A 119,223-nucleotide genomic window follows, 5' to 3' on the forward strand; every position below is an offset into this window, starting at 1 on the left:
GTGTCTCTCATGGCCACATCCCAATACTGTCCAACAGTTTCCTCCCTCGTGCTATGGCCTTGAATTTTTATCTTTTGGCTACTGAGAGCGAACTTCCTGGAGGGTGTCATGAGTCTGGTCAGTGCTGCTAAAAGTTGCATCCCTTGTTGCCATGGCAGCAGGGCAGGGCCGTCACTCAGAAGAAGGTTTGGTGGCCAGGGTCAAACGCCAGTGACCTTCTCTTGATGCCACACAGGAAGTGCGTTCGCTCAGTGAGTCCAAACAAAAGCACCCGACCAACCCATGAGATTCTGCTTTCTGTGTCTGTGCTGATGCTTGTTGTCGACATATATTTGGAAAAACGGGGGATATAAGAGTCTAGATATTTTTGGAGTAGAGAAGCGATGTGTGTATCAGATTATTGTCACTTTGTCATGCTCTCTGAAAATTGCTTGGATTATTATTTTTTTTTCGAAGAATTATTATAACATCCCTCTGATTTAATGTTCCATTCAAAGAATATTTATAAATTTTAAGTCCTTTGTGAAAATTGTGTCTGGGTTTTTATTTAAACATTTAAACATGAAACGTCAACTTGTTCCAACATTATTTCAAGTATTTTTAAAGGTCACCTATTTCTCATTGAAGGACGATGACCAACAGGTGAAATATTTCTTTCCAGTGGATCTAACTTCAGTGATTGTATCAACTATCTTTCTATATTATATAACATTATACTGGATTAAAACTGTTCTCCTTTCATGTGTTCAATAGGAAATCAGTGAGATTCCTTAACCAACCAGCTGTTATTTAGTACAATACCCACAGGAGGTCAGTAGTGAGATGAAATACAGGGGTCAGGGTCAGACCCTCTGTGACCTCTGTATCCAGGTATTAACCAGGACCTATACACTGGCTTGTTATCTGTTAATGTTGAACAGTGTGCAAATTTAATCTCTCTCCTGTCTTACTCCCATGATTCCCACTCTCTTATCCTCCGTCAGCAGAGTCTTTATCTGTCTCTGGGCTTTGTCCCTTGTTCAGGCCTGAAGCAACTCATGCACACACACACACACACACACACACAAATCAAAAGTATCAAACAACTGAGTTCAAATACTTGTAATTGAGTTCCTATACTTTGCTCATGTGTAAAATCTATATAAGTCTGCACATTGAGAGAACACCTGATTCACACTAGCAGAAGTATTTTGTACTTCTTTTGAAACTAGTAACATAATAATCATGATGGTTGTTCCTCGTAAAATATCTGTTCATTGTTAATGTTCTAGAATGTAGAATACTAAAATGTATTGTAATAGCCTGTTAATATGGGAGAATCAACAGTACATGTACATAGATACATATTAAGTGACTGTTTATCTTTCTCTTTGTTTTCTTGCATTTATTTACATACATTTGCACTAAATAGTTCCACCTTAGCATTTACCAAACTGCAAACAGGAAGTGTGAGGAGAAGACAAACGAAAATCGAGGGGAAAAAACCCTGAGAATGAGAGGAACAGGAAGTTTACACACAGCATGTGTGATCACGGTTACCATTTTTTATTTGAAGATTTTTATGAAACACCAGGAAAAGTAATGTAGTGAAAAGTAAATTACATTTTTTTGACACTGTAGGAAACAGGAGGCTCTGATGGATCAGCAAAGAGGAGCATCTGCTGGAGAAAGAATCAGAGCAGCGAATGCAAAATAGACAGAAAGCCAGCTTACACCAGGGGAGACCCAACACAATCACCTAACTGGCTTTTCATCTGCTCCTGTTGTCTTTCTCTGTCGGTCTAATTACCACGTCCGGCTTATTGTCCTCCTGATGACTGTAATTAATCAAGTTGTGCTCCCTAATCTCTGAATCTCATCATCCTTACAGTGCACCAGGGCTGGACACGCCGGATGGTAGCCTGATGTAAGCTCTTCTGGGGGGTGTAATTGTGTGCTCGGCTGCAACTTTGTGTGCAACAGCAAATTGCACGGTCCCACCCTGCTGTGTGTGTTTTTTTCAGGAGTGAGTGTTTTCTCAGCACACAGGTCAGTATTTGTTACTCGCTGCTCTCCTCCTCGAAGCAGTAGCTGCTTGTTTGCAGACAGCGGTTATGTAACTTATCTTTCAGGAAGTTATTTTAAGGTCTTTAATGTGAAAGTCTTTTCCCTGTCCGAGGCCTCCCTGACCCCTGTCTACACACTCTACAAATACAGATGGATTATCAAACAGGAGTACAAGGAGCAGGGGCCACAGAGAACCACGAGGACCACAGCTTCTGGATAACGTGAATGTTGATTTTTCATGTGTGAATGTCAAAGAGTTCAATAACAACACAGTGATGCAAAAAAAAGCAGTAAGATAAACAAAAAGACTGAAAGGACACGAAATGACCACAGAGAGAATTCCTGAGATCACATCAGGCACAAATTGATGATAAACAGTTTCACAAGTGATACAGAGAAAAAAAAAAATCACCCCCTAAGAAAAAATAAATGTCCACAAGACTCACAAAATGACCACAAACTCAAACATGAGACTCTGAACTACCAAGAAGAAGCACAACATGGCCCCGAAGAGAGAAAACATTTCTACAAAAAGACAAAAACTGACCAAAAGAGGCAATAAATCATCACAATGTTACAAAACAGGACACAAAACTACAAACAAGAGACAAAACTACAACAGATGATCTTATTGTTTGCAGTTGATTGTGTCTCTTTCAGGCTCGGGGGGTCATGTAGTGGAGGGATGGGGGGCCTTTAACCTGTCTGATCCCAGGGGCCCATTTTCTCATTATCCATCCATGTGCACATGACACACACACAATACAGCACAGATCTCTTAGTCTTGTCCGCCCCTGAGCTTCAGATGGCTTACAGGTCCTTAATCTGTCCTCTGAGTGACATCACCCTCTCCCTGCACAGCGGGGGAGAGAGAGGGAGGGAGGGAAAAGGAGAGGTGGAATCCACCGGTGGTTTAGGGAAGGTGAATTATCTCAGCAGTGAAGCGTACAAGACTTAGCAGGAGCCGGGAGGATCACTCACTTACTCAGGCAGACAGACAGAGTGTGTCAGGGGCCATGGCGGCGGGCACGGTGGCGGAGGGGGACGCACTCATGGAGGAGCTGGTGGACCAGGGCCTGGGGATGGAGGAGACGGTGCACGGCCTGCTGAGGAGGCCCTCGCTGAAGGAGAGCTACCACAGCGACTCACTGCTGGCGCCAGACACCGACTTCATGACAGGTACAAAGCCAAGGGAGATACAGATCACCCAGATTCTACAAACACCATTTTTTTAATCATTATTTTTAAATCTCATCTTAAAAGCTTTCTCTTTTTGGAATATTTGATTTGCATTTATTTAATTGTTATTTGTTTTATTTTTTGCTTTATCTCTTATTTTTTTCACCTTTCCCTGTTGGCACAAAACAATTACAGTTTATTATTGCTGTAGTTATGATGATGATTATTATTGACATTTATTTAGCAGATTTTTTAAACTATATAATATATAACCATATACATTTGTAAGATTTCTGTGAGATGCTCAAACCATTGACAAGTTACACCTAAAAATTTTAATTTTCCAAAAACCTGATACTATTAAAAATCTGTATATTGTATACTATACAAAAGTGCTCTATATGAATGTATAACCATTTGTGGTTTGTACACGTTTTGAACAGATTCATTCATGTTGAAAAAAAACTCATCGAATCTAAGTTATTTTGTCACTGGCAGCTCAACACACAGAGCTGTTCAGATGTATTCAGAAACAGTTGTATCAGATGAAATCAACACTTATAGTGACATACAAATGAAAATAAATGAGTTTTATAGTGACAAAACTCAAATGCCACACAAAGTTTTGCCATTTTGGAGATTACATCTCTTCCAAAACCTGTTTGGCTTTCCTCTGCTTCGCTTTGTTAAAATTAAATTCAGCCCAGATTAAGTTGAGATGTGCAATGGATTACTAAAGGTTTTAGGTTACAACAATTTCACAAGGGATCTAAATAAAAACCAGACATGAAATCTTTAATTTATGATGCATTTCATCTTCGTTTACTCTGACCTTGCAACACATATACTTATGTGTTCACCTCTTCAAAAATCGAACAAGCTTTATGTTTATGTAGATTCCAAGACTTTTCATATAAAGCCTGTAGTTGCAGAGATTTACTGTATTGCTTTTGGGCAGATTTTAAGGGGTTGATGTGAATGAGTTAAAAATAAATGAATCATAACTCTGAGACCACAATTTCATGATAGGTGAGTCTTAGAGGACTACATATAATACTAACACAGACCATGTGACTCTCACAGCAGGAAAAACCTCAGACTGGCAATTTGTTGTACAAATTCAGCTTTAATTGAGATCACGGAAGTCACAACCTCACGAAATGCATTGGGTGTAAATCCATCTGTCTTCACAGGCATCTTAAATTAAGCAGCAGTCCTGCATACCTGTGTGATGCATCACACGCTGAGCAGTCAGTGTGTGGGTGTTGTGGAATGTGCCTCGGCCGAGGAGATTTTAGGGTGGAAATGCCCCCCCGTCCCCCGGGGATATTAGTATCGGTGGACTAATAAGTGAAGGATTGCTCGTGCACACGTGGCCCGTGTGTGTCAGTGTGCAGAGTTGTGCTGATGTGAGCAGACAGATGCTGCGTCTTCATTCAAGAAACACCATCTGTGAGCAGAGATTAAAACACTCCACTGCTTCTCTGTGATGTATTTTCATGTATAACGGGCATATGATATTTTCGAGGCTGTTGCTGCGGCCCTGACTCTCGTGCACGTGTGTGAATGTGAGTGTGTGAGTCACAGGCACAGAAATAGACTCAATGCATGTGTCTGTGTTCACATTTGTATGAAAGGTGTCCAGGGAGCCAGCCTTCCCTTTGTGTATTATGAGTTAGTGCAGTGATTGAGCTTTGGGCTGCTAATTCCCTTTTACAGCAGCGGGATTATGTGCTATTCTAATCCCAATCCCATATGGGGTGTGTGGAGGTGGCACGAGGATGATGTCACGGCCAGGACTAGAGGAGACACAGAAAAACACAGGCCTACACGATCACAACTCTCCACGAGAGACGGATTACAGCTGCATGCTCCGACGATTAGAGCCACAGTCCACAGCAGATCATCGCTGCCTGTCAGGATGAAATACTCATATCTCGACAGATTTACAGCGGGAACAGAGGGAGGGAGGAAAAATCAATTTAAACACCAGAGAACAAACATCTCACAGCATGTTTTGAGACTTAATAAGATATTTTATGTCTATCTATCTTAGATACCTTCCATTTATCCGTCATTTATCCATTACACAACCATTAATTTCAACCACACTGTTTATGAAGATGGACGACATGACGGCTCCCCAAAAGTGAAGCCAAAGCATATCCATCGCCTCCTGGTGGCTGGCTGCAGTATAGGTCATAAAGGTCCGCCTCCTCCATGTTAGCAGATGGGACCTAGACTAAATAAAAAAGTTAAAGAACACGTCAAATAAAGAGCCGATGATTTCTATTGTTTGGGGTAGTTCTTATCACACAGCTGAGACTGAAGAGCGATTGATCAAGTGTGTATGTCAACGGGACGTCGATACTTTGTTTGACAATGAACAAGATGACAGCGTTCATATCCGGGATATTTTGACATGTGACAGTGGGAGGCCTCGTCCATCTTTATATACAGTTTTTTATATCAACCGTATTCATCACTTTCATTTGACAGGGTGTTTATTGAGGAAGATATTTTGGTTATTTATTTATTATTTTAAGCTAATTACTTAAGCCATTTATTATTACTTGGTAGCTAATCACTTTAACTTTATCTTAGCTCTTTTGGCCATTCATCCTTACATGATTAACTATACTTATGTTAATCAATTACTTTTGTATCCATCTGTTTTTACCATTAATCCTTTACTTCAATCTAAAATGTTATTATTAATTAGAGCTAATTATTTCAACTATTTATCTTACCTATTTATGTACTTTACTTTCGTACATTTATTTTAACCATTAGTCTTAACCATCCTACCATTTGTGCAGTACACTTGAAGATGCCCCTATAGTAAAGGAAAAGTCACACAAATTATTTTTAAAAACCACACAATTAAAAACGACGCATCTGATCCCTTACATAATTAACTTTAGCTAAAAAACACAGGGAAATAACCCCTGCACTTTTTCTTCTGCCTCTGCCTCATCTTCACTGTCACTGGGACAGACCCGCGTTGTCACCTCTGTGTCTCTGTGCGAACAAGATGTTTACAGCGTCACGTCACAAGAACAGGCCACATCATAGGTTTATCACTGTTTCCTCTCTGTGTCTCACTCTGACATGGGATTTATGTGTGGGGGCGGGGTCACAGAGGCTCAGTCTGAGGGATTATCATCATAGTCTGCACACACACAGAAGTACACACCAACACACGTGCACAGACAATTTAGGCTGAATTGAACGACTGCTGAGTTTTTAAGCATTATCGGCCCCACCCCCACCTTTATGCAAGGCACACACCCTGAGCAAAAGAGCTTTAAGCCCTGTCATACACATCACTGCGTCCAGAGTGTATGAGGCCACCACAGAGGAGATGTGAGAGGATCAAATCATCAGTCACATCATCTCCTGCAGTAGATGACTTGGATGCTGTAAACAGAGGCGGGTGAAAGACCAGAAAGGCAGATCTCTTTGTGTGTGTGTGACATAAGCGGAGCAAAGGAGATGAGATCTTAGTGGACACTGACCAGTGGATCAAAATCTGATGGAGGGAGAGCCGGCCTATCTGAGCGGGGCCAGAGGAGGAAAGAGAATGTGCTCACGAGAGGAAAGGAAGAGGAGGAAGATATCTGGGCCGGTGGCAGCAGTGGTGGAAGGCCTGGCCGGCCAGAGGAGACACCCTGACCCCTCACCGACTCCCAGTGTCTCCCATGGTATCCATCTCTGAACTATTGTTACTGTCGCTGGTGATGATTGTTGCATCTGAAAAGAGAAACTTGTGTTCCTGAGTGTTTTGCATGTGTGCCTTTGTTTACATGCTGCTGTGTGATGACACTGTGGATGATCTGCTGTGTCCAGCTGTGCCGTGACCTCATTAACATGATTTCTGCTAGATGAACTGAAGAAGCTAAAGAGCTTATTCCTTTCTCTGATTATTCATTTTCATATTTTGTTCACACAAGAGTGTTTATGGTTCGGTAACATTTCACCCAGCAGATAATTCCTCAAGCTGAACCGATATTTGGCTTAGATGAAGAGTAACTTTCTTATGTTCTATTTTATTCCTTTACGAGATTACAGATTTTTAAAGAGCGAAAGACAGCGAAACAGTTTCCAAGCTCAAGATTTTCTCTCACCAAACCATGGTGTGGTTTCACTATGAGTCACTTGCATATTCATTTCTTTCTTGGCAACTTTCCCTTCCGGTGTGTGTGTGTGTGTGTGTGTGTGTGTGTGTGTGTGTGTCTGTGTAACTGCAGCATCAGTTGGTTAACAGGGTCTTTCCGACTGTTGCTCTGCTTTGTTTTGTGAGCGCTCTTTGTTTTGCTCAGTAAAATCTGTTCATTGAAATATAGTGAGAGATGATTTGGATGCAGGTAATGGATGAGTCACCCTCTTTAACCCTGTTATGTAATATCATTGAAAAGCTTTGTCCTGGTTCAAACATGTCACGCAACCCCACTATTCATCTATCCATCTATCCATCCATCCATCCATCCATCCATCCATCCATCTATCCATCTATCCATCTGTCTATCCATCAATCTATCCATCTATCCATCTATCCATCCATCTATCCATCCATCTATCCATCTATCTATCTATCCATCCATCCATCCATCCATCCCAAATTACCTACCTACCCTCCTTCCTTCCTTCCTTGCTTCCTTCCCATACCTTCCTTCCTACCTATCTATAACATCTGCACATGCTGTTGTCTCTTCTTCCTCCAGATGACCGCAGCTCAGCAGCCAGTGGTCTGGATGTGGCTGACCGACTGACCTACCTGGAGCAGAGGATGCAGATGCAGGAAGATGAGATCCAGTTGTTGAAGATGGCTCTGGCTGATGTCCTCAAGAGGCTCAACATCTCTGAGGAGCACCAGGCCGCTGCTGCCGCCGCCACTGCTGGCCGGAGGGTGCCAGGTGGAAAAGGTGAGCCAAAATTTTTTATTTTGTTGACCTGTTCTGTATATTGGATATCATAGATGTTTTTAATGGGTTGTTGATGTTGTTGTTGTTGTTTTCATCAGCTTTCATCAGAGTTAGTTAAACCAGTGACGCTTATTGTTTTGTAAGTGCATCTACCTGAATGAGAGCAATGTCACTCAGCGTTATTGAATAATCACATATACTGTAGCTGCCCCCAACAGACATGATGTACTTACTGTGCACATATACACATGCTTCACATGTGTGTGTAGAAACATGTGTATAGAAACATGTGTATACCATCCAATTCCAATTATTGCAATTTCCAAAATAGGATAATTTCTGCAGTCGAACAACAGAGCAGTCACAACAATCAATTCTATTATTACAACCTCAAACACTCAAATATTAAGAATAACAATAATAATAATACAAGTGTGTGTGTGTGTGTGTGTGTGTGTGTGTGTGTGTGTGTGTGTGTGTGTGTGTGTGTGTGTGTTCGTTCCCCCACAGCCAGGCCAGTCTCTCTGGCTCTGCCCTCCAGGCCCCCCATGGTCTCCACGAGTTCTGCCTTCCTGAAGAAGAGCTCCACGCTGCCCTCCAGCTCCACAGCCAGGAACTACAGCCCCACACCACCTCGCAGGTAAACATCACTGCACTGTGGTCAAACAGGAGGCTGTGATAAGACCTAATGAGACGGTCTCCTATCTACACAGAAGTTAATGTCATATTTAGTTTGTTTTTTATGTAGATCTAGTTTTTAATTACTACTCCTGAGAGAAATCTGTTAAAATATACGTTATCTTTATCAGGATTTGCACAGTAAAGCAAAAATGTTACAATTTGTGATTGATTTCATGATGGAATAATCATCCCAATGGCATTCATCTCATCTCCGACACACACACAACAATGAGGCAGCTTCTGCCTTCTCTCTTAATGTAAATGAAGCGGCTCACGCTTCAGCTTCTCCAGCTTCACCCTCATCACCTCATCCAGGATTGATTTTCAATAATTATTCCAACACTTGCCTTTGTTTCAAAGCAATAAAGCAGCAAACCATTTATGGCACCTCTCTTCCTCTCAATTACCTTTGGAATGATACCACCATTACATCGCATTAGCCAGAGAGTGTGATGGGTTCTCTCTGTGGAACCTGAACGTGCCGCTGCTGCTGTGATATCTGGGGGACGCTGATATGATTGCACAGAGAGAGTTAAATCTCCATCCACTTAAGAATGTCCATCCAGTGTGAGGAGGAGGTGAGAAGTGTCGTCATTACTGCTAATGACGACTGACTGACTCTGATTCTCTCCATTTCTTTCTCTCTATACATAGAGACAATATATATATATACTATATATATATATGAACAGAGCCATGATCTTACAGTTCTTGTTCCTTTCCTTCCAGTGGTGTGAAGAGCCCACCAGGGAGTGTGAAGGACAGCCCATGTAAGACTACCAAATCACGGCCCACGTCTGCAGCTTCCTCATGTAAAAAAGAAGGGTGAGGAGCTCTTCTCGCATTTTATACAAACTTAAATGTCCAGTGAAAGGAAAACTGCCTGTTATCTTCTTTGTATAAGCTGACTGCTGTTTCAGGATACAGTCTCACTATCTTATAATCCTTCATTTTCTCTTCCTGATGTCTCCATATTCACTTCTTGCAAGCAATCAATGTACATACACTTTCTATTGATTTTGGGGCAGCTCAGTTATTCCTGACTGATCAAGTTCCAATCAGATATCTCAAATAAATCATGTCTATTTCCAATCCGAAGATCCTCCTGTGTGTGAAAGTATCTCAGACCACTGATTAATTCTTCAGACCTCTTATAGTTGTTTTGTTTGTGTGTAGAAATTCTGCAAAGTCAAAAAGCCCTAAGACTTTAAATGAAGCACCTAAAATGCCTTGTCAATAGTCCAGCGGATACTTCCTCATCATTGTGACATCACAATGCATAATGCACACCTACCTGCTAGTCTGCCACGCCCCTTAACAAAGCCAGTTCCTACACACACAGAAAGTGGTTGACCAATCACAACAGTGTGGGGCCAGCTGGCCAATCAGAGCAGACTGGGCTTTAACGGGAGGAGGCACGTAATAACTCAAGTTAAAATATGAACCTGAATGTCTTCCTTAACTGTTTGAACTGATGCTTTCATGCTGAGCCTTGTTCCAATATGACACACTCTCTTTCAGACACTCAGTATTTCTCTTTCTTTCTCATTATAGCAGCAGCAAGTCTAAGGAGGCTGCAGTAAGTGCAGGTAAGAGAGACTGTGTCTGGTTCTCTGCAGTTGGTTCTTTTTTTATATTCCCTCCTGTAACTGGAAGCATTCAGCCCCATAACAGGAATGTGAAACAGCTGCTGATCAAGCCTCTATAGAAGAGCAGAGTTGAGGCTGAAGAACAAAAGAAGTCTGAAATGACAGTGGAAGTATTTGCTGCATGTAAACTAATCTAATCTTTCTATCGTTCTGGTGCAGGAACAAGACGTGTGACACACTGCAAAGGTAGACTTCGCCCCTGACAATACAGGAAATCATCTATAACATCATGTAAAATTGAGAACATTGTTTTTGAGTTGTTATTTTATTCTCGTCCCTCATTTTTGTCACATCTCACCATGACTTGTGTGTCCTCCCTCTTCCCTGCACCCTTATTTTTGTGTCTTTTGTTGTGTTTCTATCTGCCCTCAAACCTCCCCTCCTCTCCGGTCTCTTCACTCACCACCTCCTCACCTCATTTCACCACTTGACTTAGTGACTATGCAGATCTATCTGAGCCCCCAAGCAAGAAAGACTGGATCTTCTGAGACCACCAAGTCGGCGCCCGTGGTGCCTGCCGGCAGCGGGCCCTCGGTGGTGCCTGGCAACCCCCAGATGAGGGGAGGCAGCAAGACGGAGAAGAGGAGGTCGACCCCGTCCTTGACCCTGAACCTGCAGAAGACTACGACCAGCCAGAGCACGCACCAGGACACGTCCAGCTACAAGAGCCCCCTCAAGTCACCCAGCCAGTACTTTCAGATTTGTTACTGAGGAGAGAGGATAGAGATAGAATTAGTCCAACTTTGTCATGAAGTTTCCCCATAATCATTCTGAACAGAAACTGCAAGTAAAGACTTCATTACAATGTTGGAAAAACTAAACAAAATTCAAACTGGTAATAATAACAATTGGAGATCTACAGTACAGCATCAACACATTCACATTAACAAGTCAAATTAGTTAAATGAGTCACTACAGGGTTTTATGGCATTAATATATATCTGAATATTCATTTTTTCATGATAGTGTGAAAGTACCACTGTTTAGTTTCTGTTTCCCACATGTTAGCTCCTGCATCTTGTTTCAGTGTTTCTGTGTTCAAGTCTTCACTTTGTCTGACTGTACGGATGTGTCTTTGTGTGTAGTCCTCTTTCAGCACTGACTGTGTGATGTGAGAGGGAAACTGTGTGTGTGTGTGTGTGTGTGTGTGTGTGTGTGTGTGTGTGTGTGTGTGTGTGTGTGTGTGTGTGTGTGTGTGTGTGTGTGTGTGTGTCTCCCTGCCTGTTTGCTGTGATGTTTACAGTTTTGTAGTCGATGTCAAATCTTACCTTCACTTAAAAGGCTCCTAGTTTAGGAAAAAACAATAAACAACCATGTTCTGATCACAAGTGTGGCGACTTTACTTAATGTTGTCTGCTGCTGTGTGTGTGTCTGTGTGTGTGTGTGTGTGTGTGTGTGTGTACAGTATCTGAAGGGTTGGCAGTGTAAGTTGACAGAAGCTGGTACCCTACCCCTTGACCCCTCACCCTGACCTGAATGGCAGGAAAAGTTCCAGAAAATGTCTGAGGCAACTGACTCGGACATGTGCGTTGTCATACACAGCCCCTCCGGTAAATCTCAGGAAACTGTTCGACCTTAAGTGACAATGTCTGAAGCAGTTTTCATGAAAAGTCCTGGCAGAGCTACGTCCAATCAGCCCGTCTCTGACGATGGGAACAGTCTTTTACAAAGGGACTGCAGGGCACACAGCGACAATGAGCACTTTGATGAACAGGAAACTGCTGAAAGTCATGTCATGTGCCACGACCTTTTCATTTGGATAAATAGTCAAATAAAGACATGGCAAATAGTCGAGCTGCGAGCCACACATTTTCCACTGCCTCTGAGAGTCCCACGAACACAAGATGATCTTTAGAGGAGCTGAATACAGCTCAGGTCAACAACTGACTATATTTCTAAAGGTGCAATAAAAATTGCTCTGGCGTCTTGTGGTTACTCTTCTCTTTATTCACATTATTGCTGCGGGTCCTGGTGATGTTCCAGGGATAAACTCTGCCTCACAGTGGGTGACAAGCCTCTAATTCTGACCATTTATAATCAGTTGAGCCGTATTTGGAGATAAAACAGTCATATCTATCACTGTGACCTTTCAGAAACATTTGTGAGTTGTAATAAAGTGAGTCAACTCAATGTGTGCCCACCCTTAGCGCCCTCCTGTGGAGATTAAAGCCACCCACACACACTGGGATACAGTAACAATAAAAGGTAACACCATGTGGTTATTAACAGAGGCTCCAGATTCAACTGAGTAAAATAAAAGTTCTCTTAAAACAAGGGCTGAACTTTTTAGGATCACCAACCCAGTGTGTGGCCTCAAATATTTTCCTTACTCACCACATCAACCACAGCAGAAATTCTTGTGCTCGTTGGAAACTAGGAGGACCTCTGCTGGTGAGAAGGAACAACTGCTAAAAGTTTGCTTGAAGTATACCTAAGCTTGTGTTTGTAGTTAAGACGTAGAATAACAACTGCATTCACAGTTCAGATATAGTTTAAAACCTGAATTTATAGTTAAGAACCACAAATTCAAATACATATCATTTTTCTTGTACCACCTTTAGTTGCAGGTACAAGAGAAAAAATTCCACTTTCATGACAGATGTGGATTTAACTGTCTGAATCCCAGTGTGATACAATCCAGTACAAACAGTATTTATCTGCTTGCAAATATTGAGGAACAACCAGGATTACCCTGAATGAATGGAAGTTGACAGAATGGAGAGGCATCACTAAAAAAAGAGAATATGATATAAAAACTGGTGTCAAAACGAGGGAAAATCAATTTTAGTTGGATTTTATTTGTAAAGCATCAAATCACAATATATACCTCAAAGCACTTTACATAGTAAGGTAATAAAAAATACTGAGAACCTAAATGATTTATGTACAATACATACTGAGCAAGTTCTGTATGGAGATTTACAAAGATAATTAGATGGTAAAAATTATTTGATCTCCTCATGAACAGTTTATCATCTAGATTTGTGGACAATCCTACCTTTAACATTTTTAAAATGTCCAGCCAAATATATTGTAGATAAATAGTAATGCATTCATGTAACGTCTTCTTAGGAACACATTTTTAAAACTAAGGACAATTGCTATTTATCTGACCTTTGACCCTACAGTCCATTTGCAGGAAATTCTATCACAATGTAAAAACCATTATATCACATGCTTTAAAACATTGATGGGACATACAGTTAAGAAATGAATCTGTAAGTGTATCATTTTAAACACTCAACACTAATATAGAGAAAACCACAGAGTGACTTGAAGACCTGAGGAAGTAAATCCATGGATTTGTTTGCCAGGAGGAGAGAGAGCAGAGTTACTCCACGTGAAGAAACAGCAGCTGGCTGACGCACACACACACAGATGTTAAAGCTGGTCGGGCCAGGCTGTCGACAGGTGTGTGCCACATACATTCTGTCATTTTATATCAGGCTGTTATTCTGTCCTACAGAGTGTAGTTATGTTGAATGGGCTCAGCCATCAGTCTCATTCATCATTCAGAGAGTTATGGAGAGAGATAGAAATCACAGAAGTGATGACAAAGAAGGAGATAGAATGGGTTTTGTATAAAGTGTATTTGTGTTGTAGAGAGGTTATAGAAACATAACACGAACCATAGATTGTATATAAAGTTGGACTATGCGTTTCCATTCCATCTAGAAGTGAAGCTAAAACTTCTGTCACACGACAGAGATCTTTTGGCTTCATTCTTTGGGAGCCGTCTTCTATCCATCTTTATACACAGTCTACAGTTTAAATGGCTGGTTGCAAATGCTAAGTGTAAGGTTAATGGTGGAAAGAGTTAACTTGAGTCCTTGTGGAGGGTCCATGTCTTATCCACGAACATTGATTTATGACCCACAATGCAACCAGGGGGTGATCAAGTCACTTTGGCTTCACCTTTGGGAACAGTCATTTCGTCCACATTTACACAGTCTAGAGCTGTGTCTCAATTCAGGATCTGCATCCTTCAGAGACTGGATTTGAAGACAGGTTAAATCACAGTGGCAAAACTAGATCTCATTTTGAAAAGCTTCTTCAAACGCAGCTGACAAATGTGTGCTTTCATCCCTGAGAAAGGAAGGCTCCAGTGGGTTTATCCTTCTGTCTAAACCTATCCCAGGATTCATTGCACTTCAGTGACACAGAAGTAATGGCACCGGCAAGCTACGAGATGTCCAATGCTTAAGTATCACGCTTCAACTCAACTAAACAGCTAACAATACACAAGTTAAAAAACCAAGAGGCATTGAAACTTTCTCGTTGTGTCCAACTTCAGCCCTGTTGCTAGGCAACAGTAATGAGGGTGGGGTGATGAGCTGGTAACACCAATCACATAGGCCAGACCATCTCATTTTGGTTCAGCCTTTGAAGACTGACACCAAGACCACTTCCTTCCTGGGCTGTGTAGACCACATGCTCCACACACACATACACACACACTAACTAAATGACTAACCCTATAAAACCAAATCTTAACCCTCAAACAGCCCATTGAGAAAGTGAGGACCGGTCAATATGTCCTCAGTAGGGCCTATTCTTAAAATGGTGCTCACAAACATATAAGTACACACACACACACACGCTCTCTCTCTCTCTCTCTCTCTCTCTCTCTCTCTTAAACAGTATTTGGTAAAGTATTCCAGTGAATACCTGCCTGCTCGGTTGCTGTATCACCACCGGGGGCGCAATCGTGCAGCAAAACCAGCACATGAATATTTCAGCCTCTCTCTCTCTCTCTCTCTCTCTCTCTCTCTCTCTCTCTCTCTCTCTCTCTCTCTCTCTCTCTCTCCATCCAGCCTCCCAGCGGTTGGAGTGAGGAAAAAGATGGCACCTCACATTGAGACGCTGCCACCACACTCACCGCCCGGCTCCTCGTCCCTCGGACAGCGGCGTGCAGCTCTCTGAAATGGCCTGAACCAGCAGCCTCCTCCTGACGCAGCCCGGAGAAAACAACTCCTTTATTAACAACACAGACCTGAACACTGTGGCCATCCGTGCAGCCTTGTTTCCTCCACACCCTGTCGCCTTGTTTCCACCCTCAACATCTGCGCGGCCAGGCTCCGCTCGTTTTTATTTTTACTGCACGACTGCAGCTGCAACATCTGGATCATTTCTTTCTGTTTTAAAACAGCTGGAGCTGGAGTGAAGGGCACAGCACTGAGCGGAGAGACTACCCGTCTCGTCCACACGGACAGCAGGGGAAGATGAGGTAAGCAAGCACAAGCATGCGTTATTTGCTCTCCGGCTGCAGCGAAGAAAAGGCGCAGAGATTGCACTGCCTTGATTGCACTGCACATTATTGTAAGGGGACATTAGAGGAGCTGAGATAAACCAAAAGCTTCAGAACACACTGTTCGTTTTGCTGGCGCAGCTTCGCTCAGAGGCCTGTTGATGTGATGTGATGTGGCAGCGCAGCACAAAAGCTGAGTGACACGAACACGCGCGGCTCGGGTCACCTGTTGGGAGACACACACAGCTTCAATAGATCTGTATGAGGAGCGTACATGTGCGCAGACAGCGAGCGAGCATCCTCCCTCCAGCTCACATCCCTGACTCCAGCTCCGTGCTGTGTCACGTGGAGGTTTGTCAGCAGAGAAAAGGGGGGGGGGGGGGGGGGGGTTGTCATGGAAACCAGACTACGCTCGTCCTAATTGATGGATTCGCGTTGTGATACTTAATTGCGACACAGATCTGGTGCTTTGATTCAAAGGAATCGCACGTGGATGTTATTTTCAACACACCTCTGTCTGAGCGCGCACACCCCGAGAAGCTGAAAACCCCGCACGCGCACGCTCGCACACACCTTCCCAGCTGTGGGCCAATCAGCTGAGAGTATTCGTCACAGCTTCCAGACGCCAACGTCTCAGTGGGGGTGTAAGGAGCCTATCAGCTGAGGCGTTACTGGCAGGGCCCACAGGCCTGCAACCAATCAGAGGCGAGCCTGCTGCTGCACAGCGTGGGTGGGGCACAGGCTTTTTGGCACAGGCTCACCACGAACAGGAGGAAGCCTGGACTCAGTCTAATTACTGCTGGCACTGAAATCAGTGTGTGTGTGTGTGTGTGTGTGTGTGTGTGTGTGTGTGTGTGTGTGTGTGTGTGTGTGTGTGTGTGTGTGTGTGTGTGTGTGTGTGTGTGTGCCCCAAGGTCAGAGTGGGATTTTGCCCAAAGGTCAGTGGTGGTCTTATCAGTCAACACCTTCCACCACATTCAGTCTCTATTTCTCTCTGTGTTGTTTCCGTCGCCTCTGACTCTCAGCCTTTTTTATACTAATGGTACCAAACACACTCTGAAATGAGCTGATGTGCCCTTGAGCAAGGCCTCATCAGTCCACACTAACCTTTTGCAAACAAAGATCTATTATCATTATTTTTATTGTCTACCTGCTGATGTAACTATTTTAATAAGGTAGATTTTTTGTTCTATTCTGTTTCTTCTCTTCTCTATAACATTTGTATTCTCATATGTCTGCCCTAATGTTGTGAGATCTTCAAACTACTCTAAATGTTTTACTAGTAGCTGCCTCCAAATCTTAACCTGTAAACCTGTTTTAAAGGTGCTATATAAATAAAGTTTTAACTGTTATTGTCCAGCTGTGAACAGCTCCTCGATTTCTTCTATGAATGGCATTGCTCTTCCGATTTGACACCCCCTTGAAAAGGAGTTGATACATCTCATGGGGTTTATCCTTTGACAATACATTTCTATTATTGCTGCACAGTACAAAATACCAACAGAGTATACACAACAACATTTTTAGTTGCCCAATGTAAACTGCTTTTTTACGAGTACACTTTATTCTGTAACATGGCCAAAATAACACTCAGTGTGAGTGTACGTATAGTTCAGCTTCATTCCTGCATTATTTAAGGAACTAAACCATTTAAACCATCTTCAACATACTGAAACACCAAGATGTTCAACTGTGGAGAGTCTGTGTTTTTATCTAAAGTACCTTTACAAACGGTCTGCTGCTAGGTTTCCTCTGCCAGTCGCTGAAACACATTTTAATTTATGATGAGCAGTTCTGTGCTTTACGGAGGTGCTCTGTAGGTGGCAACATAGACTGTGACTCAGCCCACAGCATCCACCACCTCATAGTTTGTCACAGCTCAGCTGGAGGCAACTGAGTGTGTGTGTTTGTCAGTGTGTGGTCTTGTCTGTATCTGCGTCGCTCTCGATGTTTGGGGAATTTAAAATGTGCAGAACTGATCGAGTAAACTGGTTCTGTTGGTTGTGTGTGGCGGTGTCCAGCAGCTGGTTGTGTGTATGTGTGTGTAGCCACCAGTCTCCTGCAGTGGGACGCGACCTGATGTCATGTGCTGTGATCTAATGAGTATTGACCTCAGTGCTGTGAGCTTCTGTCCAAGCATACATTATTCAAGGTCACATACACTGACTGCAGTGTCAAGACAAGGAAACTGAGTTGTTACCTCCACCAAAGGAGGCTGCTGTTGTTTGTTTGTTTTATTTTAGCTTGAAACATTACCACGAAAATTAGTGTACGAATGGGTAAATTTGACCACAGCGCTCTTCTCCGGTATTTGGCGGCAGTTGATGTTGACTTTATCGCCACCCCCTGGCCTGTATGTAGTCATTTGTGTCTCATCTGGACAGAGCTATTTTGTAAAACGTAGGTCATGTGGACAGAGATTAAAAATGTATATCACATTCATATTTACACATTTAGTAATAAATGTTACACTTCTGTAAATTAATTTAGTTGTTTTGCACTCAGTTGAACTCTCTTTGGATTTACACAATAGTCTTCTGTTGTTTAAACTGATCTAATCCTTCTCTTTTTTCAGTCCCAGGGAGTCAATAGCAGTCTGTTGTATCTGTTTTCCATTTGTCAAGATTACTTTTATCTGTGTGAATAACCTCCAGCTGTGAGGAGGTGGAAGGTGATGTCAGTCTGAGGGGGAAAATCCTGAAACGATGAAGCCACAGTTAGTGACTCTTGTCTGGGATTTATGTTGACGGACTGATCCCCCGACTTGATGGAGCCTGTCTGTGATTACTCCTCTGGAGGCTGAACATGTTATCTTCCCAGCTTCCATCTCCTCCAGCTCTCTCTCTCTGTCTCCCACTAATTGATTGCTAGGCTGTTAAACTCCTGGTCTGACACGATGGCTGCACTCGTTTGCTGCTTTTTGTGCATGATACAGTCGACTCTCAACTTCTCTGAATGTTTTGAGCAATACAAGCAAATTGAAGACTACAAACTTTGCTTTGAGAAACTGTGAACTCTGCTAACACCCTCTCACAATGTTTGAGAAAGTGAAAATGGGTTCTGTCTTGGCCCATAACCCACCCTTCCACCAAGCTTTAAGAAATCGGTCCAGTGCTTTTTTGAATATTCGAGACAAACAGCAATAAAAACATAACCTCCTCTGCAAAAGTAATCAGAAAAGAAAAGAAAGCTCATTTATTGTGAATGAAAACAGCCCCACTGCTTTGACTGAATCGACTGTAATTCAGCTTTACTCGCCACAAACAATTTTCTCTTTGCAGGCCCATCTGGAGTTAAACAACTATTTTCAGTAAATTTCTTTTTTGTTGCAGCACTTTGTCTTTCTCAATAATCCTTTTTTTAAAGGGCTCATTTTATTTTACCACTGATACTTTCTGTTATACTTATACTATTAATAATATCATTGCTCATTCATCATTGCTGCAAATTACTGCAATAAACACTCCTGTGAAGTTTTTTTTTTAGGTGAGGTGACTTTAGATATTTATATCTTTGTTGGTTTGCTTGTGACTGACGAACTCTTTTCGTGGAGTCCGACCACAGGATTGATGTGTGGTCCCGCCTGCAGCCCGAGCCTTGCCTATGGTGGCCTCCCACCAACGCCACCTCCTCCATTTGCGTGGACTGGAGTGTTTCATTATGCTGTGAAAGTGTGGTGCTGCCTCCATCGATCCCACATCATCACTGTGGCCTGATGGGTATTGACAGGAGCAGTTGGTGGTATATGTGTGACCCATATTAAAAGCAGCATTAATTGTAACTGTGCGCTGTCATGATTCAGGACAAGGGTGAACCCATAGAGGGGAAGTCACTTTAACCCTCTATGCTCATTTGTACCAACATGAAGTTGCATGAATGCACTGTAGATGTGTTTAAGAGGTTGCTGGTGTGAGAGGGCAATGTGCATTTACATAATACACTGTAAACCAATAGTGAGTGCATCTGGTGCCTGACCTACATTAAATCATGTAAATGTGATGGTCAATGTCTGCTGTAACAGTGAGGTTGGATTTCTGTCTCAGTGTATTGTTCTCAGTGCACAGCTGTGTGCTTTGTACTTTTACAGGTGCACGCTCTCAATTAATCCCTCCTCATCACGTTTCAACCTCACAGTCAAGATATTTTCATGCTCCAGACATGGAAATTCTGATTCATTTATGAACCACAGAAATTAGTCACTCGACTTTATAATCACTGCACAGCTTCTTTTTTTAAATGTTTACAGTCCATCATCAGTTTTCAATGTTACAAGGCTTCCAACCCATTACAGCACCATCTGGTAAATAGTTAAAGCTGCTATAATAAATATTTTTGAATGGCGGTGTATGTGAAAGAGGTCCTCAGACCCCTCTCAGAACTACAGAGTGATTTAGCAAATATTTTAATGACTGTGTTTTGGTATAACGGCCTGCAACTTTACTTTACCAGCTGCCATTAGTGTTGTTCCCGAAGATAGAAATACAGCTGCTGGCACGGACAAAACTTTTGACAAACCCACCAGACACTACCTGTAGCATCTAAAGAGCCAGATATTACAGAGGTGGTGGAAACCAAAACAGATTAAAGGGGAATGAAAAGGTCGCTCTGTGAGTGTTTGCTAACAACTTTGTATTCTAGCAACTTCACACTAAATAGAGTCAGTGCCTAATAAAGGTTTGAATGTATCAGTTTGAAATGTGGCTTGTGTTATTTGTAAACAAGCCAACGTGGCAAATATTGACTAATACTGCATTAATCATTGGTCGTGCTTTAAAATGCATAAAAGTGGATTAGATTATAGATGGTGAGATCATTTTGATGGCTGAGATGGTCTACAAGCACAAACACCCTGTCCACACTTATGCAGTGTCTGTACTGTGATTGTGCCTCTCATCCACATACACGGTTTAAATTACTAAAACAGAGATTCTTACAAAAACCAGGTTACTTTGTGAACTTTTGTACTTAATGTCCACTGTTGCTTTTTGAAATGCGCCAGAAACAACAACAACAATGTCAGATATATCCCTGTTTCTCCACGTTTGGTTAGCACTGCTAGGTTTGCAGCTAAATTTAACATCATTACACCACATTATCAGCATTCAAAGGTGTGAAGTGGTCAGTTAAACGTTTAGACAACAATGATTGAAAAACGTCCAATTTTTTCATCCTGTTGCAAAAAATTACTCGTATTTACCACTGATTATATATTAGTATATGCTAAATATGTACTACCATATAGTAGCTACCTTGAGAAAGAAACATAATGTCACCTGGATTAAGGTTTTATGTAAGTAATGACAAATGTTTTTATATCCACTTTTGTGCAGAACAACAACTAAGCACTTTAAGGACTGGATATAATCCAGAAGCCAGACTTCGGATTTTGTAGTACATAAACACAAGGTTGAGTCTTTCTACTAAAAGCCGCATAGAGCTGTGATGTTTTATTGCCTGCCATCAATTCCACATTCATGTTGCAAGCAAGAGTTAAATCGTAAACCACGTTTCATGAGCGAGATTTTGTTAATGGGGCAGAAACAAGAATGCACAGACATCTGTGATAGTAAACAGTGAAAGTTCAGCGGTGGCAGCTTTAGTTCCTCTGCCTGCTCAGGGAAAATTGATGGCCCTCCAGTGACTTGTGCATATTTGTATGATGCAGAGGCTGTAGCTTACACACTGTGTGAGTCATAACAACCACGTTTGTCATAATGCAGAGCGACGTACATAACACAAAATGGAGAAGGATGCTGCACACGATGATACATGCAGAGTCAGGTGTGAGGTCACATGTCTCATCTCTGTTGTGAATCTGTGTAATAACACAGTGCATTCTGGGTGACAACAGTGTGGGCTGTGAGTCATAATTATGCACAATGAGGCCTCAGGAGGCCGAGTGATGGGTGTGTGTGTGTGTGTGTGTGTGTGTGTCTGTGTGTGTTTAAGAGAGAGAGGTGAGCAAATCTTTGTGAATGAGAGGGAAATCACTCCCTCTTCGTTTTCAGTCTCCCTTCCCCCTCTCTATTTCTCCTGCCTGCTCTCATTGGTGTGCTGTGTAATTAAAGTGAATGGGTGAGTCAGACTGTGTGTGTGTGTGCATACTTCATGTGTGTTTGTGCATTTGTTTGCAGCTGAAATTCAACCCTCAGGCCTCAGAGGAGGAGTGAGTGTGAGTTAACTGAGAGGACAGGAAGCATCAGAGGTCTTTAAACTCCTCTCTGTCACACCTCTCACACTCGTTTAATCCCCTTTTCTTTCTTTCTCTCCTCCCTCACTTGACCCCTTATAGCGTGACTGCGTACAGGTGGATTGTGAGTGTTTGGGGGATGAAGGGAGTGAGGAGTCAGATTGGATTATACGGAACAGCATGTGACCGGATAGCTAGGAAAACATACAGTGTAATCTCAATGTATTTGGACAGTGACACATTTTTTTGTTGTTGTTTTGGCTCCAAACTGGAGGCCTTGGATTAGACATGAAACATTTACAACCAGGTCAAAGTGCCAGGCCTCAGCTTTAATTTACAGAGTGAGGAATCATAGCTGAGCCAAGACAGTTGTGCAAACTGAAGCAGAGCTGAGTCCTAAGATGTAAAGGGTCTGATGTTTCAAATAATGAGGTGAGAGCACAGATTTTTGCAGACACCTGCCAAGTGGACAGAAACTCCTGTTATCAGAATGGAGGTAGAAACACTCTTATTGGGTAGTTTAAAAATTATTTTACAATTAAGTGAATATAAACTTGGTTACAGTCAAAACTGTCTAAAGCAAAGGCCCAACTGTCTCCTTATGAAACCTTATTTAAATTTACGAGATCCTGATTTTTTATTTGGACCTGCACACGCACTCATAGATATCAGTCCCATAAATATGCCTGATGTGCGTTACATTTTGTGTAACCTTGCTGACAAAACAACCAACAAACAATTGGACAGAGGTGACAATACTTTTTGCATCTTCCTTGAATGTCCTTTTGTTCATTCTGTCTTAGATGCTGCATCATCAGTGAGGTCAAACCTGAGCTGTTGGTTTGGTCTTTGCTTCACTGTCTCATACTCAGAGCAGTACACTGCTACAAAATAAAAGTTTGTTTACACTGCATGCACTTATTAAAAGTGACAGCCCAGCCGCTCTCAGCACAGTCCACTGCCACCTGAAGGAGCGGGAACTCAAGCTCACTCTTAGCATCACAGCCTGTAGCTACATGTGTGCACATGTTTTCTGAATCCGGTGCCACTCCTCCCTACACTGTTCTCTCTATCCATCAGCTCAAGTCAGTACTTTGGCTTCCAGCAGATTCACTGATAGAATAATTACATTAATAGAATCAAGAAAATATAAACTTTGCCCTAGGAACCATTCTCATCCCAACACTCACAAGTCTTGCACACACACACACACACACGCACACACACACACACACACACACACACACACACACACACACACACACACACACACACACACACACACACACACACACAGAGCAGCAGCTATTCTAAATAATGAAATAAATTACTGGACGTCATCAGGAACACGAACACCTGGACCTGTCCTGCTGTGATTGGTGGAAATGTGCGCTGTGTAAAAGCTGTAGTTAGTGTGAACAGAGGTGTGAGTCTCTGAGGATTATAAATACATGCTGCTGCTGCTGAGGTCTAACCTGCCGCACACACAGGAAGTACTGGGGGATGGGTGCACTGTCCGTGAAAGTGGAGGCTGTAATGTCCTCTCTCCCTTCCTGTTTCTCTATCCATCTTTTTCCCCTCCTCTGCTTCCCTCCCCCCACGTTCTTGCCCTCCGCCGGACTCTCTCCCGCTGTCTCTCCATCCAGCTTATCTCCATCCCACTCAGGCATTTAACTCCCTCTACCTGTCTGTCTGTCCCTCCATCTGTCTGCTCTATCCTCTTCTGCTGACTCCCTTCCATCATCCGTTTGTTGTAAAACGGTTCTCACTCTCTCTCTCCCTCCATCTGTGACCCCTGATCTGTCAGTCTGCTGCTTTTTTTTTTCCTCTTCTTGTTTTCTGTTCCTCCTCTGCTCAGATGGAGAATCTCACACTGTCTATTGTGACGACTAGAATATGACTCTGTCTTTTGAGGGAGAGGGACGAATGACTTGAAGAGGATTTAGTGTTCGGCTCGCAGTCTTTCGCTGCCTTTTCAAGTGGAGAAGAGGTACAATATAGTTTGCTGCTTTGGTGAGTGCCCTCAGTCAGTGAGGAGTGTCAGAGAAAGTGGGTGTCCATGGCGTGCCTAACTGGGAAAGAGTTTCATATATTGATTTTACAATCCTGTGAACAATCTCTGTGGATGCACTCCGGCCTCTGTAAATAGTTCATGTGGCTCATAAATTCAGCAAACATCCCACAATATAATCACTTGTGGCAAAAGCTTTACACCTTAACAGGAGATTATGTCGTCAGTTTGCTTTTGTGAGTGATTATTCAGATAATAAGACAAAACGAGACCAGTGCTGGTGGAGGAAAATACTCTTTTGAACACACTTACATTTCCCATTGATTTTAGATTCCTGAAAAGATTGGTTTGCACCAGAAATTGATTACATCACACCAAAGTTTAAGTAAGTTTTGTGTTTGTATTAAGAACATAAAAATGTGGGTGTGAAATGAGTGAGATGCAAAATGGCCTAGAATGGCTTGAACAGACAGATTTTTGTCCCAGTCTCTGAAATGTGTTGGGTGCCATCATTGCAGATGGCATGTCTGTAGTGTTCCATAGAAGATGACTAATTTCGTCCTATATCCCATCCATAATGTTACAGTGACCCAGACTGAAGAAACTAAACATCTTTAGTTTTTATCACAACTGAAGGCTTCCACAGTTTCTTGTTTAGAACAGGAAGGTGAGGCGGGGGGGTATTCAGCTGCTACATGCAACTTCACCACTAGGTGTCACTTAATCTTGCACACTGAACCTTTAACATGTCTCTTACAATCCTCTGAATTTGTTTTAGCAACTCTCTAAATCTGTGCAGGAATTTTTGCGGAGCTTTAACGACGCCTCATTCCTTTGAGAAACGTTGCATGATGCAACTTCGTGCAAGCAGACATTTGCAACCTGAGGTAGATGAGTTTTTCCACGGTCTGACAGATCTGTGAACTAATATCACACAGATGAACAAGGATGGAATTTTATTGGCGCGAACATTTCTGGCCAAACACCTGCACCGGAAGGCGAGTAACCTGCACAGAATCGCTGTCAAAGTGCTGCGTCCACTGTCGTCAACGCTGATTTCAGAGCAAACCGTGTCATCCAACGCTTCTGCAGCTGTAGTCCAATCAATCAAATTGCCTGCTGGCGAAAACACAGCAGGGCAGATGTGGGTGATGTGAGCGGGGCGAGCTGTACTAGAAAGAGACCACTGGTGGGATATATTCCTGGTGTGTCAGAGGATGTACAGTAAATATGGGAAGGATTTATTGGTTACTGGCAAGCCAAGAAGATTAGTGTTTGGGCCACACACCACTTATATCACATATAATCTACACACATCTGGATATAGACGGATGTAGCAAGAGAATATTACTGACCCACATTGCAAAGATTTTATTGAATTCAATTTCACAGCTTATGCACATGAAAATTCATTCTCATATGACTGTGTGTGTGGTTTACATTCATTGTTCACAGTCAATCCAGCCACATGTTACTGAGTTCCAACAGAAGGATGTTTTGCCGTTTCTCTCTCCACCTGTGTCCCTTTCTGTTAATTAACATCCAGTAAACTGTCTCATCAGTTTGTGTGTGTGTGTGTGTGTGTGTGTGTGTGTGTGTGTGTGTGTGTGTGTGTGTGTGTGTGTGTGTGTGTGTGTGTGTGTTATATCCCGAGCTCCACCCAAGCCTAGCATGCCACCTCAGATCATAAGCGAGAAAAGACGGGAGCCATCAGATGAATTAAAATCGGTTGCTCCTCCTCCTCCTCGCCTCTCTTCCCTCTCGCCATGTGGGCTTACGCATTCTCGCCTCAGCCAATCCCGCCACCCGGAGAGGGGAGGAGAATAGGGAGAGGAGGAGGAGGACGGCGAAGAGAGAGGGGGAGAGATGGAGGAGGAGGGAGGAGGGGCAGGACCAGCAGCCTCCGGGGCTGGCGGCCCATCGTTCTTGTCACAGCTGGGAGGGGAGAATGGGAGGAGGAGGAGGGGATGGAGAGGGAGGAGGTAATCCAATGAGACACAGAGAGGAGAGGCAGTGTGAGGGCAACGCCTCACAGCACCGGGAATCTCTCTCTATCTCCATCTCTCTCTCTCTAGTTCCCCCCCTTCCTCTGTCTCTGAAGCGTAAAAAACCAAAGGACTCTCATCTCCCATTCACTCTCCTCTGTATGTGGCTGCTGAGGGGCTACTCTCACATTTTTTAAACCTCTCTTTTTCCCTCACAGTTCATATTCCTCCTCCATTTTCAGTTAATTTTGCTTCTCCACCATCTAAAGGATGAATTGGTGACTGAAAACAACTGGATTATTTTTTTGTTTCTCCTGGTTCTTGAGGAGGCAGCATCTTTTTATTTTTTTACCCGGAGTCATCTTTGTTCTTGTGCTCCCAGCTGCTGAGTATACACTGGCTGCTAGTGGGGAAATAGGTTAGTGTGTCTGTTGGATGCCAGGCAGCAGAGGTGATTGAATGTGTAGTGCACGGACGAGACGAAAGAGGAGGGGGATGCCTTCCCAGCGGTAGTGCTTTTGTAACCCTGTGACCATTCGGGAAGAAGGATGCTCTCACCGAACTCTCACCTTTAGTGGAAGTGTCAGCGTCAGAATAGAGGGAGACAAAGCAAAAAAGACGCAAGACTGACTGACACAACAGTTACAGACATTTCTTTTCATTGTTTTTGAAGTCGTGGAGCGGGGCTGACCGGTGTGTCTGCTGCTGCTGTGTGTGTGGACACCATGGACATCAACCTTCAGTCTCACAGATTTTACTTCCCCCAGATCTACTGTGCTGAACCGGGGGCTCAGCCGCAGCTCGCTGAGTTCAAAGTCAGGTAAGCTTTCAGGGGAGGGGGGGGGGGGGGTCATTAATGTCTCAATCGGGTGAGCGGCCTTATAGATCCACTGTGGATGTAGCTATAAAGCATCTTGGTAGTCCTACAGCTCCCCAGCTGCTGCTGCATATGAAGCGTTCCTGTTTATGATGAGTGCTGCTGTGAGCGGCTGGTTGCCCTTGCAGGGGGATGGGGCTGCATGCTAATATGTCAGCTCGCTGTGCAGAAAAGTGTAAAGCTCCTGGGGAAAGCAGAGCGCATTGATGGCCTATGGAGGAGCTTGCCAAGTTCGGACAGAGGGGGTGACAGTGCCGCAGTTGTGTTATATTTGCGATTCAGGGACCTGCGGCCGCTGTGGCCCGCTCTTTTGCGGCCTCTGTAGCTCTTTTGTTCTTTGTGTTTGGGTCTCTCTCTGTTTCCTCCTCTACAGTCAACGCAGAAAGTGCTCAGGGTGGAACCGTTGCTTCCCAAGCCGACGCCTGCTGTCATGGTGGTACAGCTCTCAAAGACGCATGCCCAGATATGCAACAGCTTCCCTGCTCTTTGTCTTGAGCTGTTGCATTCAGGCATGCAAGGAGTCAGAGCTGATGCTGTGTGACATCCACACAAGATCATTTTTGTCGTTTCAGTGAAGCGTGCATGATTATTTTTGCAGAGTGTCCTTGTATCCATCCCCATCCTTCCATCCATCTCTGCATCCACAGCTCTAGACTTTCTTCTAATCTGTTGTGTGATACAGTTGAAGATTCCTCCTCTAACAGCTCTGATTAGTGCAGCTTTAAGGGACTCAGCCGGAGTTGTGCCCCACTAAGCAGCTTTCAGTTTGGGCTGGTGCTCCAGGGGTGGAGCAGCTTTATGGGGCTACAGCGTGTCACTATCACGGCCTGGCCGGGCTCCCCGGTGGCGCTACAGGAGTCTGAGGGCGTTCACAGTAGCGTTACCATGGGAAAGAGAGGGAAAGAAAAGAACACAGTGAAAGTCACCGTGGGTACCTGTGATACCAAAGCAGGGGAAAATGGAATAGAGCTGTAACTACACCTACTTAATTTGAGTTATCCTGGGGCTTGACTTAATTTATTACATTTTAAACTCTGTTGTGATTCTATACATGTCATACCAGCTGTGAACCCAATGTTTGTGTTAAATTCTTTGGCCAGAAGGTTATTTTTCACTGCGTTTGAAGCCTAATAAACAATTAAACAGGTTTAGCTCTGTGGCTTTCAGTGAAATGATCGCATCAGCAAATATCAGGACATGTCAGCAAAACGTTTGATGTGTCTGCATCTCATGAAAAAAAAAACACTATCCGCACTATTTAGACTCTGTCTCACACCTCTCCTCTTCTTCGAGGGACTCATAACGAAGGCCCACACACAAACACAAACCCTGCGTTTATTCACAGAGATTGAAGAGGTTTAAAGTAAGATGTGTTTTTACGAAACCCAATTCAGGCCCTTAAGCAATATCAATTTTCCGCAAATCTGATTTTATGCAATACAAGCCGAGAGAGATGTCAATGCACACACACACACACACACACACACGCACACACGCACACACACACGCACACACACACACACACACACACACACAAACAGGCTGCTGTGTCTATTTATGTACAGATTTTTGTTAAAGTTAATTCAGCACAATGTGAACAGGAAATGAATACAGCTCCATGGCAGCATATCCATAGGCCTATTATTAAGAAGGCAGGCTTATTAGAGCTGGAGTGAGAGGGAAGAAAAAAGATGGGAGGTATAAAAATGGAGAAACAGAGGGCGAGAGAGGGAGAAATGAATCGAAGAAGGAGAGAGAATAAGAGACCAGGGAAAAGAGGGGGGATGGTGAGAAAAGCAAAGCTAAGCAAAAGGAAGAGTGAGTGCATTGTAAATGTGAGAGGGAAACAGTCAGATGGATGGATGTGGAATTAGAGGAGAAAAGAGGAGCTGTTTTGATTTGTGGAAAAAACAAAATCTGAAGATTTGATTGAACATGGTTTTGGCGTGGCTCGCTGCGTGGAAAAACCTTTACACAGGATGCTGGGGTATTAGAGAGAGGCTGGGCTCCATGGTGACCGGGGTAGATGTAGCCACAGTATAGCCAGATAACCATGACAACCAGCAGCAGCCAATCTATGAGAGCACACATACAGTAATGCATACATACAGAGAGGTGGTGGGGGGGGGGGACCCTCCGCTTTAGTGACCTCTAAAGCTGCAAACACGACCTGCTTTGCAATATGTGTAATGTTGTAAATAAGAAAAGTTTCTATATCGGGTCATAATTACATTTTTTAACGGTCAACAGGGTCAACATATAGACAAAAACAACCATTAACACACACATTCACACCTATGATCAATTTCCTGTTAACGTAACCTCAATCTGCATGTCTCTGGAGAAAACCTACATAGACATGGAGAGAAAATACAAACTGCTCACAGGAAGACCCCAGGAGAAACAAACCGAACCAAACCCAAAACAGAGATAAGATAAACCGTGTCTGATTAAATCAAGATATATGAATTTTTTGACCCCATCATTCCATCTGAAATAAAACAGGATTTCACTCCCTTCGTTCACCTTGAAAGCCTTTGACTTAAATCCAAGAGCTGCTGTAATGCAAGTTATTGCTTGTGGATTATGCCTTGAGTTGATGGAAAGGGCTCTGTGTTTTTCAGGATTCACAGAGGAGACCAAACGTCTGCCTTATTCCCTGAGCCGAGCTTGGTCTGACAGATTAAAGACGGTGGCCACCGTGCACGCATGTCAAATATGAGAAAAGCACTGCTGGAAATTTGTGAAATATTCTGGGTCATTGAATCCACTGACTGATGATTTGTGGCACAAATAGGAACAGTACACCAGCACATGTGCACTGCAGCACTGTGTATGTTTTTAAAGAAGAACGAGTCTGCCAATTACAGATGCGTGCGAGTGTGTGTGTTCTCTGCAGACAGTCAGGTCTGCACCGGAGAGCACTTAACCTAATGGCCTTCAGCTCAACGCTCAACTGTAAAATGGATCACATGTAAACACGTCTGCGCTGTGTGTGTTTGTGTTTGTGCATGTGTGTGTGTTTGTGTGTGCGGCTGCACAGTGAGTAGCAGCAGCTAAATGGCATCATGGGGTAAAAAGAGCTCAGCCTCGGGGCATCTCCACAGCTTCCTTTTCCCCCACTGTCTCCTTCTTTACATCCGTCTTCCATGGACAAGGAAGTGTTTTCTTTTCATGCTATATGGGTGTTAATGCTCCAGCTATGTTCTCACCTAACGTCGTTTCTCTTCTAGGAAATATTTTTCCCTCTGCCAAATGGAGACACATACATATTTTAAAGCCGCCCATGCTCTTTACCATATCTTCTGTATCTCTTTTTCTCCTGTGTCTTCAGTTTCTCTCATTGTCTCTTGGTTGTTTCATCTTTTTCCCCCTCCTTTTTATTGCGCTCGCTTCTGCTCAGCTTGGGGTCCGAACATCTCTGCTCGACCTTTTTGATATGGAGGCTCATGCGTAGGCTTGCTGGGAGAACAACTGACCTCCCATATATACAGACACACATTCACCAGTGGAAGTCCACAAAGTTTGATTCCTCTAATATGTTTGCAGTCGTGCTCAGCTTCAGTCGGAGGTAGACAAGGACGGCCCGAGGCACTAGACTTGGTATTAAACATTCCAGCTAATGCTCATTAAGCCGAGCAAAATAGACAGGAATGTCTGGGTCCATGGTGGACTGAACGGGAATAGTTCAACATTTATTGGAATACAGAAGGTTAGTTGGCCAAATGAAATATGTAGCTGGAGCCAACAGAAGGTTAGCTTAACCCAGCTTTGCATAAAAATTGGAAACATGGGTGAACAGCTAAAACAATCAACCCACCAGCACTTGTCAAGTTCACCTAAGCTGCTTTCAGACACTGAACTTGTATGTGAGAACGTAAATGCATATCTGCATTATGCATTTGCATAATTTTTGACATTTTTAACAGGTAAGGGGTTGCAAAACTAGCCCCCCCCCCCCATGAATACAAATATCTCAGGATGAAAAAGAGACATGTAGGAGTCAAATGTCAAACTTCTGCTTCTTCCTGTAAGGTGCTCTTCATGTTCTTGTACATTTCAGATCTCATCTGCATGCACCTTATCAAATCTCAGCTGTGAGTCAGGATGCAAAGGATTTAAAGCAGATTAATTAGTTTGTTTAATGCTGCAACTCATCAGGGATCTATTGACCCTGTTTTGTCTCTGCCGATGCTTCTGTTATGTCAGAGGATTATTGTGCCGTCTTTGCAAAGACATAAAGGACCATCCAAACTCTAAATCCTCCGCCGCTGAGACTCGCAGTTATTTTCCACTCTCCTTTCTGTCTATCTGATGCTGAATAAGTCAAGCGAGGTCGGACACACAGTCCTTTAATTTCTATTGTCATCCTCTCCATGTCATGTGAGGATAAAGCAGTAAGAAGCAAGACATTGTACCTGGTCGGAGTTTAGACCATTCGAAGTAAGCTTAACTTTTTTAATTTAGTCTGTTTTTGACCACAGTCAAAAATGAACATCCTGCCTCATATCTCCAACACACTACTTCAAATGTTTCTCTTCATCTCTGGACAAGATTTTGACATTTAGAACTTACTCTCGTTCTGAAAGTAAATTTTCCATTCATCCGAATCGTGACTACAAAACATTTGATACGAGGCAAAAAAATATTGGAAAACGGAAAAAAGGTAAATGTACAAGACTGTACATCATTATTTTGAGAGTGAAGAATCTATGCATCCCATTAACCATTGATAAAGATCATTGCAATGAGTTCCCACAGTTTCTTTTTAAATGTGTCCTTGTTGCAGTGATTTATCTCATTGGGTTTAGAAAGGGAAATCATTGCTCTGTGGTAAAAGTAATGTAAAGCTGAACCATCCTATTGTAGCCGATTTTCGCAGTTGTCGTAAACATTTCAAGGTCAACGAGTTCCACCAACCAGAGGCGTTATGACACCTGAGGATTGTGGGTAGTTTAGTATTTCTCTTTGACATTTCAAAGAAAACACATTTTTCTTCAAACACAGTTGATATCATTCAAACTTGTGGCCTCTACAGGAGCATTTAACCTTGTTTCACAACCTTGTAGCTTGTAGTAAGTCTACCATGGATGGTAACAATATTGCTGTCAATCAAAATCTCTATTCAGAAAATGAATGGGATTTTTACTTCTGGAACCACGCTGTTGAGCTCTATAGTAAAGGCCGGTATTAGCCAAACACAAAAGTGGAGAGCGCCTCCCTCATCTCACCCTTTTGATCCAGCTCTCCCCAGCGAGATTCCCCCACCGCTGTGCCACTTTTTCAGTCACTGCATTAGCGCTCGGAGTTGAGGAAACTCTTAAATGCTTTATGCTTTCATGCGGAGCAGCAGTAACAGACACCGCATCCACTCACTTCACTGGCTTTCAGCTGGAATTAAACCCTAAATTCAGATGTGTTTTACGGGACCAAAATGAGATTTCTGACCTGCAACCGCTATCAGAGGAATTTCAAGGCTTTATAAACAACAAACCCCCAGGAGCAGACCAACAGTAGACACAGCAAAAAGTTATGAATATGCTTTACGGTCTGCAGAATATTCAGTGTCTGCCTTCAAGGCGAATAGAGAGGTTAGAACTCATACAGAATTTCATAGCACCACATACATTGACTCTCACACTCTCATATGGATGCGTAAGCCTGCGTTAATACATGGTTGCAGCCTCGTGAGACAGTCTTCTGATGTCAGAGGATGAGACAGGATATTGTGTGGTATTATGCAGAGACAGTGGAGTCTGTAATTAAGGAACACACTGTCTGAAGACTTATGTTACTGTTTTTTTATTTATTTCTCATTCACTGCTCATTCATCTTTTCTTCACAGCCATATTTTCTAGGCCAAGCGAATATTCCACTCCAGTTGTCATGCCAACAGATTAGCGTGCTCTTGCGTGGTCTCAGCAGAGTCTAGAAGCGTGTGTGTGTGTGTGTGTGTGTCTGTGTCTGTGTGTGTCTATGCACCTTCTCTGCAGGGTCTCCAGGCTCTGGCATACTTTCAAATACACAAAAGTTGAGTACACTCAAGTGCAAGCACACACACACATGCTCAGACACACACTGTTTGATTTGCATGGTTTTGAATTATTCTTGTGACAGATTTCACATTAATATTGTATCAAATACATTTGAACTGCAAAAGGTCTTGATTTGTAATGCTGGATTAGAATACCTTGGGTTTATAAATGGATGAACCTTCCAACTCTGTCTTTGAATGATGGATTAGCTGGGAAGTGCTTGAAGGAAGCTCTGTGATTTCAGTATAAATTGCAGAAAATTCACAAGCTTTGGTGCTGAAGAAAACACTATTCATCATCATTAAAAATATTATGTGAATTTGCACCTATTGAACTATGTTAGTGCTTCTAACATGCACTGAAATGTACAGGTCTCTGTCATTATACCTGTTTGTATTTCCTCATAAACCAAAGTACTTTACAGATTTAAAGTTTGAGTTCATAGTGGCACTAGATGAAAAGTCTGGGGTCTCTAGATTCATTATAATTCATCCTCTGGAGACATTAAATACCAACCACTAACGTAACTCTCAATCTCAGACACAACATGCTTTTTCTCATGTCCCTATGTGCCACTGGTCTAAAACAGCGCACACTCTACTAGATTAACTTGCTCAACAGTCACTGAAAATTGGGCCAAAGAGACGTGATTCAAAACTCTGGGTACACAGAGATGAAGTTTAAAAACTGCTGTTCTATTCTTGCCCTAATATGCAGTGTCATATTTCACAATAACACTATTACTGAGTCACAGCTAAGCTTTCCCATGAAATTTCTTCTTCCTTGAGTTACAAAATTCTCTGTTGGTAACATTTACAGAAACACACACAGAGTGACTGCAGTGTCTCCACTCATATTAAACTTGTAACCTCATTTTGCCAAAGTTCGTTATTTTTAGACTTTTACTTTGCAAGTTGAGCAGTTTGGGTTGTTTTATAACGGTGTTTGTATTAGAGCCGGCAGGCAGGCTGTTTAAAAGCCTTCTGTCAGTGCAGGGCCGTTTTTCTCTCTTCTGACTCTTCCTACTCTCCCACTTCATTTTTTTCCATGTCCCCTCTTCACCACCACAACCTCAAATACGCAAGAAGCTGCTTATGTAACTGGCCTGCAAACCAGCCTGACAGTTTACCTTCTTCCAGACCATTCTTCACAGATATGTGCATAAACATTCTCCCAACCGTAAACAGACAGTGATTTATACCATGGCATAGAAACACACACACACACACACACACACACACACACACACACACACACTGTAAGGCTGTAACTCAGCTTCCCTCGCAGATATAAATGGAGGCATTCTTTTGGAAAGTACAAGGAGTCACTGGCAGGTAATGCTGCGGATGAAGAGCCTATATAATATTAGTGTGCATTTAGTGTTTATTACTGCTAAGCAAAGCAATCTTATTTAAACATATAGCGGACATATGCTCACTTGTTATACAGCTTTGTCTTTATCTCGTCCTCACAAAATACTTGCTCTGTGAATAAGTCCTAACCAACTATTCACAGAGCTAGTTGTGGTGTAGCTGGTAAGTCAACCCCTAACATGCTATCACTCTGGGAAACACTCTGTTGTACTATATACCAACATTTAGCTTTTTGGATTTTATATAAGGATGGTAGTAATGATGGAAAAAGAAAAGTTTTTGATAATTTTTTTTTACATATGAAATACTATACTTTATTGTGCTTTTTTCAAAATTAGTTTAAAGCCTTGCATTTGAGTGCTACTGCTTCTAGTGGAGTGTCAGCGTAAGTTTTTCATGCACAGTGAAAATGTTTGCATGTCGAAACCTTTTGATCATTTTACAAACACGGCCGACATCCCACAAGCTCCTGTTTTCACTGAAGCTGCAGCAGCAACTGGGACGTACTCTTTCTCTGCATGTTTCCTAAAGCAACGATTGACAGTAGTTGAGTGTGTTAAAATGGGAGCAGAAAATAAAGCCATTTAACCAAAGTGGCTCCTCATTATGTCAGCTGACCCTGTGGCTCTGTTACAGTGGAGATTTAGCTCATTTTGATCCCATTTCCTATTAAAAGCTGTGATTTAGCTGAGGCTCATTGCTAATGTAGCTTTAACCCGGCATGCTTATAAATGTTTAAGCTGTCAGCTGTTCTTTCTGATTCATGCAGCTTTGATGTTTCATGCAGATGAGGCTCTCACGTGCAGAAATACACACACACACACACACACACACACACACACACACACACACTGGTGCATGTATATACAAGACGTTTCATTGTGCATCATTTTTGGCCAGTTTGTAGGCTGAAGATTCTCCATAATTTTGCTCCCGTCTAGGAAAACAGAGAGCATTTTGTAAAGGAGCTAGACAAAAACAGTTTGTGGTGAATTGTTCTGCCAGCTCACTCTCGGGATTTGGCTGTTCTCTCCATGCAGCTGGCTGCAGGATACAAAGAGACTTTCTGTGATCCATGCACACTTCTCTTCTTACATTTCTACTCGTTATATCCCTACTACCTCTGTGTAAACAGTGAATCACCAACAGTGATGGACAAATGGGCTGAGTGTTGTCAAATCCTATAGTTATTTTCTGGCTTGTCATTCGATTGAAGGGACTAAAATCTAAAAACTGGTGAATGCAACATGAGGGCTGAGCACAAACTAGACTGAGACTTAGAGTCTGCAGACAGGACAGTTGGAGCTAAATGTTAGTATAGTTAGTCATGGATTTGATGGTGTTGTCTTGAGGTTGCGGCTGTTGTGTAGTGTCTGTTTTGAGGCTAAGAGAACAGGACTGTTATTTATGCAAGTAAGAAGCAACAAATCTCTGAGGAGAATCCGATATTTGGTTTGCAAATGAAGTGAAAGTTTGTCTGTGAACCAATTTCTCCACCATGGATATAACTCTCACCTCTTGAACTCACATATACAGACACACACTTTATTTCTGAAAAGCTAAACAATATCTGATAAGAGTCGGGAAATGATCATGCATAATTCAGTCAGTTACAATAAACATATATATATACATATAATATATATGTATATAGCCTCACATCCTTCTTTATCTCTCCATTTTTCAACTTTTTACTTGTGGTGCTGCTGTTATTGAGGTTTGATTATAGCTTTGTGCGAAGGGAACGTAGAGTGAACTACAGCTCTGTGTTGCTGTGATTTCCCTGGTTCTTCTCAGTCTATCCCTCTGTGTTGGTGGTGCCGTGACATCAGGAGGTTTGTATTAACCTCTTGTTCTGGATTCAGCAGCATCACTGGTCACATTAATCCTCAAATCAGTTTAGGAAATTTTGATCTCCTTATGACAGTCACTGCTGCCCACTGGAAATGTTCCATTTAGAGATAACATTGCCCACCAGTTTAGTTGGTTCCATTAAAAAAGTGAATCCAACAATTAATTATAACGTTTTTAGGCACAATTAGCATCTTTCTATTGAGTTTCTTTCTGGTTGAATCTTTGTTTGGTTCTTAAATCATTGCTGCTGTGAAAAGTCTTGCAGCTATGAATCATGTTGTTTGATCAGAACTCTCATCTTTCTCTATAACATGTTAAGGAGTATTTAAATGTGCTATATGTAACTTTTCTTAATGCCAGGTGTGGGTTGTGGTTATGGTCACTTATCAAGAGCTTCAGTCAATGTATCATTCACAATGCAAGAGGTTATAATGTGTCTTCTGGGCAGCATTACTCCTTCAAGGCAGACTGGGCACTACAGTGGCCTGCAATGGGAAAGCGACAAGTTGGGCCAACCTGTTCAGGGCTAGCGGGGTAGCAAGATAACTAGGGTAGAAGAAAAAGAACTGATAGAAGCAAGAGTTAACATTGGTGTTGCTTTTTGCAGCTGGAGACAGCTTTGATTCTGAGCTTCCAAGTTTTCTGCTAGATTGATCCCCAAACCTTGGATAATGCTAACTTGAGTTCCAATCAAAACAATTGTTGGGGATTTCCCATTATTCAAATTACTTTCATAAGCTTTCTTTTCGGATTTGCTGTAGAAATCCAAAGGCAACAAAATATTTCCCTTTGGAGGTCCAGAATTCCACAATTAGACTTACTTACTTTAGCACTTTCAAGCCCAAGACATATTTCTATTTGTGAGGACAGTAAATCTCCTGTTTTTGTTTCTGTTTGACCACCATGATAACCCAGAGATATGTGTTGCCTTATGCGGATACAACATTTTTGTAGAAACAAGTATGTGACTTTAAGGCTTGCAGCTAAAGGCGAATTCACATGCTACACACAGCAACAATGTGTGATCATGTAATCAGCTATGTTGCCTTGTTGAATACCATTTTGTCCAATGGCCAACTTTTAAGCTCATTAATTTTGACCCTGGGGCATATGTTTAGGTGACAGATGCATTTTTCATTCACACAAACTGGATGAATCTATACTGTGAATTTACCCAAATTTGCATGCAGCAATGCATGTGTGTGTCTATTTCGGGCAGAGTCTTATTCTTTGTTGTAAGTGCACCGCCGCCTTGAGCTGCAGGGCCCCAGAAAGTGGAGCAGCACAATAGCTTTGATGTTGTGATGTCTGCAGGGTGGTGGAGCTGCAGCCTGCCTTCTGCGCGGATGCAGGCCGAGACATATACAAGGCCATCTGACAGCACGGATTAGTGTAAGAGACGGACCAGGACTGACACATGAAAACGCTGTACGCACACTGACAGGCGGTCACACAGAGGAAACAGTACAAACATACATGACAAACATTTTCTCTGTAATGTTCACTCAGCGGAGACTCATAAGTGACTCAGAGCGACTGATATTAAGGTTTTAGTTCCTGACTTGCCTTGTGGCTGGAGCTGATTCATAGGAACTGTTGCCAAAGTCAATGATCCGCTCATGTTTGCAATTATGTTCTTAATAGATGAGTACTTCATGTGTCCCAGACAGAAAACCAATTGACACAAGAGCAATAAAGTGGAAACGTGTGAGAATTTTCAGCTGCAATCTCCATTACCAAGCACTTATTGTACTAAATTTAAACTCCACCTCTGTCTGTTTTTGGCAGTTTGGCAGCAGAGAGGATCAAAGTGCTAATTAAGCTTCATGCTTCAGGGCTTTGTCATCTGTATATTTCACTTTCCTCTCTCCTTCTTCTTTTTTCTAAATGTGTTCCCCTTGTGAGTCGAAAAGCGCATCCCTCTCCTATGACAACTCGCGGTTGTGCCGTTCATCTCGGATCAGAGAAACGATGCGAGAAGAGTAAATTTAGTGCAAGGAGGACGTTTGGCACCAGAAATAGAGACGAGAACTGCTAGTTAGAAGTGAATGGATGTGACTGGTCCAGGTGTGAGTAGACTCATGAGAGATGAAGGAAATGTGAGATGCTTTTTGATGTGCTTCCATCTGACCCGTGTGATGCAGACTTTGAAATGTGGGGAAAGAAATGTGTCTTATTTTGTGTGAGAGAGAGGAAAAGCATGCAGCTTCTTATTAACCCGGAAATGACCCAAAGACCAACTTAATGAGTTTGTTGTGCTAACAGTGTGTGGTTCTTGGTCTTGTGCATTTTGAGACGAGCAATGAGATTTTAAAAAACGCATTTTAACAAAATATGTTTTTAACCATGCAAACATCCCGCAGAGTGGATGAATAATTCATATGTTTATCATTACCAAGCCTCATTAGTCTCACCCTGGACACAGTAACCTATTAACTTAACATGTCTGATGCTGAAATGCAAACATTTCTTTAAATTTTATAATGTTATTTTAAGCATTTTAAGCTCAAAATCCATCTGTACGTGACCCTGGAGTTCTCATCTTCGATTTTGGTACTTTCTGTAAAGATTAAATATGCAACAATTCTTCATTAAAGTGATTTTTATTCAGGGTAATGGGATGTTTTATATGTGCATTACTCGTGCCTTTGCCTGTTTCTGTTAGAACTTCCAGGACAGATGACACATGACAAAGGAAAAACACACTGTTAGCCACTTGGTTGATTTTTCCTTCCACTGTTTGCATTGGCCACTTTTTGAATAATTTACATTCCCATGATCCCACACTGCTTTACAGCATCATCAAACTATGTCTTTTTATTATTAGTTTGATTGTAACACATTTAAATGGTGGATGTTGTTGTTTGAGTTGAGAAGTCGCAGAGTTCTGAATCTGTTTCCGCTCATCGCAGTTGCAAAGCTAAATATCAGAGTCTGTGAGAGGAGCTGCAGCCATTGTTGGCACAATCCCACCATGCATTTCTTCAGCATGCTGCTGCTTTCCCTGTTTGTGTTGTGTTCAGTATCCTGTGACTAACAACTGTCAAGAGGATGTAATGAGACATCCTGTGTTATAACTGTCAAGGTTATGTTGTATTGTTCAAAGAGATGAGATTATATTTGATCCTGGACTTTAAAATAACAGTTTGAGAGTCCAGTCAGAACAGGAAAGGCAGGACTTTATGGTGAGCGAGCACCGTTTTTACTCTTGTACATGATTGCCCTGCATCAATCATCCTGCTCTGTGATCGGGCCGTTTCTGCAGAGGTGACCCGGAGGAGAGTATTGCTGAGCCGCTTCCTGAGATTTCTGTCAGCTCGAATTTACCGTAGCAGCAGCTGGTCGTGAACAGACCGAGGATGATGGATTCAAAGTGTGTGTCTGCATCCTGCTCTTGCATATGTGTCTGCATGAATGTACGCTGTCAAGGTAAATTCAGAAGCAGCTGATTTATTCATGCGCTGCAGAGCGATTGTTAATTTTTTAACGGGTGTGGCATGGAGCAATCTACACTACTGTTGTGTGTATGTGCATCCTACAACTGTCAGTTAGAGAAACTTTTTGTTTTTCTTGTTGCCTTTTCATTTTCTCGTTGCCTCAGCTCCTCTCTCTCTCTTTCTCTTTCCCTTTCCCGCTATCTCTCTCTCTCTTTCTCTCTCTCCTCCATCTCCTTCTCCCTATCTCCTCCTTTTTTTCTCCTGCTCACATCTCTTTTAGCACAAGAACCTCATTTATTCATGCTTCTGAGCCCTTGGTGCCATTTTCAGCTGGTTGCCAAGAACTGCTTTTTAAAAATTAACAGCGTCGACAAGTTATAGAAAATAAATTAAACACATAGTTGCCCTTCCGCTTCTCGAGTTGATTTCAAGTGTGTGCACATCAGAACCACTAATGTAAGATAACGGGTCTGAGAGAAAGTTATTTATACCTCTTGGCTTAATATGCATGCAGCAGGGTGATATGTGGAGCTTTTCTTTTTCTTTGTTGTGTTATTTTGAATCCTGGTTTTACAAGTTCCAGCTGCTTCCTGCTGCTTTCACAGTGAATCTATTATTCTTTCTTTTATCCTAATGTCAGCCTGGTGTTCCTCTACATGAATACTTATCGTCAGAAAGGTTAAATGTGTTGCTATTGGTTACTATGTGTTTACAAGTCAGACACGCTTTCCTTATTCTTTAGGACTGTAGTTAGTCCTGTAATAGAATAGGCTTGTTTTTCCCACAGTGAAATGTCAACCACACTGTTTTATCTCTATTGTCCAGGTTAGATGAATCCCCCTGCTTTCACCATTTATGCTAAGCTAAGCAAACCTGCAGCTCTGATGTAGTCTACAGATGTAAGAGTTGTGCCTGTTTTATCTCCGCCAGAAGGCAAACAAGCACATTTCCATAAATCTCTAACTATTGCCTCTGCAGAATCCCTCAACTATCATCTTTATCATCACGTATGATGCTCTGCCTTCTCCCCTGCACCCTGTGCTGCATCTAAAAGCCCAGAGTTCCCCCCTCTCTGTCTTTTTCCTCTCCCTCCCTGACGCAGCTCTTTTCCTTGGCCCCAGGGTTTGATCCACTAATTTTTAGCTTGGCAAAGAGGCAAAGACACAGATGGGACTCGTCTTGTTAATCTCATTTACAAGTCAAATTTCTATCTGTCTTCCTCCCCTGTGTTTGTCCTCCTCATCGCTCATATACTTGCACCTTGATTTTCAATTTGCCCCTTAACTCTGCAGAGAGTATGCATAGTCCCTTCTGTCTGTAAAACACATGGTGAAGTGCACAAAACTACTGTGTGTGTGTGTGTGTGTGTGTGTGTGTTACAGTGGGGGAGAGTGAGAGAGTTGCAGCCTCAGTGACCTATGATTATGCAGTCAGATGGACAAGCAGGCAGACCCAGACCCAACACTGGAGGACACACACACACATTATGATCGCCTCTCATTAACACCAACAGATGCTAGACGAGCACTTGATTACATTTGGATTACACTATTAGTGTAACTCAGGATTAGACGCCTGAGTTGTTGCCCTGTTCACTGTAATTGTCTCATTACATCCTCTGACAAATTACTGTTAAAGGAAAATGATCATTAATGTTAATCAGAAAAAGCTGTTGACTGGTTTGCTTTATTTCTCTTGGGGGAAAGTTTCTATTATAAATTGATGGTGTCTGACACTGTAAGAATAACCAGGGGTGGGTTTCCCTTAAATCTGCCTATAATTAACTCTCTCTCTTCTTGGTGCCTCTTTCATTCACAGTGAGCAGAGTATCTGCCAGGCGCGGGCCTCCGTCATGGTCTACGATGACACCAGTAAGAAGTGGGTGCCCATCAAGCCTGGACAGCAGGGATTCAGCCGCATCAACATCTACCACAACACTGCCAACAACACGTTCAGAGTGGTGGGCGTCAAGCTGCAGGACCAGCAGGTAAACGGTGACACACAGGCTGCGGCGTGAGGAAAGTGATGAAAATGATGGGGTGTTACTAATTTCATTCACTGGGGAGAGAGAGGGTTCATTGCTGTGCACGAGGACTGCAACACACAGAACATTCAGGCTGTTTGAGATTGTGATTGTGTGTAAGTGACAGTTGAATCTGATACTGCAGTTGTCATTACTGAATGGACGTTTAATTTGGGAAAATAGTATGTGTGTGTGTGTGTGTGTGTGTGTGTATGTGTGCCCTAGTGTTTCATTAAAGGTCTTTAGTAGCACTAATCCCTCTCCGCTGTGACTTGACTGGAATTTGCTTCCCGTCTGTCAGTCTCTAAAAGCACTGTCTCATTAGCTGTCAGCTCTGCTATGTGTGTGTGTGTGTGTGTGTGTGTGTGTGTGTGTGTGTGTGTGTGTGTGTGTGTGTGTGTGTGTGTGTGTGTGTGTGTGTGTGTGTGGAGTGATAACACAGGTATTTCAGACACAGACACATTAACAACAATAAAGATGATCAAAAATAGTAAAAAACATACAAAGTTAAAATATATGATATTGGGTTCTTCAACAAGACAGAATTCCACATTTAAAGGAAACGTTTGCAATTCAAGGACCCTGTAACTGATGCAAACCCCCATGAATTAAATGTATTTCCCCCCAGTATCACAACCAGAGTTTACAGATTGTGACTCTATGTCTCCACCCTGTAGATTTACTGTATATCACCGTGTAGAAAAAGAAGGAGAAAGGATGTTTAAGATCAACGCCCCACTGTGAAAAATCTGTTTGCATTTTTACTGCAGCTCTTTTTACTGTCCCCCCCCCCCCCCCCCCCCCCCCCCCCCCTCCCTCAGGTGGTAATCAACTACTCCATAGTTAAGGGGCTCAAGTACAACCAGGCCACCCCGACCTTCCACCAGTGGCGCGATGCCAGACAGGTCTACGGCCTCAATTTCGCCAGCAAAGAGGAGGCCACCACCTTCTCCAACGCCATGCTCTTTGCCCTCAATGTCCTCAGCGCTCAGGATGGAGGTGCGTGTTCCCTCGGGCCATCACAAACACACACACACACACACACACACACACACACACACACACACACACACACACACACACACACCAACTAAAATTAGTACATATGGAAAAATGCTCAGGAAGCCTATTATGGATAATTTCCTTATTTTAGGAGGCACACACACACACACACACACACACACACACACACACACACACACACACACTCATTGTTAACCATTGATGACCTAAGCCTTGGTTCCATCTTACCCCCTGTTTAAGAGGAACAGATCAGCTCACAGCACATTTGCAGTCTGAACTCAAGTCACCAAACATGTGAGCAGATGAAGTGTTTGTCCTGACTCTCATAAAAGTCCTCTTTCAGACAGGAGACCTGAAAGGAAACTTTCTCTGAAATAGCAACTCGTCAAATTACTGGAAGAGATAGAGTTGATGCGATGGTAAATAAATGAAGCCAAATATTAACATGTTGCATATCACTAATGCAGTCAGATCTTGAGAATTCTTGTTGCTTTTTCATCCTTCTTCTCTCTCATCCCTTCATTTCCTGTGACTTCTCTGTTGTCTTTGTGTATCAGACCCGATCAGAGTATGAATATAGATCAGCTTCATTTTGACACCTAGTCCCCTCTGCTGGACACTTTTGGATATAAGTCATGACACAGCATCCTCAGCAAATCATAAGCGAGTACAGATGCTCACCTACAGAGCATCAGCGAAGCCTTTCTACTGTGACATATGTCGTCATAGTGTTATTAAAAATAGATAAGGGGGCACTGCAGCCAGTCACGTCTAAGAATAGCTGAAATCTTTTGTCGTCTTTTGGCATGTCGCTGCTGAACAGGACAGGTTGTGTTAATAATGGATGTGTGGCAGTGTTGAGCTCTCTGTGAATATAAATTGGAGAGTGATAGAATTAGAGACTCAGCTTGCCTGTCATAACTCCAGCAGTAGCAGTGTGTGTGTGTGTGTGTGTGTGTGTGTGTGTGTGTGTGTGTGTGACTCCCCCTGCCGTCCCCTCAAGCCTCTTAATTAGAGTGAGTCATTGAGACGATCTCCCCTGGGTGCTGTGCTAGAGAGCGGATCTTTTCATCTGTCTAACAACACGGGGACGAGGAACAAAGAGGCTCGAGTGACATCAGCCAAACACAAGTGCACAATCACACAAGAGAGGGACACACACACTTGACACACACATAGACTAAACGCCTCAATGTTAGAAGCTTGCTAAAATACAGCAGTGGCCTCAGCTGCATGGGAGGAAACATTATCCTTCCACTATCACATACACTTTGCGTGAATAGCAGCTTTCATAAGACACTTTAACACCTTGTAAAGCAAAGATCAGAATGTGACTCACTCTCTAAGCATGTGTGCCTACACCCTCTAGTGGCAAGGAGGTCAAAATCTTTTTTCAATAATACAACACTGAGATTGTGGCACAAATAATGGGCAATAAAATACTAGAGTTTGGTATTTTACCTATACCTGAGTATTTTAATACTCCAACTCACTGCCAACCACAAGATTCTGCTTCTGTGTTGAAATCATGAAGTGATTCCAGGTTTATTAATTCTGTCAAGTCATTAATCAAGTAAATATACAAAAAATGTGGCCTTGAAAACTTAAAGAATAGTGTTTATTTCTATCCAATCCATATTGAGGATTATGTGATATTGATTATATTAAGTAGGGCTGTAATGATTCAAAACGATACAAACTTCCACAACTTCGTATCACTTTATTAATATAACAAAAGAAAATTAAAACACTATAACATGTGTACATCACAAAATTATTACCCTATTCAAAGTTAGGGGGAAGCTGTATTTTATAGAATGTAGATTAGACCAAACTGCATGAGTTAATGACAGTTTTGGTCCAATCATTATTTAATCATCAGTCAAGCTGGTTCAATTAGCCCAAGATGAATTAAGAGCAGACCTCCTGTACACCTGCTTTTTATTACTTTGTGTTAGAGTCTATTAAAGTTTGTGTGCTGGAGCTCAGGAGGTAGAGTGGGTCATCCACTAACCAGAAGGTCAGTGGTTCACTTCCAGTTGAGTCTCCCTCATGTGTTCCAAGGGCAAACTACTGTGCCTCAAATTGCCCCTGACAGAGAACTGCTGCACATACACATTTACATACACTTACTTACTGAATGTGTGTAAATGGCAGAAACTATACTGTAAGGTGCTTTGAGAAAATACAAATGCAAACTATTTCAGTTCTGTATTATTTTTATGACATTTGATTGAGTAAATAATTTATTGACTAATTACAGACATTTTTTTTGATTTTGGATGTTGGACAACAGTAGTTGTCACAAATGTCAGCACAAGTTCTATTTAGTTGCAAGCATCTGAAGCTTTCCATCCTAATTCTTTACAGCATGTGAAAATTAAGATTTTATATTCCCATTGTTAATTTCCCAACCTGGGAAAAGCAGTTCCATTCAAGATCTAAATGTGTGACGCTCAGTCTGACACAGAGATACATTAGGATGAGCCTCCTGCAGTATGTGCGTGTGTGTGCATCGCATCAGGCCGCACAGCCTACAGACAAACACGACCTTTTGAAACATTAACCAGAGCTGCTCGCTGCGCTGCTGCTGCTGCTGCTGCTCTTGCCTCTGCCGGGAGGTGTGGATTACAAGAAGATGACAGATGATACAGTGGCTGGGTGGAGGAGGGGAGAAACACAGGTGAGGAGAGAGAGGGATGTGATGGAGGGGGAGGAAGAGGAGGAGGAGGGAAAGTAGCCGAAGGCGAGAGATGGTCAGCGGGGAGTGGGTCTGTCAGTGCCTCTGTGTCTGCTACAGCCGGTTCCTCTTCTTCAGCATGTCATGTAGGTAGTAAAGCTCTGTGTGTCTGTGTTTGAACCTCTGTGTGACAACTTTATCATTCTAAGTGTGTGTGTGTGTGTTGTATGTGTGTGTTTGTGTGTTTGTGTGTGTGTGTGTGTGTGTGTGTGTGTGTGTTGTGTGTGTGTACCTCGTACTTCAACAGTTGCAGTGTCCATTCCTACAAGTGTGTGACTCTGATTGGACAGTTAGTCTGGCCATCGGCTGTTATTATAGTTAAACTGTTATTCTAAAGTTACATGACAATCATAACGTAAATGAAGCCAACAACATCTTGTTTGGCTGCTTATAACACAAGTTAAAGCACTGCACTTTTCTACATGGCTCTTAATGAAAAGTATTATTTAAGGTATCATTAATGCATTATATAAAGTGCTATTTTTCAACATATTTATTTTGAGAATTTTTTGATTGATTGATTATGAATCCGTTCAGATCTGGTGTTAACATCTGTCCTGAGTGATCCCAAATGAGTTTTCAGTGCGCCCTGAGATGTGATCACAACTTTCGAAAGACAGGACAAAGTTTACATCTACATATTAAAAAAAATAAATAAAATAAAGCTAGATTGTGCCTTTCCTCTTTGAAGGCTGTCAGCCACTCCACAATTTACATACTAATGTTTTTTATTTCCACTGTGATATATTAAACTAGATTTGTAAAAGGAAAATAAAGACTCAAAACATAGTCTGCTATAATTGCTTCCTTTACTCACTCTTTTTCAACAGATTATGCCGATTTTCCACTTTCTCTTGACATTTTATGGATTCAATTAATTACCTTCAGTCTGTGCCCATTGTAAAAGAGATCAATTGGAATCTATTGTTCTAAACCAAAAATAATGTGCAGTTTAAAAATCTGACTTTGGTCAAGTAACTGCAGAAACCAACAAAAACAGAAACCAATTTTATCATAGACTACACGCTGTGAGTGTAAGCAAGTAAAATACCAGGAGCGGGCGTAAATGTGTGTGCGTGTGTGTGTGTGTGTGTAGGATACGGTATCTGATAGTAGGCATGAGTAAGGTCTTTTGTAGTCCCGTGTTATTTTGGAGTATCTGTTACTTGATCAATGGCAGCCATTAGCACCATTGGCTCAGAGTCACTTCCATTAGAGATGTGAGCAGGGGAGAGAATCACCAGTGAGCATTGACCCAGAAAAGGGCCCGACTGTGTCGAGCTGTAAAACTGTGATGTACGGGACAAGTTTCATTAGACAGGACGGTTACAGTGTCTTTGGAGGACACAAATGTTTTTGTGTTTTTACCCTCTACAACAATCCCCATTAGCACGTACAAGGAAAGAAATCATAAATCAACAAAATAAAAGTATTTTCACTGCGTCTTTGGTCCTGTAACTTTGAAAAGGTTTAAGACTTCAAGATATTTTTAAATTACAGAAAGAGACCAATGCCAAGACAAGTGTTAATTTCAGAACCTTTCTTGTGAAGTCGTTCTCAGGAGGAACAACGAAGATTAGTGTTGTCCCAGAGGAGTTCAGTGATGTGAAAACTGATGATCCACTCCAATTTGATTGTTCTCCATGAGCATGACGTCCTCTCGTCCTCATCTTGTCGTGTCTAAAATTGATTATGCTCCCTATCTGGCTCTGCATCTGAGAGGCCTCACTCGTGGTATTAAATGGATTAAATCTCAAAAGCCTTGCAGCTTGTGTCGCATCGTAAACAAGAGGGGGGGGGGCTGGAGAGAGTCACAGATCCTTGATTTTGAGGGTCCTCTTCTGTGACTTCTCAACTTCAATTAAGTGACTTCAGGTCATTTAAGACAAAATAGTCCTTGTTGATTTTGATGAAAGCAGGAAGGAAGATGCAGTATTTTCAAAAAGTGACAGATTTGCCTGAAAGCTATAAAAACGTTGTCCCATGAGTGAAGGTGGACTCCAGAAGCTGCAGCGTCAACAACCACAGTCAATTGAGTTTTCTCTATTTTCAACTAAAGAGTGTTCGCTTGTAACTCCCTTCACCCGCTCTATTTTTACTTTCCCTAACACGTCTCAGAAAATGGCTTTTCATTGCAGAATATCATTTGTCTCTGATTGATTTGTGAATGTATGTGTGTGTGTGTGTGTGTGTGTGTGTGTGTGTGTGTGTGTGTGTGTGTGTGTGTGTGTGTGTGTGTGTGTGTGCGTGTTTGTGCTCAATTTTACATTTAACTAAATTAAATATGTCAAAAGACACCGATACCCAGACAACGGTGCATGTACACTTGTGCGTGACGGGTATAGTCTTCTCAGAGAATATTGAGAATCAAATGGAGCATCATGTATCCCTAATAGAGCATTGTGGGTAACAGAAGAGCAGTGTGACGTCAGGGCTTAGCACCTCAGTCTTGAGCTGTGGCACCGTATCATGTTCTTCTTGCCCATGATAGAAAAGCGGAAAATATCAATTTATGTTCATTTACCTAGAGTGAGGGCTTGATCTGCTTTTCATTTCACATTACTGAAGAAAGAGGACTTCATCATCAACTGCTGTTTAATTCCCTGTCAGTGGGGCGTTAATTGTCTTGACTGGCACAAATCTTCATTAAGGTTGTAAAGCTCATGATGGATTGTTGAGCTTAGCTTCACTTTATCCATCTCACGTTCTTACTCTGTTTTCACTCTTCATTCTTCTTCTTCTTCAGGTCCAGCTGTCCAGCGCCAAGTCCAGAATGGGCCGAGTTCAGATGAGATAGAAGTTCAGAGAGCAAGGTAAAACATATCCACTGAGAACTGAATTTTGAAAGGAGATAAATGATCCTCTTCTATATTTAGAGCCGTGACATTTACTGTCTGCTCCCAAAATGTTTACTGCTGAGGTTCCTCGTATTTCAGCTCAGGTATCTGTGGACATTTTACTGACTTATCTCCAAACTAGTGGATGAACTGTAAGTGAACTCAGTCTGAACAGCATGTGTTAGCATGGTTAGGATTAGGGTAGATGGTGCACTCCCATGTGTCTGACAACCTGTCACACGGAGAGAGAGAGTATTGACATTTATTCCTATCCTCTTTCATCTCTCTCCTCCCCTTTAATATGCCATTACAGTACTAACTCAGACAGTGAGCTTTAAAAAAAACTGCTCTAACACAAGAAGGCCCTTTTTATTTTGAATTGTAGTGGCAGATTGTAGAATCCAAAAATAATGGAAAATGGAGTAGTATTTAAAATGCTGCTCGGGGCAGTTTCCATGGTTTACTAAGCAAGCGTACATTTGTTCCACTGTGGCTACTGTTCCTCTTTCCCCTTCAGAGACACACTCAGACACAACTAGGTCTTTGTTGCTGTTTTTAAACCTGTTTCATCTCTGCCTATTGGTTCATCCAAATGCCAAATGCCAGGGCTTAAAAGAACAAATATAATGGGAGTTACAGCTCTATCTGATCCCATGTCTGCTAAACTGTACCTCAGGCACAAAGGATTACAGTTGTGATTGTGAGGGGAGATTGTGTGCTTATGTGTGTGGGTTTTTGTGTGTGTGTGTGTGTGTGTCAGCAGATGCAAATTAATTTGACTTCTCTCCAGTGGTAGCGAGGAGGTATTACTCAGCAGCAGTGCTCCCGCTGTGTGGGCTGCTGTCACGTCGGTCAGGTTGCTGTCTCAGCACTTCAAAACACAGCTGGAAAATTCTACTTCCTCTCCATGAGCTGTCTCCCTCTCTCTCTCTGTCTCTCTCTCCTGAGTGGTGACATACATATGGCTCTAGCATCAAACACAGGGATGAGAGTAAAGATGAGGAAGGTTCAATGGCAGCGGTGAGATGGAGGCAGATGAAGTGGGGAGCGGGTTTGGATAGACGAGAGGAAAGACGTTTTACTTAGAGCTGTAACGTTAAAATGGAAAATGTCAAAACATCATCCGAAATGTGTAGACTAGTCATTGACTTCAAGTCATGTTGAGTCTACAAACTGCACAAATCAAAGCTGCCTGCAGCAAAGTGACAGAAACAGAAAAAAAACCCATCCCACATTTTCCACAAAATCTAGAAACCTTGGAAAATAAAGTTGCCCTAAAAAAACAGCATAGTTTAGTTGCAACTCCAAGATCAGGACGTATCATAGTTATCCATTTCTCTCATCTATCTATCTATCTATCTGTCTGTCTACTTGTATATCCATTTATCCATCTACCCATCTATCCATCTATCTATAGCTGGTGCACAACTGGTCGTTTGATTTCTGGATTAGAAATCGTTTTAATCACTGTGCTTTGGGCGTGCTGACATTTAAAGTGTCCCAGTGTGGTTTGAAGACAGGAGGACTTTTCTCTGGTCGCCAGTATGAGAGTGTCGGCTGAACTCAGGCCAATAAAAATGACAGAATCACAGATAAGACATGTGGTTTGTGATATTAAGTGACCAGCTGTGTGTTTTCTTCCTGTCCCTGTAGGCAGATGATGGAGCAGCAGCAGCAGATGCAGGCGCACATGGAGCGGGAGCGACGGACCTCCAACTCAGGTACTCACATAAGTCGACTGGCATTTATATAGTGAAACAATTTTATTGTTTAGTAAAATATGTTTTATCATTATCTAAGTGCAGGTACATATAAAAAAAAATGTGTCACACTCTCCCTCAAGGTTCTCCTTTCCAAGGCCACCCTGCTGTGCTCTCTGTGGCCCCACCAGTAGTACCTCCCCCAATGAACATGGGCGGCCCTCCTCCCCCTCCACCACCGCCGGGACCTCCACCACCCTCAGCAGGGGCACCCCAGCCTCCTCTCCCACCGCCACTACCCATGGGTGTTGGGAGTCACGGGGATGAGTCGCCTGGGCAGACGGGACTCGCCGCGATGATCGCTGGAGCCAAACTGCGTCGCGTTCAGAGAGTGAGACACTGATTTATCCTTGTGGCTTTTGATGACTCAGAATATTAGTGGTTTATTTCTCAGAAACGTGACGGACATGTGCACTACCTTTCCTCTCCCCTCAGCCCGAGGACAGCTCCTCAAGCGCCAAAAACGATGCCAACCGAACAAGTGGAGGCAGCGGAGGACTGATGGAGGAGATGAACGCTCTGTTGGCACGAAGGTCAGAGCAATGCATAGAGAAAACCACAAAACCTATATCCTGACAGCAAATTGGACAATAATTGGTCACTGAATTGTTTAATCAATGTGTGATTCAGCATCTATTGGTGATCATTATCATTATTGCACCAGTTAAAACTATTGACAATCCTGGATTCAGCCTTGTTCTTACTCGAGGTTTCTTCTTTCCCCAGAAGGAAAGCAGCCTCAGAGAAGCCGGAGGACAGCCAAAACGTGAGTGAATGAGTGAGAACAGTGATGATATGTGATTCACGCTGCTTGTGCTCTCTGACAGATTTATCACGGTAATTAGGATGATGACTCTGGTGATTAGATGAGTGTGATAATGATGCCACTGCCACTTTGGCTGTATCTTAATTTGAGTTATTTGCATAGGGATTAAAAACATTGATGCAAACTGATAAAATAACACACAGGCATAGTCAGAGTGCAGTGAGGAAAAAGTGACTGAGGAATTAGTGACTGAAAAATAAATGCAAATGATCAAGTGTTAAAATTTAAGAGGTTTAATTGTCTTATGTGCAGTAAAATGAGCATCGCATCATACTATGAAGTTCTTACTTTGCAAGTCCTCCATTGACACAAGATTAAATACAAAATTAAAACAGACATAATCAATTAATCACATTTAATTTGTACAGCCCATATTTACAAATCACTACTACAAGTAGAATAGATATGTATACACATGTAAACCTATGTCATTATTTACAAGAGTCATGGGAAAAGACAATGTCTAACATAAATGGAGAAGTGTATCAGTGACAATTGTAATCATAGTGGTATTGACAATAATGTTAGTGTATGTGGGCAGGAATATTCAAGCAATCTAGATGTGATCATAATCCACGATCAGCTGCCACCACGAAGTCAAGTCAGTCACATGTATTGATTGACTTTAATGGGATGAAGAGGGAGAGGAGGAGAAGCTCCGTGTGATTTAACATAAAAAATGTAACACAAATGAACCTTATTAACAAATGACAGTGTCCATAATGACGATGAGGTTGTGATGCTTATTGATACCTGTGTCTTTCTTCAGGATGATCCAAATTGTCCGTCACCCAGCACCCGGGGTGGACAGAACGCCACAGGTGGGGAAAACTAATTCTATGAAGTGTTTTGTGTAATATAATGCAAGTGGTTTGAGCATCTTCTGTTGTGTTAGTAAAGTCAGACATATTTAAAATTAAAGATACACCGTGCAGACAGTCACGTGTCACTGTGGAAGAAAATGTCTTTTAAATGCTGAACAGCAGGCAGCCTTAATTGAATCGTTCTGCTCTGTATCAGTGTATTAAGAGGGATGATGATCCTCCATGAAATGATCAGTGAGAGTAAATTGTTCCATGTATCACACGTTACTAAACAAGTCAATCAGGTTTTCACTTTGTAACATGTATCTACACAACAATGTCTCTCTCAAGAGCAGAGTCAGAAATGCAAATCACCTCTGATGTAAATATGTGTGTAATCTACACATGTTCTACTGTTTGTAAGTCCCTGCTGGTTATTCCATCTAATTGTTCCCGGCTCCTTTAACATCTAGATGGTGCAAAAAAGCCGTGGGACCGAGCCAACTCTGCAGACAGGTCCATGGTCTCAAGGTGAGAGCTGGAAGTGTTGGATACGTCTGTGGAGCACAGCAGCAGCACTGAATCTAACAGAGATATTTATTATCATGCAGGGTACGGCCCGTGGGGAGTGGCAGTGACACAGACGCAGACCTCGATAGAATGAAACAGGTAAAAAAAAAAGAAAATTAAATTAACACTCACGAGGTTTGTGTTTTCTTGACAGTGTTGCCTTTGCTCTCCAAATATCATTTCCCAAGAAATGATTTGGATTGGAAAAAATGTTTTTGCTAGCTCTCCATGTACAATGATTTCTATTGTAAGTAGAAATATGTGATTTTCCATAAACACGTCATTTGTTCTTGCTTCACCAGGAAATCTTGGAAGAGGTGTTCCGTGAATTGCACAAAGTGAAGGATGAAATCATCGATGGTACGTTTCATTATGTCTTGTAACAGACAGAAATGGGGTTAATCAATCAAAATGAAAGAATATTTTCTTTCTTTAAAATACACTAGTGAATGTTTGATGGGAAATCTACCCAGTGGGATGGTGGGAGTTTGGTAGTTATGTAGAGATGTGACCACTGGGTTGCACTAGAATCCCAGAAAACTGAATGTTGTAATTTCATGAAAACCTTTAACTCATCAGCTTGCAGCAAAGCAGAGATAATGTATCATCTCTCACAGATATTAACAATATAAATAACTTTATTAGATTCATTAAATCAAAACTTATTGTTATTTCCAGATTAGCTGTCAAACAACTCACATGCCAACCTATAGAGTTAATTTGCATCACATTTAAAAGAATATGTATATATATATATATATATAGTGCGGCCAAATTGATTGACCTAATAAAATATTTGTTTTGAATTAACTAAAATAGTATAGTAAGCTTTTATTTTATTTATAAAAATGTTTATTGTATTTACCTTGGGTAACCATAGGGAAATCAATAAGTTATTATGTTCTCTACATAATCTCTGACTTGTCACATTAGAACCTGAACAGTCAAACTAAACTTGTTCCTATGTTTTTTCTCTTTGCAGCCATTAGACATGAACTCAGTCGAATTAGTACGACATAATCTCTCAGAGCTGCTCCCCGACATGAACCACCTTTTCGAACCCTTGCCCCTGAAGCAGCTGCTGTGGCCCTGAGGAGGAGAAGTCAGGGACGAAGGCCCAAACTGTGACATCCACTCACCCTGTTCAGCTGTGGTGTTGAAGCAATGCAGCGACGTTGATCTAACACCTCAGGCGTGTCTGTGTAACATTTGGTTTGTGTGTTTGGAGACAAAGATGTGAATGGGGCACACTTTCGCACTGATTCCTCTGATTTATAAACATTTTCTGTCCGTTTGTCAGACCAGCTCGCCCCTCTGTCCTCGGCCCAAAGGAAAATAATAAAATGTATATGATTTTATTTGTCTTCTGTTTGTTTTTTTAATTATTGCTATCATTTTCATTATTATTGCTATCATTTTTATGATTGTCTATGTCATGTTAATATGAGTAGTAGTAGTGTAGCTAGTACAATGGTAACAATGAGGAAATGATAATGAGAATATGATAGTAACAATAATGTTGATAATTATCATTGCACATCATTTTACGTCGGCCTTTTGTATTTTATATTGGTTCTTTTCATTTGGTTTGGTTTTAGATACACTTGCAATCACATTCCAAAAAATATTTCTCATCATAATTCCCAGAACATTTAAAAAAAAAAAAGTTTTTTATCCTTTTGGCCAACACAGCTATGTATGGCAGAAAAAAACAGGCTCAGACCTGAAACCAAGGGTGGGATAAACTTCTTTGGATATTGCAATCGTATAAAAAATGAAATAATACACCAGAGTATTTGTGATCATGTTGTTAATAAAATGTTTATTGGCTGCAAGGGTATGGTGAAGTATTGTTCATTTTATTCTCTCCTTTTATGACAAAGTGCTTCCTGGTTGGACAACAACAAAAAAGACGAGTTTAAAGTGAATTTAAATAAAACTGTGAACAATGTCTCGGATAAATGAGGCCATCTCATTCCTTTTGTGTTGTCTGGGTGCTATTTTGAATCCTGTCTGACTCCAATTTTTATTTTCACTCTTTCATTTTAACACAAAAAGCTGTTTTTGTTGAATATGAGCCATAAATTACAGCCAGTGCCGCACAAAGGAGTGTGAAACATCTGAGCTGTTTCTGAGAAACCTTATTGTGCTATTAAAGTGAGGCACACAGTGTAGGAGGCTGTTGGACTTAATTGGCATGCAAGTATTATATTACATTTAGCTGATGCTTTTATCCAAAGCGACTTACATTAAGTGTTTTCAACCATGAGGGTGCAAACCCAGAGCAGCAAGAATCAAGTACAATTAGTATATTATATATGTGTTCCTTTAAGGCCCTATAGTTGCTGTAGCTTCTAGTAAGGAAATACATTTTTATATTTAACATATTTTCAGCTCAAGCGTATTAGCTATAGATAAATACTCCATCATTACCATCCACTAAATTAAACTGGTGGAGACATGTAATTGAATATTTGGGTGATATTGAGCTTATGTGATGTTGGCATGAGTTCTATGGACATGGAGAATCTATGACAAGGAGCCAGAGATTAATCTGGTGACCAATTGATGTTTTATTTATCTATTTAGTATGTCACCTTGAGGTCATGGGCCATGTTACTAATAATAAAAGAAATAAAATGTTTCTATAAAATGTTATATGTTGAAGTCATGTGCAATATTCAAAAAATAATTAAAGACAATTATAATAACATATTGTATGTTGAGGTCAAGTGCCATACTACTGAAATTTTAAAAAAGTAATAACATATGTCACACATTGAGGTCATGAGCCATATTACTAATATTAAACAATTTATGACATGTCATATGTTGAGTTCACGTACCATATTGCTAATAATAAGAAATAAGAAATTGTAATAACATATGTTGAGGTTATGCACAATATTAGCAATAAGACATTTTATTTGGTGAAAGATTTGTAGGTTTTCCAGTTGTAGATGCTGGTCAATCAAAAAGACCAATCAGCACTAATACCCAAAATTCAATCAATCAATCAATCAGGATCAATGAATACACATTTTATCAAACACATGGATCGGTTGTTGACTGCACTGACTTCTGAAGCTTTTAGAAACACTAGAAACAAACCTAGTGACCATCCTGTCTGTGAGAGATGGCCTCAGACAAGTCTCGCGATGTTTGCGTGTGAGAGCCCATAGTGGCGACGAGAAGTGTGGTGGGCCGGAGAGAGGAGTTGTTGTCGAAGGAGCAGAGACGGAGGAGCAGAGCAGGGGGTGTGTGAGTGTGTTTGCGGGGCCCAACCAGGAGCACAACACGGCGTGAATGAGAGAGGCAAGCTGGCGGGATTCAACATGGCATCCGGAGATACGCTGTACATTGAGACAGACGGCTCGGAGATGCCGGCCGAGATCGTGGAGCTCCACGAGATAGAGGTAGAGACGATACCGGTGGAGACTATCGAGACCACGGTGGTCGGCGGGGATGACGACGACGAAGACGAAGACGACGACGACGACGACGGGCAGCCGATGATCGCGCTGCAGCCGCTGGTCACGGACGACCCCAACTCGATCCACCACCACCACCATCACCACCAGGAGGTGATCCTGGTGCAGACCCGGGAGGAGGTGGTCGGCGGGGACGACTCGGACCTGCACACGGACGGCGGCGGGTTCGAGGACCAGATCCTCATCCCGGTACCGGCTCCGGGGGTGGAGGACGAGTACATCGAGCAGACTTTGGTGACTGTGGCGGGGAAGAGCTCGGTGGGTCGGGTGAAACGGGCAGGCGGCGCCGGTGGGAAGAAAACGGGCAAAAAGAGCTACCTTAGTGGCGTGGAGGCCGGCGGGAGAAAATGGGAACAGAAGCAGGTGCAAATAAAGACACTGGAGGGGGAGTTCTCTGTCACGATGTGGGCATCGGGTAAGTAACGCTGGCCCTGCCGCTTCTGTCAGCTTCGCTGTTAGCCTTTGCATGAGGCCTCGTTGCCTGGGCGTTGTCCTGCTGCACCAGACTAGTTCCTGGAGTGGTCCCGTCGCACCGCCGTGAGAAGCGACGAATATTGCGCGTTTCTCGATGCGGAGCCCCAATGTATCACTCCGAAATGTTTTTGTTTTGAAGGGAGGCCATGTTTTAGGTGTTGCTGGGCGCCGCCATATTCCCAGAGTCTAGTAAGTATGGCGGCGGCCCCGAAAAAATGGCGATAGTCGCGGCCAGGCAGAGATGGCGGCGGTGCTCGGGATAGAGACAGACAGGGTTTGCTGTGTCTCCAGGCCGCACTTCTGAGGCACATTCGCTGCTTACATGCAGCTCATTCACCGCAGAATAGTCACGTTAAGTCTGAAAGCTTAAAATGTGTGAAATATTTGAGCTAGGTGCTATTTAGCCAGTTAATGGTTTAGCAGTTAGCTCCGGGTGCGGGCGGTGCTAGTTAGCCACACAGGCTAGCGTCTGCACCATGCTAGCAGCCTGTGTGATGGTACTGTGTGCACACCAACACTAACCAGCGGCTAATCCAGCATTAGCATTTCGGATTTAATAACATCAGACAACTTGTGTTTTCTGTGATGACTCGTTTTAATAAACTGCTCAATAAGAGAAACTGGTTATTACTGCTAATAAGCCTGTTCACTTTGCACACAGCTAATATCTGTAGCTGTTTTTAGAGTCGAGTCATTTGAATGAGCAGAGACATTTGAATTGAATGATTCAAGGCATTGGCATGTGTTAAGCTGTCGATTATTCAACGTTAATACGTAGTATTAGTAAGTATCAAGTCCAAAATCTGGACTAAAAGAATCAGTAAAGTTAACTATTGTACTCAGCCTAGAAATACTTATAGGTTTGTCCTGTTCACTCAGCTAAAGCAACTTTATATTTGTGTAGCATGTGTTTGTGTTTTTGTGCACAAAGTCAATTCAAAGTTTCCTGCATAATGCATTACAATGTTTTACCATATTTTAGTTACAAAGTCAAAAGTGCAACACTATCTGCAATAGGGAACTATGAACTTATTTTTTTATTATTTATATGTATGGTAATACTCCACATTTTTAGTAATATGTCATATTTTCATGATTCCTCCACAATCATGCAGGCATGTGACTTTTATTATAAAGCAGATCAGAAGTGAATGCAGTTGTTTTTATCCTGATCTGTAGTATAGCACTAATGTCTGTTGAAGAAAGTTTATATTTGTGTGGCAGTTTGTGTTTGTGCACAAAGGTAATTCAAATTGCCCCATATGGTGATTTTCATTTATTGAGAAGAAGACATATTAGTCTCAACATTTGTTTTAATTTAAAAATTTTTAGTGTAAATTATAAACTAAGTAAGTAATTTTCTGAATACATTTGGTGTTTAGATATATTATTAGAGTAACTATACAACAGTAATGTGACTTTAACTGTAACAAATGTTGTGCAGCTGCAGATATTTTCACCCCCCAGGTCTGCAGTTAGGGACACAGTACTGTGTTATCGGTTCAGTCTCTGTAATGTTTTCCTAGATAACAATAAAGACATTGACCATGAGTCGGTGGTGGAGGAGCAGATCGTCGGGGAGAACTCCCCTCCAGACTACTCCGAGTACATGACGGGGAAGAAGCTGCCCCCTGGTGGCATCCCGGGGATCGACCTGTCAGACCCCAAGCAGCTGGCTGAGTTTGCCAGGTGAGTGTGACTCTGTCCCTGCAGAACTGAACCGAGAGTAAATGTGACTGTGGACAACAGCGAGGAATAATTCAAACATATAATGCTATTAATTCAAATGAAATTAAATGAAGGGGGTGACATTTTGTGTACAAAGATGGCTCTGGTACAATTGTCAGAGATTGTGTTGCCAAAAAATGGCATGTTCATTTTTGGTGTAGCAACAGTTTTTTTATTACATTTTTTAAACCAAGATCACTTATGAAAACAAAAAGTAAGAATAAGTAAAACATATGTCTACTGTATGTGTGTAGTATTTTGTGTGCCAGGTATACTATTGATAGGACCTCATAATAAAAGAGCACAAATCTAGATGTATATTCTGTTGTTAATTTAGTAAAATATAAACAAATAATCACCAGGATTTGTCATTGTCCGTCTAGACACTTTCATTAATGATTATTCATCCAATTATTTTGTCATTTAATAGTTTAGTCTTTTAAAGTGTCAGTAAATACTCGAATAAAAGATGCCCTTTCTAAATTGATTTTGTGCAATCAGAAGTTAATAGCTCACAGGGAAAAGAAGCAATAACCAATACATTTAGACAAGGATATGAATATTATTAAAATATGTTGTTTTGGCATTTATTTGTCTTGTAAGTGTCAATCAGTTAAACGGAAAGCAGAGTTTTTTTCCCACTGTTGAAATGTCGAGCAGCGATATAGCTACTGCAGCATACACCTCTCACTGGAACTTGTTTTTGATAACTAAGAAACTCAACATTGAACTCCCAGTAGCTAACATGGGTGCGTGTGATGATGGGATGGCATTGAAACATGTGTTTATTTGTGTTTGTTAAAACTCCTCACCATGTCCCTTTTATTCCAAACAGAATGAAACCCAGGAAAGTCAAAGAGGACGACGCTCCCCGGACGATAGCTTGCCCTCATAAAGTGAGTCTGATGACATTTTCCCTGAACAAACATTACCACCACTTAACCATGATATGAGTTAATTGTTCCTAACAAGGTTAAGAGTCTCACATTGTGGCTTTTGGTGTAATTGAAAAACGAAAGACAACTGCTATTTAAGCATTAGAACTGCACTTAAGTGTTGTAATGTTCATGTACTCAGGAGAACAAACAGGCTTCATCTGAGCTCTACCCATTCAGCTCATATAAAGGCTTTTGATCTCAATGAGTCATCTGCTATTTGAGTGAAGCTGGTAACAGAACATTAACACTTCAGAGGAGAATGAAGCATGATTCTCTTATTTTCAGGGTTTAAACTTGATTTAAATTTAAAGTGATATAAAATATTGAGGAAACATAACATCACAGTGGATAGAAAAAAATATGATTTTTGTATGAATTTCTCATAAATATGGTTCATCAAAGTTATAATTATGAACAAACTCAACCTATTTTTACTAACACGTGAATCGATGTGTTATTCAATCATACATTATTCATAGATTCATGGTGTAATTTGAGGCTAATGACCAATAATAGCTTATTGGAGTCAGTAGTTCATAAACCTGAGGTCAAATCAATGAAACCAGATTGGAGGTTAGTGTTACTTCAACATAGAAAAACATGTGAACATTTTCAGTTTTCTGTTTATGAGAAGCATCTAATGATGTGAACGGTGCCTTGCAGGGAAGAGCTCTCAGAGGACTCATGATCAAGAAACGTTGATTTGCATGAAGCTGGAAATGTTTACGAAGTTGTCTCAGACAGTTTAGATATTCATCAGTCCACAGTCAGACAAATTGTCTGTAAATAGAGATGATTTAGTTCTGTGGCTGCACCCCTTAGAAGAGGACACCCAGCTGAGAGGACTCCAAAGACACTGCAGGATAATCAGTGACATTATAAACAACTCGAGAGGGTGCTGTAAACAAAGCAATGTGTTTTCCACACCTGAATTTATACGTCATGTCCTGCCTCCTGCGTGCTCTACCACGGAATGTCTTGCTGCGTTCATTTGTGAAAGGCTACTGTCCGAAATGTCTGGACATGTGGCTTAAGATGGACTTGTTTAGAAAGAACGTATATCACTAAAACATCGTCCAAATGGTGAGGTACGGCCGAGGGAGCACCATTTTTCAAGGCTGCTTTGCTGTGTCTTGGCCTGTGGAGCTGTGCACCTTTGAAGGGGAAAATGAATTCCTATATTTATCAAGGTCTTTTACAGGGTTCTGTCTGCCTGCCAGCTGAAATTCAGTAGAAGCTGCGTTATTCAGCAGGACAATGACTGAACCGTGAATAAATCTACTAAAGAACGACATCAAACAAAGAAAACCCGCCTGCTGGAGTGTCCCAGTCAGAGCCCAGACTTTAACCTGATACAGATGCTGTGAAATGAGCTCAGACAGCAGCTCACACCAGACATACTCTGAACATGTCAGAGCTGAAGCAGCTCTGTTGGAAGAACAGTCCAAAACTCCTCCTGAACATTGTGCAGGTCTGATCTGCAGTTACAGAAAAAAGAGCTTGTGTGATGTTAATTCTACCAAAGGAGGTTTCCACCACTTAGTGAATCCAAGGGTGCACTCAATTTTTCCACCAGCGCTATGAATGATTAAAGAGTGCTTTCAATAAAGACACAAAAGATTCTAATTGTCATTAGCATATTGTGTTTTCTGTACTTTTGATTAGATGAGCATCAATTCACGTTTAATAACCAAATTGTTCAGAAAACCAGTTTGTTCTTTGTTTTTCCTTCCACTGCACATGTATTAATATAGAAGCAAAAACCTTCTGTTGCCCAACTTCAGAGTTTACAACCCTGTTGCAAACCTATTTTGTCTTTTTTCTCCCCAGGGCTGCACAAAAATGTTCAGGGATAATTCAGCCATGAGGAAGCATCTCCACACCCACGGACCCCGAGTGCACGTCTGCGCCGAGTGTGGCAAGGCCTTTGTTGAGAGCTCCAAACTCAAACGTCACCAACTCGTTCACACGGGGGAGAAACCGTTCCAGGTCGGTAACATCACACTCCCCTCCATTAATAGATCCACTTGCAACTATTTTTACATGATAAGCTCATTCCAGTTTGGGAACATAAGAAACGCTGACTTTTTGGGTTCAGAAAGAACACCCACCCTGTACTAAATGCATTAAAACTAGTTAACTTTGTCTGTGTTACTTATTGGCCCAGAATTTACATGAACTCAGAGTTTAAGAATACACTCAAAGGTTAATTGCTAATTATTTGAATTTACTCTCTGTAATTACTGTGAAGTCAGTGAAGATTAAATATTTTGGCGAGTGTTTCTGATGGGTAAATAAGGCCTTTTGAGTTTCACCCCCATAATTACAGCTGCCATGTCTGTCCAGCTTTCTGTTGCTGCACATGTACAATTATATTTATTCTAATTTATTATGAGAATGTGTTGTTTTTGAAACAACTGACCAAAACAGACACATCATTGACTGACAATTTTTGTCATGTAGAATGACTAGAAGATTTTAATGCTGTAGCATAGCTAGTTAATCGTAATCATTTATAATAACCACTGGCTTGTAATTTAAAATGAGAATATTGCAGAATAATCTAATATATGTTTTATATTCCTACACACATGATATGATCCTAAAATACTGGGATTAAGCCGCATGTCTCAGGTGAAAAGTCAGCATCTTAATCAACTGATGTCAAACAACAAATTATATTGTTCTTGTGTAAAACATAGACAGTATTATTATTATAGATATAATACAGATAAATATAAGATCAAACTGGTTTCTTCAAACATAACTGTGTTGGTTTTGTTGTTTATGTTTTTAAGCAGTTTTCACTTTTAACACGTCATGAAAAAAGGATTTTTGGATGGGGACTAAATATGTGTTTGGCAAACCTAGTATTATTTTTGGTATCGTTGGCTGGAGTGCAAACTTTCCAGAATAGAGACAGAGCTGTGAGGCAGTGCTCTGGAAGTGACGGGCAAATACTACTCACTTTTTTTTTGTGACCTCACAAGCGTAGTGTAGTAGGTATTTGATGTGGGGAAGAAGTTTATCAAAGTCCGATGTCACACTCATGGAAAACAACACTCCCGTTCCTTTCTTTTCTTATAGTGTACATTCGAAGGCTGTGGTAAAAGGTTTTCTCTGGACTTCAACCTGCGCACACACGTGCGGATCCACACTGGAGACCGACCCTACGTCTGCCCTTTCGACGGCTGCAATAAGAAGTTCGCCCAGTCAACCAACCTAAAGTCTCACATTCTGACACATGCCAAAGCCAAAAACAACCAATGAGAACCCGTCCACCAGCGTCAAGCCACACAGACGAAAAAAAGAAGAGCATCCTAGCGGCACACCTCTTTTGAAGATGGAATGAAAAGCTTGAGACTTAATTGATTTATATTACAAAATGTGACTTTATAAAAAAGAAACACTGAAAATCAGCTAGTTTTCCTGCGCCCCCCCTTTCTTCTGCTGTCTTATTGGATGAGGAACACAGTGACTATTCCCCAAACCCGGCCAACACGCTCCCTTTTGTTGCTCCAGTGGCGCTCAGCTGCCAGAAGATGGAACTCATGGACACACATCAGAGACTTATTTTTACCAGAGTGAGCAGAGAAGCAGTGATCCTTTAGTATCTTATTTTCTCGCATAGCTTTTATTTTCCTCGAGTGTGCATATTGTACACTTACTCAGGCTATGTTTAGTAAGGTGGTGATTTTATTTTATTTTTCTCCTGCATTATGAGAACTTACCTACGATACAAAACGGCCTCAACCCGTCTCACATGTATGAGAAGTAAAAAAAAAAAACAGCTGTTATGTTTGCTTTCCATACCCTCTTTGGTTGTACTTTTCTCTAACCACAAAATAACCTTGTATACTTGTATTGTATGGCTGTATTAAAATTACGTAGACATAGATAGAGGTGTGATTTAAAGTGTTAACCAATTTAAACTTTTAGTCATGAGTTGCTTTATATTTTCTATGAATTGTCTTTACACAGATGAATGGGTAATATAAACTTACTCTGTCTCATTTAAAGTATCTGAAGCGTACATTGAACTGACTGCAAGACCATCACTTTCTTTGTTAGAATGTAATGTACAGATGAAGTCAACCATTTACTTCCTTTGTTGATATTTACACCCATGTATCTCAACTGCCCACAATAAAATGGGTCATTGCAACCCTGTCAAAATACACTAAGTTATTACTCAGTGTATCTTTTTGATAAACTACTGATACTCTTCATTTTATCAATGTAGAATATGTGTTCCAAAAATGCTCTGGCTCCAGCTTCATCATATATAACAGATATAAATGTCTGATGAAATATATTTTATACAAAAAACATGATGCAAAAGCCGCACAATGGAAACACAACCACAATGGATGTGAGTGACAATGGATGTTGACAATGAAACGAGCAGCAAGTGAGTGGTTGTTTATGAAAGTTCAGTCAAGCCAGTCGCTACTTACAATGCGATGCTTGTGTATTTGAGGTTTTTTCGGTACAGGTGCTTGAAGTAGCTAGACAGGAAGAATGCATGGTTGTGTTGTATTTTTTCAGTTGTGTTGTCCCTTTTGCATTCATGTTGTTTGACCTTTCTGCCACCGTATTTAAGCTCTGCTGTATAAGAAAATAATTTGCTGATTGATCAATAATGAAAGTGATATACATGATTTTCTAGTTGAACTTATTCATAATTCGCTCAGGACAGAAAACTGCCAAATTGCAAATGTTTTAACACAAAACACTTACACATGCATTTCCCTAACCTCAAATTAATTTGACTTTCATTTCCCCACTTCACTTTGAAAGCAGTGCACTTTGTCAGTGTGCTCTCAGATATTAGAATCTACAGCGACTTCACTCCCATGCACATGAAGATGTCAACATTGGTAGAAATATGATATCTTGGGAGTGATTTGTACTGAATTGACTCAAACATACAGAAAATCCCTCCATTGAATCTTCCTACGCATGCATATAATTAAAAAACGTAACTCTTCTCAACAACAAAGTCAAGTTTCAGTCTTTGTATTTAACCCAGAAAAACAAACTTTTAGTGAAAGCTGCCTCAGCTCGGTGGGATTTCTCTCCTTCCTTCTGGGGTCCACGCTTGCAACATTTTTTAAGTTTTCACAATAAGTCCCTTCCTCTTTTTCTGCTCAGCCAAGCAGGATTAGCACAAAGTGTCGACCTCAGCACCTTGGTAAGATCCTGCTCTTTGCTTCTGATCCTGGTCATCCTGCACCCGCTCCTGCTGCCCCCTACAGGCAGCAAAATCTAACGACCTGGACCGGCCTGGAGACAGTGCTGTCCATGGTGCTGAAACCCATAGCCAACAACAACAGCAGGCCTCTGTCTGTGTGTGTGTGTGTGTAGTAAAGGGCTGTTTGAAGAGTTTTCTGTTCAGTCTTTCTTTTGTGACATCCCCTGTCGCCAGTGTCCATCACAGGGAACGATCCAACGAGGCGAAAGAAAAACAAAAAGGGAACTGTGTAACTTTGAATTTCTGCTGAGGAAAAAAAATTGATTCGGCTCAAGTACGTTCTTGATGTTTTATTGGATTTTTTAGACTCTAAACAGCTCGGTCCCGCTGCTTGAAATTCAGGAGCAGGCGCACGTTTTCCTTTACTTGAGACCAACTTTGACTGGTGCGATGCCATCCGCACCGTGTGTGTATGTGAAGACTGATTCAGGCATGATTCCACTTGCTTTGTTTTCTTTGAGAGGGAGCATTTATTCCTCAGATTGGTTGTTTTGATTGACAAAGGCAGAGGAGAGTAAATGTGCTACTTGTTATGCAGCTGAAGTCTGTCAAGCCTCCAACACCTGCTCTCTTTCAGATGCTTATTTCATTATAGCTTCTCTCTCCCAGGAGTCAAGGCACTTGTATCGCTTTTTTCTCTCTCTTTTTTCAATTTTTAAAATCCTCTGCTGTGTGTTTACCTGGATGTTATTCCCCTTTATCTCTCTCTGTCTCCGCTTTGGCCAAGTCTCAGCTTATTTGCAGCCGAGTGTGATCTCACCTACGATCTCGACGCCTGGAATTTCTTTCATTAGTTTGTTTCTTTCTCTCTCTTTCTCTGTGGCAGGAATCAAACACAGGTTTATCACAGTGAAGCATACGGGGCCGCCTCAGCAGGAAGATACCCACAGTTTGCTGCGCTAAACCCCTTCATCTGTAAGTGGAGACTAAATCAGGAAATCCGCGCAGATCAACCCCTCAGCCCCTCCACTCTTCATTATTTATTTTACATTTCTTAATAACGCTCCTGCCGCAGGGATCTTTCCCTCGCTTGTGATCTGCTTGTCAAGAGCTGCCTTTCGTAGTCCTGTGGTGTGAGATGTAAATAAATCCTCAGGCAAACAATCACCAGAGTAAACACAATATTATATAAGCTCCATCCAACATTAATTTAGTCTTTTATTTGTTTAAATCTACATAAATTAAATGTTTCATCCTATAAAACTCTATTCTGTAAATATGGAGTTGTACAAATGGGCTATAATTTGTCTAAATCCTTGGTTATAAACCCTGTCAGTTAGTGCAGATGTGTTTAACCCGTCCATTGCTCTAACACACAGTCAAATTAATGGTAACACATACAGGACATTATAATTCAATTTGATATTTTCTGTAAATTTTATTTGATCTAATCTACAAGTCAAATCTCTGATTTTAAATCAGCTCTAGACGTGTTTAAATCTACTGAAGTGCCCCCTTTTTTGCAGTGGGCATAGACAGAGATGCTATTTCCATGCAGAAAATATGTTGCCAAGGTAACAGAGGAGAGAGTGAGAGTGTGTGAGTGTGTGTGTGTGTGTGAGAGAGAGAGAGAGAGGCTGAGATACCCCCTGAATACCAGGACTGCCACTGCAGACGTAAAGCACAATGCTCCACCCCGCATGTCAGCATCGCTCCAGCAGAATTCCAACCCATGTACGACGCTCGTTACAGATCTGAAGCCCCGGTCTGCAAACTCTTAAAATGTCAGGACAATTTTATTCCCGTTTTTCCCATCGAAGTGACACGACGCAGAACAGTGGGCTGTTATTCATCTTTTACTTTTCTGTGCTATCTTCATCTCACCTCTGGTCCCCTCATCAGCCCCGTTTCTCCGCAACTCTGTCTCCACCTTCAGTGCCTACTACCTGCAGTCTGCATTCAACTCTTTACCTCTATTGCATCTTCATCCTCTCTCTCTGTCTGCACACCTGTCTCCTCTCATCCTCTCTCTGTGTCTGTCAAGCTCAGATTTGCTTGATTGACATGGCCTTAATTAAATACACTGCTGTCAAAACAGCTTGTACGAGGTTTGCAATACAAATTTAACCTTCAAAATGTAAGAAATAGATAAGACAGAAATAGATGTGCACATTCCTGACTTAAATACATACAATATACACTCATCAATCACCATCCATGTCAACAATCAGTTATTTTTACTGTGTTATATTATGTTATTTATCATGTGAAAAGTAGTTTTTCATTTTCAAATGTGAGGATTTGCTGAGATTCTCTGTTGCAAATCATTATAAATTTCATCAGGTTTCATCAGTTGGTAGGAAAAACAGCTAAACTAACAAATCGAGAGACATTGATGTGCATTTTTCACTTTTTCCTGACACGTAATGGAACTCAGTAGAGCACAAACCTCCACCAAGGCCCAACAGTCCACTTCAATTCAACCACACCGCATCAAATTGCACACACTCAAAGATGTCAGTCCCGTAAATGGGTCTGATTCATCCACATCCATGAATTGTTCACTGGGATATTAGTGAAAATGTCAATAAACTCCCTGTCACGCAATGTTACTGAAAGTGAGAAAAAAAACTGCTGGTCCGCACCAATTTTATTGGGTTCTTCCCTGACACACAACACATCCTTCCACCAAGTCTCATGATAACCCACCCGGTAGTTCATGTGTAATGCTGCTCACTAACCAACAAACAAAACAAGGTGCTTTTATTTTATTTACTTCATTACAATACATTGAGGTACATCTCATGTATTTATGTTTTTTTTCCCCTAATGCAATATTTTATAAAATAAAAAGGAGTAGACTAAAGCAGTGGCTCCACACCTCCACATACTTGTCATGTCCACCTTACAGTATGTTTCCTTCTTCTCCTCTGAGTACATTTTGCTGCTGTAACCAGTTCAGTTTGACTTGAGCTTCTGAATGCAATTGCTATTTTTACTTATGTAAAGCATGTGACCCCACATTAATGAAAATATAGTTACTTGGAGCCCTTCTTCAATATAATATAATTTAGTCTTTATACAAGCTGCAGTGCTGAGTCAGTGTTGAGATTCTGTTTCCTCTGTGTTGCCAGGTTATTGTCCACACTTCTGTTCACTCTGTATTCAGTGTTTTTCAGTTTAGCTTTGAGTTTTCTTTATGTTTTCGTTGCAGACGGCCAAAGATTGATGTACTGCTTTTTTTTGCTTCAAGTTGTATAGTCCATATTGAAATATGGCAGCTTCCCTTTGAATTTAATTCGTTTTACTTGTTTGTGTGTGTTTTTTGTGAAGCATTTTATGAGTAGTACCACATAAATAGCAAATTATTATTTTATATACTGTTTTATTATATTTTATAATAAGGCTCAGATTATTTTTTTACAAACTTGATTTCATTTTATTCTAAATTTTATACTCCTATATTTTGTATTACTATATGTATTTCATCTCTGTATATTTCCGTTCTTTGCTGGAACAACAATAAAACACCCAATTTCCCCCTTGAGCAGTAAAGTATTTTAGATTCTGTTATATTATTATTATTATTATTATTGTTTCTCTCCCTTCTTCTTTACGCCATACGTCAATCACAAATCAACCTTTATTTTGATCAACGCTTAATTTCAGGATCCTTGTCACGTCCCCACACTTCTCTGCACACCGCCGCTAAAGTGGAAGTTGAAAAAAAGACCTTGGCCATCGCATCTACATTTCAAATCAGTGACTGTATAGGGCTTTGATTGCCCTACACTTCGCAAACGATGTAGAGCTGGTTAGATCAAACAACCTTTAAAGGCTTCTTTATGAAGAGCCACCTGACATTCTCAATTTTACCCACCCTGCCTCTGTCCCGCTGGCTGCATCTGATGACAACTGATCAAACAGCAGCTACAGGGCCACTGCGATGTTATTTTCTGTCCATATCCCCACGCGTGCTGGCGTGTATGCCGTATATGGCCAATTAGTGTGGAATTCGTGTTAAATGTGACACTGTAGTTTGATATCTCAACTCAACAGGCGTGCTCAGATGAAATCATTCAGAGCAATAAACAGAATTAGCACTCAGATAAGGAGTCAATTCCCAGTATGAGCTAGTTATGAAAGCCGCGGAACAATGCAGATTTCAGTGTGAGGACGGAGAAATGATTTCAGCTGTGGCCGAGAGGAAAAGCAGGCATGCGTGCAGGAGTATGTAATAGTTTGGTACCGCCTAGTTTCTGTGCGATGATGTGGCCCATGACCTCTCAATAGCTTCCTATCCTCCATTAGGCCTACCAGAAGCCTGAAGCGATAACAAGATTAGCATAAGCACTTTTAGTAAGTCACTGTGAAAGGGATCCTTAAAGAGGCTTAAACTGTCCCCCCCTTCACCGGCAGCTGATACATAGTTGGGAGCTGGCTGGCACATCTGTCTAGCTGCCGCACTGTTCTCTCTGTGATTTCTAACACAGCCAAATCAATGTGAGATCCATCATTGGGGGACTCTCAGTGCACAGGCGGAGAGCAAACCACAGACAGGGAGCAAATCACTTCTATGGCCGATAGCAGCTATCAGGCAAATGGGCAGAAAATGGTTCCTAATGGTGCCTGGTATGTCTGGTGTAAGCTGCAACCAGCCTCTTTGTCGTCCATCACCCCTGGAGCATATGTAACTGAGAGAAGGAGCAGAGAGGAAGAGGAGGGAGCATCTGTTTGTGCAGCGTGGGAACCCCTCAGGGGGTGCGGCGCGATAATCTGGGTTCATGTCAAAACCATATCTGGTGTCTGGTGCTGCCGAGATGACGCCATGTCATTTAGTGGAAGTCACTCCGTCAGCTTGCCTGGTGTGTGGCCTCCACTCTCTAATGGGACCTCAAAAAACTCTCCATCATTTTCTGCGCGTCTGTGTCTGGGGCTTTGTCGAAATCCTGTCGGTAATTGAGGTCGTAGTTGACTCAAAAAGCTGAAGTCATAAAAAATTAATGTCTCCGAACTCTCCTGAATCGGCAAAACCAGGCACAGGAGAACGCCGCTACAATTAACTTTGTTGCAGAACAACTTGGCGTCACTGGTTATCAGCTTCAGTCGTGAGTTAGATGAGATGGTAACAGTTGGTGCTGAGTAAACAAGGAAGTCTTTAGGTTTGACAATTTCAATTATCTCGCCCCTGCCCAGACTGCTGTTTTCCCAGAAACAGTGATCACATTCACTATTAATGAGCCATGATGTTCATCCTGGACCCATTTACTCCCCTCAATAATGCATACTCTTCGGAATTGCCTGTGCATATTTTACACTGTGTCCCCCCCTTCCCCTGAGAGGAATATCACTGGTGTTTTGGTCCCATTTGCTATCTGGCCCCGGGCCCTCTCTCTCTGTGTACTCCCAGGGATAATACTTGCCAGGGATACAATGTCTCATGTGTGACTCTCTGACTAAGACGGCATGCTGCGTGGAGATAATGAAACATCGAGCTGCAGCACGCGGAGCGAAAGGTGCTAACACACTTGTTGAGGGACCTCAGTCTTCTTCAATTAAACATTCCTATTACTCTCGGCTCTAACTGCGATTCTAATGGGCTCTTCAGTTTGTTCAAACAGGCTCAACGATCTCTTTAAATAAGACAGTTGACCACAAATTGGACACATCAATGCACCCGATGTGATTTCCCCCCCACATCGTGATTGTCATTAAAAGCAGGCAATTGTGGTATTGAAGGCCATGTTGGTTTAAGTGCGACGCTGTCGAGGGACTTCCTGTCAGAACCGAAGGAAACTCATACAAAAGAATGAAAAGCCCATTAGCGCTGATGACCCAAAATTTATTTAATCAGTGGAACATTGATGCTCGTGTTGAAAAGAGAAAAGGAAAAGGCTCCGACCCTGGTGCATTCCAGCAGCATATCAAATCAGCCCAGACTGACAGGGGCCAGCCCACAGTTTGAACATAAACTACATGGCAGCCCCCAAAAAGTGAAGCCAAAGTGCCTCGATTGCCACCTGGTGGCTGGCTGCAGATCAGGACATAATTCCCGCCTCCTCTATGTTGAGTGAATGGGACATGGACCAAACTGAAAGAGACATCAAATATATTTTTCTTTTAGTTCTTGTCACACTGATGTTTGTGTATATGTTTTAGTAGTTTGGTTTTATTTCCTTATTTCATGCTATGAAAATTAGGTGAAATGTCATGATTGAAAGCTGAGACTGACCTGCAATAGGTCAAGCGTATGTCTTGGCATGATCCAGGTACTACTGTGAGTCCATCCCTCGGTCATTACTGTGCAGACTTCTAGCTGTTTCAACGTGGATCCCTCTGCGTACAACATATCCCAGGAATCGTTGTGCTTCGGTGACAAACCATTTTTCAAAGAGGTAATGTGCCGGCAAGCAATTAAATGTCCAGTGCTTGAATATCATGCTTAATTCTTAGCAAACAGCCAATGGTAAAAAAAACAAAGGGCATACAAACTATCTCCTCCAATCACATTGCAGTTCTGTTGCTAGGTGATAGTGGTAAGGGCGAGACAAGCTGGTGTCTCATTTCGGTTTGGCCTTCACGGTCTACCCAGCCCACGAAGACCGCCTCCTTTGTGGTCTTCCAAAGTATGCAGCCCCTGAATTGAGACACAGCCCACAACCTTCCAAATGCGCAAGATGGCAGCATTCTTATCCAAGATATTTTGGCTTCATTTTTTTAATAGTGGGAGGAAGTGGAGACACAGCATCCATTTTCTATGGATGTCTGTTTGTGGAAGGCAGGTCATGATTGGCAGGTCGAGCTCTCAAGTGGGCAAGCAGGTGGGAGGTTGTTGGTGGTGGGGGAGGTCAGAGGTGCTGTTCAGGAGCATGGTGAGACTATTACAGTTGATGCAAGAGACAGTAGAGAGGAGGGAGGGAGGGTAGCCAGACAGAGGAAACATGACGGGGGTTTGGAAAGCAGGTCAGGCCTCTGCAATGTTGTGAAGGGGAGCATCTGGTTCTGGTTTTGGTCGCAGGGCTCTGCGTTGTGCCGCTCGCTGCCTTCACCTCCAGCAGAGGCCTATCACCCCACATTCAACCCATCCCGCCCCACCCCATCACCCTCTGTGTGAAGGTGAACTGAATATCGAGGAGCCAGAGGCTGCACGGCTGGCTTTACAAAGGATGTTCTTTTCTCTGTCTCCTGCACTCCTCTTTCAGTTTCACTCTGCATTCTCTCTCATTCTCCGCTCCCCGTGCCATCTTCCTCTCGTCTCCTTTTCTCCTTCTCTGAGCTGTCTCGCTTTCTTCTCCGCACCTCTTGCTCCCTCTTTATTTCTTCATCCTCACCCCTGCCTCCCTGCCTCCAACCCTCCTTGACGTATTTGTTTCACGAAAAAAGACCTCCATATACTCCTCTAAGCTTCGCCTCCTCTTGTTCTCTCTCTCTCTCTCTCTCTCTCTCTCTCTCTCCCCCTCTTCTGAAATGCATCTATTATTAACACACACTTCTGGCTCTTGCCAAAGACTGAATCAAGGTTCAGGCCAAGCATTTTAATCACCCATAATGAGGAGGAAATAATGAATAAAAGTCCTTGATTCTAGCCTGTTTGGGTGACAGCAATTAATTTATGTCTTGCGTACTGTATGTGCAACTCATCTTAACAGGTTTACCCTGCATAAAATTGAATTTCTAACCAATACTCTGCTTCCCTCAAGCTTTCACGCAGGGAGAAAAATACCAGAGCATGTATACAAAAAATCAATCCGACAGCATCCATGCACCAAACTACAGAATGGATCAGAGCTTGTATTCCAGCAGATAATGCACACCGTGTCAGTGCTGCTATCAGGCTGACGTTACTGTAACTGTAGAATTAGTTGTGCATGGGCTCCCACTGTGGAGCTTGTGTGTAACTTCTCCTGCGGCAGGTTCCTGCAGTGGCGGCTGACGTCCGAGGGCAGAGGCACAACATTGTCAGTCAAGCAGAGATTCATAGGTAAGAAGTGCCCCCTGGTCTAACAAACTAATTCAAGGGAAAACACAAAATGCAAGAGCCACATAAAGGAAACACAACGGAGGTGAGCAACAATGGATGTTGACAATCAAACGAGCAGAGTTACTGAGTCAAGGAAAACCTATATAAGTCAGACGTGCTCATTTCATCGTCAATATTAGTTGTTACTCATTTCTGATATGGTTTTGTGTCCATTGTTTGGCTTTTTCATTCATGTTGTGGCTTTTGAAGTTGTGTTGTGGCTTCTGCATTCATTTTGTAACTTCTGTATTCATGTTGTGGCTTTTGCAGTTGTTTTGGGGCTTTTGCATTGATGTTGTGGCTTTTACAGCAATGTTTTGGCCTCTGTGGTCATGTTGTAACTTTTGCAGTTGTTTTGTGGCTTTTACATTCATGTTGTGGCTGTTGCACTTGTGCTGAGGCTTTACGGTCATGTTTCCAGTAATGCGTTTGTGTGAGACGTCTCTACCGTAGTTCCTGACGTGCAGGGGGAAAGTTCACAAGGCGAGGTGAAAATAAGATAAAAATGAGTGTGTCCCTTTTATCACTGGTTTATTTATACTGGTAAACATCAAACAGAAACAACAGCAAAATCAAGAGCTGGCGTCCTTCCATACGTATGATTATCGTTTCTCTTACATCAACAAGTTCATTTACAATGGTTGTCATCGTCAGTAAGTAAAAAAAATGGAAATGAACCACGCCTCTGGCTGGCGTCCTCTGGTAATATCAGATTACCTCGCTGCACCTGTCACGTCGTCCATGTAAGTTCAATTGTTGCTCAAATCGATCAGACAGGAATCCTTTTGGAGTAGTCTTTATGTAATTATGTGATAAAAATGTATCGATTCAAACCGGAGGGCAGTATTAGGCTGAGTCGACTTGTGCCACAAATATGCTGCATTGTGCTGCGTCTGGGAGTGTTGGTGAAGAGAAGATGGAGCCCTGTCTGTCTGTCAACTACATTCTGTACCAACACCTCTGAGATGTAAAGCACATTCGAAATCTCTCCAAACCACTGCCAAGTAAATTAAGACATGTCACCATGTTTCTGTTGAGCTGGAGACAAGAATCATGTTCAGAGATTGTATCACTTTAAGTAACAGGCAATGAGACTGCGAGTATAATAACCCCACCCCCTGCATGTTTCCTGCTTTGTTATAATACAGTGTCGAGATTACTGCATTCAATACCATATGAACAGGTTGTAATGAGATTTACAGTATCTCACACAACTAAACATTTTTGTACATGACGTTGTTTTATACATTGTTGTGCCTTTCGTCAGAGTTCGATCAAGTGTCATTATAAAGAAGACTTTGATAGGTTATAAGGTAGAAAACAAATGTGAAATGTTTCCCACGACCCTGTGTGCCTGCCTTGGCCTCAGATATATGAGAGAAGCTTACAGGTCCCTCAGTAGAGAACACAAAGCTCAAAACAAGGCATAAAATCCCTGTCTGTTCCTCGACGGGCCACAAATCCGATCCAAAAAAAACAAGAAGTCGCAGGTTATAAACTCCAAATCATAAAGTGCTTTCCAGAAGCCACTCAGACCTGGAGAGCTTGTCCCTGGCCCTGTGAATGTTTGTTGTGCTCTCCAGCTGCGGCAGCTCTCCGCTCATGGACAGGCTGCGTTTGGAGCGCAGACTGGCCCCGGTTTTGGGGTAGGCTACATAGCAGTGCTCCCTGTACGAGTCTGTGTTGAGGGAATGCCTGCGGTTCACCCTCACTGCCCCTGCAGGCACAGTCATGTAATGCTGTTGGGGGGGCTGGTGCGGCCGCGGACCCCTGGGGACGGCGGTCCACTTGGTTGGCTGGCCGGGAATAGCCAGAGTGACGGCAGTGGCCATTTTAACCTCCGATGAGTTATTGCGGTTCATATTCTCAAGCTCGACATCTGCCTGAGCTTCAGAACAGCGAGCCTCTGAAGGTTTTGGTGGGGCGCTGGAACGTTTGGGCCTTGGGGCACCTGGGGAGGCGGGGTGCCAGCTGTGGCTGGCAGCGGAGGTAGAGACAGTGCAGTCTGGGACAGAGGGTTTGGTGGTGGCTACAGCTGGCGGTCGCTGTTTGGCTGGCTCTGGCGGCGGCAGGGAAACTCTGAGGCACTCCTTGTCATTCTTTTCCGGACGTAGAACTTGTTTGGAGAGGGACTTGGGGATCCCACAGCCCTGCAGCTGTCCATCACTGCTCAGTGACCGAATATCCCCCATCTCCAGAGCCTGACATGACAGGAGACAAGCAGGGGAACAAAGAACGGGATGAAGGCACTTTTTTTAGACACCTCTGTTTCAATATCAGCAAAGATAATGAGGAGAAAAAGAACAAAACAGAGGTAATCATGCCAAACCGACCTTATCTGCATCTCCTTGGTTACACACCCGGTAGCGCACAATGAGGAAGATAATAAAAGCAAGAACTGAGGCCACAATAATCCCTCCGATGATAACCACAATGGTGCCGCCGAGAAACTGGGACTGCATGAAATGGCATCTCAGGTACTGCGGCTCTGTGGTGAAGTGAATGCAGCCGATCACCCTGGTGGCGGTCAGTGAGGTCACCTGGTCGTCATAGATGGCCAGCACGCACAGGTCGTATTGAGTACCAGCCGCCAGGTTGTTTACCAGGATGTCTTTACTGGTTGGTGGAATCATTCTGCAATAAAAAAACAAACAAGAAAAAGCTTTGTGAGTTCTGAGACAGATTAGAGAGGGTTAAATGAAACGAGACAGAAGCAAATCAGATAATCTGTATTATTGTTTCGTGACGATAAAATTACATGACAATCCTTTATCTCTCAGGGGGCTATTTAATATCTGTCTAGGCATTAATCTTTTGTGACATTTGAGTTATTCTCGCTGCATCATTTCAGTTGTTTTCAGTAGCTGTGGATGCAGGATGCCTCCGTTTGTTCAGCAAAGACTCACCCAACTCCCTAATGTCTTCTAAATTAGGTAGTCATAAATTTGGTCAAAGTTCATATGGGACAAAAAGCGTCTCAGCAACAATCCCATCATATCACATTGATTAACGCTAAATACGGAGCGAGAGAACTGAGAGATGAAACGTGTGCAAAGCGTCTGATTGTCTTTTGTAAAACACCGGTTGACTCCTCTTTCATCTTCCTATCAGGCCGCAGCTTAGTGCTGACACTCAGTTTTGATTTTGTTGATTAAGCATTATAAAGGTTTTGCACATAGTAAATGGTACACTCCGACGAGGGAGGATTACGAGTGTAAGAATCAGGAGTCAGATACAGTGCATTAGTCTGTCTTTCTGATGGGATTAATAGATGCCACAAATAATCATGTTGACAGTCAGGTCCAGTCCTTAATGACTAAATGTCCAAGGGGATTTTAGCATTTTAAAGTAGGCTAATAAGGTAAAACAAGGGTCATGGGACTGGGATATTATTCCAATCTATTTAATCTTATTTGCATGCATTAAGGCTCTGGTCTTTGTTTATGAGATTAAATTGTTGTTGTGTTGTTTTACCAGTATTCTGAAGAAAAAGAGCATTTCATAAATGTATCTACTTATTTTATTTCTCGCAGCTGATATTTTTATTTTGTGTGTATATGTGAATATTTCTGTGTATACATGTATTTACTTTATTTTGACCTGCTTAGGGTTCTCTCTGTATTTCTAAACTTGCCATTGTTAGTGTTACTGTCTAAAAACTAAATCAATTTTTGAATTAAAAAAGAGCATATTCATCAACCTGAAATTTGATGGTTTGATTAAGCAGTTCGAGTAATGTCTCCTCACCTGTACACCAGCGAATCATCGTATGTTCCGTTATATTGGATCTGGAACATGCGGATTCCAGGGATACTCCTCTGGAAGTTGAACTTGACCAGGGCTGAGGTGGATGTGGCCTCTGCAATTACCACTTTCTTCTCCGGGCTCGTCTTTGTGTTCCCCAGGGGCACCCCTCCTCCAGCGTCTCCTGCGCCTGTCTTGGTCACCGTGGCGATATCTGATGATCCGGGGTCGGGCTCCTGCTCTGCGATCGTATTGTTGGTAATGTGAGGGAGTTTAGCGATGACCAGGTCCACGGTCTGCTGGGCCTCACCAGCTGGGTTTGAGGCCACGCAGGTGAAGGAGCCTGGGGAAAAAAACTAAACAGATTAGCATTCACCCTCATATTTACTATAATTATGAGCGCAAGCATTGAATCTGCATTAAAAACTTCATCTAATCATAGTCAATCATATATGTGAAATTGGTTGAATATTTGGGTTAGGGTTAGGGAAGGACGGTGTCCTTCTCTGGGTCCTGGGTTCGCTCCAAACCAGTCATGGACCAGTTCCACACTGGATGTTTATGTGAACCAGCCCTGCGCCAACTCAAGACCAGAGCTGGCCCACGCTTGGCCCAGATAAAAGAAATCTGATCTGCGCCAGTATTGGCCCGTTGTACCAAAGGACACCGGTCCAAGCTTGTTCTGCGGATCCTACACTTGGGCCACATCCAGCTGCCTGGCCCAGATCTGTTGCTCATTTTGTATCCATTTGGCTCCAATATAGATTTTTTTGAAATATTTACTAATAGTATTGAACACATTTAAATCTCCTACACATACGTATATATGTATATGACATACCCATCAGGTGTAGGCTAGCTAGCTGTCATGTGTGATTGTGTCAGCGTGTGTTTTTGTATTCGACTTAGTCTTTCACTGAACTCACCAGAAACTTCTCTCTGTTATTTCCCCACAGTGTCTCTCTCCCTCCGTTTTCTCTCTAATCTCTGTACGTCTCAGAATCAGATTCACACAGCCCCGGGATAAGCGCACATTTTTACTTAAGCTTAAAAAATTTATCAACTCACACAGACGTGTCTCCACATCTATTTACACTATCCTGGGAAGAATTTTGTGTCTGTGTCTTTTCATTGACTTTGTGTGCAACTCACAATGTCTTTGTGTTCTGCCTGAGCTCACACTGAGCTATGCTTGGCTTAGCATAGCGTAACGATTAGAAAGAGAGGAAAACAGCTAGTGTGTCCAACAAGCTCTACCTAGCAGTCTGATTTTCCTCCAATTTTATCTATTTATTTTTCAATTCATGCAAAAACTAGAGTAAAGTTGACTAGATCTGGTCTGACAAGACGTTAAGTAATTGACTTGACTTGGCACAGACGGAGCAGTGAATCCCTAGATGATTGCCATCCCTGTAAGATTGCCAGTCAATCAGTGGAAATTCCAAAAATAAATCATCCTTTGTCTGGCACATAACCTGCTGCAAAACCAAAGTGTGTTGCATCTCATTAAAGAGCAAGGCTGAGGTAACTAAGCTAAGCTTATCAACAACTGGATCCAGCTTATTGTTTTAACTATAGCCAAACACTTGAAAAGAAAGAAAAAAAAGTGTGTTTCTTAAAAGCCCCTGGAGCTTTCCATCTCCACTAAATCATAAAGGTCTGTCGTGAAGGTGAAAAAGGCTCTCTTCATTCTAGCATGACATTAATCATTCTTCCACACGCCAACATTTCCACTTGGGGCAGACAAATAACCTCAGGCCTATAGGCTTCTGCGTACACAAACAAAACAACTAATTTTGTCGAGTCAACAACACAAGCACAGCCACCGGGGGTGTACACAGACCGGAGTCCTTGACGGTGCTGATGAGGATGTCCAACGTGCCGTCTGTGTGGACCATGGCCCTCGAGGAGTTGGACATAAGGCGGCCATCAGGGGCGATCCAGTGGATGATTGGATCGGGGTCGCCCCTGGCCTTGCAGCGCAGAGTCACGCTCTGACCCTCCAAAGCTCGCAGCTCCTGAGGACGAGGGAGACAACGTAGTTAGTGGGTGGACTTCAGCATATGCTGAACACACACACTATTAATGCACTGCATCCTAAAACTGAAAAAACTACTTGGACTGTAAAACATATTACAATTAATGCCTTTATTGGTGATATTGTGTTTAAGTGCTGAATTCCCTGTAAACATAATCAAACAATTGATCATTGGCATCATTATCAATATGACAGCACATTGCAGTGTGTATGAGTCCAAGATAATTTCCCTGCAATTATGCAAAGGAGGTCCGCTGAATGTAAATGAGACGATATAGCTGCAGTTATTTGGCAACGATTTGATCAGAGGATTTTGTTTGGATGTACGAATCAAGGGCTAAATCGCTGTAGGTTTTTGCTGTGTAATAAGGGCTTCTTTGTGGATCCATCATAAACCTGCAAATAGCTTTAGCAAAATGAAAACTGAAGATTCTGCTAAGAACATCTCTAAAAACTCCCCACAGACCACAGTTTGATTATATTTTTTTGAGTATGTATTTTACAATATTCACATCAATGCCCAACCCACAAGTCTTGTAAGACACCTCTGGGTCTCAAAGCTAATATTTGGTGTATCAGTCAGAAAGTGCCACCTTGGATTGGCTGAGGAGGAATCCAATTTCTCACTCAGACAGTTTAACAGTAGCAAGTGTTATGTCTTAACAGTTCAATGTAGAGCTTATACCTGAGAGTGCCTTGTGATGAGAGGGGGCTCACACAGGAACTCTTCCTCTGAGACAGTCCAGAAGTAGCGTCCAGCAAGGTGTTGCGGTGAAGCGCAGGTCTCCAGATCATCCTCCCTCCGCAATCTCCGCAGCCAGAGCAGCTCACAGTTACATCTTAGAGGATTCCCTCCGAAGCTCAAGGCAAAAGACGTAGGCCCCATTATCCCAGAGGTGGCCAGGACCCCTGCTCTTTGGAAAACGGGGTCAGGGGGAAGCTTCTGTAGCTTGTTGGAGGTCACATCCAGCCTTTTGAGCTTCTGCAGCCCAGAAAACGTTCCCTCTGGGATGTAGCTGAGCATGTTGTGGTCCAAATTGAGGGTGTGAAGATTGGGCATCCGCTGAATTGCCACCCATGGCGCGCTTTCCAAGTTGTTGTAGGATAGGTCCAGCTCCTCCAGTGCCGTGAGGTCATTGAAGGCCCCGATATGGATGTGTGTGAGTTGGTTGTTGTTGAGGATGAGGTGGTGCAGCTTGGACATGCCACTGAAGGTGTCGTTGGTGATGCGGGTTAGCCGGTTGCTGTCGAGGTGAAGAGCTCGTAGGTTCTCTAGGTCTTTGAAGGCATGAGGTGCGATGGCGCCAATAGTGTTCCGAGAGAGGGTCAGGTCTACCAGCTTGGTCATGTTAGCAAAGTCTCTGCGTTTGATGCTGGTTACAAAGTTATCCCCGAGACGCATCTCCACTGTGTGCCTATCGATGTTCGGGGGCACAAACAGCAGCCCCTTCTTGTCGCACAATGTTGCCAGGTTGGGGTTGAGCATCTGGCAGACGCAGCGTTTGGGGCAGATTTGAACTTTGTGGGCTTTGACAGCCACCCCGAGAAATATCAGGTAAACCAGGAGAGACTCCATTTGGCCTTTTGGTCAAGCTAATACACCTGGAAAAGATCAATGCAAAGAGGGAGAAAAAGAGAAGGACAATCTATTTATAAAATTGTGATTTGCATCATCTTTATCAGGCTGTAATTTTTGTAGCCAGGTAATCACACATGCACTGAAAGATCCCTCCTTGAATGGGGAACTGGGGGATTCTGCTGTGTAAAGTCAAAGCTTTTCCGCTAGATTTGAAACACATATCGCTGCCAGCTCACAGCAAGATTTACAGGGTCCAAATTCTGAGCAGGAAGCTAAGCGATTCAGAGGCGGAACAATAAATGCTGTGCAATTAGACATGAAACTAATTAGTCACCTGCAGTCTTGAGAGTGAAGCATCCTCAGCAATCATGTGTGGTTTTTGTGACAGTTCTCCTTTTCAGCCTCTGCTCCCCTGCTCATACTTTTTTGATACGATAATACCAGCCCTTTTATGTTTGTGTACAGAGGGATGAAAGTCTAGACTGACAGTCCAGGGCCTCATCAGAATTAGACTGATATCTCCCAGGATCATATCGCCAATAGGAAAGGGATGATTGGACCCAGTGCCTCAGCGAGGATGTGCTATGCCTCACTATTGATTTTCTCTCTGCTCTCTCTTGCTGCTACTCTTACTTATCACACGACTGAGATGGGGGATAAGGAGGGATCCATTTGATGAATCCCGAGACCTTGTCAGGGATATAGCATGTCATAAAACTAAGAATGTGGAGATCAGAAGTCAGCGCTGCAGGTGCACTGCAAAATGTTCCCCCAGCGAGAGCGACATTATTTGTGATTATATTTACCAAGCTGAAATTTAGTATCGCTTTTGTTGAGCATGCAATATTCAGCCCTCCGGATGTCCCATTACAGCGCAGGGAAAAGAACACCATTGAGAACATACAAGAAGAGCAAAGGACTCAAACCTGTGTCAGTGGTAAAAATTCAAAAACTCAACTTTAAATACCAAAGAGAATGGCCCGTTTATGAGTATATCTTTCTGTGGTTTGCTGGTAATGCCTCCATTGTTGGCCTTGGGTCTTGGAGAGTGTGCATGAAAATCTTTGCCTCAGCAAAGAGCCTGCCAGCTGAGCACCTTCATGCTTCAAAAGCTTTTGTTGCACTGGGGCTGGGACACACAACTCATGGTGTAATAACCCTGACAGCCGGAATATGAGGAAAATACCATAAGAGTAAAAGAAAACATCAGACGGGATGGGAGTGACACGCTGCCATCTGGGGGCATTTTTTCTAATGTGAGAAGGGGAGTGAAGGAGGCCTGATGGCAGCCGCTGACAGCAGTTCATTTTGACGGGTGGGTAAAATGTATTACAGGAAGGCAAGGGAGAGGTCGCCTTAAAATGGCCCATAATAGCAATAGGAGGAAAGATATCATCCGTGCAAGCATGCAGGGTGTGACATTTTCATGAATACGGTTGATCATGCAGCATGAATCAATGTCTCTTACAGCCCTATTTTTACAAGGGAACAACTTTACCAAGTCACACAGCAGCCCCATTTGGTGAATGCAGTCGGAGGTGCAGAGATCTGAGGTGGTGATCATTATTAAATGTTGCCCTGCCTCTCTGTAAAGATGGCAGATGACTTCAGTGTGCTGCAAGGCGATGTGCACCGGCTTCCAAGTACCTGCGTGGAAAGTTCAATATCCCGGCCTACTTTTATGTGCGTGTGCATGTGTATCAGAGGATAGTCTAGAAAAGCCGAGGTGTACAAGAGTGGGTTTATGTCGGTGTGCCAACCGCCTTCTGCTCTCACTTTGAATGGCACAGCCTCTGGAAGTGCAATGAGGCGAAGAGGACCTGCTACTTCCAGGCTCGAATGGCGGCGAAGACGTGATATTGATTCACTCTGTGGAGATGGGGCTTTTTTCGTTGGTGAAAACTCAGCCGAACGTGAAGAGAATGGTTGCAACGGTAATCCCTACAAAATTTATTCTGCGAGGACAAAAGGACAGCCCTTCGCCGCTGAGACGGGGCAGGAAATATCTGTGGCCGCCTCCCTAATTTGCATTTAATTATGGGGGATTCATGGCGATTTGCATAACAGGTTGCACTCATCAGGTACACGAACAAATAAGTAGATAATCAATCTATGCATTCATCAATCACGTACTTCATCTTTAAATGTCAAACCCCTGGAAAATCATTCTTCATCATCCTTCAGTTTGGGCTGTTCATTATGATGAGACGACTTGGGAGGGACACACATAAACAAGAAAACAGATAATCTACTGATGCATTAAGCATAATCCCCTTCTTAGTCAATCAAATGTTCGTTTACTACCTCTGAGCAGGTCTTTCACCCTCAGAGAACAGAACAGACTGACAGCACACCCACACACACATACACACACACACACACACACACCAGTGGGTGGATTTGTCCCTAATAGAGTTAGCTCACTACACAACAACCCCCAGCTATGAAGACAGACATGCATGCCCAGCAGCACCAGTATACTGTAGCAGAGGATATCTATGGTCTCCCTTGGGTAGCATTTGCCAAGAAAAGCCTTACGCAGCACACTGCATGCCAATCGGCCAGTGAGGTCACAGGGAATATGTTTTCAGATGGTCTAACTTATGCTGGAGATCATGTGAGAGAGCCTCTGCAATCCACGCCTGGGCAGGGGAATCAGGGAAAGCAGAGCTGAACGAGAGAAAGATAATGAGATGGGGTCGTCTTGTTATTCCTCCGCTCAGGTCGACGTGTTGGCACATGGCAGCATCTCGGGATGCAGCGTCTCACCTGGGTTACTCGGGGAAAGGCAGCTGGACGTGCGCTACTGCCAAAAATAAGCTCTGTTGTGTCAGGGAGGTAAACTGATGCTGCAACGTGATGGTAAAATGGTATCGACAGAGCAGTGAAACGGGTCCTCAGCCTGCCTGCTTTATGAGACTAAATGGAGCTGCAGCATCGGCTGAAGTGGATCATATTTTGACTGGGGTGGTAGAAATTCTATTTTACCAGGTAAATGCTCATGTAGCCCGAGTCCAAACATCCTGACCAAATATTGATGCTGTTATGGACTGTAGAACTCACACATCTGTGTTTGTGCATGTGGGTATGTGCTGTGACACCCTTTTCCTACAGAGTCTGCCAATGTTAGAATGCGATAGCTCTTGGGTGACAGCCTTGATGCCATGGCAACACAGAAAACGTCAGTTTTTGGGTGAGATGTAATCAGTGGATCATTTTCAGATTAGTTTATAATAATATTTAGAACAAAGAGTCCTATCTGGAGGAAAAAAGGTTGGTTAAATGTCAGATGAGAGCCATTGTACAGTTTATAACACTGAGGTGATGGGAGGAGAGGAGATAGTACACTGAACTAATTGTGTATTGGATTCAGTGTTTGGACAGACTGAATGTAATAAAAACCTAAATGGAGAACTCCATTGATGGTGTTTGTGTGTCCAGGTATTACTCATGTTGTGGGGACCTAAATCTGTTTACACAACTACATTATGGGGTCTTGTCTTGGAGAAAAAAGCAAATCTCCATAATGTAAATTATTAGATTTTTAAGGTGAAGACATGTTTTAAGGATAGGTTAAGGTTAAGTTTAGTATAGGTTAAGGTTAAGGTTTAGGTTTAGGTTAGGTTAGGTTTAATTAGGTTAGGTTAGATTATATAAAATTAAATTAGGTTAGATTATATTAGATTATATAAAATTAAATTAGGTTAGGTTAGATTATATTAGATTAAATTAGGTTAGGTTAGGTTTCAGTTTAGGTTAAATTTAAGGGAAGGGGCAGATTTAGGAAAGTAGTAACTATGGCTAACGCTAGAGTATGTCTCCAGGAAATCTATGTAAATCATTGTAACATCCTCTGAAGTCATCGAGACACAAAAATGTGTGTGTGTGTGTGTGTGTGTGCACGGCCAGAAGGATAGCATCGATAGAAGAGCTGTTCATCAACATTGTAATTGTAAGTGTTTTCCTTCATATATTATTACTGGAGTCCCTTCAATATTATAGGAGCTGCTGTCTATACTGGAGCAGGAGAAGTGAACGCTGATCACTGATGAGGGATCTCAATACTTGTTGTGGCGTGTGAGGATGAGGGGCTTATGTCCTGGGATGGACTCTGAATATCAATATATCCCATTCAAATGGATATTCTCCACATGAGGGGCCCATAGGTCTGTGGATTTCCAAAATCTGCCAATTCCCAAGTGTAATTTCAGGTACAGTACGTTAGATTTGAAATCCCTGCCTGTCTTTGTGATAACACCATGTCTGAATTACAAGGGCTTTTTTTCTATGTCACAGTCTGAATGAGGGGAAACAAGGACAGCCAGAACTAAATTCAGAGTACCTACTGGCTCATTTCCCCTCTTTTCGAAGACCCTCATATTTTCCACCCAACACAGCAACAAAATAACTAAATAATGTATAATCTTCTCCCCTCATTCTGTTGTGTAATCAAAAAAGCGACCGTCTTACAGTAAAGGCACCTAATAGGACTGTGCTGGTGTGTGTGTGACAAACAATCTCAGATATTCGAGAAAAACTCTTCTTTGGCCAGAACACAAAAAAGCTTAATATGAGGCGAGCTGAATATATTTGGGTCAGTGAGTGTGAAGCGAGTCTGCAGAGGTGCCGAGGAACCGCACATCACCTTTGTGAGCGTGTGCTATCAGCTGAAAAGGTAGCAGCACACACAGGCTACATCAGTGAGTGCATTAACGCAGCAGTCGGAGCAAATAGAGGCAGCAAAATGAGGCGTGAGCCTGGTTTCGCTGGTTGTAGCAGTTGCAATGCTGCCTTGAGCACTCATGAATAATAAGATGTGTGATAACTAACACTCGAAAGGCGAGATCAGTGGAAGTCATCCTTTGTGAAAGAGGAGAAAAACATCAGCAGGATCACATTTTCACCTGTCTTTATCAGTCATCCCACATACTAATCATATTATCATGTGTTACTTAAGATCATTTAGACTTTATCTCTGCCTAATGGCTGATGTATCATTTGCATATCAGCAAGGGGGTTAGCCAGAGCACAGACAGTCACATATTATTGCCTATCCTCTGATGATCAGGAAAGAATGACACGATAAAACACATCTGCACATCTGAGATCTGGATCTTATCCTGCATGCAGCTTGTACATCCAACAGAGGGCTGAATAATGGCCCCATCAGATTCTCACATTCACCTGTAGGAGAGAAAAAACAGAACAGGATGCAAGTGGAGACTAAAAATAAAAATTGTTATCTGACAGTGGTTCCTTGGCCAAAAAGATTCTGACCTTGCGGTGCAGGGGTCCTGGGCTGGTGGATTTAACAACCCCTATGTCACAATAAGGGGGACATATGAACCCCTTCAGATTGGGGGGTCCTGAGAGAACTACTTAAAGTAAATACCCCCCTCCCCAAAAGAGTTGCTGCGATTCATACCAATGGCATTCTGAAATATTGAACTTACCTTGCAGAAGGAACATCGAGCCAAGTCAGAGGAGGAGGTGGAGGAGGGTGGTGGGTTTGATCTGACTTCCTCCCAGAGGAGCTGAGAGCATACTGACACTGTCTTGCCTTAAAAAATAAGATGGGGTCTCTTCTTCTTTTCTTGGGAAATAATTCAGGTGTCCCGAAAACACGCGTCTTGGCTCCTAGAACATGTGATGGTGGCCTGCGTAACCAGCGATGCCCTTCAAGAAATCCATGAGCCTCCACGTAGAAGGACGACCCCTCTCCTCTGTGTTGATGCCCTCAAAAATCAGAGGAGTGCAGTTCAGATTTTCCTCCTTCGTTGGGAAGAGGAAAGATGGAAAACGCAGCGTGCAGGGTCCCGGTGTGGCTCGGAGGCTGCCTGCAGCTGTGCGGCGATCGCCTCCACTGCGCATCCGCACCTCCAGAGAGAGAAAACGCCTTTTGTAGCGACGGTGGCTGCTTTAATATCTACAGCGGCCGCCCGCGTTCATGCAGCTGGATGCGGCCAGATGTTCCTGTCGCTTTCGCCGGCGACGCACGGGAGCTCAGCGCGAGTTAATCCAGATTGACGGAAAGGTTGCTGCCATAATACAGCCCGTATCTCACCCCCTCCTCCTCCTGGTCCTGCTCCTGCACCCCGGACTGACTGGCTGTCAAGCACCTATACCCGGCTCCATTCCTGACCAGGGGGCTGCTGTGCCCGGAATGGTAATCGGGGCGCTCCGAGTTGCACAGAGACCATTTGTGTGCGCAGACAGATGCAGCAGTGCCTCTCAGCCTATCTCACAGGCAGGCATCATAATTTATTCATGTAAGCTTCAACCCTCCTGCACGAAAACGCAATGGGCCTATAATATTCTCCAAGAACAAAATATAAAATTAAAAAAAATGCTCATGTTCATCAGATTTAGACATGCAGGAGCCAGGCAGTAACTAATAAGGGGATATAGCGAGGTTCTAAGATTCTAAGATGCAAACAAAACACAAATAAGAAACAGTAAAATTGCTAAACTGGTAAAGTGCTCATTCTTAACAATCTATGCTACAGAGTGATGATAGAACACTTTGTGTTCATTCTACCTGGTTTATCTGCAGTGAAGATTTTTTAACGTCATTGTTTCAAATCAAACAGAATTTGCTTACTGTAAGTGTGGTTTGTATATAAGTTTGAATAAGAATGTCATCGATTTCAGACCCAAGTTCTCAACTTTTCAAAAGAAGCTCTGTAATTCAGCTAAGAGGAAATGATTCGATGAATGTTGTAACCATGAAAGAGATCAGCACCTGCAACACCCATGAATGTATGCGTTCCACATACAGATAGACAGACAGATATTTGTGAAATTAGTAGGCAGACAATAAACAAAACATTCCAAAACACAAATAAGAAAGAGTAAAATTTGCAATTTCAAGCGAATTCATGGAGGAAAGGTTTTGTTATGTTGTTCGGTAAGAAGACGATTCTACTTACTGAAGGTGTTTACAAGAAACGTGATATTTAAAAGTAATCTTCTCATGAATCCAGATTCTAAGGTTTTTTTACACAGCTTGTATGGTAGACATAATCTGATTGTTACAATCAACATTTTCACCCATTCTTTGAGATAAGATGTTTTACATGTAGTCTGTGGAGCCAAACACAGCAGCCTATAGCTGGATATCCCTGCATGTATTACATAGATTATTGGCAAGAAAGTGTTGACTTGGCTGAAACCATAAGCCTTGGCTCCCTATGGGTCTGCTTGGCACTCAACCCGTCGCTATCTGATGCAATGATCCTATGGACTTTTTGTGCAAAGTTGGCAAAGATGTCTATACGTGCATAAGTCTATTACAGTAGTGTTGCAGCATTCTTCTTGGTCTCGCAGAGTCTGTGTTGTTTTTTCAAAAATTATATTCCCAAGAAAAATGATCTATACTGATCTTGTTGCCTCCTGGCACATTGAAAATAGGTGTTGGTTGTCATCCGGAGAATTACCCTGAGGATTCGTACACTGCAGATCAATAGCTCCATCCAGTTGCAACACATCCACATGGAGATCAATAGGAATAGCCAAATGGTTTGAGAATTCATAGTTATGCAGAACAAGAGGTCTCTATCATAGTGCATGTGAGTGTGCTGTGGGTTCAGAGTCACTGATAGATGTGTGACGACATCTTTTTTGTTCCATTTGCTTTGTGAGGTCCTACCAGCAGTCTGTAGATTTCCAGACATGATTTTCAGACTGAAAACTGAAAAAAAAAACCTGCTATCTGCCGTCATAATTACAAGAGCATACACACATTCTGCTGGTGGGAAGTGTTAATGTCAAGGCCTGCATGTGACCCACAGTGAGTGTATCAGCCGAGTCATCGTGAGCTGACAGTTGGTGATAGGAAATGACACTGACATGTCTTGGTTTTTACTGCACTCCTTTGCTGTTGTGATTCATGTCGGGCTCTTTCTCTCTCCGACGCGTGTTATCTGAGAACTGCTGGCTGGTGAGGCTGTCTGCTCGTTCACCTGTGCAGCTCTTCTGCTCCAGGAACAGGCCCATGTTGTCCCGAAGGGGGTCGGCGATGCTTCTGTTCCACCTGGTCTCTGTGATTCCCAGCAGCTCTCGCACACAAGCAGAGATGACCTGCGGGGGCGCACAGCAGAGGTGAGTCCTTTGATAACGTGTATGTTTACAGTATCTAACCTTTATTTAATGACAAAGTCCCACTGAGAGATCTCACTGAGACTGTGGCATCATGGGTAGAAAGGATATGGGGTTACACCACCAAAATTAAACACCTCAAAGGACTTGCAGTTTAAATAAATATCAATCAACAGTCAAAATTCCAGTTTACACTTACCACGAGAGACAAATTATTATTTTCTTTTGTTCAGTTTGATGTTTCTATATTAAAACAGAGTTGAAAGCATAAAGGTGTTTTTCACAAATTTAGTTCTGACTTCAGGGAGAGATGTAAAAAGCACATATGTGATAGAGCTGATCTGAGGTGTTCACTGGCACTGACGCTCAGTTACTAAATACAACTGTAATTGGAAGTCACACTTTTCAAAGGAAAAAATGCCCAAGTGTCAAATGGGATGAGTCGACACAGGCTAGATACCATTTTTCTAGTGTTTGCAGATCACTCAAAGCTCAGTGGAGGGTGATTTTAGAATACAGTACAGTGTGTAAACATTGACTGTAAATAAAGATGGAAGATGTGTCTCCACTTCCTCCTACTGTCCAGAATGAAGCAAAATGATCCTGGATATGAACATGACACACATTTGGAGCCAGAGTCTGCGCAGTCAGGATTAAGAATGGAATCTCAAGGTCAGTCTCAGCTGTCAATCATGATGTCTCAGCATGTTTATGTCATTACATAACTAATTACAACCAAACTAAATCAGAGACATACATTAGCAGGATAGTAGTTATCTAAGATGACAGAAATCATCTTTGAGAAAATTGAAGTGTACTTTGACATGTCCCATCTCCTAACATGGAGGAGGTGGGATTTATGACCTATACTGCAGCCAGCCACTAAGCGGGATCTAAATGCTTTTGCTTCACTTTTGGGGCCAGTCCATGGGCGTGACAGAATAATTTCTGCTTTATAGGTTAGTCTACTTGTTGTTTTTTCACTTTTAATTGGTTAAAACCAGTAACAATGTCTGTGCTACAAGTTGCAATGAGAGCTTGTTATATTTACTCAACGAGTTATGATGAAAAATATGACTAAATTAACATAAAGTCACCATCACTTGTTACAGCTCCAGATGGTGACGATGATGATCTTAAGTGTCATCATCAGCTTTGGCTCAGCCTGATGAAGCTCCCTTGATCAATGTGTGAACCTGCAGCTTTGATATGCAAACAAGGCTCCATAATAACATACTTATTCTTCTTAATACCTGCATGTCTTTAAAATGTGTGATTCCGAGTCTTGGCAGGTGGATACAGTTTACATAGATGAGCTTCCTGCCAGTGATGAAGTTGTCCGTGAAACATGCCTGAAACAGAAACGAGCAGTAAAGTCAGTGAGGTGAAATATTGATAATAATAATACAATACATCCTTAATCAAGTGAGCGTTAACCTACTTTGTATTGTGGAAATCCTATAGACTCAATCCACCTGGCAACATCATGACAGCTCCACTGTAGGAAGTCCATGTTGCATGTAAGCGTGTTGCCATAGAAACTGTTACCTGCTACTAGGTGCGAGCAAATATATCCTTAACAAACCAAACAGACTTTTGTGAATTCATCAGAAACTGTAATAATTGGACTTAATTGAGAAAACGTCAGATTCTTTCACGCTGAAGTTCATCAGGTAGTTTTTAAAACTAAAAACTCAAGAATCAGAGAGTCGAGTCCTGGTTTGGAGCAGCAGCCAATCAGCTTCGTGTAATAGAGGGCGGCTGGGGAATTGCGAGACGCGATTGGCTTCTGATCCCGCTTCGTCCCGCCCTCCCCCGAGCGAAATCAGCCAACCGCACTTCGCGCAGCTTTCGCGGATAAACAAATCATACGCGCCGCTGCTAATGGGGCACTTCCGCACTTGTCATGTTTTGTAGATCGAGTGAAAGCTCAGCGTGTAAATCCTGCAGCCGTGTCCTCTGCTAGCTGAAGTTGTCCGTGTCGCGTGGGTCGGTTGAAGGGCTTCAGAGCAGGGAACCAGAAACATAAACCGAAACAATGGCAGCCATTCTTCTCCGCTCGCTACTGAGCAAGAAGGTAAAGCAGACTCATTCCCCCCTTTTGCTGAAAAGTTGAGTTTGTTCCGACGCTTCTGCAACTAGCTAACAAGCTGAAATGCTATAGCTAACATTTCACTGCTTCACACGCTGTTCTGCAAGTATGTCATGTGTGTGTCCCTGTGTGTGTTGTTGGCGTCACTTTAACAGGACAGATAACTAGTTGCACATTAGACCTTTGACCCTGAGTTCAGTAAGAAGTGAAGTGGACTAACGCTGTTGTGTTTTATTCCTCGCAGGCCCACATCCAGCTGGGTCGTATGTGTTACTCCTCCTCTTCAGTGGTAAGAGACTCAGCAGCTTTCATAACCCACCATGGCTGAGTATTATGTCCATATTATGGCTCTGAAAACCCTGTTGTGTCGGATCATCTTCAGGATTACAGCTCTACTGATGCTGGATCTTTTATTCTAATGGCAATATCAATATCTGATGGTGTAGTAATCGCAGCATTGGTTTAACAGTATGGTGACCTGTTTCAAAACTACACCACATGTAGTTATTTCTTAGTCCATGCTTCAGTTCCTTGTTGCTCATATTGATGTATCTGTGACACTAAGGCAGATTATATTGGTGGTGTTTATCAGTCGGTCTTGACTTGACATATCTCCATATTTAGATTTTTAATGGCACATGTATGTGCAGCCCACACCACCTCTGAGTGTTCTGATCTCAGTGTGTCTTTGGTGCATTCTCATCTGTTCAAAAAGGATCATTTAAATTAAGTTCCCACTTCCCATTAGCATTGCAGTCCAATGCACTCACATTGTAACATGTTAGAGGTGTAAATCAATAAATCTGTATACTGAAGTGTCTCATTTTACACTGTGCGCTCACTGCAATGCACAGTCAATTCCTGGGTCTTGACTCCCAACTACTAACTGACAGTCTACAATGCAATTACCTTCCTGGTATAATGTTGTGCAGAGAGGGTCAATATGTCAACATGTTTTATACTGACATGAGGGACACATCTGCCTGACTGCAATGTCAGAAATCAAACTTCAAATTAAGAAAGCCTCAGCCAAAACCTCATAGACAGAGCCTAGATAATTAACATTTCTCTGGAGCTCATTAATTTGACTCTTTAGATTACTTATGGGGGACATTAGCAAGGTTTTCCATTTTCATGCTTATTTGGTCACATGAGAAACTTATTGAACTGGAATTTCCTGGGTCTTGGAATCAGATTTAAGGATCTAATGAAGAAACACTTTTTTTTTTAGTGCACTGTATTTGATCACCCAAAGCATATGCTCCATTTACTTAAACCCTCCGTAGAAGTGTGGTGTGGAACTGGGACGCAGCTAATGTAGCATAGAAAACTTTCTGAATCAGCAAGACTTAGCCCAGAAATGTCTTCTCAGGAAAACTTGAATTGAAAAATGAACCAGTTACAGAACTTGGTGTACAGAAAGTGCAGAGATCTAAAATGAATGCTGTAGAAAGCCACTGTAGATGTAGTGGTGATTTAGAGGTCATCAGTTAACTAAATTAATGATGGAACCAAGAAGGGAAGCGGGTTAATCATATGCTTCTGTGATCCTTTTAGCCCACCACCAAGCTGTTCATTGATGGCAAATTTGTGGAGTCCAACACGTCTGAATGGCTTGACATTCACAACCCTGTGAGTATTCTTAGATGCACGATATCCAACCTGCACAGAAGCTGCAGTAACAAGATCTCTACTAAAGGCTGGCTGCAAACAACAAGTGCAGTTTTGTATTAAGAATTTAAATACATAAGAGAGGAGAAAATCTTGATTTGTTAATTTTGCTAATTTTTAAAGAAAGTTAGTCATGTTTTAAATCATCATAGTCCTGCACTGCTGATGCACAGCCATGTCAAGTATAAGCCTCTGGTAAGGAAGTGATGATCAGATGTCTGTTTTCATCACATTAAAAACCTATAAATGATAGAAAACAAACATTTGGTAATTAATATTAATGAATTAATGTACATGCAGCAATATAAGTAATGACTTTCCCCCCTGCTCTGAGTCAACTTGTCTGTGTGGACTGTCTCCTGTTCCTCAGGCCACTAATGAGGTGGTGGGACGTGTTCCCAAAGCGACCCAGGAGGAGATGCTGGCAGCTGCAGACTCCTGTTCCAGATCCTTCGAGTCTTGGTCGGAGACATCCATCCTCAGCAGGCAGCAGGTCTTCCTGCGCTACCAGCAGCTCATCAAGGACAACATTGTAAGAAGCATTTGTCACTCACTCTCGTGCATCTGTCAGAGTAACTGACTGCTTGTTGTGTTTCCATGGCCGTGTTTAGATCGGCCATGAGAGATAAACATTTCTGTTTGCAAAGATTCAATAATGTTTCCATCCAGTCTGAGGCTACAGCCATACTACTATGTTTTTTTACATCTGTCCAGGCAAGGGTTGTCAGTATGAGTTTTTTAACGAGCCATTTCTTTTAACGAAAAATGGCTCGTCTCCTCCACATGTCAACAGCTGTATCATTGTAAAATGCAGAATTAATGGGTCGTATTTATGTTCACACAATGAAAGGAAAGTGGCCACACACGTGCTGACCACCTGTGATCAGATGTTAATACTAGGTCTGAATGCGGTCCATATTATCGGAAATTTGGAGAGCTAGAAAATGTATGCTTTTTTTTTGGAGCGGGGGGGGGGGCTTAAATGTATTTCCTGATGTCTGAAATAGTTTTTCCTTATATTTCCAGAAAGAACTGGCTAAAATCATCACCCTGGAGCAGGGTAAAACTCTGGCTGATGCAGAGGGAGATGTATTCAGAGGACTGCGTAAGTAATGCATCAACTCTGTTTCCAAATCTTGGTACCTGGCACTGTGTAAAGGTGACTTCATTAACAAGGGTTAACATAATATTATTCCTGCAGCATTACATTTCTCAGTTTTGACAATAAAGTGTGACGAGCTTGTTTATTTTTCTGCCTCCTCAGTAAAGCACTGCAAACTCCCCCTTCAGTTGCATGCTATATAAAGATAATTATGCAGTTCCCCTCACCCTGATGCACTTGCTTACTTTGGCAGTTGCGCATCAACTAGAATCATCTTTAAAAATTAAAAGAGCCAAATGCACTAGCAAATAAATGAGGATATATTTTTGTTACAAGACTTTATTTGTACTTGGTACAGCTCCCAGTTTTGGGATTCCCAAATAATTCTGGCATGCTCTCTTTCAACTTATTAGCTGACAGACATGCTACATCTGCTGGCGTGCTGCCAGAATTAGATTCCGACAGTACATGTGGCGCAAAGTTTTTTTTTCTCACAGTGGGGGAGAAAAGTAAATTAACAGGTTTTACTAGGTGAGAGGCCAAAGTACAAACTGTTCTATATTTTGTCTGTATAAAAATGTCTTCTATTGATCTATAACTCTAGTTTTGTTCTGAATCTGTTTTTATTTGCACTCTTATCTATCCTCATCCTTTCTTTTTTTATTTCACCCTCAGAGGTGGTCGAGCACGCCTGCAGCATTACATCCCTCATGCTGGGGGAAACCTTACCCTCCATCACCAAGGACATGGACACTTACACCTACCGCTTGCCCATCGGAGTGTGTGCCGGCATTGCCCCATTTAACTTTCCCGCCATGATTCCGATGTGGATGTTCCCTATCGGCATGGTGTGCGGCAACACGTACCTGATGAAGCCCTCTGAACGGGTCCCAGGATGCACCATGCTCCTGGCTAAAATGCTTCAGGATGCCGGGGCACCAGATGGTACACTCAACATCATCCACGGCCAGCATGCAGGTGAGTGTGCGTGGGTGTGTGTCATCCTGCTCATTCAGAAACACAGTTTGTGTGCGATAAACAGTGGGGAAAGGTTCACTGATGATTCAAACATAAACCCCCTGGCAATATGCAGATGGGACATTACCATAATATATGCAACCTATATCTAAGTTAGTAATTTATAAGTGTTTAGGCTGGAGGATTTGACTGTGTGTATCCAAGGCCTCAGTGCTCATTTACAGAGGCAGCACTGATGATGCTGAAGAGTTTTAACATCTGTTTGTATTTTTGTGTAGCGGTGAACTTCATCTGTGACCATCCAGCAATCAAAGCCATCAGCTTTGTGGGCTCCAACCAGGCTGGAGAGTATATCTACGAGCGGGGTTCCAAAAACGGCAAGAGGGTGCAGTCCAACATGGTACAGCACAACTCACAGTTCTCATTTTCACTGAACTAGTGACCCACATACACATATTCTATACAGATGTATGTGGAGCAACATTTGTTCGATTGCTGTTACCATGACAACAGCTGAGCACTTAGCTGTCAATCATTTGTAATATATAGGATTAGTGCTGTGCTGCCTCTGTTTGATGTCTTACTGTCTACTGGGGAGAAGCCCAGCTGAGCAGTGTCCTACATTTTGCGGTTTTAGGGTGCCAAGAACCACGGTGTGGTGATGCCTGATGCCAACAAAGAGAACACCATCAACCAGCTGGTGGGCGCCGCCTTCGGAGCAGCCGGCCAGCGCTGTATGGCTCTGTCCACTGCCATCTTTGTTGGGGAGTCTCGTGAATGGCTCCCAGAGCTGGTGGAGCGCTCCAAATCCCTCCGTGTCAATGCAGGTGATTTCAGTAGTTACCATCTCCATGTGAAGAAAAATATTTTCTTGCATTTTTAGTATTATCTCTTATCCCTTAACACTAAATTGATTTTCCTTTTCTTGAAGGTGATCAGCCTGGTGCAGATGTCGGCCCCCTGATCTCCCCTGATGCCAAGAACCGGGTGGTGTCTTTGATCCAGAGTGGTGTGGATGAGGGGGCCAGGCTGCTGCTGGATGGGAGAAATGTCAAGGTCAAAGGATATGAAAATGGAAACTTTGTTGGACCAACCATCCTGGGCAATGTTACGGTGAGCCAAGGACTGGAACTTAGACTAAGGGTGCAACATGGCCATTTAATTTTCAGTTCCTAAAAAATCTAATAGAGAATAACAAGAAGTAGTCTTTGCTTTCTAACGAACCTATGTATGTAGGATGTGGAAAATAAAAAAATTTACGGAAAATTCCAAATTTTTAGCATGAAAAATGTTTTCCTTTTTAATAACACTTAAATTTAAGCTTATTTTTTGTTAAAGGTTATGTATAGTTAAATGGTTAGTGCAAACAATCCCTATCAAAAACTGATTCAGTTTAATATGTTTGACAAAGCTGGTTCTTTCAAATTATGTCAAATTTGAAGTTATTCCAACAACTCTTTGACTTCGCATAATGACTGGTCTTATCGTTGACCACAAGTTCCACCCCAGTTGATTTGTTCCCCTTATGAGGGGCTACATTGAAGATCCTTTTTGAAATCCGTAGCTTTACAACTTGATGCGCTCTGAGCAGACACTGGTTGAAGCCTTTGTTCATATTGTTTTCTATTTGCTACATATGCTCTCGCCTCATTGGAAACAAAAGAGAAGATGCTGGTACTAAAAAGAAACAGTTGAAACCTGCTTTATAAAACCATCTCTGAAAAACATTAAGCTTTGTCAGTGACATATTCCTCACCCATCAAGTGTTGATTGTGAGCCCTCGTAATATCTAAAAATAGAAAGTAGCTGAAAGCACATTTCCCCTGCCTTCTCTAGGTATTTATATAACATCATAAACTATGTACAATGTGCTGTTAATGAAGCGTCCTGGAGGATTCGCTGTGGATGATAAACTCTGGTGGGATCACTCTGCTGTTGTTTCCAGCCGGACATGACGTGTTACAGAGAGGAGATCTTTGGACCGGTGCTCGTCGTTCTGGAGGCTGAGAGTCTGGATGAAGCTATCTCTTTAATCAACGGTAACCCTTACGGCAACGGGACTGCCATCTTCACGACCAATGGAGCCACAGCACGCAAATACACTCATGAAGTTGACGTTGGACAGGTGAGACTAAATTAGAGGCCTCTAGAGCTGGCTCAGAAAAAGGCTTTAGATCCATTACATCCATTTAAACTAGAACTTATTCCTTGGAAGATTGTGGTGGTCACAACTTTGTGGCTGCCACTTTGAAAAAACATAATGGCTGTCAATTGGTACATTGCGAAACTGAAATTGTGTTAATAAATTGCATGTTACAATCCCAAGTATTCATAAATCCAACAAAAGCTAATTTGGATTGGTCACAAGCATCTAACATTTATTCACATAATTCCTTACATTGCAAAATACTTGATTAAATAATTCATTTTTAGATTTATAAACATCAGAAAATGTCTGATCAATAGTCCAAAACTCACAGATATGAAATGTAGTACTGGTTCTCATTAGTTAACTCATCTACAAGGTTACATTTTCTTTTTGATCAACCAATGGTTGCAGCCCAAACAAAAATCTCAAAAAAACTCTCCAGATTTAAGTTATAATTGAGTCTTTTCCCAGTGGAGCCGAGTCGAAAAACACATCTAATGCAAATAGATGTGGAGTGATCTTTATCCAAATGGAATTATTTATACACATCTCTACATTTGTTTTCTCTGAGGGAATTCAGAGCATCATTAAGAACATTTGTTAGTATATTAGCTTTTTAACATATTTTTTCTCCATTTTCCAAGCAACTCACAATAATATAGATCCATGTAGTGTTTATCCCCCTGCTGTACTTCTGTATGATTTCTCCCTAACGTGTATCTGCGTTTCTACAGATCGGCGTGAACGTGCCAATCCCCGTCCCTCTCCCCATGTTCTCCTTCACTGGCTCCAGAGGTTCATTCAGAGGAGACACCAACTTCTACGGCAAACAGGTAAAAAAAAGAAGAATGAGTCACTTGTTAGATCAATACAATGAAAAACTTGTCTGACGCAGCAGTTATCTCTCCATCTCCAGGGCATCCAGTTTTACACTCAGATCAAGACTGTGACATCACAGTGGAAGGCTGAGGACGCGACTGTGACGAGCCCAGCTGTTACTATGCCAACCATGGGACGCTAAGCTTAAATGATAACCTTCACTGACTTCTCATATGCCTTAAAGCCAAGGAGGGATTGAAAAAAGGTTACTGTCCTTTTTACTGTTGAGAAATGTTCACATTGCGAGATTAGTGGTTGGTGATTGCTTGAACTTCCTGGACACTGTAGTTGCACAAAAACACATTGACACAAATCAAACTGCAATTGGAGACGGAGGAGTTGGATTGGATGACTGGAGCTGTGAGTCTCTGTGTGAGGTTTGTTGTATTTTTTTGTACCTGTTTTCTTCTGTTCATATCCTGTAGTGTCCCGGACGCTTGTGACTAAATCATGGTCTGTCATTTTATGATCCTCTCTGTGCCCTGATGTTACATTTCTGAATATCTGAAGGAGATATCAGAAGGGTTTGAGAATCTGCTGCTGAGCAGTAACCGCAAATGTCTTCCTCCCGTATCCACTGTGGTTATTTAGCTCGTTTTGTGTATCAGAGCTTTAGGTAGATATTAATGGAGCAAATGCTTCATCAGAGGACACTCCAATTCTGTTACTCCATTTAAACTGAAATAATAGTCGATACTCATGACTTGAAGATTGATGTCCTTTTTTCTGTCCAGGGGTGGAATCAGTGTGTCTTCTTGTCAGATAGAGGTTTAGAGTTTTGTAGTGAACAGTTATAGCAATATTTGTTTTGTGGTGAATGGTATAAAGTTAAATTGCAGTGTTCTACATGTCATGGTGATCTCCATTAAAACGAGGTTCCTGGGATAAAACAGTCGCACATACAGAAGCAAGGGGGGGTGGGCGAGGCAAATCGCAGCGTGACTTTGCATGGAGTTCAACTTTGGTGAACTGTGACCCTTGTTATTCACGTGTGTGTCACCGTGCCCTTACAGTATGTCCAAGATTTTTCCATCCAAGATACCTCAAATGTTGTCCACTCAACTCCTCTCTTAGGTCATGTAGCTGAATATTTTTTGAGTCTGTAGATGGCTAAATAAAAAACACTAATTGATTGTAGTGAATTCTCTTGTGTTTAAACTTGTTGCCTGATCTGTTTCAACTTCATATTCCACAAACATCTGATGTAAATTATCCAGAGCTCTGTACCAGTCAGTGGGGTCAGTGTGCCTTCAGTCTGTGGACTGAGTGGGACATGTCTTCTACGTCCTCCGTTGCTGCAATGCTTTATATCGAGCTGAATTACATAGCTTTTATTTTGAAACGCTTTATTGGTCTGAAGATTGTGTCAGTTGCTTAACAGACCTCTGAAATAGCCGACATGCAATATATGAAAAATAACAGCAGTTAAGGAAAAACGCGTACAATGATAAAGAAAAGGCAGTTTCATTGTATGAAAAACTTTGACTTTAAAATCTTCATTGTAGATAAACCAGGTAGTATGAACACAAAGTTTTCTAACTTCACTAGGCACCATAGACTTTTTATAAAAACCTCTGCGCACAACTAACAGCACACAAACAATAAAAAGCGACAGTACTTTGTAGAACTGTTTGAGGAGGATGACAAGGAATAACTCTGAAGTAGCTCTGGAGCTTTGACACAGATCAAGAGATTTCTAATATCTAGATCTCTATATCTATCTTGCTACTGTTCATTTTACAATCCATGAATCACAATAACACGCAGGTATGCTGGAGCAATAATAAACTTGAGGAAAACTCTATAGTGTCTGAATTAGACTTGCAGCCTTTAATTGAATTTGCTGAAAGCCTCCAGTGTTGTGACCAGCTGTGAAATGTAAACATGGGAACTAAGCACTGCTGTCAAGTGAGCAGACCTTCTTCTTTTCCTGATTTCAAGTGCGCCCGTATTACAGAATGTATGGCAAATGCAGGTAGTCCATGATACAGAGCGAGCCAATCTTTTATGCTGCTGTAAAATCCCTTTATTCCATAATGTCTGACAAAGGTTGTCAAAAGTTGTCCTCAGGACCATCCTGACTGTTCACTCACTCAGTATCAAGCATATTTACTGTATCATTTTTGAGAAATTCAGTCTCAAAGTTCATTATTTTGAATTGAAAAAGGCATTGTGCTCTTTATTTACTCTACTGTAAAATCCCTTTGATCCATAATGTCTGACAAAGGTTTGTAAGCTTGATCTCAGGACCATCCTGACTGGATGATACAGTAAATATGCTTGATACTGAGTGAGTGAGCAGTCAGGATGGTCCTGTAGTAGAGTAATAGGTTTGCTCGCTCCGTATCATGGACTACCTGCATTTGCATACATTGTGTAATACGGGCGCAGTTGAAATCAGGAAAAGACGAACGTCTGCTCACTTGACCGCAGTAACTAAACGCTCCTGCTGGCGGCCACACTAACCACTGACAGTGCAAACAGCTGCATGTCGCTCTCTGTGGATCTGCCATGTTGTCAGCATCTTTCATTGTTGTCACCTCCACCGAGCCCCAAAACAACTTTACACCGTGACGTCACGAGGAGTCAGCTGAGTGCTAGCGGTGTTAGCTAGCCCGAACATCATGGTGAGCCCCCGCTGTGTTTAATACTTTCAGTCACCGTCGGTCTCTTCTGTCTGTGCGTGTTCTATGTCTTCGAGTTTAGTTTGAAGACAACAACACTTCAAGTTTTGCCTCCAAATGTAGTTACTCGCTGTAGCGCGGCAGCTAATGTTAGCTAACTAGCTTCAACTTCACTAAGTCAAGCTACCAAACATCATGGTTGACGGAGCTGTTTTTGTCGGTAAACGCAGTAAAATGCAGCTTTATCCGGTCTACGGGATGTTACTGTTAATATAAAGTGGTGGACATTATTCAAAGTCAACGATAACGCGAGATATTAGAACATTTGTACCCTGGACTTGCAAGCGCTCATTCATAGAAAGTTGACTTATCTCGCTACAACACGCTAACAGTCCCTGAGCACGAGTTTGTTTTCTGTAATGTGTGGATCCGTTCTGCTCTGGACTGAACCCGGCAGCAAAAAACCTACAAATGCTCTGTAATATGAGAACAAGCTATTTTAAATCCACACACAGCCAGAGGATATTGAAAAACCCGACACGTTGCGAACGAATCACAGGCACTGGGTCACTAAATGTAACAGACCCAGTGCAGCAGTAGAGTTTTATTCCAACATGTGCTGCTGCATTTCTGTTAATGCTGCACCAAGTGCGTTTATTTATGAAGTAACATTTCCATGCATGGTCCAGACATGTGAAGCATGGGAAGATCTGATCACGTCCTTTATGCAGCATAGTGGAGAAAACTGTTTTCATTCAGCAACTGATTGCACAACGTGACTATGAGAATCAGATGCACGTGTTCAGTGTTGTTTTTTTCTCAGGCATTGGGATCAACCAACTTTCAAATGAGTATTTTTATTGAAAGTAGATAGTCATGCAGAAGTGTAACATCTAAAGACTTTTGCAGTTTGGTACATACACAGATACATATACGCAGGCTGGTTTAATTTGATGAAAGCCTCAATTCAGGTCAGTACTGTATCTGGCTTGCAGCAGAGCACAGATAAAATCAATGTTAATATGCATATGCATATATTACAGCAATAACACAGCAATGAGTGTTTTTTAATCCCATGATGTCAATTTGTGCAGAAAGTTAAAAAAAAAACAAACATCCAGAATAAATGCTACGTCACAGAAAGAGCAAACCTCCTTTACAGTGGCTAAATAAAACCATGAGGAATACATCAATTATCACAACTCTTCATTATAGATTCCATTTATTTTGTCAGTGATCAATAATAAATGAATTAAGGTTAGGAGCGAGGGGGCTTGGGTAATCCTTAAACTGTAAAATCATACATCTTGTAGCATTTTTTTATATTTTATCTCACTTACCAGGAGAATTTTTAAAAATTATTTTTCACATCGTCAGATTGACACAGTCTCGGCAAAGGTTTCCCACAGAGCAGAGCTTAACTGAGGCTTTTCAAGACCTCACAGTTCCCCACATTTGAAGTCTTGAGTTTGGCAGCCTGAGACATGCTCGGTTGCCGTGTATTGATCGAACACCAGGATCAAAGAATTAGTCCATTAATTAAATCCAAACTGTGATGTTTTCTAACTCGTCTGCTGGAGTTGACTCAGCAGGTAGAGAGGAGGATTTTTTGGGATGTGTCCCTGTGGTTGTTAAGGTAGTAGGTGGGGTGTGGCCAAATGACCTACTGTAAATAACCTGATTGCTTCTCACTCCTCAGTTGCGTGTCGTGAGGTAATTTAACATCTCCCAGAACTAGTCAGCCACAGTTAGAGCTGTAATATTGAGCTGTGTATTTTTGAATAATACTGTAAAAGACCTTTAACTTGAAGACCTTTCTTTTTCCTATTTTTTTTGCTTATTCTCCAGAATGAAGATGAAGCCCACCGCGTTGCTTCTTCTACTGCTGCTGCTTGCCGTTGTGGGACTGAGTCGAGCCCAAGCCAGGACCTCGCTTCTGGATTTCACCAACGACATCAACAGCATCCTGCCCAGCCTCAGCCGCCCGGCAAACCACAGCCGCATCTTCTATGCTGTGATGTTTGATGCAGGGAGCACGGGCACACGCATCCACGTTTACACCTTCATCCAGAGTGACACAGGTAATGCTGAGGAGAGCAGGTTGATTGTGACATGCTTCCCTCTGCTGTTTTACTCATTCCATCATTTAGGATGCCATTTAATTACTGATACATGTGCCGTAGCAAGGAGGTCGTGCATTAGATAATTCACATGGAAACATTTAAAAGGAAAAGATTGTTTACAAGATCAAATTTCATTTTATTTGTCAATTGTAAGTTAACACAGGGTCAACAGTACAATGAAAAGTGTTGGACAAGAAGGACAGTCAGCCTAGCGATGCAATAAAAGCAATAGAGGATATAATGTGAGAAAAAGAGAGAAGACAATTTACAATAAAAAGTTATAGAGCTTAATATAAACAGATCAATAGAACAATATACATCAGAGGATGCAAATGTAGCAGAGAAACAAGCCATGCCTCAGTTTTCCCTCCACCCTCAGTGCCTCTCAGTTCTTAAGGAGACAGAAGTTACATTTAACTTTAGCACTAATCCTATTTTGCCAGATTCAAGTCAACACCTCATCTTGAATTAAGGGATCTATTTTGCATATGTATGCTAAGCAGACTGAGGCCTCTTAATGCGTTTTAATTGCTGCTGCTGCTGCATATTTGGTGTGGGTGGATCTTCTGTCTTGTAGAGGAGCTGCCCATTTTGGACAACGAGATGTTCCATTCCATAAAGCCTGGATTGTCTGCATATGCTGACTCCCCTGAAATGGTGAGTTCATTGTCAAACCTAATCAATTATATTGAGCCCTGGCTCTACATTGTGTTTAAAAACACTGCCACTAGCCTCCCTCCGCAGGGACTCACATTGCTAATGAATGTTTACCTGTCACCCTGTTGTCAAGACAGTTCTGTTTTTGTTCAAGTGAGGATTGTGTGTGTGTTCTTTAAAGGCGGGACACACGGTGCAGATGTTGTTGAAGGTGGCCAAGAGGACTGTGCCTCGCGTGGAGTGGAAAAGGACCCCCGTGGTCCTCAGAGCCACGGCTGGACTCCGGCTGCTGGTCGCACAGAAAGCTCGGGCTCTGTTGGAGCAGGTAAATGAAAGTGCTGATGCCAAGACACGAGATACGATCTCGAGATTAGCTGTTTACACAATAGTGACATTTTGCAAAGCAGCGTACAGTCCTTTATCATGAGTGAGTTCTTAGGAGCTACATTGTCCAACTGTTAAAAAGGAAGCTGATAAAGACAGAACAATTTAACTGCTCCAGCAGGTGGTACGGAGAGAAGAGGAGAAGTATTGTTATCAGAGCGCTGTGAGCTTAGTGTGGATGGCTGTTGAGGAGGGGATATGATAGTAATGGAGGGCCCTGGGGCACCTTGGAAGATAAATTATATTTTATTAATCCCCCTGAGGGAATTAATTAATCCCTCCAAGTGGAGGGCACCTCTGGATGAGCTGCTATTACAGTAGATAACATTCAGGGCATTTCTCTGCTGCTCTCCTCATGTTCTCATTCTCTCCCTCCTTCTCTTCCTCCTCAGGTTCAACATGTGTTTGATGAATCTCCCTTTCTGGTCCCAGACAACAGCGTCACTATAATGAATGGCACAAATGAAGGTACGGTCTGCACACCCTCAGACTTGACAAGCAACACATTTGTCAGTTATCGCAGCCGCTCGTGTTTTTCCCGTGGTACATCGTAGGTGGCATCGCCGAGCCTCCTGCCCTACTTCTCATCTGCTCTGCCGTTTCTATAAGGAATCCTTGTTTACTGCAGACATTCGACTAAATTGCTCTAGATTACTGCTTGTCTTTTTTGATGACACTTTAGAAAATTGCTTTTCACCGCAAGGTTGTTGCAGCAACGTTAAAAAGGCTGTAATTATGTGGTGGAAAATGTTACTGTCTGTTGGGCCATAGTGTAATTGATTTGTCAGCATTTCAACTTTGTTTGTAGTGTTACAGCTCTTACTCACACGTCAGCACATGTTTGTTTGTGCTGCAGCTATTGTCATTTCTGCCTGAATTTGTCATCAGCTTTTCTTAATTGAAATTGGGCACTCCGCCTGAAATAACGTTTTCCTGTTTCTTGGTTTTCTTGTTTGCTAATTTTGTGAATGCAGGAATCCTGGCTTGGATTTCTTTGAACTTTCTGACAGGTAAGAACCGATTGTTACACAACACTGAATATTTAACTTATTTTATTCTCTGGGCTCAGCTACTGTACATTCAAGTTGAACTTAGCGTCGGTGTCTTATAATAGATCCTTGTTCACAGCAGAGTCTGACTAACACAGCTCTTTGCCTAAAGCCGACAGCTCTGATCTTTATCAGACTCAGTGTTAGGATTTTTTACTTGAGGGTTTTTGAAGATATAATCTTAAGGTACAATTGATACAGCTGATTCTTCTCTGTTGTGGCTTTGGGATTAAAGAAGGAAATATTTTCAGGTCACCTCAACGCACAAACCAAGAAGACGGTGGGAATATTGGATTTGGGAGGAGGATCTACGCAGATCACATTCCTGCCGAAACTGAGGGTCTGTTGTTTGTTTTTTTTGTAAGAGATTCTCCTAATTAACTGAAAAAGAAATGACTTTTCTACTCTGTCCTTCATATTCCTGTGTAGGAAACCATTGAAAGTGTTCCTGTCACTGACTTTGTTGCCAGATTTGACATCTTCAACTCAACATTTGAATTATACACTTACAGGTAACAGACAATTAATGCATGTTGCATATGTCTACATATGAATTATAAGTGATAGAATCAGATCAATTCCTGATTGATTATCTTTTAATAGTCATGTCCATAAATTTATATATATTAATACATTATTGAATCGGCCTCCAGTGTTGACTGTAGTTGTTTCAAATGCCACGGATTTTGTTCTTATAACTTCACCTGGATCTGTTTTTAATTATTTCTTGCACAATTATATTTTAATTATTTAATGGCACTCAATTAAGCTTATTGCTCCAACCTTACCCTTCAATTAAATCAAGCTGCACCAAATGCTACACAGTCAATCAGTCTGTTTGGCAGAATTAAAATCAAGATCCTGTTATTATTTCCTGGGAAAATGGTGAAAATGGATCATGGATCTGCCCCTTTGTCCTGAGTTCTTGATCCATTCTTCCAACAAGTTTTGTGGAAATCCATTCTGTAGTTTTTTTAGTTTTTGCGTAATCCTGCTAGCAAACAAACAGGCGGGGGTGAAAACATAACCTCCATGTTGCATGAGCACTTATATTTTCTGTATCATCATTAAGATGTGAATAATAGGGATGTTTTCAGAATGATTCATTTGATATGTACACACTTTTTTTTTTACTATATATTGTTTTTAACAATCTAACATTACTCTCCTGTGACTCCATCCAGTTACCTGGGAAATGGACTGATGGCAGGACGACTCGCCACGCTGGGCGCTCTTGGTGCAAAAGGTACTGTATATGAGGAGAAGGTGCTTTGTTGCCATTGGCTGTGGGTCAGTGTTTTTCATTTTGTGTCCGTGTGTGTCTGAAAGATACGGGGACACAACAATGAGTCAGTTTTTCCAAGCTCTCTCTCTCCTTTGTTATTTTCTTTCCTTCCTGCCTATTTCTCCAAATGCTGAGAGGTTATACAAGAGAAAGATGTGTTTGTGGGACATAAAGTCTTCCTCTCTGATAAACCAGTGAAGTGAGACCCTGAGATGAATCATTGAAGCGCTTCAGTGAAAATTGTCTCAGTTGAGCCAGTTAGCAAATTAAACCATATCAACCGTTCATGTCATTGCTCTCACAGGGATGGAGTGGCGGGTTTTCAAAAGTTCCTGCCTGCCGAAGAAATTCAGGGATGAATGGAGCTTTGGAGGGATCACCTATCATGTCAGCGGAGACCCAGAGGGTAAGATGTGGTTTAATTCATGAGAGGAACCAATCCAAAGCTGCCGTTTCCTCAAATGTTCCCTTTACACTTGGGACATCCAGCGTAAATTAGATAATGTGACAGGTTTGAGGAAAATACACGTCAGAAAATGTATGACTGCAGCAGTAATGTTACAAAAGCCCATTAAAATGAACTTTTCCGCATCGTTTCATAATGTTGCTCCAAAATGCGATGCATCATTTACACTGCTTTCTTCTCCAGGTTACACAGGATTCAAGCTCTGTTATCAAGAAGTACTTAAGGTGGTGAAGGACATCATTCATCAGCCATATGAGCTGGAAGGCAGCAACGTTTTCTATGCATTCTCCTATTACTTTGACAGAGCGGTGGACGCAGGCCTTATCGGTTAGTACACACACACACACACACACTCTCTGCACACACCTTACATAATTATACAGACCCAGCAAGATGTTAATACCCACTCGAACGTGAGGCTGAGAGGGGAGAATGTGACTCATCCGCACTTCGGTGTGTAGTTATTAGACAAATCGCTGTCCTCTGCCAGTCCACAGTGAAAGGCCACAGTATTCAGTATTATGTTAATGTGCATGTGAATCTGATATTGAAATGCATGGTACAGTGTTTCAAACGTGAGCTGACCCGCTCCCCCACCACCCTCTGTTACAGATGGGGTCCAAGGTGGGATGCTGCAGGTCAGAGACTTCAAGAAGAGAGCTAAAGAGGGTGAGATGGTCAAAGCAGCGCACGGTTACTATGACAGACGTGCAGCTTGCTGTTCTTGAGACAGCATCTCCATCATCTGCACTCATGTCCTTGCTGCTAAGTCCTGCGTCATGCTCTCAGCAGAATACCGATGCCTGATTATCCAAGATACACCAACATAATTCGTCCCTTTTTCTCTGCTCAGTGTGCAACAAGATGACCAAGTACCCTCCCATCAGCCCTTTCCTGTGCATGGACATGACCTACATCACTTGTCTGCTCAAGGATGGATTTGGCTTTAAGGAGAGCACCGTGCTGCAGGTGAGGCATCAGTGCACAACACAATCTACAGGGTTTGTAGCCTAGCTTGTAAGGATGCAACAGTAGAAACAAGTTTAAAGGTACAGTGTGTAGAATTTTGTGATATCGATTGTTGAAGTTGCATGTTGCAGCTGAACACCCCTCACCTCACCCTCTCCTTCCAAACATAAAAAAGAACCTGTGGTAGCCTTTAATTGTCGTAAAAAACTCAAAAGGTGTTTAGTTTGTCCAGTCTGGACTAATGTAAAAAACATGGCGGCCTCCGTAGAGCGGGTCCCCTCTATGTAAATATAAAGTATTTAAATATAAAGGGCATTTTCTGGGGTAAAGAAAACTACAATTCATACAATTTAGATGAAATGAACTAGTGAAAACACATCATGAGGATTATTCTACATTAAATTTCAGCTAATAGTTCCCTTTCACCTAAATCTTACACACTGGACCTTTAAATCTGTGCAGCTCAGACAGTTTTATGAAGTCACATTAAAGCTTGATTGATTTTAAGTGAGTTGAGTATGTTTTTACCATTTTAACTGGGCCTAGAAAAGGATTCACAAACCCAGAGACATCCACAATTTTATGCAAGGTCATTTTAGTCACTTTTTAATTGCATCATGTTTTACTGGTGACCCGTTTAGTTAACACATGCCCTGAGCTTGAGTGTAAACAAGTAGGACTGTATCAATGGAATGTTCTATTAGCAACATCATAATAGAAATGTCTTAATCAGAATAATGTTGGAATATTTCTGTCCATGGAAACCACACATCATAAATTGCAAATATTAGTAACTATGTTTTTGTCCTTCCAAAATGTCCTTGTAAGTGGAGAGAAAAAAGAAATTCAATACAAACATTTCTTACTTTTACTGTAACGGTTTTTTTTATTTCAATAAATACAAAAGGCATTTGAGTGATTTGGTGTTGGGTTCTTGTCTCCTCCTAGTTGACCAAGAAAGTGAACAACGTGGAGGCGAGCTGGGCTCTGGGCGCCATGCTGGACCACTTCCACAACCTGAAGATCCACTGAGTGACTACTGATTCAGTTGGTGGCTCAATAACAAACACAACAAGTAACGGGCACTAGCTTATCTAACAGGCCCAGACGTTTGCTGTTTTTCATATGAGCTTTATTTCTTTATTTATTCTCTAGTATTAATATATATTAAGCTGTAAATGAGCATTGAGAGTTAAGTGGTGTTTGAGTGAAAGACGTTTCAATAACACACTCAGTTAATGCAGCTTTGGACGACAGTTTGTGTTTGAGATATCAGGGCGAATTGGCTGCTTGTATAGTGTGAGACCAGTGTTTACATCCATCAATATAAAATACTGTGCTTTAGCAGTTTTTAATGCCAAGGGTTTTATTTTTTACTAATAGGGATAATGGGTTATACATGTGTCTGGTACATTTCAATAAGTGGCACTCACTGTGCAGTTGAGAGCATCACTGCATTTTAACCTCTGGCTTCAGTCTATAGTGATTATGCAATCTGCACGGAACAATTCACGGTCATTATATTATCATAAACTTTAAAACCCGTCTCAGTATTTCTTTGGGAGCATTAGTTTTAAAAACTTGAGGAAAAAAGGTTGTTTGTACAAACTCTGCCCTTTTCACGCTTTTCAAAATAAAACCATTGTTGGTTGCTAATTACAAATATCTACAGGGGTTAAAGTCAGTGATTCATCTATTTACACGTTGATGTTTAGTCCACTGAGTGTGTGACATTTGTCACAGCAGAACTACAGCAGCGTCACCACGTCTTCTCCATATGCATGGCCTTCCGTCGTCATGGTCACCAGCTCGTGTGGCTGAGAAAGAACTACCACTGAGTCTGCAGAGCCTGAGGGAGGGACACCAACACAATGACGTGAAGTTAATTCATCAACTTACGTAACTTCCAGTGTAAAAGGTTTTGCTGTTCATAAAGTGTCATTCTCTGCTTATAAAGAAGCTTGAAACCACAAACAAGGAGCAAATATCAGTCTTTAAACTTGTAATATAGAAATGTATAATATTATCTGACATCTTGATAGTTATCAATATGGATTCATAATCTGTATAATCTTTGGCCATGTCTCCCTTATCAACCAACAACACCCAGCAGAACAGGTAAAACAAACGCCACCAACATGCCGACATCAGACGCACGTCGGTGTTCAAACCAATCAATGTCGAGTATCAGTAAACAAAAATCTGTAGTAGGCTTCCTAAATTACGAGTAACCAAAACTAACCAGACCAAATGTAAACACGTGAACCTTGGTTTTTGACTTTCAGGTGTGAAAAGCATGTGGCAGTCACAATCTACTTGTGTCCACTATGAAGGAGTTGTGTTTGGTATTTGTGACCTTTTCTTCTTGCCACACATGTTCCTGCAGGGTTTAAAACTGAATCACCACAAATACAGGCTCCAACTATTCTGCATCACAAATAAAAGACAGTTTAAGTCACATCATTTAAGATGTATTAATACAACCGAAGTTCATTGTAGGTGTAAAAGTGAAAACAACAAATGTTGAAGACTTGACTGAGGTCACTAACTGATTAAAACACTTCACTTGGTGATCAACACCAGGAGTTGACTCAGCACCTCTGACATTAACACTGAGAGCTTTGCTAAAGTAGTGATCATAACATGTCGTACATGCACACGCGCCTACCTGGGGATCTCAGCATAGCATGATGAAGATTCATGGGTTCCACGGCTGTTGTCATGGTGACCATACTGTCTGTATTCTCCCCGTCTGCTTCCAGCAGGCTGCTTTGCGTCAGCGCCTCTCCTGTCACCGGCCAAAAAAAAAAAAACAACTTCACACAAGAGAAGAGTGAGGTAGAGAGTGACACACGAGCTGACATCAGAGTCCCATGTTGGTTTTGAATGTGGAGTCAAACCTGAAATTGTGTGCAAATTCTTAAGTTAAAGGGCTGCAGTTATTCCAACAGTCTCCTTAAAAATAAAACTGTGTCTCTGTTATGCATAAATAACTCAGAAACTACCCCTCTGTTGCAAAGCTGTATCTTCCTTTGCTTTTCTTTTACAAAAGACCAGCCTCTTTGGGGAAGCTGACCCGAATAAATCTGCTGTTTATAATTAGAGCTTTGGCAGCGTTTCCTCTTCCAGCAGCGGTGCTTCCCCCACTGCTGCAGAAATGTGACAAGAAGGCGAAAGCACCGTCTGCTCTCGTTGTTTCACTCAGTGATTCACGCCATATAGAAAACTAATTTAGGCCGACTTTGTAAAATTAGACGTTTGAAGGAATGTTAAGAGCTCATTCAGAGGCGTTTTTTAAAATCTGAAGCAGTACTGAAGCTGGAGTTGAGAACAGAGGCAGGAGTGCAGTCGGGTAAATTTCCTACATCTGCGGTGGAAGATTTACTCGAGCAGCAACTTGTTTATCTCATTTAATAGATGTTTTAATAAGGCGAGAGAAGCTTGAAGACATAATTTGTGTTAATTTTTCAACTTGTAAATTATATACTTTCAAAGACATCAGCAGTCTGAAATAAATCAGCTACGGACCCTTAAAAAAATTATAATTCAAATTTTTCCATTTAAGTGCTGAGAGTCATTAATAATTTAAAAAACCTCCCTGAATGTAACTTAGACTAACACCATCCTTATGCACATTTTAAAATGTATGGGCTGCTTCAAGCAACATAATCCAAGGATTCACATGTACCTCCCACACTAGATGTGTGTGTTACTTGTATTTCTGTCTTTCTGAGAACCAGTTTGATCATTACACCGTATTAAATGGGGCTATTTTGGTCAAGTGAGGATATTTTGGTTTTCTTTAAATTTAAGGCTAGATCCATATTAATGTTTGCGTCTTCAAGGCAGGTGTATGCCAGCGTCAAAATATATCTCATCTCCTACACATGTGGAGAGTATCATTGAGGCCAGTGCAGGTAGTCTTCTTCCAGAACGGGGTCATATGATAGGAGCCAGACAAATCAGCAAAGGCTGCGTCATGACCCAAAAACTTAATTAGCAAGCGGTTGTCATTGTCTACATTATTTGTTGTTTCTGCTCGTCCAGACTATAACGCAGCCCCAGAGTTTTCACAGTAAAACGGTGCCAGCAGCATTTCCATACAAGCAGCTCTAAAACTGCCACCAGGCATATCTGTGGCTCGGTTGATGTAGTATGGATGTAGCATAAGGGTCAAGACTTGGTTTAGGGTTCAGGTTAGAATTAGGTTTATCTTGGGGTTATTTTAAGGGTTGGGTTTATGCAGGTATTTGTTAGAGTTGACCTGTTTCTCTGCTGTCGCTGCTGAGCCCCTCCTCTCCGTGTCTCTTCCTCATGTGGACGTTTCTGCTGCCGGACTGAGAGAAGGTCTTACCACAGATCCCACAGAGATGAGGCTTCTCACCTGGGGGGAACACACACACAGAGATAGGTACTATAATGTGATCCCTTCTGAACTGACTCAAGGCACATGATGATAACCTCTACATCCGTAACACTAGTTTCCAAAAAAAAAAAAGATCTTAGCTGTAAACTGTGTCTCACTCACCTGAATGCACGAGCATGTGTTTTCGTAGACTGGAATACTCTGCAAAGGATCTGCCGCAACCATCTGCATCACAGAGAAAAGGCTTCTCTCCTGGAAACAGCCACCCACCCCCCACACAGACACACAGTTAGATCTACAAAGAGATACACAGACCTAACGTAGTAAGCTTTTTACGGCAGAATAACAGACGGATTAGATGTGAATGTGTCGAAAGGTCAAAGAAACGCTGGGGAAATGTTAAATGCAGCATTTCTTAGTTCTTACTTTTAGTGACAGCTCAACTATTTGTTTTGCACAAGAAAGTAAAACATGTAATATAAGTGGATATCATAGCTCCTAAAAAGCTGTTCTTCCAGACATGGGCAAAATATAAACAAAGTGCAGTGTAGCTGGTCTGCTCGCTAACTGGTCCCCAGACAGAAGAAGAAGATGACAGTGGAACGGGCCATCAAATACCTTTATGTCACCCTAAATAAAATATGACTGTTAATTTCCAGCAGTGAAGGAGGCGCCAGTGCTGCTGACTCTGTCATATCTCCAGCCTTGACTGCACCAAGGAAGCATTAAATGAGCAGAATCAAATGGCCTGAGTTATTGCCTTCACCGTGTTCGGGCTTTTATACGCGAGAGCATCGTCCCACCCACTTCCCCCCTCACCTGTATGTATGCGTTTGTGGTTCTTCAAATTCCCAGCCGTGGTGAACTTCTTGCCACAGTTCTTCTCCTTGCAGATGAAGGGCTTATCGCCGTTGTGTGTCCTCATGTGAACCTGCAACCTCTGAAGTACGTAGAAACTCTTCCCGCAGCCCTCGGCGCTGCACCTGAACATGCGGTCGTTCCTGGGAGCCCGGATAAACCAAACAAACAAACAAGCTTCAGTGTTTCCTGTACACACACGTTTTTTCATTTGCAGCAGCCCACCACAAAGTCAGACAGGGCATCTGCAAATAGATTTCCTGCACTGATGCTAACAGCACTCCTGCAGCACATGAACACTCTCCTCTACATTTCAGCTGTGTTTCTGCCTCCAACACACACAACCAGTGGGAAAGACTACCTGAGCTGTGATCATATATAGAACAGTCAAAGTTACTTTTAAACGTGACACTGCCATTCCTCGCATCGGTAACAGTAGACATCCCAAGTGTGAAGCCGATAAGATGAACGAAATGTGCGTTCCACATTCAGACAGATGGTAATTAGATGAAAATGACTCACTTCATTGTTTTCTTTATTGTTGTACACGTATTTGTCGTGTTGTTGGACGTTGTTTGGTTAAAACGCCTGCAGTCAGCAGCTCAGATTGGATTGCACGTGGCAGCAGCGTGTCATCATTTGTATGATAAGTTGAAAACTATTAGCCAGCAAGCTGAAATTATGATCATTATTCAATTTGGAAAGTGGATCTACATTAGCCAGCATTTGCTCAGGGAATTAATTGAATATCGGTGCTTTGGCTGCAGCATCTGGTTGGGATGACTGCCTGACTCCATTATCTTCCACCGCTGTGTGTGTGTGTGTGTGAGAGAATGAGTGTGTGCGTGTGTGAGAATGTGTTACCTGTGTGTTTTGAGGTGATATTTGAGATGAGCCGGCCAGGTGAATGTCCTGCAGCAGCCCTCGAACGAGCAGCGGAGAATCTGCTTAGAGAGGGGGCGGCCGGTCCGAGGCGGGAGCTCACGCTTGTCCCCGTCTGCTGTTAGACCATGTGTGTGGTCACCTAGGCAACCGGGAGAAGAGAGTGAGCGGGCCGTGCAGAAAAACAATCTAGAAGAGCCAGGTGGCCGGCCTCTGGAGCCCGGCTGTATAAAAGCCAATCACTGGGTTCTGACTGAGACCTGCTGAACGAGCGCGGCCAAAAGAAAACAACCCTGAAGCTGAATGCAATCACTTTCTTTTTTTCCCGCTTTGACTCTCTTTGAATGTCTCTAACAGGTCCAATTCTGCTCGGAGCATGGCAGCGGTAATACTCCGGACACCCCACTGCTGCAGGAAACATGCTTAATGTAATGCAAGTTAGTGGGAGGGAAGCCATTACAGTGACTCACAGAGGAGTTTCACTCTGCTGCAGACACTTTATTCAACAATATACAAAGCATTTTAAGCCCTCTGTTAACTGGTCCAGCAGCTCAGAATAAGCTGAGAGCTCATGTCAAAGACGTTCAGCGCTCTGAAAAAATGTGTCTTTTTTCCCTCCGCTAACTCCTCTAACTTCACTTAAATGGAAATATAATGAGGTGAAGGAGAAATGTGCTGAAATCAAATGGAGGTAAAAAAAGAAAGCATGTCCAGTTCACCTTGAAATTAGAGCCAGACTGATGTGGATGTTTGGAGGCCAGTGCCAATATTTTATTACCAACCTATAAATCTGTCGGGCTTTTGATTACAACCTTGATTGGTCTGAAGCACCCACTTCTGAATATTGCATTACTATGTATAGATGGGGGAACAAATCAGAAAACGAAATAAGGGATCTTAGTCATATGCTCGGCCACAATGAGATACTAGATTAGCTTCAACATGTCTTGCCATTGAATGAACACATCTGACCTCTACCAGGGGGATGAACACCTTTTGAAGGATGACTCATCTGACCACTTCAGGATTTTACACTCATTGTTCAAATCATGTCAGACAATTCTCAGCATATCTGTTTTTACTGTGTCTCTTATCCACCTCTAGAAAATGTGCAATAACTATATATATATATATATATATATATATATTTATATATATATATATACATATTCTTATACAAGGTTTTACACTCAAATCCTCTAATGTACATGGTATTTTTGTGAAGTTGTATTGTATTTGGTCCATTGTTAACTTAAATATTACAAATAAAACTTGAAACATATTACTTTGTTCCACATCTCTGTAAACCAGCACAAATGTTTTTTGGACATCAGAGCGTGTGGACTCATCTTTGTAAGGTGTTAACGAACCGTAATCCTACCATAGTACTCTCTATGTTGTCAACACACTGTTCCTGTCGTCAGTCTGATCATGTCCACTGACCTGTATTTAAAAAGTTCAAATCTTAAATACAGGTCAAAGGTTTTTGACAAAAATGAAGACAGCACAAAAAACAAGAATACAATGGATTGACAACAAAAATAATTAAAGAAACTGATCATAAATCATGGAAAACAGAAACCAGGTTGAGATCAGAGGAAATAAACTTGGGCCAAATAAGATGGAGAGACTTTGCTAACATATCACTTTTTTTAACCAGGACCTGCAGCTGCAATTCGACTCAGAAGGGGTTCAAAGATCAGAGATGTAGCCAAGAGTCATAGAGCTTTGAATGTCATGGCTGAATTCTGTATGTATCAGACTTCCTGTGGAGGGGCGTTAAAATGTGCTGTGATGTGGTGCCGACTCCTGGTGTGGGTCAACAGATCTGTACGTGACTGTGCGCTGCAGCAAAGACATCTCAAGTCTGAGATCAGATCAGAGGCCTCGCAGTGAGAGCGTGGGGAGCTATCAACAACCGATTGAGACATCGTTTTGATAAGAGACATTGAAAATCCTACACAAACAAAGCAGAATTTGGAAGGAATCATAAACGTAACTTTGTACTGTGTTTAACATCCTATGCAGGTCGTCCTCTATTGCAGAGCAGAGGCTCATTAATCATCTGCATAACTCTAAAGGTGGAGATCAACATCTTTTTGTCCGTTAAGCGTGAGGCTACAGCCAGAAGCCGATGTTACACAGTATTCTGTCATCCATCAGATTACATGACCTGAATTGAAATTTCAAACACCGCAGACATTTTTTTAAAGCTGATACCAAACATGAGCACAGTGTTTAGACAAAGACAAATTCTGATTGCTGTAATTTTGATGTCCTGAAATTTGTGTCAGATTGTGCATTTGCACATCAAGCGATGGCATCTCAAGTCAGAACAACTTGAAAAGAAAAAAATTGTCAAAAATGTTGTTTAAATGCTCTTAACACAAAAAATACAACAGCGTTAATTTTTCAGCATTACGACTTCAAACCACATGAACATGAGAGATTCTATAACCACTCGAGTGACCATGTTGAGCTATATCAGGCTTACAGCCTACCTGAATATAGTTAAAATCTAATTTTCTTGACCAAGAAATAGTCAAGAGTAGACCAAGATAAATCATTTGAAGTAGTGATTGTCAAAGATGCTGTTAGCTGTCTTTGTGCAAACCTAAGCTGACTGGCTGCTAGCTATAGCTTCATACTTAGAAGGAAAAACAGGAGCGATATGGCTGTTCTGTGAATAGCATGCTTCCAAAATGTCAAACTACTCAGAATCATCATTCAAATAATGTTTTTCCTGTTGTCTGAATACCTGAACATCCTCCTGTCCTCGTCTTTGGTCCCCGCTCTGCTGCTGCTCATCTCTGCTCTCATCTAACCTGAGTCTGTCTTCCTGACAACTGCAGCCGGGTAGCCTCAGGTCTGCATTAGCCACATCACTAAAGGCACATTAAATCATCAGAGGAGCTGCGCACCAATATGTACTGAGGCATGATCAATGTTTCGATGATGTGGTAATTTATAACTCCTTTGGATATTTTGCAGCCAGACTTGTAAATCTATCTCGACAATGCTACAAATTCATTTTGATTCAGAGACTTAAGATGAGAAGCGTTGAACACAGTTCCAGTCAGTTCTGATTACACCACTTTCTCATCTCGTCGCTGACCTTATTTCTCTTCTGTCTCTCATCCCTGCCGTAAGAATATCTTAACACAGAAAATGCACTGCTTCACATACATCTGAAGACACTATCACTACACACATCCCTACACTTATCATTATATCATTTTATTAAGAACCCATTTGGTTTTATTTTCCAGTGTTATAGACTCATGTAAACCTTTCGGCCTGTATTGATAAGACAAAGTGACTTTACCGTTGCTGACACTTGCAGCTCTGGCGTCCTGGCTGGCCTTGGCATCTCTCGCAAGCTGCGCCCGCGTGGCTGCAATCAGGCTGTCGTGTGCCAGCTCTTGTACCCGCAGATACCATGGAGCGCTGCCATCTATCCCGTAGTCCCCCGATGAGACCCCTTCGTCATCATCGTCCCCGGTGCCATCTGCGGCGAAGATCAGGGACTCGGAGGAGGCTGTGATGCCTCAGAGGGAAGACAAGGCAGAGGGAGAATCACCATGAAACAATATGTTCAAGGCCAATGCAATATTCTGCAAGATCATTAATGACGTGAGCCGCTCAAGGTCACATTTCTGAATTCATTACTATCCTTCGTTGATGTTCAGCCATTTTTGATTCAGTGTGGCTGTTTTCTGAAAGGCTGAGAGAATGGTGGCCAGCAGACCAATAAAATATCCCCAAAAAATGCCTCTATTCAGAATTTGAAATCAATGTAACAATAGAAAATGATTTTGTCTGCTGAAAAGTCCTTTCTATCCTTCATATCTCGCACTGAGTCACAGACACAACACTGCGCATCAGGTCTATGTCAAGAGACCCAAATTATTATTTTTTTCTCTCCTGCCAAGGCCTCATAAACCAAGAGAATGTGTCTGCCAAGGATCATTTCTTCCTGCCAAAATCATTCACTGGTTTTTTTTTTCTTCATGAAAATGTGTCACTGCATTTCTTTTTAATGCTCTGTATAGAATCAGGATCAAAGTGAGACACAAAGTACAGACACAAGATCGGATTTGTTTTATAGTAAAATATTCTCTCTTTTACTTGTATTATTCATCACAAACTGACTCATCAAATTGGGATAATGTCAGGTTTCTCTTAAGACTGCAGCTATTTTTGTTGTGCATATGACCTAGAAATTGTGATAAAAGAAAAACTGCCCATTACCTCAATTCCACTATAATTAGGCTGACAAGAGGAAAGGTTCCTTTCTTTATCTTTTCATAAAACAGATTAGTGCGACAAATCATGATCCTTTCCTGTTATCAGCAGGGTTTTCTTATGGATTCATTTTGTCGTTTTTTTATTTACTTGTCCTTAACACAAACGTTTCTCATTGGCAGCTGCCTCTCACTTGATTTATTTCTGCCAGTTTTCTGCTTATCTGCATCACATGGGCAACACTGCGGTGTTGCTTATTGAGGGATAAATCAAAGATAATACAAAGTAGGAGGACTTGTTTTGATACAGAATTAATATACAGCAGAATGTCGTTGTCAGAAGTGATATTGCATACGTGTTAGAGTGAAAATGTAAAATATTATAATTATTCACTGAATCCTGCGGTTTGTTGCTCCATAGGTGTAACTGTGAGACTCTGGCATGTGCATGGGTATATGCATTATATTTTTACCTTTTGCGAGGTTCAGCAGGACGTAGGAAGTGCTGTCTGACTGTTGTAAGTCATGGAGGATGGGCGGGGGGCTGGGTGAGGCCCGTGAATGAGGGTGCGTCTGGACCACTAAGGAGCTTCGCTCTGACACACCTCCGTACTCTGACAGGGAGGGAGAACTCTCGGGCTCATGGCTCAGACCTCCATCTGAAGAAAGCAGCTTATGTTAGTATCTGACCAGAGTCGACTGGAGCCACAGAGAAGAAATCAGATTCGTAAATGTAAAAATTGCAAATGTTTGAGGAAGAAAATACCTTCACAATCTGTTCGGATGCACAAAATGCAGTTTACTATTATAGACATGACTGTTTGCTTTTGGAAAACTCCACTTCAATATAACTAGAGTACATTTCTCTAATTTATTTGTTAAAACCATAAACAGGTTATTCCCACACAGAAACAAATGAAAGAACATATATCGCAGGGAGCATCTATCAATACACAGGGTCAGGTTAAAAAGTTATGGATGCTGGAGCATGTTAAGCAAAGAGTGAGGTGAAGGTTATGAGAGCCTATTTTAATAATGAAGGATGGAAAGCAATGCAACGGTGGATATTCACAGAACTGGATTGTGAAAAACGTTGAGCAGATGCACTTGCTCAAAACCAGGGACGGTAACTGTGTCCCTAGATTCACAGCTTCTATTAATATTTGGCCTTTGACTTTTAAGAAAACAGAAACTAAAAAACTGGCTCTGGATTGTGATCTTTCTTTAAAAATGTACTACTTTTTTATTATGCCTATATTTTTTACCATTCAGTGTCACTTCATTGTTTAGAGCTTGAAAAAAAACTTGTTCCTAGAGTACATGACCAACATGTAAACTTCCCTCTGTATTAATTGACGATTTCAATGCTGCTGACTGACGGATCAGCTACTTTATGTTTGTCTTTGTTTTATTTGAATATATTGCTGGTTTTTGTATTTGCTATATCGAGGTGTTGTGTTATGTTTTCCTCTGCAGTTGCAGAGAAAAGCAGCAGAGGTGACAGTCTAAAACTGGAGGCATCAAATATTTTCTCTGATTATATTACAGCAATGTAAGAACCAACAAGCTAAAAATACAGCAGGTTAAGTACACACCCACCATGCGTTGCAGTGTGGCACAGTACAGGAAGTTAAATTGACTAAGATAAGTTTTCCTCTGCAGGTATTTTGACAGATCTGGGGAGCATGTGACAGTGATCGGCTGCTGACCTGTGAGCTCCAGCGGGCTGCACAGTGAGCTCTCAGCCGGGGCCAGCAGAGGCAGACAGTGTTTGGACTCGGAGTCCTCCAGACCCTGCACCAGAGGGATGGACGCGTTCTGGACAAACTGCACCAGCAGCTGAGAGGAGACACACTCAGGATCAGCGGCTGCACGTTCAACGTAATCTGTCACATCAGATGTCTCTTGGTGAAAAGCTTACCTCTGGTTTGGAGTCAAGCTCATCAGAAAGCATTGGTCACCCTGTGTGCAACCTGTGACACAAGAGGATACACCCTCACACGTTGAATGCCACCAAATATGCTCAGACTGAAACTGAAGGAAAAACACAGCTTACCTCGAGATGTGACCTGAGTGGAAGATTGTCGTGTCGCTCAGACGCTCAGGCTGCAGGTCATCTCCGAGTCAACACCATCACACGAGCTCTGTGAACACCAGGAGGAAGCGTCACACTCAGCAGACTGCTAGTCACTGCGAGTCAACCACCACTAACTAGCTGGTCAAACAGCGCAGCTACATGTTGCTAAAGCTCCGCAGCTCGGCGCTGGTCTCTGTGGAAAACGTCAGACTGTCTTGTCAACTTAGCTAGCACAGTTAGCAGTTACCACAACTAGCTGCCGGGGCTAACAGGACAGATGTTTTGGTGTCCGGCGGCAAAGCCTGTCCGCCGACTGTGCAACACACGTTATTATAAGTCCACTACAACTACAAAACAAATATATTTACCTTATAACAGAGGCGCAGCTGAGCTACTGTGTCGGAGGAGCTAGCTTAATGATTGTCTCAAAACAGAGTGGCAGCTTTGTTCTACGGAGACTCCGCTGGAACAGTTTTAGGGCACTTCCGCGTTTTGCTCAATAAAGCAGGTCGAAGCATCGGCGCCACCCAGTGGTCAAAGGTGTAAACTACACTTAACGATCAAGAGAAATTCACACGACAACTCAGAAGTTTTTGATTTTTTTGGATGAATTCTGTAAACATTTGATTAAATAGTAGATTTAAAATGTTATTTAAAAAATATTCATTTTTATTTATGTCTCTTAATTTAATATTTTAAATTCAAGATTAAACTTTATTGCGGTTTCTTTTATTCCTAATAAATACAACAGCTTCAATATTTTGAAGTGTTAAGTCATTTAGAAGTGAGAAGGCTGGTTTACTGCATGGATGGATTATGGAATGTGCCTATACCAAGGCCCACATTTGATAGAGTCAATGAAACAACTAAATAAATAAAGAAACCAAAGAAAAAAACATTTGGACACACAAAACAATCACAAATGTTTGTGTAATTTGTGACTCTTTAAATCTGTGGAGCTTGCCTCATTATGTAGGAGGGGTTGAGGTCCCC

The 119,223-nt window shown here is 42.1% G+C and overlaps 8 protein-coding genes across 14 annotated transcripts; 5 read left to right on the plus strand and 3 right to left on the minus strand.

Annotated features, from left to right (window-relative positions):
* Positions 1 to 2,963: 2,963 nt before the first annotated feature.
* On the plus strand, positions 2,964 to 11,808 carry LOC109632392 (echinoderm microtubule-associated protein-like 1). 2 transcript variants are annotated; one of them, XM_020091638.2, is made up of 7 exons: positions 2,964 to 3,225; positions 7,950 to 8,150; positions 8,661 to 8,790; positions 9,561 to 9,656; positions 10,386 to 10,420; positions 10,640 to 10,666; positions 10,917 to 11,808. In XM_020091638.2, exons 1-7 carry the CDS (start codon positions 3,063 to 3,065, stop codon positions 11,189 to 11,191), a joined length of 927 nt encoding a protein of 308 aa, XP_019947197.2. In that variant the 5' UTR covers positions 2,964 to 3,062; the 3' UTR covers positions 11,192 to 11,808. The 2 variants fall into 2 exon arrangements, with proteins under 2 accessions (XP_019947197.2, XP_069371553.1); XM_069515452.1 differs by lacking the exon at positions 2,964 to 3,225 and adding an exon at positions 6,546 to 6,929.
* A 3,759-nt stretch (positions 11,809 to 15,567) lies between these two features.
* Positions 15,568 to 54,047, plus strand: evlb (Enah/Vasp-like b). 4 transcript variants are annotated; one of them, XM_069514790.1, is made up of 13 exons: positions 15,568 to 15,707; positions 41,309 to 41,477; positions 42,335 to 42,512; positions 48,023 to 48,089; positions 49,767 to 49,834; positions 49,957 to 50,204; positions 50,309 to 50,406; positions 50,600 to 50,639; positions 51,469 to 51,520; positions 51,976 to 52,033; positions 52,114 to 52,171; positions 52,375 to 52,432; positions 53,055 to 53,234. In XM_069514790.1, exons 1-13 carry the CDS (start codon positions 15,703 to 15,705, stop codon positions 53,090 to 53,092), a joined length of 1,137 nt encoding a protein of 378 aa, XP_069370891.1. In that variant the 5' UTR covers positions 15,568 to 15,702; the 3' UTR covers positions 53,093 to 53,234. The 4 variants fall into 4 exon arrangements, with proteins under 4 accessions (XP_069370891.1, XP_069370892.1, XP_069370889.1 ...); XM_069514791.1 differs by lacking the exon at positions 15,568 to 15,707 and adding an exon at positions 16,647 to 16,666; XM_069514788.1 differs by lacking the exon at positions 15,568 to 15,707 and adding an exon at positions 25,942 to 26,734 and having other exon boundaries at positions 53,055 to 54,047.
* A 1,182-nt stretch (positions 54,048 to 55,229) lies between these two features.
* yy1b (YY1 transcription factor b) lies at positions 55,230 to 62,883 on the plus strand. Of its 2 annotated transcripts, none has more exons than XM_020091633.2 (5): positions 55,230 to 55,978; positions 57,576 to 57,726; positions 58,601 to 58,661; positions 60,534 to 60,692; positions 61,791 to 62,883. In XM_020091633.2, exons 1-5 carry the CDS (start codon positions 55,408 to 55,410, stop codon positions 61,971 to 61,973), a joined length of 1,125 nt encoding a protein of 374 aa, XP_019947192.2. In that variant the 5' UTR covers positions 55,230 to 55,407; the 3' UTR covers positions 61,974 to 62,883. The 2 variants fall into 2 exon arrangements, with proteins under 2 accessions (XP_019947192.2, XP_019947191.2); XM_020091632.2 differs by having other exon boundaries at positions 55,260 to 55,978; positions 57,564 to 57,726.
* A 10,395-nt stretch (positions 62,884 to 73,278) lies between these two features.
* Positions 73,279 to 84,871, minus strand: lrfn5b (leucine rich repeat and fibronectin type III domain containing 5b). Its single transcript, XM_020091539.2, has 6 exons — positions 84,732 to 84,871; positions 78,385 to 79,301; positions 77,505 to 77,679; positions 75,665 to 76,004; positions 74,251 to 74,551; positions 73,279 to 74,118 (listed from the first exon to the last, which is right to left on the minus strand). Exons 2-6 carry the CDS (start codon positions 79,273 to 79,275, stop codon positions 73,423 to 73,425), a joined length of 2,403 nt encoding a protein of 800 aa, XP_019947098.1. The 5' UTR covers positions 79,276 to 79,301; positions 84,732 to 84,871; the 3' UTR covers positions 73,279 to 73,422.
* A 1,297-nt stretch (positions 84,872 to 86,168) lies between these two features.
* On the minus strand, positions 86,169 to 89,271 carry LOC109632439 (sterile alpha motif domain-containing protein 15). Its single transcript, XM_020091702.2, has 3 exons — positions 88,817 to 89,271; positions 88,629 to 88,727; positions 86,169 to 87,357 (listed from the first exon to the last, which is right to left on the minus strand). Exons 1-3 carry the CDS (start codon positions 88,886 to 88,888, stop codon positions 87,139 to 87,141), a joined length of 390 nt encoding a protein of 129 aa, XP_019947261.2. The 5' UTR covers positions 88,889 to 89,271; the 3' UTR covers positions 86,169 to 87,138.
* A 40-nt stretch (positions 89,272 to 89,311) lies between these two features.
* Positions 89,312 to 97,383, plus strand: LOC109632574 (methylmalonate-semialdehyde/malonate-semialdehyde dehydrogenase [acylating], mitochondrial-like). Its single transcript, XM_020091931.2, has 12 exons — positions 89,312 to 89,452; positions 89,712 to 89,756; positions 91,025 to 91,099; positions 91,509 to 91,670; positions 92,165 to 92,243; positions 92,916 to 93,218; positions 93,497 to 93,618; positions 93,856 to 94,045; positions 94,150 to 94,331; positions 95,164 to 95,343; positions 96,102 to 96,200; positions 96,284 to 97,383. Exons 1-12 carry the CDS (start codon positions 89,414 to 89,416, stop codon positions 96,386 to 96,388), a joined length of 1,581 nt encoding a protein of 526 aa, XP_019947490.1. The 5' UTR covers positions 89,312 to 89,413; the 3' UTR covers positions 96,389 to 97,383.
* Positions 97,384 to 98,617: 1,234 nt separating this feature from the next.
* On the plus strand, positions 98,618 to 107,777 carry entpd5b (ectonucleoside triphosphate diphosphohydrolase 5b). The gene is made up of 14 exons (XM_020091927.2): positions 98,618 to 98,873; positions 100,719 to 100,951; positions 101,571 to 101,650; positions 101,832 to 101,975; positions 102,427 to 102,502; positions 103,009 to 103,044; positions 103,335 to 103,423; positions 103,513 to 103,595; positions 104,268 to 104,329; positions 104,673 to 104,774; positions 105,018 to 105,161; positions 105,447 to 105,503; positions 105,688 to 105,803; positions 106,752 to 107,777. Exons 2-14 carry the CDS (start codon positions 100,720 to 100,722, stop codon positions 106,833 to 106,835), a joined length of 1,305 nt encoding a protein of 434 aa, XP_019947486.2. The 5' UTR covers positions 98,618 to 98,873; position 100,719; the 3' UTR covers positions 106,836 to 107,777.
* On the minus strand, positions 106,662 to 118,734 carry znf410 (zinc finger protein 410). Of its 2 annotated transcripts, none has more exons than XM_069514648.1 (12): positions 118,599 to 118,734; positions 118,210 to 118,297; positions 118,075 to 118,126; positions 117,863 to 117,992; positions 116,627 to 116,812; positions 115,235 to 115,447; positions 111,892 to 112,051; positions 110,989 to 111,170; positions 110,332 to 110,421; positions 110,068 to 110,187; positions 108,472 to 108,591; positions 106,662 to 107,652 (listed from the first exon to the last, which is right to left on the minus strand). In XM_069514648.1, the coding sequence occupies exons 3-12, from the start codon at positions 118,105 to 118,107 to the stop codon at positions 107,552 to 107,554; spliced, it is 1,335 nt and encodes a 444-aa protein (XP_069370749.1). In that variant the 5' UTR covers positions 118,108 to 118,126; positions 118,210 to 118,297; positions 118,599 to 118,734; the 3' UTR covers positions 106,662 to 107,551. The 2 variants fall into 2 exon arrangements, with proteins under 2 accessions (XP_069370749.1, XP_019947484.1); XM_020091925.2 differs by having other exon boundaries at positions 115,235 to 115,456.
* Between the last annotated feature and the right edge of the window lie 489 nt (positions 118,735 to 119,223).

Source organism: Paralichthys olivaceus, chromosome 19, assembly GCF_024713975.1.
Source record: "Paralichthys olivaceus isolate ysfri-2021 chromosome 19, ASM2471397v2, whole genome shotgun sequence".
In the NCBI taxonomy this organism is placed as follows: domain Eukaryota; kingdom Metazoa; phylum Chordata; class Actinopteri; order Pleuronectiformes; family Paralichthyidae; genus Paralichthys; species Paralichthys olivaceus.

Coding starts and splice junctions, on each gene's coding strand:
- LOC109632392 (XM_069515452.1), top strand. CDS start 6,761: ATGGAGGGAGAGCCGGCCTATCTGAGCGGGGCCAGAGGAGGAAAGAGA. Junction 9,657..10,385: donor TCCTCATGTAAAAAAGAAGG/GTGAGGAGCTCT, acceptor TTCTCATTATAG/CAGCAGCAAGTCTAAGGAGG. Junction 10,667..10,916: donor ACGTGTGACACACTGCAAAG/GTAGACTTCGCC, acceptor CACTTGACTTAG/TGACTATGCAGATCTATCTG.
- evlb (XM_069514788.1), top strand. CDS start 26,640: ATGGACATCAACCTTCAGTCTCACAGATTTTACTTCCCCCAGATCTAC. Junction 49,835..49,956: donor GCGACGGACCTCCAACTCAG/GTACTCACATAA, acceptor CTCTCCCTCAAG/GTTCTCCTTTCCAAGGCCAC. Junction 52,034..52,113: donor GACAGGTCCATGGTCTCAAG/GTGAGAGCTGGA, acceptor ATTATCATGCAG/GGTACGGCCCGTGGGGAGTG.
- yy1b (XM_020091632.2), top strand. CDS start 55,408: ATGGCATCCGGAGATACGCTGTACATTGAGACAGACGGCTCGGAGATG. Junction 55,979..57,563: donor TGTCACGATGTGGGCATCGG/GTAAGTAACGCT, acceptor ATGTTTTCCTAG/ATAACAATAAAGACATTGAC. Junction 60,693..61,790: donor CGGGGGAGAAACCGTTCCAG/GTCGGTAACATC, acceptor CTTTTCTTATAG/TGTACATTCGAAGGCTGTGG.
- lrfn5b (XM_020091539.2), bottom strand. CDS start 79,275: ATGGAGTCTCTCCTGGTTTACCTGATATTTCTCGGGGTGGCTGTCAAA. Junction 74,552..75,664: donor GATGATTCGCTGGTGTACAG/GTGAGGAGACAT, acceptor TTTTTATTGCAG/AATGATTCCACCAACCAGTA. Junction 74,119..74,250: donor ACCAAGGAGATGCAGATAAG/GTCGGTTTGGCA, acceptor CTGTCATGTCAG/GCTCTGGAGATGGGGGATAT.
- LOC109632439 (XM_020091702.2), bottom strand. CDS start 88,888: ATGGACTTCCTACAGTGGAGCTGTCATGATGTTGCCAGGTGGATTGAG. Junction 88,728..88,816: donor TAGGATTTCCACAATACAAA/GTAGGTTAACGC, acceptor TTTCTGTTTCAG/GCATGTTTCACGGACAACTT. Junction 87,358..88,628: donor CACATTTTAAAGACATGCAG/GTATTAAGAAGA, acceptor GCGCCCCCGCAG/GTCATCTCTGCTTGTGTGCG.
- LOC109632574 (XM_020091931.2), top strand. CDS start 89,414: ATGGCAGCCATTCTTCTCCGCTCGCTACTGAGCAAGAAG. Junction 92,244..92,915: donor AGATGTATTCAGAGGACTGC/GTAAGTAATGCA, acceptor TTTCACCCTCAG/AGGTGGTCGAGCACGCCTGC. Junction 93,219..93,496: donor CATCCACGGCCAGCATGCAG/GTGAGTGTGCGT, acceptor ATTTTTGTGTAG/CGGTGAACTTCATCTGTGAC.
- entpd5b (XM_020091927.2), top strand. CDS start 100,720: ATGAAGATGAAGCCCACCGCGTTGCTTCTTCTACTGCTGCTGCTTGCC. Junction 103,424..103,512: donor CATTCCTGCCGAAACTGAGG/GTCTGTTGTTTG, acceptor ATTCCTGTGTAG/GAAACCATTGAAAGTGTTCC. Junction 104,330..104,672: donor GGGCGCTCTTGGTGCAAAAG/GTACTGTATATG, acceptor TTGCTCTCACAG/GGATGGAGTGGCGGGTTTTC.
- znf410 (XM_020091925.2), bottom strand. CDS start 118,107: ATGCTTTCTGATGAGCTTGACTCCAAACCAGAG. Junction 112,052..115,234: donor AGCTGCAAGTGTCAGCAACG/GTAAAGTCACTT, acceptor CCGGTTGCCTAG/GTGACCACACACATGGTCTA. Junction 110,422..110,988: donor CCACAAACGCATACATACAG/GTGAGGGGGGAA, acceptor GGCTGTTTCCAG/GAGAGAAGCCTTTTCTCTGT.